Source organism: Sapajus apella, unplaced genomic scaffold, assembly GCF_009761245.1.
Source record: "Sapajus apella isolate SASKATOON/1434 unplaced genomic scaffold, GSC_monkey_1.0 scaffold73, whole genome shotgun sequence".
NCBI classification, from domain to species: Eukaryota; Metazoa; Chordata; class Mammalia; order Primates; family Cebidae; genus Sapajus; species Sapajus apella.
In genome coordinates this window covers 7,472,932-7,616,648 of record NW_022437013.1, presented here as the reverse complement: position 1 = coordinate 7,616,648, position 143,717 = coordinate 7,472,932, and the positions used below count along the sequence as shown (strand labels likewise).

Below are 143,717 nucleotides of genomic sequence, written 5' to 3'. Positions count from 1 at the left end.
GGCGTGGTGGTGCACACCTGTAATTCCAGCTACTCGGGAAGCTGAGGCAGAATAGCTCGAACCCAGGAGGCAGAGGTTGCAGTGAGCCGAGATCACACCTGCACTCCAGCCTGGGCAACAAGAGTAAAACTCTGTCTCAAAAAAAAAAAAAAAAAAAAAAAAAAAGCAGAAAGTATACAATTCATAAATTTATAGCTAAATGGTGCAGTGGCTCATGCCTATAATCCCAGCATTTGGGGAGGCTCAGGCGGGAGGATGGCTTGAGCCCAGGAGTTCAAGACCAGCTTGGACAACATACTGAGACTGCTTCTCTACAAAGAATAAAAAAAAATAGTCAGGTGTGGTGACATGTGCCTATGGTCCCAGCTACTTAAGAGGCTGAACTGGAAGGATTGCTTGAACCCAGGAGGTTGAGGCTGCAGTGAGCTGAGATCATGATACTGCACTACAGCCTGGGTGACAGAGCAAGACTCAGTCTCTCTCTCTCTCTCTCTCTCTCTCTCTCTCTCTCTCTCTCTGTATATATATATATATATATGAATGTTCAGATGCTGAACATACCTGTCACCCAGATCAAAAACCAGAAGTCCCCTGTTGTCCCCTTTCAGCCACTACTTCCCACATAAGAGTAATCATTGCCTCCATAGCGTTTACCTGGCCTGCTTAGCAGAGGGCACTGACAGCTTGAGACTCACTCTGGCTCAAAGTTCCTTCCAGACTGTGTATGTGCATATGGGTTCGCACATCCATCAGTCTGACCTCCTCACCTAGGCACCATAGGTTGGAAAGTTCTTCACAGACCTTGGTTCAAATTTGAGTTACATTAATTCCTGGAAGTGCAATGTAGTGGTTAAGAGCATGGGGTTTGGAGTTAAACCTGATTTCAAATCCCAGCTCTATAACTTCTTGGCTGTATGATCTATAGCAAGGTAATAACAGCATTGAACTCAGCATGGTGTTGTAAGGTTTAAAAGAAACAACTCAGGCTAGGCGTGGTGATTCAGGCTTGTAATCCTAGATCTTTGGGAGGCCGAGGGAGGAGAATTGCTTGAGGCCAGGAGTTTGAGACCAGCTTCGGCAAAATAGTAAAACCCTGTCTCTACAAAAAAAATTTTTTTTGAGACAGAATCTCGCTCTTGTTGCCCAGGCTGGAGTGCAATGGTGCGATCTCGGCTCACTGCAACCTCCGCCCCCTGGGTTCAAGTGATTCTCCTGCCTCAGCCTCCCGAGTAGCTGGGATTACAGGTGCCCACCACCACGCCCGGCTAATTTTTTGTATTTTTAGTAGAGACAGGGTTTCACTATGTTGGTCAGGCTAGTCTCGAACTCCTGACCTCAGGTGATCCACCCACCCAGCCTCCCAAAGTGCTGGGGTTACAGGCATGAGCCACTGTGCCCGGCCTACAAAGTATTTTTTTTTAAAAAAACTATCCAGGCAAGGTGGTGCACACTTTAGTCCCAGCTACTCAGGAGGCTGAGGTGGGAGGACCGCTTGAGCCTAGGAGCTTGAGGCTGCAGAGGGAGGAAGGGAGGAAGGAAGGGAGGGAGGGAGGGAGGAGGAAGAAAAAAAGGAAGGAGATGAAGGGAGAGGGAGGAAGAGAAGGAGATAGAGAGAGGGGGAGGGAGGAACTACTCATGGTGAAGGGTGAAGGGAACAGTAGTGCTTGGCACATAAGCCAGCCCTCGATCAAGCGTTGTTACTGTCATTATTAAGGCTACTGTTAACAGTAAATTATATAAATTATGTAAATTACCTGATAAGGTTCTTGGCACTCAGTAAGTGTGAGTTCCCCTGTTTCCTTCAGGGTAGGACTAGGGAGTAAGTACTTTTTGTAAGTTTGTTCTCTTGGGTTGGAGGGAGGGAGGGAAAAGCTCCAGGGAGGAGAGTGGCTGTACTGCGGGTGCTGTCCTTCTAAGGACTTCCTGGGAGTATGTGGAGTGAGAGCTCCTACTGCCTGTCTCTGCCTCCCTTTGTGCCCCTACTCAGGACTTCACCAGCAAAGGCCTGGATGGAGCAGAAAGCAATGCTGATGGGAAAGCCAGCCCCTTTCTATCAGTTGAGGTCCACTTGGCCCCATAGTTTGAACACTGTTCTACTTCCCTCTCAGTATGGTGCAGTAAGGGCCCTCGAGGGTTCTGGGTGTATATACTAGCTTGGCCTTAGTGAGGCTTTTCTTCTATTTGACAAATGGCACTGACTGCTATGCCCAGGCCTGCCTCAGTGAAGTCCCGAGATGACTCCCAGTACTCCAATTTGGGGGTTTCCGGGAGAGCTTGTCTATCACCAAATGTCCAAAAACAATTTGAGATAACCTTCATTTTCAAACTATGTCACGTTTCTGTGAGAAGGGTAGAGTATCTTGAAATTAAACAGATCTAGGCCATTACAGTTCCCCAATGTTTTGGGATCAGCTACTCTCATAATTGAGTGTAATTTATGAACTCCTGATCCACCTTCTTCTGCTGCAGAGTAATTTGCTACAGCCTCTAGATTTATGGAACTGCCCTTCTCTCTCCAGACAGCAGAGGGCCTCATTAGCACAAACTCAATGTCACTGGCAAATATATGGGAAGGGAAGTTTGCCAAGGTTCTAGAAGCACAGCAAAACTTTGATTAACAGAAATGGGCAAGAAAACTGGCTAGTCAGCTTAATTCCCTCAAAAAAAAAAAAAAACTGGATTTTCTGAGTTAACAGGGGTTGAGCAGAAGCTTCTTATTGTTCCACACATTGTGGTTGAAAATTCATCCAAAATTCCCAAGTCCTCTTTGCTCCCTCAGCTGGTAGTAGGGATCCTGGGTAAAGTTGCCAGATTTACAAAATAAAAATACAGGCCAGGCGCAGTGGCTCATGCCTGTAATCCCAACACTTTGGGAGGCCTGAGGTGAACAGATCCATTGAGGTCAGGAGTTCAGACCAGCCTGGCCAAGATGGTGAAACGCCGTCTCTATTAAAAATACAAAAATTAGCCAGGCATGGTGGCACGCGCCTGTAATCCCAGCTACTCAGGAGGCTGAGGTGGGAGAATCACTTGAACTTGGGTAAGTTGCAGTGAGCCAAGACAGCACAACTGCACTCCAGCCTGGGTGACAGAGCATGACTCCATCTCAAAAAAGTCAATTAAAAAAAAAAAAAAAAGGCTGGGTGCAGTGGCTGATGCCTGTAATCCCAGCACTTTGGGAGGCCGAGGCAGGCAGATCACTTGAGGTTGGGAGTTCAAGACCAGCCTGGCCAATGAACATGTTGAAACCCCATCTCTACTAAAAAGACAAAAATTAGCCGGGCATGTTGGTGGGTACCTATAGTCCCAGCTACTTGGGAGACTGACATAGGAGAATCACTTGAACCCTGGGAGGTGGAGGTTGCAGCGAGCTGAGATCACATCACTGCACTTCAGCCTAGGCTACAGAGTGAGACTCAGTTTCAAAAAAAAAAAAGAAAAAAAATTTTTTTTAAAAAGAAAGAAAATGAAAATACGGGATGTCAGATAACAAGTCTGGACATTACATATTAAAAAACCATAAGACTCCAAAAAATGGAGAGAAAGCAGATCCAGTAGAGACCTCAGGACCTGAGGCAGTGAGTTCCTGGGTTTTCTTTTTGCCTTATATATCCCAGACTGGTTGTTAGAAAAACTGGCTACCCAGAAACTCCAGTGGGTACAGACAAAAAAAGCCCTAACAAAATCTGGCTCTCTCTAGGGAAAAGACCAGGCAAAAGGCAGCCTATCAAGACATAAAACTAGGCAATAACCGAACACCACAAAGCCAGCTGGCCCCACCCCACCCACGTCAGCAAGGACCAAGTGGGAAGCCAGGTTGCAAGAAGATATTTCCAACCCCCACCCCCACCAGGTTTCAGAAAAGGCCCGGTACGGAGCTGGGATTTTCACTGCCACCAGATGGTAATAAAGCTATGCAACACTGGGGACATACTCATACCAAAACATTCTTTGTTGTTTCTGTGAGATTCAAATTCACCTGTGCATCCTGGTTTTGATCTGGCTGCCCTGATTATGATTTTCTGACTGAGGTCTGGCAACCATCAGGTTGTCAGTTTGAACACCAGTGGCTACCGCTTCAAGCCCAGGCAAGGAGATGGGGGAAAGTAAGTTGAAGCAGCTGAGCTGAGTGGGTAGTTCGTGGGTAGTCCCTCCCATTGACAACTGCTTTCTTTTTTTCCAAGACAGAGTCTTGCTCTGTCGTGCAGGCTGGAGTGCAGTGGCGCAATCTCAGCTCACTGCAACCTCCACCTCCCAGGTTCAAGTGATTCCCCTGCCTCAGCCTGCCGAGTAGCTGGGATTACAGGTGCCTGCCACCATACCTGTCTATTTTTTGTATTTTTAGTAGAGACAGGGTTTCACCATGTTTGCCAGGCTGGTCTCAAACTCCTGACCTCGTGATCTGCCTGCCTTGGCCTCCTAAAGTGCTGGAATTACAGGCGTGAACCACTGAGCCTGGCGACAACTGCTTTCTTAAATTCCCCATAGCTGCTTGTTTTCTTCCTAATTGCTCATTTCTCTTAAATGCCAATCGCAGGAAGAAAACTAAGCCGTGTAACTCATGCGTGTGCTCCAAGGAAACTGAGTTGATTGTCTACGAGGCACCTTATTATTGTGTGGATTAAATAGGATCATGTCAATGAAAGCCCCTTTGCATCCAGGAGTTGCTCAATAAATGCTACTTTCCTTCTTTCCTGGAGCATCAAGGATAACTTTCAGACATCCTCAGGCTGGCTGTGGCTCAGAGAGAAAATCCAGCTGACCTTCTGACCCCTAAATGCCATTATTATTTTAGTAACCAATGCTTTTACTGAAAAAATAAGCCATGGTTAACAAAAATCCAGGCAATACAAAATGGCATACGATGAAAAGGAAGTCTCTCCTATCCCAGGCCACAGTCCTCCACTTCCTCTCCCTAGAGGCAACCACTGTTACCAATGTATTCTTCGAGAGGAGTTCTATGCATATGCATGCCTATATATAACTCTCATTTCCCACCAATGTGAACATACTAGATACACTGTTCTGTACCTTCACATACTATTTTTAGCTCCTAATTGCCTGGCTGCATGGGATACAGGCAGTTGATCCTGAGGGTCCCTATGAAAAGCAGCCCTTTGAAACTTGTTGCTACTGCTATTGAGAGGATGTTGTCAAGGATGTTGTTCATTGTATCCCATAGCATCCTCTCTGACGACCCCGGGGGAGGAATTCCTGTCTGATCTGAGTACTGAAAACACTTGCCCTTCTGAGCAATTCGTTTGTTTTTATCTCCTGGACATTGTGAATTGTGTAACAACAAGGTTTCCCCTTTCCTGTTGGCTGCTAGAAAGCTTTCGTTAGAGCCAACTTTTTGGCCTACCCTTCGTGGGAGCAGAGGTTTTTGTGGTATGTATCTGTAACCTGATGCTTGGCCGTATTTTGTGTCCACCCTCCCCTGCTTTTCTATCTTTAATTTATGCTGCCTTGACATACTCTGTGTGCCCTTGCAAGCCACCTGAAATCACTTCTGAGAAAAGGTGAAGTTGGAGTAATTAAATAACTGCGTGGCTCAGCTCACTACCTCCAGTCTCCACCCGCCCTCTCTTAACCCCCTATCATATCCTCTCTGCAGCTTCCTCGTGCTCCTCGATGGCCTGTCTGGCAATTACTCGCCCATTGAACCTTTTCTCCTAGTTGGCCCTCATTGCTCTTGGGCCTTGCAGGGCCTCTCCTGTTTGTCACTGCCACCCCCACCCTGCCCCCGCGTCCACATCCTCACCTCCATATGCATCGTGTGCAGCCTTTAAATGCTTGTTTTGAAAAAACAAAACAAAAAAAAGCTTGTTTTGATCATTCTAGGACTGAAAATTCAGGCTCTTGGTTACATATTAGGGACTGTTCTCTATCCTTCCAAAGTTCCGTAATGCGTGTTGCTAGAGCAGAGCCATCATAGAGGAAGGCTACCTCTCTGCACCAAACTGGGAAAAGCTCCAGGGGCTAGGTGTGGTGGCTCACACCTGTAATCCCCACACTTTGGGAAGCCAAGGAGGGTGGATCACCTTGAGAGCAGGAGTTCGTGACTAGCCTGGACGACATGATGAAACCCCGTCTCTACTAAAAATACAAAAATTAGGGCCGGGTGCTGTGGTTCGAGCCTGTAATTCCAGCACTTTGGGAGGCAGAGACAGGCAGATCACCTGAGGTCAGGAGTTCAAGACAGCCTGGCCAGCATGGTGAGACCCCATCTCTAGTAAAAATACAAAATCAGCCAGGCATGGTGGCATGTGCCTGTAATCCCAGCTGCACAGGAGGCTGAGGCAGGAGAATCACTTGAACCCAGGATACGGAAGTTGCAGTGAACTGAGATTGTACCATTGTACTCCAGCCTGGGTGACAGAGTGAGACTCTGTCTCAAAAAATAAATAAAAATACAAAAATTATCTGGGCATGGTGGTGCACACCTATAATCCCAACTACTTAGGAGGCTGAGGCAGGAGAATTGCTTGAACTTGGGAGGTGGAGGTTGCAGTGAGCCAAGATTGCAACACTGCACTCCAGCCTGGGTGACAGAGTAAGACTCTAACTCAAAAAACAAAAAGCTCCAGTGGAGGCTGGTAAGATGATGATGTATTGCATAGAGGAGATGAATTATTTTGAACGGAGCTGAATCCCAGGGAAGCTAATCTTGATTACAAGGTGAAGAGCTTAAAGTCTGAAGGGCCAGGAAGGCAGACTGATCTTGAAAAAAGCACGAAGGCCCTACAGAAAAATCAGGGCACGAGAGTTTTGTCTGTTGCCTGACCTTCCACTGAGTGGCTAGGCAACATCACGCAAGTCCTTTCTGTTCTCTGGACACTGGTTTTCTTTTTCTTTTCTTTTCTTTTTTTTTTTTTAAACATGGAGTATAGCTCTGTCTCCCAGGCCAGAGCGTGATGGCACAATCTTGGCTCACTGAAACCTCCACCTCCCAGATTCAAGCAGTTCTCCTGCCTCAGCCTCCCCAGTAGTTGGGATTACAGGCATGCACCACCACGCCGGGCTAAATTTTGTAATTTTAGTAGAGACCGGGTTTCACCATGTTGCCCAGGCTAGTCTTGAACTCCTGGCCTCAAGTGATCCACCAGCCTTGGCCTCCCAAAGTGCTGGGATTACAGGTGTGTGCCACCATGCCTGGCTTTTTTTTTTTTTTTTTTTTTTTTAACTAAGAGACAGTGTCTTGCTATGTTGTCCAATCTGGAGTGCAGTGGCTGTTAACAGTTGTGGTCATAGCACACTATAGCCTCAAACTTCTGTGCTCAAGCGATTCTCACACCTCAGCCTCCAGAGTAGCTGGGACTACAGGTGTGAGCCATAGTGCCCTGCCTGCATTTGCTTTTGATGCCTCCCCCTGCAGCATTGTCCATTTCTCACTGCAGTTAGATGAAGTGACTCGTAGTAAATGTCATTTCACTGTTTTACTGTATAGTCCTAACTGAGCTGAAAGTGCTCAGCAGTTCATAGTGGCCCTTTTACATGGAGTTGCTATTTTTTGTTTTTGTTTTTGTTTTTGTTTGAGACGGTCTCACTCTGTTGCCAGGCGCCAAGCTGGAGTGCAGTGGCGCAATCTTGGCTCACTGCAACCTCTGCCTCCCAGGTTCAAGCAATTCTCCTGCCTCAGCCTCCCGAGTAGCTGGGACTACAGACGCACGCCACCATGCCCAGCTAATTTTTGTATTTTTAGTAGAGATGGGATTTCACCATGTTGGCCAGGATGGTCTCGATCTCTTGACTTCGTGATCCGCCCGCCTCAGCCTCCCAAAGTGCTGGGATTACAGGCTTGAGCCACCGCGCCCGGCCAGCTATTTTTGGTTTTAAATATAAATATGTTTCATTCAGAAACCCTTGAAACATAAAGTATAGAAACAATAACAGATGATTCTAATGCTTCACACTTACTGGGTCTATAGGTACCAGTCCTGTTCAAAGCACTTATTTATTTATTTTGAGACAATTACAGTGCTGGGATTACAGGAGTGAGCCACCACACCTGGCCTGTTCAAAGCACTTTAGATGGATCTCATTCTTAATGACATCCCAGTGAGGTTGGCACCATCACAATAAGCACCTTATGAAGTCAGAACCCAGATTTAACAGATGTTCACTTTTTGTCATATTTACCCTAGATCCTTTTTTTTTTTTTTTTTGATATGGAGTCTTGCTCTGTCGCCCAGGCTGGAGTGCAGTGGAGCGATCTCAGCTCCAACCTCCGCCTCCCAGGTTCAAGCAATTCTCTGCCTCATCCTCCCGAGTAGCTGGGATTACAAGTGCACACCACTGCACCCAGCTAATATATATATATATTTTGTATTTTTAGTAGAGACAGGGTTTTAGCATCTTGGCCTTGCTGGTCTTGACCTAGATCCATTTTTTTTAAAAAAAGAAGAAAGAAAGCATTGCAAAAACAATTAGCATTCTCCCCATCCATTCCCCTTCTACCCTCCCCATTAGCAACCAATATCCTCAAGTTGGTAGTGGTAAGGTTCCTTCCTATGCTATGTTTTCATATCTTTACTACATAGTGTATATCCATAAATATATAATATTGGTTTCTGAGATTTTTTTTGAGACAAGATCTCACTCTGTCACTCAGGCTGGAGTGCAGTAGCATGATCTCAGCTCAGTGCAACCTCCGCCTCCTGGGTTCAAGTGATTCTTGTGCCTCAGCTTCCAGGGTAGCTGGGACTACAGGAGTGGACCACCATGCCCAGCTAATTTTTGTGTTTTTAATAGAGATGGGGTTTGGCTATGTTGGCCAGGCTGGTCTCGAACTCCTGGCCTCAAGCGATCCACCTGCTTTGGCCCCCCAAAGTGCTGGGATCACAGGCATGAGCCACCATTCCTGGACCAATTTCTGAGGTTTTAAATATCTTACACAAATTGTGTTATAATATACATTTTTTTTGATATAGGGTCTCACTGTCACCCAAGCTGGAGTACGGTGGTGATGTTGGCAGTTTTAACCTCTGGGGCTCAAGCAGTCTGCCCACCTCAGCCTCCTAAGTAGCTGAGACTACAGGTGCATGCCACCATGCCCAGCTAATTTTTGTATTTTTTGTAGTGACGGGGTTTCGCTATGTAGCCCAAGCTGGTATCGAGCTCCTGAGCTCAGACAATCTGCCCATATTGGCCTACCAAAGTGCTGGGATTACAGGTGTGCACCACTGTACCCGGCCCTACATTTTCTTTTAAAACATGAGTGATTAATTTTGTATCTTGATATAGTGATGACCTCATTCACACAATTGGATTCCAGATCATAAGGTATCAATAATTAGGTCCCAGTTGGACTCATCTTCACCATAAAGCTCTTAATTCCCTCACAGCCTTGGGTCTCCAAAAGTCTTCCCACCAGCCTTCCACAGACTGGCTTTATGTCTTTTAGGATAGAACATCTAACTAGCTCTTATCAGGTCATCAGCGAGGAATTTTCTCAACTTGTAACCTGCTCCCTGCAATTCTCTGTATTTTTTTTTTTTTTTTTTTTTTTTTTTTTTTGAGACAAGATCTTGCTCTGTCACCCAAGCTAGAGTGCAGTGGCATGATCACGGCTCACTGTAGCATTGACCTTCCAGGCCCAAGCAATCTCACTTCAGCCTCCCAAGTAGCTGGGACTACAGGCATGCACTACCATGCCAGGCTAAATTTTTTATTTTTTGTAGAGGCAGAGTTTCCCTATGTTTTCCAGGCTGGTCTGAAACTCCTGGCATCAAGTAATCCTCCAGCTTCGGCCTCCCAAAGTGCTGGGATTACAGGCATGAACCACTGCACTTGGCTGTGTATCTATTCCCCACCATAACTGTCTTTCTTCCAACTCATCAGATCCCAGAGCTTCAATGATTACCTATTGAATGACTGATGTGCACATCTTATCTACAAAGTCCATATTTTTGTCCTGCAATTCAGGCCTGTATAGCTATCTGCCTAACTGGACACTCTGTCTGGACATATTGTAGGTATCTCAGATTCAACCTCCCTCGAACTTATTTCCACCCTCCTCTCTTCAATGTTTCACTTCCTTTTTTTTTTTTACCTCAGCCTCTTGTATAGCTGGACCTGGCATGAGCCACCACACTTGGCTAATTTTTATTTTTTATTTTTTGTAGAAACTTGTGGTCTCGCTATGTTGCCCAGGCTGGTTTTGAACTCCTGGCCTCAAGCGATCCTCTCACCTTGGCCTTCCAAAGCACCGGGATTACAGACATTAGTCACCACACCTGGCCACTCTTCTTTTTTAATCTGTTCATTTTCAACCCATTCCAGTCTAGCTTCCATGCCTACCATTCACAAAAATTGTTCTTGTCAAGGTCCCTGGCCTCCTCCAATTTACCAATCCCAGTAGTCAATTGTCTGTCCTTAACTTACGATGCTTCTTAGCACCATTTGTTCAACTGATCACTCATTCCTTCTTGAAACTCTTTTCTCACTAGGTTTTTGGGACTCCTTTTCCTTTCCTGGATTTCCTACCTTACTGGCTGCTGCTCCTCACTCTCCTTTGCCAAGCCCTTCTAATTTGGCTCTCTAAACATTGCAATGTCCTGGGCCTTAGTCCTCAGATTCCCTCCTCTTCTCTACCTGCACTCAGTCCTCGGGCAATCTCATTCAGCCTCATTGCTGATGAATCCTGATTCCCAGCACCACTTCACACCTCATCTGTCAACTCAGACTCATACAGCCAACCACTTACATGACATTTCCACTTGAATGTCTCACTAATATCCCAAACGAATCTAGCCAAAACAACTCAAGTTTTGTCCAAATCAGACTTCCCCAGCTTAGGAAAAGACACTCAACAAGTGGCTTTAAGCGGTAGACCTAGAAGTCATCCTTGACACCTTCTCCCCTACCTTCTGCACCCCAATCCATCACCGTATCATGCCAATTCTACTTCAACGTAGGCCTGTTCCGATCACTTCTCACCACTTCCATAGCTTTCACCCCAGTCTAAGCCACCTTATTTTCTTCCTTGGGCTTTTCAGTGGTTTCTCTGCCTTCAATCATGCCCTCTTACAATTCCTTCTCCATAGAACAGTCAGATATATATTTAAGTCAAATATATCAACTCCTCTACTCCAAATTCTTTCACATAGGCCCATTGTCCACAATAGAAATTTTTAAAATGTGTGGGTGGTGATTTTTTGAAACAGTGGAACTTTTAAAAAAGTTATAAAAGCTAGGTTCAGTGGCTCATACCCGTAATCCCAGCACTTTGGGAGGCTGAGGCAGGAATGTCGCTTTGAATCCAGACTGGGAAACAGGGAGACTCTGCCTCTAAAAAAATTTTTAAAATTAGCCAGGCATGGTAGTGCATGCCTGTAGTCCCAGCCACTCAGGATGCTGAGGTGGGAGGATTGCTCGGGCTTGGTAGGTCAAGGCTGCAGTGAGCCGTGATGGTGCCAGTGCAGTCCAGCTTGGTCGACAGAGCAAGACCTTGTCTCAAAAAAAGTAAAAAAAAAAAAAACAAAAAACGCCTTTTGACACAGGTAAAAGTGGAGCTATTCTATTAAGCTTGTGCAAAGTAATTGTGGGATTTTTCGGAGCGGGGTGCTGATCCTGTAGCCCCACCTGCCTGGTATCCTCCTTGTTCCTGCCTCTGCTCTCACTACCAGCAGCTACCGGGCTCGCTCCACAGAGGCAGCTCTGTGGAACTTTAGTGCTCTGGGAAGCTCAGCTAGAAAATCTGCAGGATAAAGTTCAAACTCTCACAAAACAAAGAAAACAATAAGAAAAACAGAAAAAGACTTCCCAGCCAGACGTGATGGCTCACTACTGTAATCCCAGCACTTAGGGAGGCCGAGGTGGGTGGATTTGAGGTCAGGAGTTCAAGACAAGCCTGGCCAACATGATGAAACCCCATCTCTACTAAAAATACAAAAATTAGATGGGCATGGTGGCACAGGTCTATAATTGCAGCTACCCGGGAGGCTGAGGCAGGAGAATCACTTGCAACTGGGAGGGGGAGGTTGCAGCAAGCCAAGATCGTGCCACTGCACTCCAGCCTGGGCGACAGAGACTCCATCTCAAAAAAAAAGAAAGAAAAAGAAAAAGACTTCCCGATTTCCCCATGCTCTGGATCCTGCCTCCCTGGCCTTGCATCTTGCTACCCCTGCCTTCTTCCTTATGCTTTAGCTACAACCAATCCTTGGCATCTACCTCAGCACCCTAGAAGCTTCGCCCTTAAGCACGCAAGCTTCCTGTTCCCTGGGGGTGTGTCCTGTCCTCCCTGCCAGGTGTTGGTCTGACAAACTACCCTTTCAAGAGTCAATACAAAAGTCAGCACTGTCTCTGGGAAGCAGTGTTCTCTGACTCCTCTTGGAAGACTTGGTGGCAGGTGGGAGGCCTCTTCCTTTTTTTTTTTTTTTTTTAGATGGAGTTTTGTTCTTGTCACCCAGGCTGGAGCACAATGGAGCGATCTCTGCTCATTACAACCTCTGCCTCCCAGGTTCAAGCGATTCTCCTGCCTCGCCTCCCAAGTAGCTGGGATTGCAGGCACCCACCACCACACCCAGCTAATTTTTATATTTTAGTACAGACGGGATTTCACCATGTTGCCCAGGCTGGTCATGAATTCCTGACCTCAGGTGATCCACCTATCTCGGCCTCCCAAAGTGCTGAGATTACAGATGGGAGCCACCACACCTGGCCTAATTTTTGTATTTTTAGTAGAGACGGGGTTTCACCATGTTGGCCAGGCAAGTCAGGAACTCCTGACCTCAGGTGATCCACCCCCCACCTCAGCCTCCCAAAGTGCTGGGATTACAGGTGTGAGCCACTGCACCCAGCAAGTGGGAGGCTTCTTCAGACTCAGAGTACTCAGAGCACTGCATTATTTTGGCCAGGGTGCCTCGAGGACAGCCATCTTATTTTGTTTATCTCTAGATACCACAGTGCTTGGTTTGTAACAGGTGCCCAATCAACGTTTGGAGAATGGCCCAGTAGGCTGAAGTGATGGACTAGACCCTATTAATAGAAGCTATTAATATGGTACTTTAACCAACAAAACAAACTAGATAGGGCTGTCTTTACTGATAAGAATGAAATACCTGTACACTGAGCCTGGCTGCTGCTTTCCCACCCTGGAAGGCATAAACAATAAACCTCTGCAGCAAGTTCCTGAAGGGGAAGAGAGGTTTCTCAAAGCCAGGTGGTGTTGGCAGCCTTCTTGAACCATATTTGGCCTGAGTGGGAGCACAACAGGACCTCCATGAGCACCGGATGGCGAAGGCTGCAGTGTGTGGAGCTGCAGAGTGAAGAAAACAAACATATTTTATATTGATTACACTAACTTCATAAAAGTATTTCACACAGGTGGAGGGGCACTGACCCAAGAAGACTATCAACATGGGTATGGGGGGTGGGGGGATGGGGGGATAGGGGGTGGTGGGAGGGAAGTCTGCAAATTCATCAGGAATCCTCCCTGGAAAACATGCTGAGGTGGCTCCCACTATCATGTTCTTGTTGAAGAGGCAGCAAGGGAAAGAGGACTTAACAAATAACAGCTCCCACTTATTTAGGCATTTTACTTTTATTTTTTTAATTGTTTGAGACAGGGTCTCGCTCTGTTGCTCAGGTTGGAGTGTAGTGGCATGATCTGGGATCACTATAGTCTCCGCCTCCCGAGTTCAAGTGATTCTCCTTCCTCAGCCACCAGAATAGCTTGGACTACAGGCATGCACCACCACACTCAGCTAATTTTTTGTATTTTTAGTAGAGATGGGGTTTCACCATGTTGGCCAGGCTGGTCTCAAACTCCTGACTTCAGGTGATCCGCTCAAATTGCTAGCATTACAGGTGTGAGCCACCGCGCCTGGCCCTGTCTCCCAGTTTTAAAAGTCCATTGCAGTTGTGGTCCTCGCCCTTGGGGAGCTAACAAGAGGGCAACAAAGACTGACATGGTCTTCAAAGGGGGAGAATGTGACCATAAGTACACTGGGTAGAGAAATAGAAAATGAAGCCCAGGGAGGCTCACCAGTCAGTTGGTGCTGGGATTCATTGGTGACAGGGGCAGGGGGCAGGGTGGGATGAAAGGAGGTCCTTTTCCTAGAGGTGCTGTTGTGTGCACTGAGATGAAGCAGAGTCGCCGCAGAAAGCTGGGAAGGCAGCTATCTTCTGATGGGGGCCAGGCCGCTAGGCTGCCTGAGGGAACGGGCAAACGGCCCCAACATCCACTCCTAGGTATATACCCCAAAGAATTGAAAGCAGGGGCCGGGTGTGGTGGCTGACACCTGCAATCCCAGCACTTTGGGAGGCTGAGGCAGGCAGATCATGAGATCAGGAGCTTGAAACCAGCCTGGCCAATATGGTGAAACCCTTTCTCTACTAAAAATACAAAATTAGCTGGGCTTGGTGACATTAGCCTCCTGAGTAGCTGGGTGCCTGTAATCCCAGCTACTCAGGAGGCTGAGGCAGAAGAATTGCTTGAACCCAGGAGGCTGGGTTCAAGATCACGCCACTGCACTCCAGCCTGGTGACAGAGCGAGACTCTGTCTAAAAACAAAACAAAAAAAGCAGGGACTCAAACAGATACTTGTTGTACACCAATGTTTACAGCAGCATTCCTCACGATAGTCCAAAGGCGGAAACAACCCAAGTGTCTGTCAATGGAAGAAGGGATTAAACAAAATGTGGTACATCCATACAGTAGATGGTACAGTATCCATACACCCCTGACACCCCTCCAGAAGAGGTCCACTGACCCCTGACACCTTCCTGGGACCAGCTTAAGCCTTAAAGGGAATGAAACTCTGGCACATGCTACAACATGAAGATTATGCTAGCTGAATAAGCCAGACACAGAAGGACAAATATTGTATGATTCCACTTATATGAGGGACTTAGAATAGTCAAAATCATAGAGACAGAGCATACAATGGTGGTTACTACGGGTTAGGGGGAGGGAAAGAAGAGTATATTCTGCACCTGACTCTGGGGGCAGGTTTGTCGGGGGAGATTATTATTTAATGGGTACAGAGTTTTGCAACGTGAAGAGTTCTGGAGGTGGAGAGTGGTAATTGTTACAGAATAATGTGAATGTACTTAATGCCGTTTATGCACTTAAAAATGATTCAAATGGTAAACAATTTTAAAACACCACCAAGACAAAAACAAAGCAGCCTGTGCAGCAGCCTGGTCCACTGAGCTTGCAGCCCAGAGATTGGTGGTGGGCACTGAGCTCTGAAAATAGAGCCTCAGATGGTAGAAAATTGGTCACCAGAACAGGAACAGCAGTGAGAGCTTATTGCCTGAAGAGGGTGCAAGAGAGCTCTGGGACGGTGAGTTTACCCCACCCCACTCCAGAGCAGACAGAAGGCCAACCCAGCAGAAGCAACTGGGTGTGTCCTGACTCCCAGGGAGTCCTGGGGAATCCCTGCAACTGGGCAAAGGTCATTATTCCCTCTCCCAGATTCTCCAGGGAGCTGTCCTCTCCTCTGCAGTCCAAGTTAGCTAGCCTGTTCTCCAGTGAAAAGACAGGAGGTGTTCACTTTTCAGGATTACCCTGGGGGAAATGGATGCAGTCCAGTCCAGCAGAAAGATCAGGGATTCAAGTGTAGCAGACTTGGGTTCAAATCCTGATTCTCTCACTTAGTAGTGTATGACCTTGGGCACAGTATTTAACCGCTCTGTGCCTCAGTTTCCTTGGCTGTAAAATGTGGTTAATAACAGTACAGGGACCCATCTCAAAATTGTTGTGAGGATTAAATGAGATATGCAAAGCACTTGCAACAGTGAGTGTGAGCTAAGCATCACCTAGGATTACGTCATGAAGTGGTTGCGATGATTAAATGGGGAAAGGGTGGAAGCACCCAGGCCATACAGGCCCTCAGTCAGTGGTGGCTGAGCTAATGATGCTAATAATAACAACCAAGGTGCAGAGGCCCGAGAACCTAGCAGTCAGAGCAATGGCCAGAGGAATGTGGAGATGCCTAGTGCTAGCAGAGAAAGAAAAGTCCTGTTTCAGGGGCTCTAGGGAAGACAGTAGCAGCTCCTCCCTAGAGAGCACTGCTTGGCATCTCCTCTAGGTTGTTGTTCTGTGGCTCGGGCAGCCACTCAGGAAGGCATGGGAAGGGAAGGAAAGAACCAGCAGTAGACAGCCAGTGACACTGTTGGCCGTCCACCCATGGGAAACCTTCACGGGAAGGGGAAGGGGCGGGGCTACCTTGGAGTCTTCAGGGACGAGCTGTACAGTAACAGCCTTTTTTTTTTTCTTGATTCCTCCCCTCTTGGTGTCAAGCTTGTTTTTGTGGCTAGAGAGGAAAGGCATGGGCGGGGCTGGGCTGAACAGCTCTTGGAACCACAAACCCGCCCCCAGAGTAAGGGTACAGAATGTACCCAGACTGCAAACCACACCCTTGTGGCTTGGGGAGGCCCCTGAGGTGGGCTGGGGAACTGTCACACTACATTGTTTGAGCCCTGCACCTAGCAACCAGCCTGGGAGTCTGCAGCACCCAGACAATGGGGTGTATTCAGGGGCCAGGACCCAGTTAAAGGACCTCCTGCCAAATGGTGCCCCAGGACTAAGGATCCCTCTGATCAAAAAAGAGGTCCATGGACCCCTGACACCCTCCTGGGAGTAGATTAAGTCTGGAGCTGGCCTAAGAGAGGTTCCAGCTGAAGGCTATTGGCAGGGGACACTCCCAGTCATATCAAGATCCTCCCCCCTCAACCAATTTAGGGGAGCAGATTTTGCTTCCCTTTACCTGTTCTCCCCACTCCCTCCCAGGGAGGCTCCCCCACCCACAGGGAGGTTGCCCTTGCTCCCCCACTCACGGAGACCTATGTCGGATTTCCAGAGCAGTGAAGGGAGGAAGCCAGATGGGACTTTTGGGAGGGTGGAGTCAGTTTACTGAAGCCTGAAGTGACTTGAAAATGAAAGAAGGTTGGGAGGGGGCCAAACCCACAGCAGATAGTATAGAGGGACTTCCAGTTGGATGGGTTAGTGGAAGACAGCCCTGTGAAACCCGGGTGAAATTCAGCAGGGATGAGTGCAAGGGGTTCGTTAGTGACAAAACCTAACAACATAATTTGGCTTGACACAAATAAACAAGAAAAACACCAAGTGAAGGAGGGAGTTGACCACAAGCTGAGTATGATTCAGCGTCAAAACAGAGCACAGCTCACTTGTGTGTGGACCACATTTTCCAAACCAAAGATCGGGACACATATTTGACAAGGATGAATGTACTTATGGGGAAACAAGCCTGAGTGCTTGAAACTGAGACTCTTGCCCGCAAACATGGGTCCTAAGCTTGCTGAGACTATGCTCTGTGACAGTCAAGAGGCTTCATCAGACAGCCATGTCCATCATCTGGGGAAAAAACTCAGAATAGGAAGAAAGAGATGAAAGATGGGCCTTGAGGCAGAGATTGGTGAAGCAGAGGCAGTGTAGTGAGGTTGAAAGAGTTCAGGCTTTGTCACTTAGTGGCTGTGCAACATCAGGAAAGTTACTTAACCTCTCTGAGCTCGTTTCTGCGTCTTTAAAACTGGGATAATGATCCCTGCCATAAAGGTGGTTGTGAAGATTTAAGTGATTCAAAAAATATATAAGGCACCAAACACATGGTAGGTCCTCAAGAAATGCTTGGCTGTCCATCTGGAGAAGGGAGAAATAAGATGAGATTTTATAAGGAGGCTACTAAGCAGCTATTTTCCCATACTCATGGAAACTGGAGCAAAAAGAAACAGACTATATGGCTGGAACAGAAAGGATTTGGGTGGGTGTGGGTAAGAACCTGGTGACTGTCAGAAGTTGCAAACTGCTGGCTAACAGACTGAATCCAGCCCTCGGGCAGGTTTTGTTTGGCCCGAACAGTGTTTTCCATAAATTTGATTTAGTTGCCAACCTTTTAAAAAGTGGAAGATTTCAAATAAAAATCCACATATTGGCTTATCTTGTGAAAAAGCAGAGAATCTAGCAACTCGGGACCCTCATGGCTGCATGGCAATGATTGTGGGAAGGGAGTAAGGGTCATTTCTTTTAAGGGTCTTTCATGCCAGTGCTTTGCAAACTGTAATGTGTGTAATTGTAACATCCAGACGGGGCAAATCCTTAGAGACAGAAAGTGCAGCAGCGGTTGCCCATGGCTGTGGGAAGGAAGGAAATGGGGACTGACTGCTGAAGGGACTGGGGTTTCTTTTTGGAGTTCTGACAATGGACCCAGATAAAAGTGGTGGTTGCACAACATTCTGGATATACTAACGACTGCTGAATTGTACATGTTAAAAGGGTGAATTTTATGGTATGTGAATGATACTTTAATAGGGCTGTTATTTTTAAAATGCAAATACTGATTCAATAAATCCCAGCTGGGGCTCAAGATTCTGCATTTCTGACAAGCTCCCAGGTGTGGTCCATGCTGCCAGGCTCGGGACCAGGTCTGAGGAGTGAGCTCTTGCACCGCTGGTTTTCAGACTCAGCTGCACATTGGAACCACCTGGGGAGTTTAGAAAAACTCTCCTGCCTAGGTCTCACCCCCTGAGATTTCGATAACATTGGTGTAAGGTGAGGCCGGGGTGTCTGGAGTTGTAAAAGCTCCCCAGGTGATTCTAATTTGCAGCCAATTTTGAGAACAACCCTCTTGCACCCTGGCCACTTTCTCTTTTCCCCTTACCTGCCTAGGCGGGCTCTCAGGCATTTGATCCCTGCTCTCCTCCAGACCCCTATGCTTGGCTTCCAAGGCTGCACCAGGGTGGCCAGCTGTGTCTGCCTCTCCACCTTGTCCCTGCCCACTCGCTCATCCCACTCTAGTTTGGGGATTCTGAGGCCAAACACTCACTGCCTCCCCCACTTTTCCCTGCCTCCCTTGTTAGTGGAGCTTGTTTTGTTTTCTTGGGCAGCTTTCAGTGAGGAGATGTGTCAGAGGTGTTTGGAAAATGTAAAGAACTGGCGTCCTTTCCTGGTGCCTCTTGTCCCCACTCCAGTCACCCGGAACTCACCAGGAGCCCCAGGCAGAGTGAAGCGTCCAGGTCCCGCCCTCGTCTGGTGTCCGCGTGGAGGCCCACATGCCCTACCAAGCCGGGCTGCATGGGGAGACATGTGCTGCTGGTCACAGGGGAGGGTGGCCAGAGGCAAGTCATGGTGATCAGCATGGGCTTGGAAGCTGCCTAAGAGCCAACCACAGCGACTGTTCCTGTGGGACGAGGAGGACGGGGAGGGGGAGGAGATATTACACCAAGGCTTACTGGGTAATTTATTATTGCGTGAGAGCGTCTTAGAGCAGCAGCCCTGATCAAGGTCCAGACATAGCAAGTCCTTCCAAGTGAAAAGAGGTTATAACCACAAAAAGACAGAACATTTCGTACTGAGTGGGAGGGAGACAGCTAGGCAAGGCCAATGGAAAGGCCCCCCAGCCAGGCTTGCTTTTAAAGGACTGCTACCAATTCCCAGATGTTTTAAGCATAACATCGCAAATTTTTTCTCCCACTGACTACCTATCTTCTCTGTGAAGGCGGCTTGAATGCAGCGCTGTGTCCTTTTCTCAGGTGCTTGCTTTTTTCCTAGAGCTTGGAAAGGAGTTAATGAGATTCTACCTAGAAGGTGCAGAAGAAGCTGGGAAATAAAGCCTACATTAAATCAAGGGCTTGATTGCCAAGGTGATCCTAACTGATTTAGCACCAGGGACACTTTTACACTTGCTCTCCATAACTCATTTGAGGTTTGGAGAGACCTGGCGGGCAATTTGGAGAGCAAACAAATGCTTCTGGTGATGGGTCACCCTCAGGAACCCCTTCTCTTTTCAAGATTAACTTTCCTGGCTGGGCGTGGTGGCTCACACCTGTAATCCCAGCACTTTGGGAGGTCCAGATGGGTGGATCACTTGAGGTCAGGAGTTCGAGACCAGTCTGGCCAACATGCTGAAACTCCATCTGTACTAAAAATACAAAAAATTAGGGGGGCTTAGCGGTGCACGCCTGTAATCCTAGCTACTCAGGAGGCTGAGGCAGGAGGCTGCCACTGTACTCCAGCCTGAGCAACAGGGCCAAACTCCGTCTCAAAAAAAAAAAAAAAAAAAAGATTGGCTTTCCCCCTTGGGTTTTAAGTATATGGTGTGAATTGGGGCACATAGGTGCCTGCAAGCAGTTGAGGGTGGCAGCACTGGGCTGGACTGAGGGAGCTGCCAGGAGGGCTATGTAGGAGGTGATCTTTTGAGTTCTTTGATCTTCTTGTTCCTTCCTTCCACCCAAGAGATCAGAACTCAGCTGGGGTGGAGGCTGTGGCCCCGGGGAAGTCCAGCTTTGGACAGGATGTGGACTGGACAGGCTCAGAAAGCTCAGTCCCTCGGTGGTTGCTTCCCCACATGGAAAAAGCGTTGACAGGACAGACTCTCGGCTTCTCCTCTGTCCAGCCTGGCCTAGCCAGCTTGCTCTCTGCCCCTGCCCTTTGTCCCCTGTCTCTGGCTCCTTCTACAATGGTACAAGAGAGAAAAGGCAAAGTGCTGAGGTACAGAGGGCAAGTGGCTCCGAATTAGGGCGAAAGTCTCAGGAAGAACTGCTATCTGTGGAGCAAGGACACATTGTCTGAGAAGGATCTGTGAGGAAGCTCTGTTGCCAGGCAACGGTGGCCTGAAGGGGGATGGTCCTGAGCTGTGGCCCTGGGGGAAAATGTCTGATGAGGGATGAGGGAACCAAGAGGGCATGATGGGCATAAAATCAAAGGAGGATAATTATAATAGCTAACACTTATTGAATGCTTACTAAGTGCCAGATGCAAGGCTAAATGCTCACCTGAATAATCTCATTTAATCCTAGCATGTACCCTTATTACAACCATTTTGCACTTCGGTAGCGAAAATTCTGGCTCAGAGAGGTTGAGTAATTTGTCCAAGATCTACAGCTAGTGAGGGGAGAGTGAAGTCTAGAACTCAGATGCATCTGAGTTTAGAGCCACTCCCCTTAACCACTGTACTAGGCAGCCTCCCCACTGATTACATAATGGTCTCAGACATTACCAAGGAAGGTCCTGGCAACTCCATCCCAAGCCCTGAGGGACCACTGCTTCCTGGATCCTAGAGAAAAGACAGCGAGGATCTTGGACAAATTCTAACCCTACCTTTGCAGCCCGTGAGGAAGTGCCCTTCCCTGCTATCAGCCTTCTGTCCCTGATGAAGCCATGTGCAGATCCACGTGCAGCCATGAGGTCACAGGGTGGGGGCGGGACTTGAAGTTAACTCAAGCATCTGGGCCAGAGTGGAGCAAATCAACACATAGAAGCAGGCTCTGCCTTCCTGACTCTTGCATCCCCAAGGGGTGCTGGACTTGAGCTTGGGACACTGTTCTAGATACTCTTGGCCAGCAGCAGGGCTGAGATGGGGCATCTTTTTCATCAGTTGTGCCGAAAGTCACCCCAAAAAAGGCCAGCATTGTTTTGGCACCTGTTGTGTCCCCCTGTGTGAAGCTTTCTGAAAGAGTGCACAGGAGGCTGTTTGGAGTGTTCTTTGGGGTTGCCCAGTCCCTGCCCTGGCAGGCAGGACCTTCTGTCCAGGGACGGTGATTCACCCAGATCAGAATGCTCACATCTGCATGGGAACACACTGTTTGTTCTGGATGAGCGCCAGGGTCCGAGAGGGAAAGGGAAGTGTGCAGGACTGACTGGGGGAAAACCTGGGAGGGGATTCAGCTATGGCAGCTGCTCGAGCTCTTCTAACTAAGCCTCACCGCCTTCCCTTGGGCAGCAAGAGGTAGTGAGGAAAAATCACAGGATGCTCGATGCTCGCCCAGCCCCTAGTTGGAGGCTGCTCCTTCTGCAAGCAACATCCCCGTGCCTTACTCCCCCAGTGAGCACTTGTCATTATCATAGCACCCTCTGATTTGGGCTGAGTTGCTCCTGCATCCCACCTTCTTGTCTATGCCTGCTCCTCTGCCATGGTTCAGGCCTTGATCCTCTGTTCCTTGAACTGCTGTGACAGCCTCCAAACTTGCTCCACCCAGCAACCCATTCTCCTTGTTGTTATCCAAGGCATCCTTCTAAAAGGCATCTCTGATCCCATCAGTCCTCAAGTTAAAACCCTTCAGGGGCTTCTCATGACCCCCAGGGCACAAAGTAAACACTGTAGCACGGCATTCAAGATTTTCACAGTTTGGCCCAAACTTGCTGTCAGAAAATGCAGAACAGGTGCCAGAAAACACAGGGATGCCCACTTAAATTTGCATTTTTGAAACACAGCGTTTTAGTGCAAGTATATCCCTTGCATTATGTCCTGTATTTTTTTTTTTTTTTTTTTTTTTTTTTTTGAGACAGAGTCTCACTCTGTTGCCCAGGCTAGAGTGCAATGGCACGATCTTGGCTCACTGCAATCTACACCTCCTGAGTTCAAGCAATTCAGCCTCAGCCTCCTGAGTAGCTGGGATTACAGGTGCGTGCCACCAGGCCTGGCTAATTTTTGTATTTTTAGTAGAGGTGGGGTTTCACCATGTTGGTCGTACTGGCCTTGAACTCCTGATTCTCCCATCTCAGCCTCCCAAAGTGCTGGGATTACAGGCATGAGCCACCGTGCCCGGCCTGTGTCCTATATTTTTATTCACTACATCTGGAAACCCTACTCTAGCTGCATATCCATTTCCACTGGTAGAGCTTTAGTTCAGGTCTTATCGTCGCTCTCTTTGGTGAAGTCACTCACTTCTAAACAGATTTCCCAGATCTTTGTCTTCCAAACCATCCTGCTTTCTGTCCTGAGATGTAGATCAAGTCACTCTCTCGCTGCCATCCAAGGATTCTCTGTACATTGCCCACCCCTGCCCAAATCCTCCTGCCTTTCCCCACCCTTAGGTTTCTCCTCTATGAAGCTTTCTCAAAGTGTCCCGGCAACAGTCACTACCCTCCTCTCCCTGGACTCTTGACACACCCCACTGTTCCACCTAGCATTTGACTGAGTAATGTTTTGCATTGCAATCCATCAGTCTGCGGAGTGTATCTTCTTGACTCAATTGCAAGCTCCAAGAGGGCAGGCACCATGGCTCACTCATCCTTTTTACTCTCTCTCTTCTCCCACCGTCACACAGTGAGGACCTCAGTCAATGTAGATTGGCTAATGAATGGGCTGTTTTCTCCCTCACAAGACTGTGAGCTCCTCAAGGGCAGTTTCTGGACAGAGTCTTATGCTGTTCTATTTAGTTCAACAGACATTTTTTGACCAGGATCTGTTCCAGGTATGGGGTTACAGAGTTGAAAAGCATAGTCCCCACCCTCAAGGAACTTACCGTGTAGCTGGGAAAGCAATGTGTGTGAATACTTATAATGCAGCGTGAGATGCACAATGAATAAAGCATATACAAGGTGCAAAGTGTCTAAAAGGGTGAAAGTGGTAAGCAGAATTTGGGGAATGGGATGTTCAAGACATAGCAGAGGCAGTGCCTGCTTAGGGGAAAGGTAAGGGCATTTCAGTCAGGGGAGCTGTAGGCACAAAGGCATGGAGGCAGGAAAGCATACATGGTGTGTGTTAGGGAACAATGGAAGTTCAAGAACAGGGTCAGGTATGAAGGACCTTGAACATTAGCAGGAAGTGTTCAGATGGAGAATGATGGGAAATTGTTCAAGAGTAGCTGAGCAGACTTCTGTATTAAGAGGCACTCAAAGACAAACACAAAAGACCCCATATCGTATGAATCCATTATATGAAATACCCAGAAAATGCAGCTCCATGGAAACAGAAAGTAAATTAGTCGTCTGAGACTAGGGTTGGGAACAAGGGAGTGACTTCTAATGGGCAAGAAGGACCTTTCTGGAACGATGGAAATGTTTTAGCATTGGATTATGGTGATGATTACACAGCTCTGTGAATATACTCAAAATAATTGAATTGTACATTTAAGAGGTATGAATTTGGTTTTGTTTTATTTTGTTTTGAGACAGAGTCTCACTCTGTTGCTCAGGCTGGAATATAGTGGCACGGTCTCAGCTAACTGCAACCTCTGCCTCCTGGGTTCAAGCAATTCTCCTGCGTCCCACTCCTGAGTAGATTGGACTACTGGTGTGCACCACCACACCTGGCTAAGTTTGTATTTTTAGTAGAGATGGGGTTTCACCATGTTGGCCAAGCTGGTTTCAAACTCCTGACCTCAGGTGATCTGCCCGCCTCTGCCTCCCAAAGTGCTGGGATTACAGGCGTGAGCCACCACGCCCGGCCAAGATGTATGAATTTGAATCGGATGGTATGTAAACTATACCTCTGTAAATCTATTTAAAAATAAGAAACTGCCGGGCGTTGTGGCTCATGCCTGTAATCCTAGTAGCACTTTTGGAGGCCAAGGTGGGAGGATTGCTGGAGGCCAGAAATTGGAGATCAGCCTGAGCAACATAGCAAGACCCCTTCTTAAAAAAAAATACAAATAAGAGATCATCAAATCAGCCTGGCTGCAGTGTGGGGAATGGATTGAAGCAAGGCTACCCTCGGTGTGGGGAGAGCAGTGAAAGAACTTCTGCAGTCCAGGCAAGTGTTAGTGAGCTTTGGCACTAAGGTAGCCCCAGAGGGTTGGAGAGGAGGGTTGAGAGTCAGAGGACATTTACGAGGTTGAGTCAGTGAGAGTAGATAAACGGATTGAGGGGAGGGGATAAATAAGACAGACAGAAGCATCTAGGATGCCAGTCTGGTTTCTGGCTTTGACACGTGGGCAGATGGTGGTACCACCAAACCCCACAGGGCTCAGCACAGTGTCTGGCCCTCAGCACAAGTCTGTGGAGTGAACACACAATTAAATGATTGAATCAAGTGTACTCAGTCCTCCCCTCCCTCCCTGTGGCTCCCTATCACCCATAGGGTAGACTTTAAACCTCAGCATACTTGATTCCAGCACTGCCCATTTAGAGGCATGGAGGGGCCTGGAGATTCTGCTGTTCCTGGGTTCAGCCCCAAGCTACCATTATCTTATTTCTTTCCTTCTAGTCCAGAAACCACCTGGTCACCCAAGAGATCTCTGGCCTGGGCAGTGGGAGGGGGGAACTTGGGAGTGTATAGCCACCAAGACTCTGAGGACCCTTGTCATGAGCTCAGAACCCTCTGTTATACCATTAGCTGCACCCTCACCCAGACTCTTTCCACGCATCCGCAAAGCTGCCTCCTCCTACCCAGCTATGCCTCCCATCAATTAGCGATCCAACTGCAGTCCTCAATGCTATGTTTCCCACTGTGGGCCTACATTTTCTTTGAAGTTCCCACTGGACTCAGCCACCTGCCAACCCACCAGGCTGGTGGTGGGCCTCTCAGCATTCTCTTTGAACCACCTGCCTCAGAACCATGTGGATAGGGAGATTTATTAAACACGCAGATGGCCACACTCCATGCCTGCTCCACTAAATCAGAATCTACAGAGCTAGGTAGAAGGAAGGCGTCAGTCCTGCATGTTTCAGAGGTTCCCTGGGTGGTCCTCACACCCAATAATGTGGGAGCTGCTGTGGTGGAGAGTGTGTGGATTAAGGGAGCTTGTGCTCCTGCCACCCTGCACACAGCCCCTAGAGGCCACTCAATGGACAGAGACCCGTCCTTAGAATACTCTCCCAACATGGGCATGCTTCCTCAATGCTCATCTTTCCACCAGGAAACACACTCCTGCCCTGCCACTAATCAGATCTTGCACAATCTTCTGCCCCTCCTCCTTCCCCCACTAAATTTCCACAGGACAATCAGTACTCAATTGTTTTTCCTCTGTCCTCCCAGGCACTTATCACAGTCTGACTCGTGTGAGAATTGGTTGTTTACATGTGAGCTCTTGAAGAGCCCAGGCCAAGTCTGGGAAGACTAATGCTTTTAGACTAGCAGCCTCTAGGACAGGGCCAGGCATACAGTAGGTGCCTGATAGATGCTTAGGGAATTCAATCACTCATGAGAGGAGCAAGAGGCCTGAATAACATAAATCAAAGTCTTGTGCATCTGGCTTTAGGAGTGACTGCATTCCCGGGCTTTTCTAAGGACAGATTTGCCTGACAGTGGGGTTAATTGGCCATCACCACTGCTTTATAAGCCCCAGAGAGGTGGGAACAGAGTAACCTGCTGAGGCCATAGCAGGGTCAAGAGTTGTGGGGCTGGTACTGTGGACAGGCCAAGCTGGCAGGGAGCTTCATACGTTCATTCTTTCAACCAATTTTTAGTGAGTTTTTCCTATGTACCAGGCACTGCACAAGGTACAAAAGATAAAGCCGTGAACAAAACAGACAAGGCTCCTGGCCTTACAGTGTTTACAGTTAAGCAGGGGAGATGGATGTTAATTAATTTCAGAAAGAATTATAATTATGATAAGTGCTGTAAAGGAAAAGAACAACGTGTACAGAATGTGCATATACCAGGAGGACTTGACTAGCTTGGCAGGAGGGGAGTGGAGCTGTTCAAGGAGGGTTTACCAAGGAAGTGGCCTTGAACTGAGATCAGAAGCATGCCCAGAAGTTAAACACAAAAACCAGGGAGGAGAGCATCCAGGCGGAGGGAATAGCTTTGTGAGGACCCAAGTCAGTTGCAAGTTTGGCATGTGTGAGGAACATGCAAGAGACCGACACAGCTAGAACAGAGGAACTGCGGGGGTGAGAGGCAGGAGGCAAGACTGTACAGCTAGCTGGGGGCCAGGTCACTAGGGCCTTTGTGGGCCGTGGTAAGGATTTTGCATTTTACTAAAAGTGGAATGAGAAGTCTTTAAGCTGGAGAGTGGTACAGTTGAACTGTGTGTGCGTGTGTGTGCGTGCGTGCGTGCGTGCGTGCGTGTGTGTGTGTGTGTGTGTGTGTAGAGATGGGGGTTTCACCCTCTTGTCCAGGCTGGTCTTGAACTCCTGGGCTCAACAAATCCTCCCACCTCAGCCTCCCAAAGTGCTGAGATTACAGGTGTGAGCCACCACACCCGACCTCATTTGCGTTTTAAAGAGAGTCCTTTGGCTGCTGTGTTGTTGGTCATGGATTGAGGTGGGGACAACAGTGGAAGCAGAGAGACAAGTCAGGAGGCTATGATGGTGGCCTGGCAGTGGGTGGTGGCTGTGGAGGCCTTCTGTGAAAGTTGAGCCCACACATTTTACAAATGAGGCCCAGAGAAAGGGAGTGACTTTCCCAAGGTCACCCTGCTTCCTGATCCTATTCTCCTGTAAGAGGGAAGTTAACAGAGAACCAAGAAGAAAATTCTAAGTGAATTCTGGTAGGATGAATTTGTTGTTGCATTCCGGCAAATCTGGGATTCTGGAAGCTGATGCAGATGCTCAGAGTGGGAAGGAAATGAAGAATTCTGGCATTTGGGGTACTCTGTTGTTCCAGTGCCTGGGGCTGCAGTAAGGCTGGCATCAACCCCCAGTTACATATCCCCACCTTATTTAGTCTGGTCATGGCTCAGACAAGAGCTAAGTGCTTGCAGGCCAGTTCCTTCCTGCCTCCATAGTATAAGGAAGTTTGAGCTGGGCAGGACTCCCAGTGCTCTCTTGGTCTCAGAGCAAGCAAGCAGAAACCTCATGCAAGGCCATGTGAGGTCAGGAGGGAGGGGTCCAAATACCTGAGCTTGGTTGAGACTGGCTGCTCTTTGACTCACCACTTCTGTGGATGGCCAATCACAAGAGCCACAGTATCCTTGCTCCCTTCCGCCACTCTTCACTTGTCCTTGCAAAAGCCACAGAACTTCCCGCCACAAAGTGAGCAGGGGAGAGAAGTTCCTTCCCTCCTCCACCCCATAACTGGTCCAAAAGGCCTTGGGGAGAGGCGCCTTGCTTACAGCCAAAGAAGGATGAATGTTCTGCTTTCCAAAGCTTGGAATGAAGCATTTGCTTTTTGTGGGGACCAAGTTGAGCACCAATTAGGGAGAAATGACACCAAATGGATTTTCAACGAAGCCTTTGCTGAAATAACCTAGACTGTAGATAATCGTGAAAATAACCCTAGACAGGAAAATTCCCCTTCTCACAAGGCCTTACCTTTTTTGTTTTTTCTCTGTCGCCCAGGCAGGAGTGCAATGGGGATTTCAGTTCTCTGCAACCTCTGCCTCCTGGGTTCAAGTGATTCTCCTGCCTCAGCCTCCAGAGTGGCTTGGATTACAGGTGTGTGCCACCACGCCCTTCTAGTTTTTGTATTTTTAGTAGAGATGAGGTTTTTCTATGTTGGCCAGGCTGGTCTTGAACTCCCAACCTCAGGTGATCCACCTGCCTTGGCCTCCCAAAGCGCTGGGATTACAGGCATGAACCACTGTTCCCGGCTGTGGCCTTACCTTCTAGGTGGCATTAGTGCCCTCTTACATTGCACTAGTCAAAAGGGCATTTGCCCTCCCTCCAACCTGACCTCTAGCAAGCTGGGCCTCAGTTCACTACCTACCCATCTGCTTTGGACTAGAAATACCTTAGTGGAGTGAAAAGGGTCAGGAAAGCTTTTGTAATCCTGGTTCTTTTGTTGGTGAATTGGATAACCTCCTGCCTAGACCCATTTCTCCATCTAGAAACTGAGGGAATTGGAGTAAATGCTCTCCAAGGTCACTTCTAGTTGTGACATGCTAAGAATCAAATAGCTGCTATGCATCAGATAACAGGCTAAGCATTTTATATTTCTTATTTAATTTCATTCCCATAGCAGTTTCTGTGAGGCAGATACTATTATGCCCCTCACCTTACACATAGACGTCGCAGTTGAGGAAATTGTGGCTCAGAGAGGTTAAGTGACTTACCCCAAAACACACAGCTAACAAAGGGCACAGCCAGGATCTGGATTCAGGTCCACCTGATTCTGATCCCACACCCCACCATCATAAGTGCTTCCCTAAGCAGCGAATTTACAGGTTCTATGCCATCCAAATTGCCCTTAAAGCCCTGACAACCTGGGATTGCCAAGGAGAGAAAATGACCCTTCCTCCCCGTTTTACACTTTGAAGGTGGGACTGACATGTTGGTAGGAGCAGGTGGACACCTGGATCCTGTGAGCTGAATTGCCAAGAGCGATCTCCTGGCGATAATCTGCTGCCATGCTGGGGTGCCCTGGGCATCCGGGGAAAAGCAGGAGGGCTTTGCCAGCTGGGAACGTTGGCAGGAAGAATGCCTTATAATCCCCTAGCTTATGTTCTGAAATGTCTGACAAATCCTGGACAGGTTCTCAGTTCTATACTCTAATGATATTAATGAGGGCAGAGGAGCCTGGTGAAAATTTAATAGACCAGTATAAAAAGTTGCACAGACTCTGTCTGCAGTTCTTTTGAAGGTCCACACAAAGCCACAGAGCTGCTTGGAACTCTCCATCCAAAGAAATTATTAACCTTCCTCATTTCTGGAGGACGATGCAATCTGTTTATTAAATGCCTAAATTAAAGGGAGAGGACACAGTGCAGTTGGGGGTTTTCCACCATAATTCATCTGAGGCTCTCGGTCAGGGAAATTTGAGCCTGGGGCCCACTCAGCTTCCTGACCACTTCCTGCTCCCAGGCTTCCTCCAACCCTGTGCCTTTAATAAGTTCAGGTTGTTTAGAGTTCAGCTCTAGTTAACCCTTTGAAGTCTGAGTGGATAAATCACAGCTCAAGTCCACGAACCACTTAATGTACATCAAAGATTGACCAATGAAGCAATTGTTCCAGCCTGGAAGCCTCTATTGTAAGGGTCAAATGAGATAATGTATGAGTGTGAAAGCACTGTGTGATCTTTGAAGCACAGTAAATTACTTTTATTATTATTTTTCTCAGTAGGATGGCTTGCTTATCTACAAGATAGATGTCTGTTCTTATTGGAGGCCTTCAAACAAATCAAACTGGTACTTGTTGAGCCTGGAAAAGTATTAAATTTTCTTTGTACTTCCTCCTGTGTTTCTCAAGCTACTTGACACCTATTTAAGTAGCTGCTGATGGGCCTCTGGCCTTGTGTACTTGGAGCCAGTATAATTTGCTTATTGTTTCTCCTCAACAAAGAATGTGAAAGGCAGAAAATGCAGGAGCATTTCCCCAACATAGGGCTTGGTTTTGTCCATTGCTCCCTATCCCCTAACCCTGGGATGCGAGTGCTCAAGGGACAGGGTTGTGTACTGAGTGCCTAAGGGGCCTTCGTGTGCACTGGGATGAATCAGTCATAGACAAAGACAGGTCAGCTAGGAAATGGAGCTCGTTGATGTTCTGAGAACACCCTCTTTCAGAAATGCTTGAAGTGACTCTCATATGTGGCTGGAGGGAAATAAAATTGATACAGCATCTCACAAAATTATCTATGCATTTATCTTTTGACCCACCAATTCCATTTTGGGGAATTTAGCCTGAAGATACACCTCCAACAATATGGAAATGCATATGTGCAAGAATTTTCTTGTTGTTTATGATCACAAAATATTAGAAACTACCTAAATGTCCATACATAGAAAAGTGGTTGAATAGATTATGGCATGGCCACAGAGTGAAATATTACGCAGCTGTGAAAAAGAATGAGCATGCTGTCTATGCACTGATAGGGAGTGACTTCCAGGATATATTGTTAAGTGAAAGAAAAGCCAAGTGCAAAAAAAAACAATGTCTGTAGTATGCTTCCTTTTGTGTAAGAAGGAAGGGGAAGTAAAAAAATATATAGAGCGGCATCTGCTCATTTGTGTAAAAAGAGACACAAGAAGAATAAACCAGAAAATGATGGAATTGATTACCTACAGGAGTGGGTAGGAACTGCTCATAACAGGTGCTTAATAAGTATTTCCTGATGGTGAATTACAGGATACAACAAACAGAATGGTTGATTCAGCCTGGGAATATGAGGAAAGGTTTCTATTGCTGTCTTGAAAGTGTGTGGTCATCGGGTTTACTAACCATAATGGGGTGATTATTTCAGCCAGAGGGAAGAGTTATGAGCAAAGACCCACACGGGGAAAGTAGTCTGGTATGCAAGGTGGCTGGAGCATTGCGTGGGATGGGGACTATTGTGAGAGAAGGCTGGATAGGGCAGGCAGGAACCAGAAGGTGGATTTCCTTCTATGCAATGGTAAGGAGTTTGCATTTTCATCTCAGTGAGATGAGAACCCTTTGGAATATTTTCAGCAGGAGAGTGATATGGGCTAGTTTATGCTCCATCTATCCCTCTGGCTGTAGAGTGGGGTGTGAACTGAAGAGGAGGAGAGTGGAAACAGGGAGGCCAGTTAGGAAGCTATTGTATCCATCCAGGTAAGAGAGGTTGGTCGCTTGGATCAGGAAGGTAGTGCAGGTTGAGCATCCTAAATCCAAAAATCTGAAACGCTCCCAAAGCTGAAACTTGTTGACATTGTGCTCAAAGGAAGTTCTCACTGGAGCATTTCGGATTTAAGATTTTTGGATTTGGGATGCTCAACCAGAAAGTATAATGCAAATATTCCAAATCTAAAATCTGAAACATTTCTGGTTCCAAGCATTTCAGATTAGGGATACTCAACCTGTAGTAGAAGTGGAAAGAGGTGGCCATGTCCTGGGTATATATGTTGAAGGTAGAGCCAGCAGGACAAATTGATGGTTTGGATATGGGGGAGGGCAAAGGAGACAAAAAAGTCTTGGATAATTCCCAGATTTCTGACTTAAGTGATGGATGTCTGATGGAGCCATTTGGCAAGACAGGCAACAGGGAACAAAAAGGAAAATTCGTGGGGTAAGTTGACGAGTTCAGTCTTGGATGTGTTATGTGTGAGATGTCAGTGGGATACCCAGCAGCTGGACATATGGATCTGCGGCTCAGTGGGGAAAGCCTGGCTCAGGCCACAGATGTGGTAGCATATAGATAGAGGGGGAAAGATGAGATTGGATGGGGCCAGAATGGGAGAGTGTAAGTACTGGAGTAAGAAGAGGTGTGAGGACAGAGTCCTGGGGACCACTGACATGTAAGAGGGGTAGAGGAGTATGACTTAGTAAAGGTGGCTACAAAGGAGTGATAATAGCACAGTAGAGGAGGCCTGGGAGAGAAGAGGGTCAGAGAAGGCTGAGGAGAAGGGACTTTCCAGTGGAGCATGTTCAGCAGTGCCCACGGCTGAGAGGCCGTCTAATAGAGGAGCTGAAAAATGTCCATTGGGTCTGGTGTTTATATTGGATTTTTGAGCAGGTCCAGGGGAGTGTCAGAGGCAGAAGCCAAACTGCAAGACTGAGGAATGAAGGGAAAGGAGTGAGGTGGGATGGTAACCAGGGGAGGAGCGGAGGGTGACAGGTTGGAGAGTCCTTATTGTAAGGGTAAGAGACAAGTAAGCCTGTTTTAGCCACAGAGAAAGAGTCGGTAGACAGGCTAGGCTGAAAACCTAGAAGACACAGGAATTAACTAGTGGAGCCAGATAGGGAGTGGAAAGTGGGGGCTTAGAGCCCAGGAAGAGGGGTTAGAGTTGAGTAGGAGAAGGGAGACTTCTCTTTGATGGTTTATTGCTCATGAAATCATTTTCAATGGGAAGGAAGCAGCGAACATTAAATTATCAACGCATGAATTGGGTTTTTTTAATTTTTAGTTTTGTGAACTTGGATGGTTTGGGCTTATCATGTGTTGGTTCAAATAGAACACTGAGCCTTGGTCATAGGCATCTGAAGAGTACAGTGCTGATAGAGACACTGGTTCTCTGCTGGAAAGTGCAAACAATGCATGCTTCAAATATGCTAATACAGATTCAAACACATTTTACTGTTCATATGGGAGCCTACGGTATTAATCAAGGTTTAAAAGTCTCCCTTAAAACAAATTATGAGCCTTTACAGTTAATAAATAGGACCTAATGAATGGGTGTGCTGATGGTTCTAGCCTGTTTTGGACTCGGGCCAGGAGCAGGAGCACTGAGAACAGAACAGGGAGAAAGGCCTTAGGCTCCTTTCAAGGTTCTCCCCTCTGAGGCCTCCCCTAACCCTGAAGATTCAGCAAAACTCATGGCAGAAGTGAAGCCTGGGCTTGGCAATAGCGCTGATCTCTTATGAAGCAGAAGCCCACCAATCATAGTGTTTGCCTTCTAGGGAAAAGGGCTTAGAGCTAAGACATTCTGTCCCTTTGAAGACAATAGAGCCTATCAGCTACTTCAGAAGAGCTCATGCTAGCCATTGTCTAACTGAAAAACAATGGCAGGGTGACATATATTGGACAGAGAAACAAGACATCTGGTTTTGACTCAGGCTGTGCTACAAGCCTGCTGTGTAACTTTGGACAGGTACCTTCTGCTTGCTGGGCCTCAGCTGCTCCATCAACCAAGTAAATGGAGTAGATAGATTGATCCCTGAGGGAGCTGAGACCCCAACTTTCTAGTTTTTCAAAAAATAATACACTTTATTTATTTAGTTAGTTTTGAGACAGTGTCTCACTCTGTCACCCAGGCTGGAGTGCAGTGGCATGATTTTGGCTCACTGGAGCCTCTGCTTCCAGGGCTCAAGTGACTCTCCAGCCTCAGCATCCCAAGTAGCTGGGACTACAGGCACAAGCCACCAACACCTGGGTAATGTTTTTATCTTTTCACAGGAACGAGTTTCAACGTGTTGCTCAGGCTGGTCTCAAACTCTTGAGCTCAAAGGGATCCACCTGCCTCAGCCTCTCAAAGTGCTGGGATTACAGGCATGAGCCACCGTGCCCGGCTTAAGCTTCATGTTTTAGGGAAGTTTGAGGTTCACAGAAAAGCTGAACAGAAAGTATAGAGAGTTCCCACCTAACCGCTCTCCCCACCCACATACATCCTGCTCCACTATCAATATTCCGTACTGCAGTGGTACATTGGTTATAATTGATATCCCTACACTGACACACCGTTATCACCCAAAGACCATCGTTTGCATTAGGATTCATTCTTGGAGTCATACCTTCCATGGGTTTTGACAAGTGTATGGTGACATGCATCTATCAGTATAGTATCATACAAAATAGTTTCACTGCCCTACAAATTCCGTATTCCACCTATTCATCCCTCCCTCTCCATTAACCCCTGGAAAGCCCTGACCTTTTTACTCTCTCCAAGGTTTTGCTCTTTCCAAATTTCATCTAGTTAGAATAATATTGTATGTAGTGTTTTCACATTGGCTCCTTTCACTTAGTAATGTGCATTTAAAGTTCCTCCACACATTTCATAGCTTGGTCACTCATTTCTTTTTAGCGCTGAATAATATTTCATTGTCTAGATGAACTACAATTTATTTGTCCATTCATCTACTGAAGGACATCTTGGTTGCTTCCAGGTTTGGGCAATTATGAAAAAAGCTGCCGTAGACACCCATGTGTAGGTTTTTGTGTGGACATAAGTTTTCAAATCATTTGAGTAAACAACCAGGAGTATGATCAATGGGTCTTATGGTAGAAGGATGTTTAATCTCGGAAGAAAACTGCCAAACTGTCTCCCAAAGTGACTGTACCATTTTGCATTCTCAACAGCAGTGAATGAGAGTTCCTACTGTTTCATATTTGGTGTTGTCAGTGTTCCAAATGTTGGCCATTCTAATAGGTGTCTCATTGGTACTTTAATTTGCAATTCTCTAATGACATGATGTTGAGTACTTTTTCATATGCTAATTTTCCAACTGTATATTTTCTTTGTTGAGATTTCTATTCAGATCTTTTCCTTATTGTAAAATCAAGTTGTTTGTTTTCTTATTGTTGAGTTTTAAGAGTTCTTGTGGTTTATGCCTGTAATCCCAGCACTTTGGGAGGCCGAGGCAGGAGGATCACTTGAGCCCAGGAGCTCGAGGACAACCTGGGCAACATAGGATGACTCAGCCTCTACGAAAAATAAAATTCGCTGGGCGTGGTGACACATGCCTGTAGTCCCAGCTACCCGGGAGGCTGAGGTGGGAGGATTGCTTGAGCCCAGGTGTTCAAAGCTGCAGTGAGCCGTGATTGTGCTACTGCACTCCAGCCTGGGCAACAGAGACCCTGTCTCAGAACAAAAAAAAAAAAAAAGAGTTCTTTATATACTTTTGGTTAACAATTCTTTATCAGATTTGTTCTGTCACCCAGGCTGGAATGCAGTGATGTAATCACAGCTCACTGCAGCCTCAACCTCCCAGGCCCAAGTGATCCTCCTGCCACAGCTTCACAAGTAGCTGGGAGCACAAGTGTGCACCACCATGCTTGGCTGGTTTTTCTTGTATTTTTCATAGACATAAGCTAAAGTGATGCACCTGTGTCGGCCTCCCAAAGTGCTGGGATTTCAGGTGTGAGCCACCACACTCAACTCAGATGTGTCTTTTGCAAACCTTTTCTTCCAGTCAATGGCTTGTCTTAGTCTCTGGGCAGTGTCTTTCATAAAGCAGAATTTTTTTACTTTAATAAAGTCTAGTTTATAAGTTATTTATTTCATGGATTGTGCATTTGGTGTTGAATCTAAAAAGTCATCACCATATTCAAGGTCATCTAGGTTTTCTATGTTATCTTCTAGGAGTTTTACAGTTTTGAATTCTACATTTAGGTTTGTAATACATTTTGACTTAATTTTTGAGAAGAGTGTAAAGTCTGTGACTCGATTCATTTTTATGAGAGTTTTATGATAAAAATTATCCTGAATAATTTGAATTCATTACTTGAATGAATAGGCCTATTCCATTTCTTTTTGTGTGACTTTTGGCAGATTGTATCTTTTAAAGAATTGGTCCACTTCAACTAGGTTATCAAATTTGTGGGCATAGAGTTGTTCATAAGATCCTTTTATTATCTTGTGTTTTTTCTCTTTTCTTCTTGCTTTGCCTGGATAGAGGTTTATTGATTTTATTGATTTTTTTCAAAGAACCAACTTTCAGTTTTGTTGACTTTTCTCTATTCGTTTTCTGATTTCAATTTCATTGATTTCTGCTCTATTTTTTATTATTTCTTTTCATCTGCTTACTTTGGGTTTAATTGGCTCTTCGTCCAGTTGCCTCAGGTGGAAGCTTAGATTATTGATTTTTACATCTTTCTTCTTTTCTAAGTACACACTCAATGCTATAAAACTTCATTCTAAGTGCACTGCTTCTGCTGCATTACATAATTTTTAATAAGTTGTATTTTCATTTTCTTTTATTTCTTTTTTGGAGGGATAGGATGTCTCTCTCTGTTGCCCAGGCTGGAATGCATTGATACAATCATAGCTCACTGCAACCTTGAATGTCTGGGCTCAAATTATCCTCCCTCCTCAGCCTCCCAAGAAGCTAGGACTGTAGGGACTATAGGCATAGAGCTAGTCCTGTTGGCTAGGACTATAGGCATCATGCCCAGCTAATTTTTTATTTTCATTTTCTTGTAGAGATAGGATCTTGCTATGTTGCCCAGGGTAGTCTTGAACTCCTTGCCTCAAACAGTCTTCCTACCTCAGCCTCCTAAAGTGCTGGGATTACAGACATGAACCACCACAACTGCCCTATATTTTCATTTTCATTTAGTTCAAAACATTTTAAAATTTCTGTTGAGAATTCTTTGATCCATGTGTTACTTAGAACTGTGTTGTTTAATCTCCAAGTATTTTCAGGTTTTTCAGCTGTCTCCCTGCTACTGATTTCTCGTTTAATTCCACTGTAGTCTGAGAACAGACATTGAATAATTTATATTGTTTTCAATTTGTTAAAGGTATGTTTTATATTCCAGAATGTGGCCTATCTTGGTGACTACTCCATGCGATCTTGACAGGAATGTGCATTCTGCTATTGTTGGGTGAAGTAGTCTAAAGATTTCTATTATATCGACTTGGTTGATGGTGTTGTTGAGTTCAACTATATCTTTACTGATCATCTGCCTGCTGGATCTGTCCATTTCTGATAGAGGGGTGTTGAAGTCTCCAATTATAATAGCGAATTCATCTATTTCTCCTTGCAGTTCTCTCATTTTTTACCTAACATGTTTTGACCCTCTTTTGATAGACATGTTTTTGATAGACACAAGGATTATTATTTCTTCTTGGAGAATTGACCCCTTTATCATTATGTAATTCCTCTCTCTTTATCCCTAATAACTTTCCTTACTATGAAGTTTGCTCTGTCTGAAAATAATATAGGTACTTCCACTTTCTTTTGACTCGTGTTAGCACAGTACGTCTTTCTCCATCCCTTTACTTTTAATATATATGTCTTTATAGGTACAGTGAATTTCTTGTAGACGATATATATTTGGGTCTTGGTTTGTGATATACTCTAAACAATCTTTCTCTTTTAATTGGTATATTTAGACCAATGATGTTTAAAGTGATTATTGATATAGTTGAATTAATATCTACCACATTTGTTACTGTTTTCTATTTGTTGCTCTTGATCTTTGTTCCTATTTTTGTCTTCCATGCTTTTTCTGACTCTTGTGGTTTTAATTAAGCATATTTGTGATTCCATTTTCTCTCCTTTCTTGGCACATCAATTATACATTTTAAAAACATTTTTTAGTGGTTGCCTTAGAGTATGCAATATTGGGTTAAAAACTAATCCAAGTCCATTTTCAAATAACACTATACCACTTCAAAGTACTGCAAATGTCTTATAGTAACCACATAATCCCAATTCCCCCTCCTCTTCCTCATATTATTGCCGTCATTCAACTTGTATTATCTGTATAAAAGAAGTTAATAATAGAATATGTATATTCTGTTAATGTCTTGATATATATAATAGAACTTAATAAACTTCTTTATATATAAATAGAACTTCTATTACATATAAAATAAAATACATTGTTAGTATTATTATTTTTAACAAACTATTAGATCAAGTAAGAATAAGAAAAATAAGAGTATCCTCTACAGACTGAGCTAGCCAGGCACTATGGAATACTACACAGCCATAAAAGAGAATAAAATGATGTACTTTGCAGCAACATGGTTGCAGCTGGAGGCCATTATCCTAAGTGAATTAATGCAGAAGCAGAAAATCAAATACCACGTGTTCTCACTTATAAGTGGGAGCTAAACATTGGGTAATAGACATTAGAAACTCCCAAAGCAGGTCGGGAAGAAAAGGGACAAGGATTGAAAAACAAACTATTGGGTACTTTGTTCATTACTCGGGTAATAGGTTCAAAAGAAGCTGTACTCCCTGAATCTAAAATACAATTTATTAAAAATAATAAGAAAAATAATTTTTTAAATTTTACCTTCACTTATTACATTTCCGATCTATATTATTTTCTTGTCTATGAAGAACTTATTTTAACATTTCTTGCAAAGCAGGTCTACTGGCAACAAATTCCCTCAACGTTTGTTTGTTTAAATTTTTATTTTTCCTTTACTTTTCAAAAAAATATTTCACAGAGTACAGAATTCTAGGTTAGTGTTTTTTGTTTTTGTTTTTTTGGTCCTCTCAACTCTTTAAATATTTCACTTTACTCTCTTCTTGCTAGCTTGGTTTTTGGGAAGTGAGATGTAATTCTTATCTTTGCCTCTCTACCAGTAAGGCGTTTTTTCCCTGTCCAGCTTCTTTCAGAGTTTTTTCTCTAACTTTGATTTTGTAGAGTTTGAATAAGATATGCACAGGTGTAGTTTTTTTTTTTTTTTTGGTGGGGGTTGGGGGTATCTACCTGCTTCGTGTCCTCTGAACTTCCTGGATCTGTGCTTTGGTGTCTGACATTAATCTGGGGAAATTCTCAGTCATTATTGCTTCAAATATTTCTTCTATTCCTCCCTTTCTTCTCATTCAGGTAGTCCTATTACATGTATGTTATATCTTTTGTAGTTATTCCACAGTTCTTGCATATTCTGTTCTCTTTTTTGTTTTTGGACTTTTTCTCTGCTTTTCAAATTTGGAAGTTTCTAATGACAGTCTTCAAGTTCAGGGATTCTTCCTCGGTTGGCCAGATGCAGTGGTTCATGCCTATAATCTCAACACTTTAGGAGGCTGAGGCCAGGAGTTTCAGATCAGCCTGGGCAACATAGCAAGACCCCATCTCTACAAAAAATAATAATAATACAAAAATAGCTGGGCATGGTGCTGTGTGCCTATGGTCCCGGGTACTCCCAGGAGGTCCAGGTTGCAGTGAGCCATAATCAAACCACTGCACTCCATCCTGGGCGACAGAGTGAGGCCCTGTCTAAAAAAAAAGAGATTTTTTCCTCAGCCATGTCCAGTCTACTAATGAGCCCATCAAAGGCATTCTTTATTTCTGTTATCATATTTTTGATTTTTAGCATTTGTTTTTTATTCTTTCTTAGAATTTTTGTCTCTCTGCTTATGTTATCCATCTTTTTTTCAATTTTTGTTTTTTCTTTTTTTCCTTACCACCAGCTAAATCAATATCCAGCTATTTTGCATGCTGTCCCCTTTTTGCATTAAATCCTTTAGCATTTTGGTCATAGTTTTTTAAAATCCCTTGTCAGATAACTCCAACATTCCTGCCATATCAGACTCTGATTCTCTTTTTTCTTTTTTGATAGAGTCTCACTCTGTCATTCAGCAGGCTGGAGTGCAGTAGCGTGATCTTGGCTCACTGCAACCTTCGCCTCCTGGGTTCAAGTGATTCTCCTGCCTCAGCCTCCCAAGTAGCTGGGATTACAGGCACACACCACCATGCTCGGCTAATTTTTGTATTTCTAGAGACGGGGTTTTGCCATGTTGGCCAGTCTGGTCTCAAACTCCTGACCTCAAGTGATTCACCTGCTTCAGCCTCCCAAAGTGCTGGGATTACAGGCGTGAGCCACCTTGCCCAGACATAATTTTTCATTGGTGGGTAGAAATGATATACTGGGTAAAAGGAACTGCTATAAATATTTAGGCTGGTGCAAAAGTAATTGTGGTTTTTGCCATTACTTTTAATGGGAAAAAATTACTTTTGCACCAATTGAATATTTCTCTGGTGATGTGGTGGTAAGGTTGTGTGGAGGAAAAGTGCGCTCTAATCCCATGATTAGTTCTTAGTCTTTTAGTTAGCCTGTGCCCTTAGGCAGTGAACTTCACCATTGCGTCTCAGTCTCTATCCTCCTTAGGTGGGACAAGATGGCTGGAGAACGTTGGATTTGTGTATTCCCTTTCCTAACAGGGAAGGCTAGAAGAAGCTAGAATTGGAGATTTCCTTTCCGTGTGTTGGTTAGGCTCTGAGGAAACCCCAGCAAGTTAGGCTCCGGTAAATAGTTTTCCTTGAGGGCAGGGCTTTTTGTTTTGTTTTGTTTTGTTTTGAGACAGAGTCTTACTCTGTTGCCCAGGATGGAGTGTAGTGGCACCATCGTGGCTCACTGCAACCTTGACTTCCTGTGTTGAAGTGATCCTCCCATCTCAGCGTCCCGGGTAGCTTGGACTACAGGTGCACATCACCATACCTGGCTAATTTTTTTTTTTTTTTTTGTATTTTTTGCAGAGATGAGTTTTCACCACATTGCCTGGGCTGGTCTCAAACTCCTGAGTTCAAGCTACCTACCTGCCTTGGCCTCCCAAAGTGCTGGGGCTACAGGCGTGAGCCACTGTGGCCAGCCTGGGCAGGCCTTTTTAAAAACAGAATGCTCTAGCATATTTCAAAATGGTTACCTTCCCCCTTCCTCTGCAGGTGGCATGCTATTTCTACTTGATATTCACTGTAAGGACATGTAGAGCTTATGGAAGTAAAACTCACAAAAGTGTGGCACCTCCCTTCTCCCCACCATGACTGGTTCCCCCTGGAGTTAACTCTCAGGCTTGTTCACACTGAGCCTCCAGGAATTTGTCAATTATAATTCAGATTTTCTCCCTGGCACTGGTTCTCATAGAGATTCTGTTCTTGATCATTGTGATTCTCTATATCTGCCTTTCTCTCCAATTTTTGAGGTAGCAGTTTGTCCTGTGACTCCGCTTCTCTGACCAATCTAAGAAGAGTCATTGATCTTTCAGTTTGTTCAGCTTTTTACTTGTTGTTGGGATGGAGTGGCAACAGCTAACCTCCTTACATGCTGGGCCTGAAACCAGAAGTCTCTGGTTTTTTTGTTTGTTTTATTTTTTCTGTTTATTCACTTTGTCTCCCTAAGTATACTATAAACTCTGCAGGAACAAGAACCCTTGTTTGTCTTATTCATCTTATATACTCAATGTCTAGTGCTGTGGCTGGCACATAGTAGGTGCTTAATATATGCTCAGAGAAAAAAGGAAGATACTGAGAGTCAGAAGACCTGGACTGTGATTTCACGTGAGTTCCTTCCTCTCTCCCAGCCTCAGCTTCCTCACTTTCTGATGTTATTCTGATTTGTTTCTCTATTGTCTGTCTGTCTCCCTCTACTAGACTGTCACCTCCATGAGATCGGGAACCTCACCTGTCAGAGACCCTGACATATAATAGGTTCTCTACAAATATTTCTTGAATGAACAAATGAATGACTGAATGACTTAATCTGCAAAAGGAATGATTTTCCTTGATAATTTGATGGCAGGGATTTCTGGTAACTTTCCCCTTCACTAATCAAATGGGTTGCCTGTCTGGGCTAGTCTTAAGTACTCCTAAGAGAGATTAATTCCCTTATAGGAGAAGAACTCAAATAGGTCACATGGGTTAGAATGATCAAAAGTATATGGAAAAACAACTTTCCAAACTTTGGAACTCAGCAGTTTTTCTTTGTGTTATCCAGGAGAACACAGGCTGTGCTCCAACATTTGTGTGTGTGACAACAATTTGAATCACAATGTTCAGCCCTTTGAAACCACATAGACTTATGTAATATGACCCAATTCCTTGGTTTTGCGAAGAAGGGGGTGTGCAACTGAGAGAAGAGAATGCAGTTATTTACCAGTTTCTTCCTAAGAGAAAAAAACAGAATGTTCAGCATTTGTGAGAGGGGCAGGAGTTGTGTTCTGGCTGAGTAATTCCTGTGCAGTGGATGGCCAGGGTCAGGTGACAAACTTCCATAGCTCTGCCTGGCACCAGCATGAGCCCCGCCCAGAGGCAGGAAAAAAATGTTTTAAGTCCTGGTTTCCCCAGCGGTTTGTAACGATGCCCTGGTGTCCCATTTCACAGGCTCAATGTGGAAGAGACTGAAGGCAATCAAGCTATAGGACCTTCAAAAACAACTGGAGGTAGAAGAGTTCAATTGGGAGCCCCAAAGACAAAAGAAATTCTAAGGGGCCCCATGCCTTTTGCTAAAGGCAAAAAAAAAAACAAAAAAACAACAACAAAAAACAACAACAAAAAAAGAAAAAAACCAAAACCAAAACCAAAACCAAAAAACCACATATGCTTTGACCTTCTGCAAGGCAGAGGCTGCCAAGATGATATTGATGCCTTTGGAGGGAGAAAAAGAACTTACGGGGAATGATCTGGCCCTCAGTGACACTCAGCTGTCTATGTCATTCTGTATAAGGTTAGCAACTGCTCTTCAGCGAGGTTGAAAACTGTTGAAATGGATCTTGTAATCCTACATTTGGGGAAATGGGTGTTACTGAATAATTTTTACCCACAAAAAAGTCTTTTACTCTGCAAAAAGCTGTATTCCCATAGAAAATAATTCCCTCAAATTAACATCTTCTCAACACACGCTGTCTCTCCTGAATATGAGACTGCAGGGTGGAAGACAGTGTGATTGGTGGGAAGTGGTTTACTTGGATGAGTCTCAAGGCCTCTCCGAGTTCCAAGATTTGAAGATTCTGTGCTGACGTTCCTTTTATAGCCATTAAAAATGAAGAGGATCTTTTCTAGAATTTTGACTTTGGATATCAGGGCCCCAGATTTTGACCTGAGGCTGCATAATAGGGATCACTATCCCCTTTGTCTCCACAAAGACATTTAAGAGGGTAGTCTGGGCTCCCAGTTTCTGCAATTTCTTTAGTGAGAGGCGTCTTGGGTCATTTCCTGAGATCCCCCTTGCCTGGGCCATTCTGGAAAAATAGCTCTGCAGCAGCAGGGACACTCCCCCAACCCTCAGGGATGTGCTCTATTCACTGTTTCCAAAGCATATGGCCACACCTGCCAGAGAGCTCTGACCTGCTTCAGTAGGCGTAGCCCTCTGTGTGGAAGTCAGCGGTCACAGAGCCTGAGAAGCTCTTTCCTGTGCTCTCTTCCCCATTTCTTCTTCTCCCTCCTTTTCATCTCTCGATATAACCAAACAGCTGAAGAAAAGAAACTGCTGGCTGCCTACTCCAATGTCTGTTATTCCCTTCCTTAATAACAGAAACTTGAATCTGTTTGGGGCTAGCAATGTACTTAGTTCAAGAAAACCCTTCTTTTAGTTAGGAGTGGGCAGACTAGATTCTGGCTAATGAGCTATAAGCAGAAGTGTTGTGCAGTATGTCTGGGAAACTTTCTCAAAAGGGAGGAGTCATCTTTCTTCCCCTTCCTCCTTTCTGCGGCCTAGATTGTGGATACAATGACTGGAGCTTGAGCAGCCATCTCAGATAATGAGGCAATATGCTAAATATGGTGGGCAGCAACTATAAAGTCAGCAGCTAGTGACTTTATAGAGCTGCCCTATCAACCCCGGACTGCTTACCTTCAGACTTTTCTGATGGGAGAGATGAATAAACTATCTTTTTAAAGCAACTGTTACTATTTTTTCTGTTTTTTACAGCCAGGGCTAATCCTAACTCATACTATCCCACCCCGAGAATGAAACTGTGGCTTGACAAACAGATGATCAGATGGTCTAAGACTTTATGGGTTAAAATATGGATATAGAGATAAGTAAGCATTTGGAATGCCTTAGTGATGGAAAGGGGTCCCTAGGCAAGAGGCACAGGAATACGAGTAGACTGTAGGTGATTTCCCTTCATAGAAAGCCCCATGAAGACCAGTATGTGTCTCTCAGATTTACCATAGTATCCCCAGTGCTCAGCCTGGTTCCTGGCACATAGGACAGGCTCAATTAAAAATTATTAACAGAGGCCAGGCATGGTGGGTCATACCCGTAATCTCAGCACTTTGGGAGGCCAAGGTGAGCAGATGACGAGGTCAGAAGATCAAGACCATCCTGGATAACATAGTGAAACCCCATCTCTACTAAAATTACAAAAAAATTAGCCGGGCGTGTGGTATGCACCTGTAGTCCCAGCTACTAGGGAGGCTGAGGCAGGAGAATTGCTTGAACCTGGGAGATAGAGGTTGCAGTGAGCTGAGATCGTGCCACTGCACTCCAGCCTGGGTGACAGAGAGAGACCCCATCTCAAAAAAAAAAAAAGAATTATTAACAGAGGCTGAGTGCAGTGGCTCATGTCTATAATCCCAGCACTTTGAGAGGCTGAGGCGGGCTGATCACTTGAGGACTGGAGTTCAAGACCAATCTGCCCAACATGGTGAAACCCCACCTCTACTAAACATACAAAAATTAGCAAAGCATGGTGGTGCATGCCTGTAACCCTAGCTACTCAGGAGGCTGAGGTACGAGAATAGCTTGAACCTGGGAGGCTGAGGTTGCAGTGAGCCAAGACCACACCACTACACTCCAGCCTGGGTGACAGAGCGAGACTCTGTCTCAAAAAAAATTGTTGACAGAATAAATAGTTCAATGTTTTCATAATGGAAATAATTGACAGGCCACCAGTTGACCTATGTGATCTGAAAGAATTTGGGAAACATTTCCCACCCCACTGTCTCATTTTGGAAGACCCAAAAAATGTCTTTCCCAATCAATGATCACCTAGTACAGCGTGTGAACCTCCCCCAAATTTATGTATTTATTTCCTTCCTTCCTTCTTTTTTGAGACAGAGTTTTGCTCTTATTGCCCAGGCTGGAGTGCAATGGTGAGATCTCAGCTCACCACAACCTCTGCCTCCTGGGTTCAAGCGATTCTTCTACCTCAGCTTCCCGAACAGCTGGGATTACAGGCATGCACCACCACGCCTGGCTAATTTTGTATTTGTAGTAGAGATGGGGATTCTCCATGTTGGTCAGGCTGGTCTCAAACTCTGACCTCAGGTGATCTGCCCGCCTAGGCCTCCCAAAGTTCTGGGATCACAGGTGTGAGTCACAGTGCCAAGCCTATTTATTTCTTTATGTGGAGACAGAGTCTCACTCTCTCAACCAGGCTGGAGTGAAGTGGTGCGATCTCAGCTCACTGCAACCTCCACCTCCCAGGTTCAAGCAAATCTCCTGCCTCAGCCTCCAAAGTAGCTGAGATTACAGGCACCCGCCACCACGCCCAGCTAATTTTTTTTTTTTTTTTTTTTTTTTTTTTTGAGACGGAGTCTTGCTCTGTCTCCAGTCTGGAGTGCAGTGGCGCAATCCTGGCTCACTGCAACCTCTGCCTCCTGGGTTCAGGCGATTCTTCCACCACAGCCTCCTGAGTAGCTGGGACCACAGGTGCACGCCACCACGCCAGGCTAATTTTTGTATTTTTAACAGAGACGGGGCTTCACCATGTTGGCCACGATGGTCTTGATCTCGTGACCTCATGATCTGCCCGCCTCAGCCTGCCAAAGTGCTGGGATTACAGGTGTGAGTTACGGCGCCCGGCCTAATTTTTTTTTTCTTTTTTTTTAGTAGAGACAGGGTTTCAGCATGTTTGTCAGGCTGGTCTCTAACTTCTGACCTTAGGTGATCCACCTGCCTTGGCCTCCCAATGTGCTGGGGCTATAGGTGTGAGCTACCATGCCTAGCACCAGAAATTTATTTTTTGATCAGCAAATATCAGGCACTGTGTTCGGCTCTGAGGACACAGTGGTGAGCAAAATCGGTACGGGTCCTGCAGTGATATTCCAGAGCAGCAAGGCAGAAACAGACAAAAATGTGTGAACAAATCATTACAATCTGGGATACATGCAACAAAACAAAGATAATGGAGAAAACTTCTGAGACAAAGATGTCTCAGAGGAAAGGAGAGCCCAAGGATTGGAACATGTAGCCAAGCAAAGAATGGGAGGAGGTTGCTGGTAGAAGGTTCTGAGCTGAGGGAACCAGATACACAAAGGCTCTGAGGAGTATTTGGGGAATGAAAGTAGCTCAGTGGGCTGGAACTTGGTTAGAGCAGGGGAGTGACACGGGAAAAGGCTGGAGAGGTCAGTGGAGGCCGGATCACGCAGGCACTTGTAGGCCATGGGAAGGAGTTTGGACTTTACTAAGTACAATGATAAGCCACTGATAAGCTTAAAGCAAGGGAATGCCATGGTCTGATTTTGCATTAAGACGGCAGTCACTTTGGCTGTTATGTGGAATTGGATGGGGTCCAGTGTGGAGGTAGGGAGACCAACTTGTAAGGCCTTCGTCTTTGTGTGAAAGATGAGGGTGGCTTAGATCAGGGAGTGATAAGGGGGCGAGAGAGAAGTGGAGGGATTCGAGATGTGTTCTGGAGGCTGAGCAGACCAGACTGGGCAATGGATTGGATGTAGGAGCTCGTGGGGGGTGGGGAGGAATCAAGGTTTCTGGTCTGAGCAGCTATGTAGGTGGTGGTGCCAAACACCAAGGTGGGATACGCTGGTGGAGGTAGGAGTCAGGACTTTGACTTTGGTCATGCAGATATTGACATATTTGTGACACATACAAATGGAGCTGTCAAGGAGACAATTGAATATTGGAATCTGGAGCTCAGGGGAATGCTTAGGACTGGAGATACAAATTTGGGAGTCATTAGCATGACAACGTTACTTAAGATCTTGGGAGTAAATGGAACTGACCAGGGAGAGGGTACAGAGAGGGCAGAGCTGAGCTCCGAGACACTCCAAATAGAAGAGGAGAAGCCTGCAAAGGTGACTGAGAAGGGGCCTTAGGATTATTATATATTGCCCATCTCCGATAGAATGTTCTGGAGTTTGAAGAGGCTGATAAATAGCACCTCTTTTCTTCTACCTGAAATCAGAATCAATCAAGATACACACACACACACACACACACACACACACACACACACACACACACACGAGCCAGACAGGAAACAGGGATATTGCCTTTAGCAATCATAAAGCTATTTGGAGAAAAAAAAGAGTAGAGGTGAAGCCTAACAGACTTGCTAATATACGCACTTCTGCCCATTTAGACAAAATTAGCCATCTGTCCCTGCCACAGGTAGACAAGCACAGGCCTCCCCAGCAGGAGATAAGCCTGCCCCACTTATTGCAGGGCTGAAAAGCAGACCAGAACATGTGTGAGAACCTAGAAGGTGGGGAGAGAGGAGGCGGCAATTCTCGGTGTGCTCTGTTCTGCCTTGCCAACTCCCCATCCTGTCTTTCATCTGCTCTCACCATTGAAAAACGTGAAATAAGCTCCAGGAGCACAGAGGCCACATCGAACCTGGTCATTGTTTCATCTCTGTGCCTCACAGGGTACCTGCATACAGTAGATGCCAATGTTTGTTGAATGAATGAATGAACGGATGTGGATGTCGAGACTAGAATAATCCTCACAGATCATCCAGGAATCACCTATGCCCAGGCCTCAATCCCAGACCATTTTTTATAAACATTTCTGAGGATGAGGTTCAGCATTCAGGATTCCTCTAAACTCTCCCCAGGTGATTTCAGTGTGCAGCTAAGATGAAGAACAATTGTTGCCCTGGTCCGACCCCTAATTTTACAGCAAAGTTATTTGTGGAGGGTGTAACACCAGATGGCTTCTCCTGTCCCTGCTGCTGACTGTGTGTGGGGCTGGGACTTGCCTATTTCTCTGTCTGGACCTCCGTGCTCTCCTGTGGGAAGTGAGGGAGTAGGGGTCAGATGATCTCTAGAGCCCTGTCCCGCGCTAATGGTGTATTACTCTCTATTCTGATCCCAGATGTGAACTTAATTCACTGGGACAGCGGTTGTGCCTCAAGATGCCTTTGCATGGCGGTTAAGTTAGTTTTGCGTTTGAGATGACAGAATTCTGGATTGCAATGGACAACAAAGTGGAGATGTTTTGAAGAGTTCAGGACCTACAGACTCAGTCTTTGGTGGTTAATTCGTCCTGCTTTTTCCTTAGGCAGTGGCAGCAAGCTGACCAGTGGAACAGCAAAGAAACAACAGAAAAGCCCAGCTGAGGAAGCTGCAATGAGCTAGGGCTGCCCTCTTTGCTCATGTTCCTCCTTTTCTAGCTCTTGTCTTCCCCCACCCACCCCCTCCCAGTCATCTCTTTCTTTCCTTTCCTGCCCTCTCCATGAATCTTCATCAATCACAGGTCTTTCAAAGGCAAGCCTATTATTTCTGCCTACCCATGGAACCTACCCACCTCCCTCCCATTCTAGTTTGGCACCCCAGAGTTTGTAAGTATGTTGCCACAATGTGGGCAATCAGAAGTGGCTCATGAAATGAAAAAGAGGGGATACTGGGAACAGTGGCTCATGCCTGTAATCCCAGCACTTTGGGAGACCAAGACTGGTGGATCATCTGAGGTCAGGAGTTCAAGACCAGCCTAGCCAACATGGTGAAACCTTGTCTCTATCAAAAATACAAAAATTAGCCAGGCGTGGTGGCGCACACCCGTAGTCCCAGCTGCTCAGGAGGTTGAGGCAGGAGAATTGCTGGAACTCGGGAGGTGGAGGTTGCAGTGAGTAGAGATCACGCCACTGCACTCCAGCCTGGGCAACAGAGAGAGACTGTTTCAAGAAAAAAAAAAAATTAGCCAGGCGTGGTGGTGCGGGCCTGTAATCATAGCTACTAGGGAGGCTGAGGCAAGAGAACCACTTGAACCTTGGAGGCAGAGGTTGCAGTGAGCCGAGATCATGCCACCGAACTCCAATCTGGATGAGAGTGAGACAGAGAGAAAGAGAGAGAGAGAGAGAGAGAGAGAGAGAGGAATAAAGAGAAGAAATAAGGCTGTATGTGATTCTCTTCCTCTCCAAAATTACATAGAGCCTTGTGGGTGCTGGGCCAAGTATCCATCTTTTTTTTTTTTAATTTATTTATTTTACTTTAGGCACATACTGTATCTGGCATTTCTCCCCATGTTATCCCTCCCCACCCCCCGCTATCTCTCCCCTGCAAGAACAGAAAGCCAAACACCGCATGTTGTCACTCATAGGTGGGTGTTGAACAATGAGAACACGTGGACTCAGGGAGAGGACCATGTATCCATCTTTAAAAGTGGCTATTTCCTCAGCGTTTTTCAAACAGGGTAACTGGATAAGAGCTAGATATGAGGATGAATAGAATTTGGGAGATAGAAGTGGAGTTCAGGCCTAGAGCAAAGAGGTAATGTGTATGCATCTCACAGCCAGAGAATTCCTCCTGGCCCCAGTACCCATGAAGCACCTGGCTTAGAAATGATCCTGTGTAGCCACTTTGTTTTGCAGATTGGAAAAACAAGGTCTAGAGATGCCAATGACTTGTCCAAGGTCATATAATTTGCTAGCCAAAGACTAGGACTACAGCCCAGAATTCCTGACTGCCTCTCCCTAGAATACTTCTGCTGCCTCAGCCTTCCTCAAAGTGACTGTCAGTTTAATTGTGTAAGTTGGCGGGGCTTGTGGTAAGGACTCTGAAGAAAAAATGTCAAAAGAATAGACCGAATGATGGAAACAGGAGATTACCAAGCCTCAGCACCAGCATTGTCTCTGGCTTTCCCCAGCCCTTTATCTGCCACCTCTCCAGCCTGCCTGTCTTCCTGCTCCCTGGCACGTAAGACCTCCCTGGGGACAGACTCCCAGGGTTGGCTCTGGAGCTCCTGCTCATCCTCCTCTGCAGCCACGTCTCTGGGGCATCTGTTAGCACACATAGCTTCAGCTCCCAGGCGCACCCGGACATGTCCACCTCTCAAGCTCTAGGCCTGGACTTCACCTTCAGGCTTATCTTTCTATGGAATATTTCCATATGTAAATATGCCTCGCTCAACCAGAAATCAAAATTGGAATTCATTTTCCCTACACAAAGCTGCAGCCTTTTCTTCCCCCTCTGTTTCTTTCAGTACTTCCATAGTCCCCAGATCCTCCTAACTCAGAACTTTCATGTCACCAGAGGCTGGGGGTGAGGGAAATGGGGGGGGGGTTAGTGTTTAATGGGTACACGGTGCCAGTTTGGGATGATGACAAAGTTCTGGACAAGGATGGTGGTGATGGTTACACAACAATGTGACAGTAATTAATGGCATTAGACCGTATACTTGAAATCGGTGAAAATGGTAAATTCTATATTATCTATATTTCACCATAATTTAAAACATAAACCAAACCCAAAACTCATGTCATCATTGACTTGTGGATACCTTGCTCTCTTCTCCTCAGCTTACTTTGCTACCAGGTCATTCTGATTTTTCACCTAGTGGAGATTGCTCAAACTTTTCCATACTCCAGCATCACCAGGGACTTGTTAGAGTTCTCAGTTCCCCAGTCTACCCACCTCTTTGGTGTAGGGGTTGGGGATAGAATCTACATTTTAAATTTCCCAACAAACCTGATGTGGGTGGACTGAAGACTGTACTTGGAGAAATGAATACTGCCTCTCAGTGTCTTTCATCTTTGTCCCTTCCTCTTCCTTCTGCTACCCTTATCCCTGCCCCAGCTGGCCCTCATCACCTCACACCTGGATTATAGCAACAGCTGGCCTGTCACTAGCCTTTCCCTGTTCCAGCCTCTCCAGCTGCCAGGACCCATCTTCTACAAATATCTTTTGCATCACATCACTTCCCTGCTCAGAAGCCTACCATGGCTCCCTGAGACCTCTTAGGTTTTATCTAAAGTCTCTTGGCTGGGAGCCAGCCAAGTGAGCCTCCCGCCCTCCAGCTTACCTTCTTCTCTATTCACTCCCACCTCTCCCACGCTCATTAGTCATTTCTTTTCCTTATGTTAGTCCCTCTGCTAGTTTGGGGTGGTCTTTCTTCTGCCTCCCCCTTCCCACCATGAGCCCTGGAACACTTCTGGTCATGTTGGAAGAATTATGAAAACTGTTCAGATTCTCCATCCTGCTTCTCAATGCATTAATCTTGCCTTCGCCAATATGGGCTTTGCCATTCACCAGCTGTATGACTTTGGGCAAGCTGCTTAACCTCTCTGGGCCAGAGTGTTTTCATGTTCTCATGTGTAGAATGGTGATCTCAATAGCACATACTTCATATGTCTGTGGACAGGATTGAGAGTCAACAGAGGTAAAAACGTCTTATGACAGTTTCTAGCTAAAGTGAGTGCCATGTAAGTGTTAGCTATTATTAGTAATTATTATGATCACCTCCTTTTTCAGCCAGCTTCTCTCTGGAAACAATTTCTGCTTGGATTAGCTAACTGATGGAGTTCTCTGTTAAACCTTGCCTGATCTTGTGGAGGTGGTTAAGTATTAAGTGTTTGGGTTCCAGGAAGCTCCTGTACATGAGATAACCTGAGGAACTGGGCTGTCTGCAAAGCTGCAATTATGCCCATTAATTTCTAACCAACTAGTAGGAGAGGGGGTGAGAGTTGAAAGCAAGATTTTCCAGAATAAATAGGATGATGTTAGGGCAAATACTTATTTTTTTTTGAGATGGAGTTTCACTCTTGTTGCCCAGGCTGGGGTGCAATGGTGCAATCTAGGCTGACTGCAACCTCTGCCTCCTGGGTTCAAGCAATTCTCCTGGCTCAGCCTCCCAAGTAGCTGGGATTGCAGACATGTGCCACCACCCTCGGCTAATTTTGTATTTTTAGTAGAGACAGGGTTTCACCATGTTGGCCAGGGTGGTCTCGAATTCCTGACTTCAGGTGATCTGCCTGCCTTGGCCTCCCAAAGTGCTGGGATTACAGGCATGAGCCAGCTCGCCCAGCCACCGTGGCAACCTTCAGGGACTATGGATCATGTGCCTTGTTTCCTACGGTCTCTCTATAGTCCTTCTGCTGATACTCCCAAGTCCCAGAGGCCCTGCCCTGACTTCCTTGTTTGAGCCCTCCTGGAACACCCTCCCCTGTGGCCATCCCTAGCTCGAGAGCCTCATACTTTGTGTCCCAAGTAGTCCTTGTCTGTAAATAACCCATCACCCAGATTTCTGTTCTAGTTTTCTTTTTCTTTAAATTGACAGACACAACTAAAATTATATGCACTTGTGATGTTTTGAAATATATACACATTGTGGAATGGCTAAACCTAGCTAATTAATATATGTATTGTTGTTTTAGCTTTCAAATCCATGTCTTTGATTTTGTAATGAATACAATTAATTCCTTTAAGGCCCACTGAATTCACAGTCCGTGTTTGTAATTATGTCTCCCGCCCACACCTGCGTCTCTCTTTCTCTCTCTCACTCTCTCAATGAATACCAAAAGTTCGTGTACTATGGAGTTGGGGGAGGTTTGAGAGTATTTTTGACATAAGAAAAGGGGCCCTTATTGTCACTAATGTTGGGAAACACTGCCCCATGGGACATGTGGGAGCTACGGGAGTACCACTAAGTTCTCTGGCTCTCAGTTTTCTCATCGGTCAAATGAAAATAAATCAGAACTGCCTCTATTTCTAAGTGCAGGAAACAGAATGTTCTGTACTCAGGAGCGGGGCCAGGGAGCAGTGCTCTTGTGATCCTTGTTGCTGTGCAAGGAAGCCTCCTTGAGGATGAGATGAGAGAATAGATGGGAGGGCAGTTGGAGAGATGGCAAATGCAGGCAGGAGGTGTGTACTGCTTCGAGTCTGATTATTCTTTTCCTCGCCAGCTGGACCAGCTGAGCCCAGAAGCCTAAAACCCATGGAAGTCTTTCCAACAGCCACGTGTTCTTTTCCTTTTCTCCACCCTTAGTTGTTTTTCTGTGGAAAAAACAACAACAGAGAGCTGCTCCTGTATGTGACTAAGAAACATCTACAAAGTTCCTCTTATCTAGTCTAGTAACTGCTGTGGCCTCAGAAGTTGCAGTGTTTGTCTCTGTTTAGTCGGCGTTGCCTAGGAAACAAAGTTGTTCTCTCTTTACCACCATGTGACTGTGGGGCCAGTTTTTTCCCCTTTCTTGTAAAGAGAGGCTTGATGACCAGAGAGGTTTCGGGTGTTGCTGGGCTATTTTCTAGGTTTCCTTTTTCATCTGCTTTTTCTTGTTCAGCTGGAAGTCAGGCCTGGGAAGTCTACAAAAGATGAACCGAATAGCTACAAAGTCTCTGAGCTAGTTTTGAAAGCTGGAGGGATTTGGGAGTAAGTGTGGGTTGAGAGAGCTGGTCAGGGTGAAGAATGGCTGCCAGGGGGCTCTGGACTCACTCATCCGAAGTTTGTATCTGTACCAGCAGCTGTGCAATCTGCATGCTATGAACCAGTTGGCAGGTATAGACAATGAACCTGGCATAATGAATAGCAAGGTTGGGAGCAGTGGGGAAATTGGAACTTGAGAGGCTGGCAAGCAGGGTTTTGCAATGTTCTGAAGGGTTTTGGTGATTAGAAAAGAACAGGTCAGCCGGGTCCAGTGGATCATGCCTGTAATCCCAGCACTCTGGAGTGCAAAGACAGGCAGATTGCTTGAGTCCAGGACCCTGAGACCAGTGTGGGCAACATGGCGTAACCCCCATCTCTACCAGAAGTACAAAAAACTTAGCCAGGAGTGGTGGTGCACGCCTGTAGTCTCAGCTACTCAGGAGGCTGAGGTGAGGATCACCTGAGCCCAGTGAATCAAGGCTGCTGTGACCTGTGATGGACCTACTGCACTCCAGTCTGGGCAATGAGAGTGAGACCCTGTCTCAAAAACAACCTAAAAAGTCAACGTGTAAGACCTTTATAGAGGAAGAAGCATGCCATTTTAATTACATTTGGGCAGTGGTTGATGTAAGGGAGGGGAGGCCAAGACAGCTTGGTCACCTTGAGGTTTGTGACTCAGGAAAATCAAGGAGTTCTGTTTCCCCAATTTGAAGTGGGAAAAGAATAGGTATAACTGCTACCAGAAGCTGAGATGGAATGGAGTCACTTAAAGAGGGATGATAGCTTCCTTGGGAACACAGTGGCTTAGAACATAGATCGAGGTCCAGAGGAGGTTCAAGTTAGGGCGTGGTAGAGGAGACACTAAGCACTCATCAACAACCAATCAGAGAAATGCTGGGACTCTGGACGCTGGGGACATTGAGCTGAGAAAGGGCGATGGGTGACAATGAACCCCAAAGAGAGGTGGAGGAAGCTATCTGGAGCCGCGAGCCTTAGCCTTGGCCCTGCCCACATGGTTGGTGCGTTTGGTAAGAGAACTTTCAGCAATGAGCCCGAGAACTTTCAGCAGGCACTGAGGGCATCTTTCCTTGGCTGGAAGTAAGGGGAAGAGCAAAGAAAGAGGGGTGGTTTTGCTACCTGAAACATTCTCCCTGCTTCTCTTCCTAGGGCCTTCTTAGCTCCTTTGCCAAGTCAAGTGTCACATGTGGATTGGTATTAGGGAGGATGCATTAAGTGACCCCAATGATACTTTCAGAAGAGGGATCAGGCCCGCGCCTGCTGATTTCATTCCTTTCTTCTTGCTCCCTCCCTGCCTGTTTCTTTTGGGCCTTCTTGGGGGTATCCTTCCTCCCAAATCACCCCCTCAAGCTGCGGTTTCATGTTATGAGTCACCTCACCACTCACTCCGAAGCTCTCATATGAAAGTGGGAGCAGGAGAGAGAGGAAGGATCTGGGCTTGAGTCCTAATTCCCATAATAACCATGTGACTTTGGTTAAGTCACTTAAACTCACTGAGTCTCAGCTTCTTTACCCAGACAGTGAGGGCAAAGAGCAGGTTCTTCATACGGGTATTGTGCAGATGACACGAGGTCATGGCTGCAGGATAGGCCTGACTCTGACAGGGTGCTCAAGGGGAATTCAGGGGGTCAGCAAAACAGCCCCTACCAGGTGAGGGGCTTCTCCCACCCAGTCCGTTTATACTCAGTCAGACACCAAATTTATTTTTAGAAAAACAGAGCAAAGTTTATTGAAATTTCAAGCTACATTTGAAAAATCAAAATCCAAATCCTGGAACCATACATCAGGATAAGGTGTCAGAAAGTGTTAAGTGTTCACTCTCACAAAACCTGCTACAGACAAGCTTCCTGGGCACACCTCCCAGGCTCCATTGGATCAAAGCCATTCTCTTGTTCATCCCTCATCCACAGTAGGACACCATCCTTCTGTTCACTTGAAAGTTTTCCACAATAATTACAAAAAACAAAAACGAAAATAACAACAACAAAAAATGTTTTCAAATGACACTGTGAAGCTCAAACTGCTCTTCTCTCAACCCCATTCTATGTAGTCAGCACCAGTGAATGGTGGGTTTGGCATTCAAAAGAGGACTTCACATGTTTCAGTGGACAGCTGGGGAAAGGGTTGCAGCAGCAAGGCATCCATGGCCGCATTCAGAGGCTGCACCCCCTCCTTGCCTTTACTCTTGAGACTTACTTAACCTAAAGAACAAACTGGATCAACTCGATAAATGAACACAGTCAAAGACTTAGCCATAAGAGGTAAGGGACCAGTCAATACTCCCAAGGCTGGTTAGGCCCTTCAACATGTAGGTGATGTGTATATGTATACATCGCTACACTAAGATACAGATCTAGCCCTATGGGTATATATACGCATTTATGGCTATATAGAAAAACTATGCCAACACTAACCAAACAGAACTTTGTAAGCGGTCATCCCAAAGCTGTAATCCCACACTGGGCTGTGCACAAAGCCATGCATTATACCATATTAACCAACAGAAGGCTGACTTGGCTCAATCTCTCGATCTGTGTCCCCTGGCTTCACAAAGCAGGGGAGAAGAGAGAGGTTGCCTCTGCTTAAAACACAAGTGGCTTCTTCATAGGAACAGTTGTTGTTAGGTGAAGCTGTTGAAGATGTCCATGGAAATGAGAAACAGACCCCTTAAACTTTCTGGAGCAAACTGGTGTCACACCTCAAACTACCCTTCTCCTTTGCCAGTTGCAGCTAAGTTACCCAGGCCCTGGGAGCCCCCAGGGCGCAGTAGCATTAGAGGCTCACTGGCTTGGGGTTACTAGGCCCCATGCAACTCAGCCTCCAGAGACCTGCTCTTGTCAGGGGTCTGTCACTGGAGTGGACCCAGGTGGCCATGTCCGTAGGACATCTCTTGGCACCAGCTATGCTAGGTGTAAAGTTCTCCTCGTGAGATGACGCTTGGGGAGCCAAAAACAAACTGGAAAGAACTAGGTAAAACAAGTTTAGTGGCTCTGCCCACCCTGAGGACAGAGCCACTTACACCGCAGAGCCACCAGGGGCCTCGGGCACTTGTGGGGACTCAGGAGCTGGCTCTTCAGGGATCAGATGGGACTGGAACTTCTCCAGCTGCTCTGGGCTCGCCAGGGTCTTCAACAGGGTGTTCTCACGCTCCAGCTGGGAGTTTTTCTCCACCAGCTCTCGGATCTGCTCCTTCAGGACCTCCACCTCCTCTCTCACAGCATACATCAGATGATTCTTCACCAGATCCTGCCAACAAGGGAAACATAACAGAACCATTACTTAGCTTCCATGGCCCCTCTGCGGCACCTTTGCTCTGCCATCAGTGTGTCTGTGCTGTCCTTAATGCCAGGTCCCTCCAGTCTTCCCTCAGTGGGCGGGTCTGGCAAGTCCAATTCCTTGTTTGCCTTTCTCTGAAGCACTGAAACCCTCATTCAGTAGAGCTACATGATTTGGCTCATGTTGGAATTGGGATCCCAGCTTTGAACTAGATAGGTTCTCCCCTGCAAGTTTCTAATGACTTTCAAAGCTGGCTGCTTAGGGGCCTTTGGGGTGACACTTCTGCTGGTTATCGGTGGTTTGCTATGTCCCCCTTTCTACATAAGCCCCTGCTGCTGCTGATCCATATCTAGGGGAAGGGGAGACCTGCAGTGCATGCCATACTGTTGGTCTGTACAAATCTTAACCAAGAGAATAAATTAGCTATTTTGGAGTCTCCTCCCCGCCGTATGACCCAGCACACATTGAACTGCAGCTGTCCTGCAGCCAGCCAGATAGCATGCAGGACACTGGCCTTGGGGAAAGGTACAGGACTGCCGCATCCTTTCTGAATCTGATGACTGCACTGGGGGCAGGGAAGGTGTCCTTAAGCTCCAGGGCACAATTAAGTGGTTCCCAACCGCTGAAGCACTAACCTTCTGCAGCCATTGTGACTGCTCCTGGGAGTATGACCTCTACCTGCTAAAAAGAGGGACAGGGGTAGGGTGCTTTTCTTCCTATTTCCACCCAACTCCTGACCCCAGCCCAGGCTGTGCAGAGGCACTGCAGTGCTGTTGCATCCAATGAGCTCTGCCCCTTGCCAGCTGCACAATGCACACAAATGCAAGAGTCTGAGCTCCCTGCCCAGCAACAGGACCAGGAGAGAGTCAGAGCCTGCTGCAAAGACCTGATATGGAGGAGGGAAGAAGAAAGGAGGGAGCCCAACAAGGGAAGACTGGAAATGCCCTAAAAGGTGCCACTCTAATCAGACTCCACCTCCAGTGGGGATAGGAGGCGGGCTGTCGGCTTCCTCAGGGTTTTGGCTAACAGCTTTTGCACCCATTCTCTCACTCCTGCCCAGAGTTACATAAGCAGCAGCTAAGTCAGGGGATGAGAATGACGCAGTGATGCCACTCACCATGGCCTGTTCAATCTTGTTGTCTATGGCCACCACGCTGGCTCCGGAGGCACTGCCAAGACAAAAAGCAAAGCGACCCGTTAACCACTTGGTTCTACTCTGAGTACATGGCAGTTGTGGCCAAGGTCCTCCATCTGCCTCTGCTCTTCCTCTCTCTCTCTTTCTCGCCTCCCTGGCCCGGAGTTCCAGAGAGTATGTCCCCAGATCCTTCACTGGGCCCTGTAGGAAGCTGCATCTCCTCATGGAGGCTGCCTCAGCGCCACTGCCGCCGCCCCGATTTCCAACCGATCGGAGCTGCGCGCGAGTCCTGGGGCGCACAGGCCACCGTGGCCTGCTCGAGCGATTTGCAAACAATGGGGGCGCGCGGCCCGGGGAGTTCCCCGCCGCCGGCCTAGAAGGTCCCGGGCAAACCTACCCGGCTCTGCAGCTAGCTAGGAATTCCTTCTCAGCTGGGAAGCTTCCGGCTTTCTCCCAAGCGGCGCAAGGCGCACGGCCAACCCCCTGCCCAGCCCTGCCCGGCCCTGCACGCCGCCCTCTGCCTCCGGCTGCCTCTGCGGCTGCAGCAGCTGATTCTCACAGCGCAGCGGCCGCAGGGACGTTTCGACGACAGATCCCAGAGCGGCGCTGACCCCCGCCTTCCTGCGTCCCGTCCCCCCGCCCCTTCCCAGGATGCTGCACCGCGGGGAACGGGGACCGGCGGCGCACGGCTCGCTCGGAGATCCGGCTCGAATCCCAGCCCCAGCGGGTGCCCAAGCTCGGTAGGCGCGGGAGCTGGGGCCAGCAGTTACCTGTTATCCAGCTTAACGGAAACCACATCCCCTCCAAGCAGGGAAGAGAAGAAGGAGATGGAGAAATTGTGCAGCTGATAGACCGCCACCTCCATGGGGGTCTGATACATTTCGGTGTTCATGGCTCGGGCTGCCGGGGAGCTCTGGCCGAGCTTCGTGTCGGGCTGGGCGGCTGCTGGCGCGCTGCGTTGGGCTGGGCTCTGCGCTGGAGTCTGGCCCTGAGGCTAGGAGCGGGGCGAAGGCTGCAGAACGAACCCAAAGCCAGGCAGGCGCTCCAGCTGGAGTTGAAGGGAAGTGACTCGAGGGGTGTCACCTTGTGTGTCACAAACTCCACGGCCGCCAGTCCAACCCAGACTCGGAGATATTTTGGCTCCTGCTTCTTTATATAGGAGGAGCCGGCTGCGTCACATGGCGTCAGGGGCCATGCAAATGAGTACTGTACCGAGCTTTGTGGCCCAGTTAAACCACATCCCCTCCCTGAACCTTAGGCTGGGACTGTAAACAGTTCAGCGCTTTCTTGTGCCAACTGGCATCTCCAAAGAGGGCTCTGGAGATTGATAAAAACCAAACTTGAGCTGATTTCTAGAGAGATAAAAAATATAAATGCCCTAACAAGAGGCAGAGGACATTCAGTAGAGAACAGCGCTGGTTTGAAAAGCTCTTCTTCAGGTGGCAGCCAGCATGCCCCCATGGCTTTGCATGCTCTCCTATGTCATACTCCCTGGACACCCGCCCTCACCATGATGGCCTCACCTTCTTCCCAGTGACTGCCCTTTCAGACTCCCTTGCACACACACTTTGTCACCTGCACATGCACTCTCTAATCAACCCAGCTGTCCCCTCACCAGCCAGCTGGCCTGCCGACCTGCCCCAAACCCCAGCACTCATCCACTCGCCCCTTCCTCTGAATATTCAGGTGTGGGAGTGCTTGCCTGTGGACTGGCACATGTTCAGATCTGTGACATGCGTGTAATGCATGCACAGGTCCACACTAATCTACAGATGCATATGTATGGAGGAGAGGGTGTCCGGAAGCTGAGGTGAGTGGGGAGGGCAGCTAGGTGGGTGACAGAAGAGATGAGGAGGAGACAGGGTATGGGAGTGAGCACTACAGTGACCACAAGATGCCAGCCCTTTTCTCTTTGGTCTCCACATTTTACTCTTCAAAGAAAATGCATTCAACAGGCCGGGTGCAGTGGCTCACGCCTGTAATCCCAGCACTTTCAGAGGCCAAGGAGGGCAGATCACGAGGTCAGGAGATCGAGACCATCCTGGACAACACAGTGAAACCCCGTCTCTACTAAAATACAAAAAAAATTAGCCGGGCATGGTGGCATACGCTTGTAGTCCCAGCTACTCAGGAGTCTGAGGCAGGAGAATCACTTGAACCCGGGCAGTGGAGGATGCCATGAGTTGAGATTGTGCCACTGCTTTACAGCCTGGGTGACAGAGCAAGACTCTGTCTCAGGAAAAAAAAAGTTTATAAATATTAAGAAGAAGAAAATGCATTCAACCCATGTTTTATTTTTTAAAAAACAAAACTGTGTTGTTTTCTTTTAAATAGTGAATGACAGTAACACTCCAAACCAAAGGTATAAATATATATAAACAATCCCAGGAAAACACCTGAGCCCAGCCATGCACAGCATTAGAGGGTACTTAGGAAAAACAGACCCCAAACCATAAACAAGATGAGGTGATTGTTCCACAATGAGTTACACAGCTCCCATCAAAATATATTTTCTTTATATTCAGCCTCAAGCTGAGGGAAAAAAAAAAAGGGCACCAGAGACTTGAGGTCCTTTTCTTCTGCTCCTTCCTCAGTGAGGCCACCTGGTGGACAGAAGCAGAATTGCCACCAGAAGGAACAAGAGGGGCAGGAACAGGTGATGCAACCAGGAATAGTATTTACACCAACTCAGAACCAAAGGAGAACATTGGGTTCCACCACATATACAATAGTTTGGATGAAGTTAAGGCCAGTACCCATGAATCAGTGCTCCACAGGCTGTGGTCCAAAAAGAAAGATCCTAATGCAATCATGCTATTGGAAAAGTACTGAGGCCTCTTATCAGCAAAGAAGGTAATTATGATTTGCTTTAGGATATTTCTCTTAACCAGGTGCCTGGCACCAACACCCTGGCCAAGGCCCCAGCCAAGCCCAGTCTCAAGGCCTTGATTTCCTCCCAGCTTCCAGGGCAGTTATGCCACTGAACAGCCAACATTTTGGGCTATGGTGTGGTGCCCTATTGGTGGATTCCAGTGGTGATAATATATGTACAAGAGCCATTATATTTGCAAAGTGCTGACCAATAGAACTATCTAAGAAACCCGCTGCACTATCCCAAGATGGTGTTTTTCTTCATTTTGCTTTAGACGATCTAAAGACATTCTGTTAAAGACACAACCTCTGAACACGACATTTGCACTAAAACGTGTAGTAGACAGAACAAAGTGTAGACTATACTTATGGGTCATCAAGAACATTCGCTGAAAAAAAAAGCCTCTTAAATCAGGAACTCAACTGGTATTGGAATTCCCTTATATATTAATATTAATTTGCCCTCTGTACCACATAGAGTTTTCTTGGTCCAGAAATTCTCTGAGCTGACCTTTCATTGGCTTGCTAATTTTTCCTCAACTATTGCTTTCCCCTCCCCGCAAGATTCCAAGGAAGATGATGAGAAGAAAAGGGGACAGAGAAATAAGCTGGGCTGGTAGGGGAAAAACACCACCAGGAAAACAGGGCACAGGACAGAAGTAAAACAGCTCCTTCAACAGGGACTCCCTTATGTGGAGACAGAGGCAGAGTAATCCAGATGGTAGGGGAGGGAAAGGAAAAGGGCTTAAGGTTCCCAGCAAAGCTGCATTTGAATGGTTCATTAATTTGTCTACGGCCATACCACCCTGAACACACCTGATCTTGTCTGAACTGTTCATTAGTTTTATGAAAGCAAACTGAGTCTCAGAATCACTGACAATAATAGCTACTATTAAGAGAGTATCTGCTATGGGCAGACACTGTGCTGGCTGCACCACCAACCCCAAGGTGTAGGCACTGTCACTCTCATTTTACAGATGAAGAAACTAAAGGTCCAAGAGGCTACCTTGCCCAAGGTGGCAAAGGTAATAAATGGCAGAGCTGGAACTGCAGCTCAGGGTCTTCCTGACCCAGAGACCAAATTTCTTCCTACTGCACTGACCAGTGGAGCAGGGAATAGCTTTGTTGAACGGGTAGAGGCTTGAATGAGTGAGTTGAGGAAGTTGGTAGGGGGTTTGGAGGTGCCAGAGAGTGGTAAGGAGGAAGAGGGTGCTAAGGAGAGTGGTAAGGTGAGGGGCAGCAGCGCTACCGTTAGAGAGGTCCACAGACCGCCTTTGAGTTCTGCGAGCCTTGGAGCAGCAGTGGGTAACTGAAACAATTTCCAACTGTCCAAGTGAGATTTATGAGAGGACCGTGCTCATCCACATCATTCCAAAAGGCAGCCAAGCAATCCTCAAAGAAAACTCTCTGTTTGGGAAATAGGAAACATGAATCTAACAGGGCAGCTTCCAGAATGGAACGTGTAGGTCTAGGGTGTACAATACTCCAAATCAAGTATGGAGTCTTGGCAGAACAATCACAATCAAGTCAAACTTTGAGTTCCTGGAGCCCCACTCACTGGCACCCTTAACTAACTCCTTTTTCCTCCTATTCCAGCTGTGCTCAGGTTTTAGGAGAATGAAGTCAACAAGAAAATAAGTTCATATCGGAGGTTTAGTTAGTTTGTTTAAATAAAAAAAAAAAAAAAGACGTGTAAAGGAGGTTCCAGGTTCAGCCCACACTCAGCCAAGCTCTCATCCTCTCTACACCTCTGGTTCTGTTGAGTGAGTTGTGATCACCCTGAGACCTTATGATCCTCCATTAGGAAAGAATGAATGGATCCCAGGGTCCACTGGCACCCTAAGGAAAGAATATGGACTTAAATGTTCCTGTAGAAAGATTTTCCAATAACAAAGGCCGGGGAGATAAGGGTGGGTAGGAAGGGTGGGGGTGGGGGAAGGAGGAGGAACCCAAAAAGTTTTCTGCTTAACCCTCAGCACACCAATAAATTACTCCACCCAGAGTAGCTGTGCCAAAACCTGCAGTGAGCGGAAGTTTGTGCTGTACCTCTCCATGATCTGATCTAATATTTCTGAGTGATGTGCTGATCCTTGAGACCCTCAGGGTCCTCGTGTCCTATGAAGTGGGCCCCAAACAGGAAACAGTGGTCTAGGCATTCAACGGCCCAGCTATTCCAACATTTGTAAATGTTGCCAAATTCTCTTTCTAACGTCCCATAACTCATAACATAGGCTGGACCCAGAGCCAACACAGCAACAGTGCCTCACTGAAGAGCCAGGCCCTTTGCTGGCTCTGAGTTCTAGTCTTAATGGGACATAGCAACGAAAAAGACATGGTTGAACCTACCTTTCTCAGGGGTGACCTTCTGAGATGGAGGGCAGCATAATGAGGACAGGGCCAATTCCCTCCATTTCAGGAGGCCTTGGAAGCCAGCATATTCCCTTTGAGCTGAAAAAAGCGCCTCAGCATTTCCCACTTATCTGTTTCCCTTCAAAAGCCAGACTGGACTCTTTAGGTAGGACAAGAGCCCTTCCTACGCCAGGTTCCCATGGAACAGCAGAACAGAAACTGGGCAAAGTCTGGGCAGCAGAACCCTGGGCAGGATCTCAGAGCCCTGCCGGCGGTTGGACAGCAGATTCAGGGTGGGTGCGGTAGGTTGGGGGTGGCAATGAGGGGGAACATATCACTTCCCTTTTTGTCACACTTGAAGCACTGTGTACCACACAGCCAGAAGGAAACTATTTATAGACAAGTCTTCCTTATTTTCTACAGGGAATGTTCCACCCAAAGATTCGGCAGTGTTGCCAGCAAAACACAGGGTCCTGTGTCAGGAGAGGCGGAAAAAGACATGATGTGAGAGGTGCGGGAGAAGCCACAAAACAAACACTGGGTTAGGAGCTGGAAAAGGAAATACAAAAAGGATATTGAGCGATAGAGCGTTAACACAGTGTTAATGGGATGGCTGAAAAACATCCCTCCCCACTTACTCCTCCACCGTGGGCCCCCTTCCGCCTGAAGCTCTGTCTAGTTCTAATTACTTACTTGTCCCTTTTTCTGAAGAGGCTGGGGGATAAGGAGGCTGAAATGCCATGGTTTAATTTGTCCTTGCTTCTTGCTTCTCTTCTCTCTTCCCTTCTGGTTCCACTCCAGTGTGGGAGACTATAGACAGGAAGGCCACTGCCACTTACATAGTTACTTTGGCTTCATGGAAAATCCCCAAAGTCCAGAAGGAGGGAAGCAAGAAGGAAAGACGGAGAAAGAGAAAGTGTCTTGTTCTCTGTGGATCATGTGAACTGCCCTGCATGGCCAGGGCCCAGAGCCCCGAATTTGGGGGGGGGGGCAGGGAAATGGGGAGGAGGATGCAGATGCAGATGCAGAAGGTGATGATGAGTGGGAGGGAGCCCAAGGAGAATCTTGGCGGAGAGATGGACACTGTCTTGGAAAAGCAGCTCTAGCAACTGATTTGGGGCAAACTCTGGCACTGAATGATGGCAGGAGCAATGAATTGCGCCTTTCAGCTTCCTCCCAGCCAGGGTCCGATGTAAGCATCACAAACAATCTCTGAGTGACACTAGGGATGACAGGCGCAACCAAACCCTGTTTTAACAAGGCATTCTACCCCTCCCGCCTTCACTCAGAGGAGTAAAAAACTGCTCTCGTCAAATCACCCTCAACACCCTAACTTTGGTGGCTCACCATGGTGAGGGGGAGGTTTGTCCTGCCGTGTCAGCAGGACTGGAAGTATTGGCGACTTATACAGGAATGCAGTTTAGCTCAGTGGATCTTAAATTTCATGAATCTTGTGTCAATATTTATGCCTGTCTCCCTTCTCCTTATGCCTTGCAGCTGGGAAAATTTACCTCCATAATTTTTCCAGGCCCTCCTCTTATTTTACACCCTCCCCATTGTCCATCTACAAGTAGGAAATAGATATTCCTGAAAAAGGCGGTTGGTAAAACTAACTTTGGTAAATCCCCTGCCCACACTAGTTGCCATTATCATTTAATTCAATTCAAATCAGTTCAATTCAAAGTTGAGTGAATGTTTATTCAAAGCACAAGACACATTTCAGGGAAATTTTAAAAAGTAAACTGGGCCAGGCACAGTGGCTCATGCCAGTAATCCCAGCACCACATGAGTCTGAGGTGGGTAGATCATGAGGTCAGGAGTTCAAGACTAGCCTGGCCAAGATGGTGAAACCCCATCTCTACTAAAAATACAAAAAAATTAGCCGGGCATGGTGGTGGGTGCCTGTAATCCCACCTACTCTGGAGGCTGAGGCAGGAGAATTACTTGAACCTGGGAGGTGGAGGTTGCAGTGAGCCGAGATCGCGCCGCTGCACTCTAACCTGGGTGACACAAGACTTCGTCTCAAAAAAAAAAAAAAAGTAAAGTGACAGTACAAGTCCAAAATTGTGCTTCCTTCCAGAATATTCTGGGTCTGTGGCCAATTCAGAAGTCTCTATACTGGTTAGACCTTAGTGAAATGTTTGCTTCAGGAAAAAGCCTTAGCCTTGGGGGTGCTTGGGTTGGGGGGTGACCCATGAAATGATGCCACTACCATCCGGGGTATCGTTTCATGGGGCAGAATGGGGCGTGCTTTTCTTTTCCCCATCCTGCCCCTCAGCTTGTGCCCACCTAGATAGGATAATGCAGCAGCCATGAAGCTTGGGGTTTCTGTGGGATCTACCACTCCTTTAACTCTGTGGCTGACAGTGCCAGGAAAGGTCCCTCACACTGATTCCCTTCCCTAACCCAGGGCTTTGTGAAGCAAGGGAACAAGGCACAGGTATTTGCTTTCTGAGTTGTCGGTCCCTTTCTTTCAAGAAGGGGGTCTTTGTTTAGCGTGGGGCTCACCTCTCCCTGCCAACTTCTTGATGTTCATCCTTTGGCCAGCTCCTCTCAGCCTTACACTTGTCCCACCTCTTTCAGAGACAGGTGCTAAGGTTCCTTGCCCTCTCCCACAGACCAGCAAGCATCTTCAGGTAGACAAACAGGCTCCCTTGTCACAGCCCACCCTCTGGAAATCCCAGTGTCCTGCAGCCTTCGCAGGGGCTGGGAAAGAAAGTAGCAAGACTGTGGCCACTCTCCACATTTGTGTGTCTGCACCGGCCCTCCACCAGCCTGTCCAGGCCAGCGGGACACTGGCAGGGCCTCTCCGCAACCACTTTGCTCTGCGGAACAGTTCCAAGAGCCGAAATTCCAAGCCATTTTCTCTCGCAGTTGCCGGGGTTACTTTGAGTGGCATATGAAGGACTTGCAGGCTATTGGCAATGCTTGCAAGACAGCAACCAGGAGGATCTTGCTGGGGATGGGGTGCAGCAGACAAGGGGCCTGTGAAGAGGGCAGGAGCACCTGCCTCCATTGTGGGCCCCGCTATAGAATAGGTGACCTTTGAAGTGGCACAGGTTTTCTAGGGAACAAAAGGATGGTTAATAACGCTGGCCTCTTTAGTTCCTTGGCTGTGATGGGTAAGCATTGTGAGTCTCCTAGGGCCCTCGCTTACCGCACAGCAGAGCTATTCACCATGAGCTCATTTAAGGTAGCTCCTTGATTGTCTGTTGTGGGACTCTATCACATGTGAAGATGGCCTCTGGCTCTTCAGCCACCACCACCCCCCACCTCCCGCCTTCCACGATGGAAGGAAGGCAGCCTAGCTGGGGCAGGGGCAGTGGCAGGAGGCGGCAGGGGGCACAACATTCCCAGAACAGAAAGAAAGGGAGAAACAGGGCCAGCTTCTCCCTGGGGAGGGCCCCCCTAACCACAGTAACAGCACCAGATATCTCAAAGGAGTGTTGGGAGGGCTTAAGGAAGGCCTCCTGGTCTGGTTTGAGAATCACTGACAAGGAATACACACACCTTCTCAGGAAGAAACAGTAGCATGGAAGCACACACGTTTGTGCAAACACCCTCTCCAGCCTTTCACATGCCCTAATAATTCACACATAGCCAGGCAGAGAGGGGCGCCTGCCCCCTTCTCCGATGTTGTCACCTTCCCCATGACCCCAAAGGGGTAGTAAGGCCACAAGACACAGCAAGATAGCAGGGCAGGACACTGTAGACCATGCCACAATGTCAACAGGCATGGCCTCTGTGCTCTCTGACATCCAGCGCTAGCTGTGTGCTGTGCAAGGGTGACAAGTGACAGGGTCTTAGGGGAAGCTTGAAGTGGTATTCAGGTGGACACAGGGGAAACCAGCTTGAAGCCTCACACTGCATACCGGGAACAGGAAGTCCTGGCACTGCCAGAAGCCCAGTTTTCAAAGATGTCAATCATGCATTATAATGGGCTCTTTTAAATGAAGGAGAAATAAAAACAAGTACCATTTGTGCACGATCAATCATATGGGTGCCTAAGAAATGATTCCCACAGGTTCCTCTTGAGGACAGTTCTAACTAGAGCCAGTCCTGGCATAGATGCCCTCTTGTGACCTGAGAAGTGTGATCTGAAAGGCAGTGAGAAAAAAAAAAATCCCTCTCAGTCAGAGCTGTTTCCAGACCTGCCACTGTGGTTCTTACAAATACCACCATCGGAATCATGCCTTTGGGTTCCAATGATTTCTCCTGGAATTCTTCATTTATACTCTGAGGAATCAGAACAGTTTCTTTTCCAATGCAAAAAGCCCTGGGAAGGTGCCACATTCAGCCACTATCAGTTCAAATACTTCAGTATGAATTTAATCATAGTATTACTTTCAACAGAGTAGTCAGTGGCCAATCAGCGTCAGCAGGCAATTGGATACATAGCAGGCAGACCTCCACGGTGGGCTGTAGAGGGCCTGAGGGAGATTGTGGAAAATGCAGGCATCCTGGGTTGCAGCCCTAGCAAGTCTAGTGGAATAGGTGTGGGGTGGGAGAAGGGTTTTTCTCAGGTGTTTTGGATGCAGCTCTTTTGACACCAGTCCATGGAACTGCTTTTAGGAACAGCTGGCCTAAAGGTAAGAGCCAAGAAAGGGTCTATCTGAAGAATCCCTACCGTACCAGGGCACTGAGACCCACTTTGTGTGACACATTCAGACGAGGCTTAGCATATTCCAGGCCTGCTGTCTAATCTGCCCCCTCTTTCTCTCTCACTCCTGAAAGTTTGACCAGAACGTGAGAGCTAATATCTTTTTTTTTTTTTTTTTTTTTTGGAGACGGAGCCTCCCTCTGTTGCCAGGCTGGAGTGCAGTGGTGTGATCTTGGCTCATTGCAACCTCTGCCTCCCAGGTTCAAGTGATTCTCCTGCCTAAGCCCCTCAGAGCAGCTGGCACTACAGGCCCATGCCATCATGCCTGGCTAATTTTTGTATTTTTAGTAGAGACGGAGTTTCACCATGTTGGCCAGGATGGTCTCCATCTCTTGACCTCATGATCCGCCCCCCTTGGCCTCCCAAAGTGCTGGGATTACAGGCGTGAGCCACCGCACCCAGCGAGAGCTACTATTAGAGGGATGATCCTGAACCTGCTCTGATTTACATCCATATGTTTGGCAATTTTTGCCTCTCTGTTTAGAGGAACAGATGCCTTTCAAGACACTTCACAGCTGTCAGTGGAACCTCTCAGCCTACAGGGACATGGGCAGGGCGTATAGGCATCGCTGTGGGAAAGGGAGAACCCAGGGTAGAGAAGGGGAAGGGGCGGATTTTTCTCTAACAGCAGTTTGGTCTATAAACCAGCCTAACCTCCCTTCTACAGGAACCAGCTCTTCTCTATCCCTGTGGCTGTCACTGACCGGTCAAACCTGGGTCAATTCCCAGGTAAGCTGAAGGGGTGTGACTCATTTCCCCCCTCAAGAACCTGCTGGGGCTGACTATAAAGACTTGCCAGGATCTCTGCAAACATGCCCGTCCCCACCCTGATCCAAGCCTAGAACTCACCCCTGCCTACCATCCTCACCCCATCCCATCGCTGTGAGCCCCTCCCTAGCAACAAGTCTATCTCCCCTGCTCACTGACTCCCCTCTCCAAGGGGGAGCAAGAGGGGAATTCACTGTTCTCTGTGGTATACATCCGGCCTATCTTTTGGTCTTATTTTATTTTTATATTTAATTTACACTATTTGCTAGGTTTGGGGCTTAAATAAACAAAAGCTATGTTTCTCCCCAAGGCCTAGACTTCCTGGTTGTCTGCCAGCAACAGAGTGACCCTTTTAACCTCTTCTCTTGGTCCTTGAGACAGTCAGTGTTGGGGGTGGAGTTGAAAGAGAAAGATATTTAGGGTCAAAAACCTGGAAATTCTTAGTGTCAGACTAAAATACCATCCTCGGCCCTTGCCAACAATATGAATGTTAAGCACTGAAGCCACTTTACCAAGGACAGGCTTCTTTTAAAGCCCACAGCAAGATTGTAAAAATAAAGCACAAAAATGGAAAATTCAAAGTATTGGCATTGATTTCTCTTTTGTTTTCTTTTCTTTTCTTTCTTTTCCTTCCTTCCTTCCTTCTTTTCTTTTCTTTTATTTCTTTTTGAAAAATCTACTTTACAGACGTCTTTGTACCACCAAGCAAACACAGAAGTGCCCAGGTCTCTGTGGGTAGGGCCTTTGTGGCACGAGCAACCTTAAAGACCTATAGACACCAGAGCACGGTGTGCTTGACCAAGAAGACTTCTTGCCAAAGTTCATACACCTTAAAAAATAAGAGGAACACTAGCCCTATGTCCTACGGATAGAGCTCTAACAGCAAACTAACGAATCCTGGTCAACAGTTCTGACATCCTGTTATTTGCTAAAACTAATAATACCATGGAGTTTATTGACAGAGTTGCAGAAGAGCTAAAGTAAATATGGAAACCGAGGAACAGCCAAGTATAGACAGTTACTAGCTCAGCAGTAGAGAGGACGAGAGTTTCACAGATACTCCTCCGACATCTTGGGGCTCCGGGGACTGAGCACGATTGGGAGATAACCCAGAAGTCATCTGTCATGTCACTGGGTGATTTCTCTCCAACAATAGTCTGCTGCAATGATGGGTTTGGCCTACGGAGCTGGTACTGAGCCTTCAGACAGACAGTAATGAGATGAAAAATTGAGAGGGACTCCCCTGATGCATTTGTGAAGGGAGGTATGCCCTGAGAAACATCATTCTAGCTCTCACTCTAAACGAACTTGGTCAAGTGGCAAGAAAATATGTCAGAAGGCCAGAGTTCTTTTTCCACCTTGGCCACTAACCAGCTGGGGACTTCAGAGAAGACCTCTAAACTCTCTATGCTGCTAGATTCGCACCTCTCAAATGGGAGTACTGCCACACAAGGTGTGTATGTTTTATGGATACCCTAGTGTCTGGAAACATAAATATATATCATTTTATTTTATTTTTTTTACAGATTAAAGATGTCTTTGATGACTTTATAAAAATTTACCTATGGATCTTGTGGACACCCTGTACGTAGCATAGCTGAGCTCTTCTTTTGGAGAGTGAAAAAAAGAGCTATGTGAGTGTGATAAACTCTATGATGAGTAAAAGCTCTGGTTCCCAAACACTGCTGGCAAAATGGCTCCTCAAGTGAGCAGCGCTTTTAACACTGTTTCAAATTCATCTTTCCAACCTTCTGTCCAGTTTCAATGTTTGTGCTCACGATTTCACATATACTGCTATGAGGAGGGGGTAGCTCGAGAAGTTGTTTAAATTATTCTCCTGAAGGTCCTAGCAATGTTTCCCTGTATGTAGAACTTCTTTTTTTTGTTTTGTTTTGTTTTGAGATGTTTTGTTTTTTTTTTTTTTGTTTTGTTTTCAGACTGGAGTCCAGTGGCACCATCTCGGCTCACTGCAACCTCTGCCTCCTGAGTTCAAGCAGTTCTCCTGCCTCAGCCTCCTGAGTAGCTGGGATTACAGGTGCCCCCCACTGCACCCGGCTAATTTTTGCATTTTTTAAATAGAGATGGAGTTTCACCATCTTGGCCAGGCTGGTCTCAAATTCCTGACCTCGTGATCCACCTGCCTCGGCCTCCCAAAGTGCTGGGATTACAGGTCTGAGCCACTGCGCCTTGCCTTTTTTTTTTTTTGAGACGGAGTCTTGCTCTGTCACTCAGGCTGGAGTGCAGTGGCGCGATCTTGGCTCACTGCAACCCCCACCTCCTGGGTTCAAGCAGTTCTCTGCCTCAGCCTCTCTAGTAGCTGGGATTACAGGCGCTCCCACCACACCTGGCTAACTTTTTTATTTTTAGTAGAGACAAGGTTTCACCATCTTGGCCAGGCTGGTCTTGAACTTTTGACCTCATGATTCATCCACCTCTACCTCCCAAAGTGCTGGGATTACAGGCGTGAGCCACCACGCCCAGCCAACCTGTATGTAGAACTTCTAACTTGCACAATGTTTTGACCCCAAGAACCACTCTGATGATAGAAACAATCAGTAATCAGTAAGACCTCTATTGTTTCCAGCAGGACTGAAGGCATAGTCAGACAGGACCATGACTGAAAATGAGCCATGCAAGGTCTCAATGAGTACCGATTAGCTTTCTAGACTAGAATACAAACCTTGTAAGGGCAGGGCTTATTTACTACTGTACACCCAAGGCTTGGACCGGTGCCTGGCACACAGTACAAATGCAATAAATACATGCTTAGTAAGTTAAAAAAAAAAAAAAAAAAAGATTGTCTATGTGTTAGGACTTTGCTAATGGCCTCATGGAGAACTATAAGCACATTAATTAATTAGTCTCTGTTAACATTTTAATTTGGGGACAATCATTTTCTGAGAGAAACAGTGCAGTTACAAACACAAAAGACCTGTGAAAATCAAACACACTTGGGAAACCCAAATATAGTTTAATTGAGTAAGTGGCCACTAATGACCTGGAAGCACGGCACAACCACTTAAGTAAAAGGGATAATTCATCCGTGCGTGTGCTTCTGGTTCTCCACTAATGCTAGGACTTTGGTCAGTTTCCATCTTTAGCTAAAGGGGCTGGGTCACTTGGGAATAGGTCACCCACAGTGAGCAGTAGAGGGTGATAAGGCCCAGGAGCAGGGTGGCCAAGTCTCAGCCGGCACCAATATCAAAGGGGGATTTAGGGCTAGCAGCCCTGATGCTCTGAGTGAGTGGCAGCCATATAGCTGGAATGATGGGAGTAGGGGGAGGACAAAAACTGTCCGGACTAAATATACCCTGATACTCACTAAGATAAAGGAAATTCTCACCATTAGTGTCACCCTCGGGTTTGAAGTTAAAATGAGATGCCCTGTTAAAATGGAAAGTTTAGTTTTTCTCAGGGAAGGGATGTGATGACTTGGCTCAGCTTGGTCAGAATAGTTGGGGGGCTTCTGGGAGAAGTAACCCAGGCTGGCTAAGTATAGACTGGTGGGGTGCTGCCTAGAGGGGGGCATCACATTGGGCTCTGGTTATCTGGTAGTCTTGGGATTTCAGGGGACAGGCAAATGTGCCCAAATATTGAAGACTCGCTGGCAAGAAACCAAACTGCCTCTGAGTGAGCAGCTTTAAGAGTAGTAGAGTTTAGGCTGGCTGTGGTAGCTCACACGTGTAATCCCAGCACTTTGGGAGGCTGAGGCAGGCAGCTCACCTGAGGTTGGGAGTTCGAGACCAGCCTGACTAACATGGAGAAACCCTGTCTCTACTAAAAATACAAAATTAGCCAGGCCTGGTGCCACATGCCTGTAATCCCCGCTACTCGGGAGGCTGAGGCAGGGGAATTGCTTGAACCCAGGAGGCAGAGGTTGCGGTAAGCGGAGATCCCACCATTGCATTCCAGCCTGGGCAACAACAGTGAAACTCGGTCTCAAAAAAAGTAAAAATAAAAATAAATTTAAAAATAAAGTAGTGTTTAGGGCAAAGGAGATGGTTTTCTCCCTCTGTTCTTGGTAAATGAAAGCAAACTGTTATGAAGATGCCGTGAGGAGCAGCAAGGCTGCCTTGGGCATATTGGGGATGTTAATCTTTAGTGCTCCCTGTCTGGGAGACCCCGTTTGCTTGCTCATCAAAACATCCTCCCTGGGCGCATCCTCCTCCAGCTCTACTGCCTCATTTATACTGTGGCATAGCTGAGAAATTAACCCCCAGAAGAGTCTGTGGCTGTTGGGGGTTGATGGATTCTCCTTCCCTGGGGTAATTTCTTTTTACCAAGAGCCTGCTGCAAACCCAAAGTAATGAGTCTAGTGGGAGAAATTCCAGGCAGAAGGGCAGGATGCTGGAGGAGCTTTCTTTGACCATTTTCTGCCACTTTCTGCTGGCAGTGGCCTTCTCTGACTGTGCCCCAGGCAGCCCTGGCAGCTGACACAATACTGACGCTAGAGCTGGCGAGGGAAGCCCTTGCCCCTCAGCACCACTCCTTCTTGCCCTTGTAAAACTCTGGAAAAACCTCAGCCCTGGGGCTCCCTCTAGTTTGACCAGGTGATAGCCAACTGCCTGACACCAGGCAGAGCTGGGCCGATAGAGGGAGGCAGGGGAGTGGGGCTGGGCATCACCCCTCCATCCCCGGGGCCCTGTTGTGAGGTGTTGACAGCTGGGAGAGGACCTGAAACCAGTTAGCCTGGGGCTTCCAGCCAGCAGTGTATTTTCATCTTGTTTTGACTGGGACTGTCCTTCCCTGTGTAAACACATCCATGTCAGGGGGAAGAAAATGTAGAACAGCTTAAAATAAGTGGGTGGAATGCCTCCCACTCATGAATCATCAGTGCAGGGAATGCCCTGCAGGTGGGCCTTGCTTTAAGCAAACCTGACATTATGAAAATTTTAACTTAACAAGAGGGCAGGGATGGACAGCTGTTAGGACTTGACCTACCTCTGGGAGATCTGAAAGCCTCATTAGGTCCAAATAATATCAGCAGCTCCCATGTACTGATTACTTAGTGGGCGCTGTGCTAAAGACATTAGATACATCAACCTTTTGAATCTTGTCAACACTGTTAGGAGTTGGGTATTATCATTAGACCCATTTTGTGGATGAGGAAACAGAGGCTCAGAGACGTTAAATAATTTGCCTGGGGTTACACAGCAAGCAAGTGCCAGAGGTCAGGTGAGACTCCCTGGTGTGTGATTTTTAAAGTGCTGGGCTGTCTCTAGCTGGAGTTGTGCTTTGTTTTGAGGAGGGTTCCAGGCCCAGCTGCACTCCAGGCAGCAACTGGAACCTGCACTAGTGTTCCTTCCCACTGAACTCCCTTCATCACAGCTGCAGAAGAATTCAAAAAGGATCCTTACCAAGCTCAGGGTGGGGAAGCACTTGGGTTGGAGCTATTTCTTTCAATTGACTGAAGGATTCCCAAGGCAATTAATTACCCGAAAGAGTGAGCACCCCTGGAATGCCAGGATGGGATGGAACGTGTGCATTTCAATTCAGGGACTGGCAGATTGTTTATGGGCAGCTGCTTAACCATTCTCACGCAGGCCACTCAGTAACTGCAAATAAGTACAAACTACCAGACACCAGGCTGAGGAGGGGACAAAAGACAAGTGTAATCCAGTATAAGCAAAAACCAAATGTAAACACATATTTTGAAACAAAAATGTCACCAATCACAGTCCGTGCAGGGCTGGCCCCCAGGGCAAACGGTGAAGTAGGAGTCTGTCTTCAGAATCTTCCTGCTTCCTTTTCAGGTACCTTCCTCCTGCCTGTTCCTTTATGCCACCTGTGCCCTCCTGATGCCTGGAGTCTCATGGGCTCCACAGCTGCGAAGGCAGAGGGCAGCAGGGGACCTGCCTTCCTTAGCAATGCCCTCTTTAAGAGAGACTCCCAGTGTCCTTCATGAAAATCAAACGTAAATGGCCTTCAAGCCAGCCCTAAAGGACAAATCGAAGGAATCCGTTTGTGTAAATTGTAGGTAATGGCTTAACAGGTTTTTCTCATTCAGATCACAGGGGCTTTAATCCAAAGATTTCAGTCAATGCTATAATTTTAGTCATACGTGGGGGGTGGTGGGGAAAGAACAAGCTGGAGAGGTGCAGCAGTGGGGGAAAGATTGCTTATCAGTGATGTTCAGTTCTTGCCAAGTTGGCCACATTCGACTGAGACTCTAGGTAAGGCTGGCTGTATGAATGCACAGAGATGAATACTATGCTCTTATGCTTGTACTGTACTCTTTCCAGAGCACAGGGGAAAGAGCACTGGAATAGTAGTCACGAAACCTGGGTTCTGGCCTGAGTTTTCCCCTGACTACCAGAACAGAACTACCTTAGAAAGTTGTAGAACCATTCTGGGCCCATTTCCCCTAACTGTAAAATGAGAGGTTTGAGGCTGTAAAATTATATTTATTTGGATGCTTATTTGATGAATGATACCTCTACTTAGACTGGGAGCTATATCCCAAGTTGCCTACAACACTATCTGGCATATAGTGTGTGCTCAGTAAATGGATTGTGTTGAGTGAATGAATGAATGAATGAATAGCGAAAGTTACTTCCAAGGGCTGCTCAGTTCTGATAGTCTCAGTCTTCATCTCCTCAGATGCAGCTATTTGCCACCATACTTCTTTAGTCGAGAGGCCTTGGCCAAGAGCTGGGTGAGGCCTTCAGGCCCTGCCCTCAGGACCAGGCCATGTCTACCCCCATAGGGTACAGGGGCAGCCTGCGCTGGACATAAACAGATCTGAGACAAAGGCAGCAAGCAAGAGCTTCCAAGAGGTGTGGGAGGCTTGCAGGATGCTAGATGGGGGCGGGGGGGAGGGAGAGGGCCATAGGAAGTGCAGGGTAGGTCAGGAGGAGGAGCCAAGGGAGTAACTTTTACATTTTCTGTAAAACGGGAAACCTAGATAACAGAGACCTGATGGGTGTCTCGGCTGAGGTAGGGAAAAGTGCCGAATTGCATGGTGACTCAAGGTCAGGAGCTGGAATGGGGCCCAGAGCTCTCAAGCCTCTGCTCATCCCCTTGGGACTAGACCTTGGCTCCAGGCCAGCTCCCTGAATAGTTCCCCCAACCCCCACCCTGCCCCTCCAGGATTCCAGCTTCTTAGGCCAATCTGCTTCCTTGTCCAGCCACTGCCTCCACTGCCCTCCCTCCCTTCCCTCTGCCAAGGCTACATGGAAGTCCTCCCCCAACCTCCCTCCAAGGACTCAGCACTGGGGCCCAGTGCAGTCATCCATTAGAGCTCTCCAAGGCCAGGCCAACTTCTGGACAGACTGGCCCCCCTTCCCAGTGTTGCCCACATTCAGACTCTGACACAACTCCTCCCCTCCTTATGCGAAAGGAAGGAGGCTTTGCAAGCGCTGCCTTCCTCCACTCTGAACACACCCCCTGCCCTACTCCAGCCTACTCCATCGCAGGCCCTCTTCTAGGGACACTCCCAGACATTATTCTCAGATGCTGAGATGTTCTCCCTTGCCCTCCCTACTCTTTCCTTCAGCAGCACTCTTTCACATTATAACAGGGGCTGCAGTTCCAATCCAAAAGAGTAAATCTTCAGGGGTGAAATTTCAAGTATTAGTGAGTTGGGAGAGAGAGATTTATAGGGCAGAATTCCTTCCCAGTGTTCTTGACATAACGCTATCGAGATGGTTACCTGCTCTGGATACTCATTAGGCCAGTTCTGGACTCTGCTGCCCTGGGAGCTGGAAGGCTAAAGTTCTGGTCCCATCTCTGCCATTAAAATAGTCTGCGGAGGCTCGGCACAGTGGCTCATACCTGTAATCTCAGCACTTTGGGAGGCCGAGGCAGGAGTATTGCTTGAGGCCAGGAGTTCCAGACCAGCCTGGGCAACATGACGAAACCCTGTCTGTACAAAATAATTTTTAAAAATTAGCCAGGCATGGTGGTGCACACCTGCAGTCCCATCACCTTCTCGGCTGAGGTGGGAAGCTCGCTTGAGCCCAGGAAGTTGAGGCTGCAATGAGCTGTGATTGCACCACTGCACTCCAGCCTGGGTGACAGAGCCAGACCCTGTCTCCAAAAAAAAAAAAAAAAAAAAACCCAAATTCTCCATGTAACCTTGAGGAAATCACTTCATCTCTCTGCGTCTGAATTTCATCTGTCAAGTGAGGGTAATTACCCTTGCCCTACCCACCTTGGCAGGGCAGTTATGAAAATTAGAGACAATGTGTGCATGCACAAGTGTACAGGTATGCATAACACACAGAGAGCGAGAGTGTGCGCACTTTCTACTTGGCAAGACCCTGGACAAATATCAGGGATTCTTAGTCCCCCTCCCACTTCCACTGCAGTGTGCTTGAAGTACTCATTCAGGTTACTTGGTAGGGCTCTCTTCACAAAAAATGCCAGTCTACTTTAGGCCTGCCCCTTTCTCCTCTCCCAATTTCTGTCCCTCCCCCAAGGCTTGGCCCTTAGCCACATTTGGTCTCCTGCACACCTCCACCCTGCTTAAAGAACATCTCCCGCCCCACCCTCATCTCCCTCACCACCCATCCTGTCCCCTCAAGCCTTTCTCCACCAGCCGAGGGCTTCTGGCCGTGCTCTCTCCTTCTCTTGCTGCTGTGCCGAATGACCCCACTTTCCTAGCCGTGACCTCGGGCCCTCTCCATCAAAGCTTTAAAGCGGAAGGGACTCTAGGGGGTAATGACTGAACTTGACAATTTGCTACAGAGACTGAGCACAATGCGGAACACTCAGCATGTGCTCCAAAAACACACCATTGTTTGGTTACTTGTGCTGGGGAAGATGTTTGGGGTGGAGTCTGCTTTGGGGCCCCTGAAATCTTGCCAGATAGACAACTGCCTGCCCCGCCTCTAGGTTCAGCAAGCACTGCCCATCGACTCTTCCCACCCATTTTCCCCTTTACCTCTCAACCCGGAGAATGGGCTAGGCTGTTTCATCTCTAGGACCTGCATGCTAGAATATGATTTCAGTCCTCCCTGGCCTAGTGCCACTGAGTTTCTCTGATCTCCCCACCTTTCCCTCAGGGATAAGAAGCTAAGGAGCAGTCTGGGGCACCCTCTAAATTTCCCAGCACAAACAATCAGCTCCTTCTGCAGGGCCACACCCAAGAGTCCTCTCACGAAGAAACCAGGGCTTCCTTTCCCAGAATTGAGGGTTTCTGGGCTTTGACCTAGGGGCTGGAAAATGGGGCCCACCATAGTACAGCGTGGATCTAACAGCTCTGCTCCTATACATGGTGATGATATTCTCCTTGGTTGGAAGGTCTCTTGCTCTGAAAAATACTAGAAAGAGTGTCTCCCAAATTGTAGGGGCAAAGACCTTTCTTTCATCCAAATACTCCCTCCGGGCTGCATTTCAACCCTCCTCTCTGCAAAGAAGGGAATCAGAAACAAAAGGTGACCTTGCTAAACCTTGCCAAGGAACTGGTGACAGGGAGGCAACGCATGGCCTCATTTTTTGGCCCCTGCCACCTGTCTGCCTCCCTCCCTCTGCCGGCTGCTGGGGCCCCATGTTGGCAGGCAGGTTGGGAGGAGGTGGGACTCTCTGGAAAGGCCATCTGGGGAAGCTTGTCCTGTAATGGAGGTGAAAATGGTGGTCTTGGGGGACCAAGGCACAGGCAAGTGAAGGTGTGATAAGACTCTGAAGCAAGTGAGGAAAGAAGGAAGTGGGAGGTTGGCAAGAAAGATCATAAATTGTCACATTTTTTTACCAGTAATGGTAAGAATAATAACAATAGCAATAGCTACTACTTATTGAGAGTTTATTATGTACCAGGCACAGTGCCAAGCACTTTTCACGCATTATTTCATCTATTGTTCACAACAACTCCACGAAAAAAAAAAATTACAGGTGATAGATGAGGAAGCAGAACCTCACAGAGGTTGTAACCAGCCCAAGGTCACACAGCTAGAGCTGGGACTTGAGGATCCAGTTGACTCTAGAACCCACACTCCTCCTCCTTACCCAACCCTCACTGTCCCTGTCCCAAGCATGGGCCCTGTCGCTGAAGGGCTCACCAGGCACCATCCACCAGTTTGGCCTCCCAAGGCCCTTGGAGCCTCAGTTACTTGAAATTGCGTGTGTGTGTGTGTGTGTGTGTGTGTGTGTGTGTGTTTACTCCATTTTTTCTCCCTAAGAGGCCAACATTGCAATGAGGGATTTGTTTAAGAGCATCCAATGGATGGGGCAGGGGTCTCACAAGAGTACTGGGCTCCAAATCAAGAGAGAGATCAACTTTGCTTCTGCCCCTGCCATGAAATTGTCATGTGACCCCAGGCAGGTTGAATCCCTTTTCAGGGCCTTGGTTTCCACACCTGCTCAGATCCTATCCTTGGTCCTGGGCAGGGATAAGTGATGTATAAAATTCAAGAGTATCAAAGACAGTGATGGGCCCTTGACCTCACTGTTCGCAGTCGAAGAAGGCCTGGCAATTTGAAAGCATTTCAGCTCTCCACCTTTCACTTGGGGATCATGAGTCTGCTGTAGCATTCGCCACCACCCTCAGCATCTGATTCCAGGACTAAGTAAGATCTCCATGCCAGGCGATGGCTCCTTACCAGCATGTCCTCCAACCAAGCCCTCTGTCACCGAATGTGCATTAATATCCTTTCCAATCACCCCTCTGAGATGACCCTGCCTTGCTTTTTCATTCCTCTTCTCCTTCTCCTCAGCACCCACCTCCCCAGCTGACCACTGCTCTCAGAACACCATTCTTCTTTGCTCCTGGAATAAGTAGCTTAACCATACCAGCTGGCTACTTCCCTGAATGCAGAATTCTCCCCTTTGGCTTACTTGGTATCTTCTGGCTTATTTTTGTTGTGTTTGGTTTTTTTTTTTCACATTCAGAGAGATGAAAGGAACTCTAAAGATCAACTAGTTCAATTTCCTCCTTTTTTGGGGTGAGAAAACTGAAATTTGAGTAGAGCCAATGACCTGCCCAAGGTCACACAGACAGGTAAGGACAGAGCCAAAACTCCATCCAGGCCCATCTAATTCCAGAGCCTCTGCTCTTTTGCTCTGCTCCCTTGCCCTTTAGGCCTTAGCTCGACAGCCACCATCACCATCCCCTTCTCCAAATGTACCTCTTTTCCATAATACACCACTGAGCACTGATTCTATTCTCTAATTGTTTGCCATGTGTATATCTAGTTTTTCCAACAACAAAGCAACCTGATTGGCAAGGGGATAACTCATTCCTCTCACTTGAATTAGGTACAGAGGAGGGAAATAACCTGCCTAAGGTCACACAGCTCATTAGTGATAGAATTGGGAACAGGATCTTGGTCTCCAAGCCTCCACCTGGGGCCCCTCCCACTATATCACAGTGCATCACACCTCTCTTTCTCTCCCCATTTTCCCCTTCTGTGTTGTCCTGGAATTTTACAATCTTGTCCCTTCCCTTCTTCTCCGTGTTCTTCTCTTCATTCCTAACGTCTGCATTTTTCATAACAAGCCTGCTGGATTTTAGAACTGGAAGGGACCTCTACCTATCACTTAACAGATGAGAAAACTGAGACCAGGACAGGGAAAACAGAGTGCCCGAAATCACACAGCTAATTAGTGGCGCGGCTGGGATGCAAGGCCAAGTCACCAGCTCCTGGTCCAGAGCTCTTCCAGCCATTCTCTTTCTGTCTGAGCTCTATTTGTATGGTCATTCTTGATTGAAAAGCCCCCTCCGAGGCATGATCAGGTCCAGCAAGATCTGAGAGTGCTTGGGCCTAGGGTCACACAATGTCCCTGGGGAAAAATAGAAGGAGCTGAGAGGCCCGGAACCACCAACATCCTTCCACATCCCACCCCGGGAAGTCCAACTTGGCCTTGCCGAGGGCGCAGACTATCAAGTATGTGTTGAGATGAAGTCATAGCCTTCCAATTCTCAGTTCCCGGCCTAGATGGTGGCGTCAAAGCCCAAATGGGCTGCAAAACGAGGTCAGTTAACTGTCATCTCAATGGAAAAATCCTGTAAAATCAATAACACTTATAACGTCAACAAACCCAGAGACCTTTCCTTTGTTTGTTTTTTCCTCCTGGGCCAGTCTTTCTCGCCCACCCTGCTGTGAAGGCACAGACAACACAGAAATCCAGCAAGGGAAGCTGCAAAGGCCAGACCTCCAGCCCCTAGACCAGTGGGGGACAAGGGGCATGTTGAGGTATAAATGACTTGTGAAGATCCTGGCCAAGTCCCTCGTTCCCCCAAGCAATGCTATTCAGATTCACGGCCCTCCCTGGCAACTGACTCCTGGTTGGAAATAACCAGGAGCTGCTCAAAACTCCAGTAGAGTTTCTGGAAGCTCAACCCTGCCCCAGCTTTGCCACACAGGGGTTTTGCTAAGTAAGAGAACAACCAGAAAGCCAATTAGACACCACCATGGGGCCTTCCTGCACTGGGAAGCGTCTGAGGCTCTCAGACTGGAGTGGATGTTGGCCCTTTTCCCAGACATCCTCCCTGCTACACACCATGGGTGTATCCTACCTTCCCTCCTTGCACACAGAAGGTGGCTGCCTCCATGCTGTTTTTTTCAAACAGGCTTCTTCCTGCTCCCGAACTGGTCCTACTGCAGAGCTTGAACTTTCTACCATTAAGTGCAGTTCTTCATATGAGAGTATTGTGAGTTGATTGTAGCCTGGATTCATTTGACAAAATTTATTGAGCCCCTACTTTGTGTCAGACACTGGTGGCTGCTTTCAACTGTGTTTTGTGCTATCAAAGACCATTGCACCCCATGAGTTTCCATTGAGCAAACAGGGCCAGATCCATGGCAGATTTGTTGCTACCAGGCAGAGAAAGCTCAGTGAAGAGATGTGAATTCAGGTCCTGGGAGTAAGTGTGGTCCCTGGACACTGGGATATGGATGCATGGGTGCCTGGGGTAGCAAGTTGGGAAATACCCTTTCCATACAAACACCTAAGACCAGGGACAAACATTACACCCCAGAGAAGTTGTCCTGGCTGGCTGCAAGAGGCAGAAGTGAGGACAATTCCAGGACTTTCCATAGCTAAGAAAAAACTGTGTCCTCTGGCCTCAGTCCTAGCAGCAGGGATCACTGCCTATTGGCCTCTCGAGGAAGTCAAGGGACAGGCATTTTGGGAGAAGCAGCCCCCTCTTTTCTGATATGTGCCCTGGGCACCTGAGTTTGGTTCCGTTGCTGGTCAAGATGCATCTAAGGCATTTAAAGGCAGTTAGGTAGCTCTTCAGAGGAAAGTTATCCTGGTTAAACACCCCACCCCTACCCTCTCGAATGCATGAACAAGATTTTACAGCTCATCTTCTCCTAGGTAAGGTCTTGGCCCTGTGCCTGCTCCCCCAACCCTGCCCTCTGGGTGATCTTGCTCAAGGACGCCAAGGGAGTTGGTGGCAGAGGCTGGGAGCATAGCCCAGGTTTCCTGGATCCTGGCCTGGCACTCTTGCCACCAGACCCTGCTGCTGCTCCCTCTCCTCTCTTGCCCTTTGTGCCCAGTCTGCACCCTCTGGAGGCACATGCCCCACACCCCACTAGTTTTCGTGTGTGAGATGTTTCTATTCAACACCAGTTGGCAGTTTAGCCATATGGGGCATAGGGAGTCTGGCCTTCTGCTGCCCATGGGACCAGGCCTGGGTGAAGGGACAGGGAGAGCAGACCACTCTCCTGGTCTGAGACCAGCAGAACTAGGTCCCTAAGGCAATAATTTTTACCAGGGGCTCTAAGTGTGGCCCGTGAGGTTGGCTTCCCAGAGTTAGGGCCAGGTCACTGTGGGGCCCCCCACCCCCAGCCTTGTTGCCATGACACATGGTTCTACAAGTGCTGAGCGGCATTGTCTGAGCCGGATGCAAACGGCACGCAGCAGGGGCTAGCTGTGAGCCAGTTGGCCAGCTGACATTTCAGGGTCCAAAGAGCTTGTGTGTACTGGACAAGCTGTTTATTGTGGTCTTGGCACTGCCCGGCCCTTCAGACAGCAACAAATGCTCCCAAACTGGGAAAAGAGAGGAAATAAGGAACCAGTCGTAGCCAAAGAAGACCTGGACTCTCTTCCCTTACACCATTTGCTCCCTGCAGCTGACATGCTGCTGGTGCCAACCATCGGAAGTGCCCTTGCTAGGGAACTGGAGGGGGCAAGCCCCACAAACTTCCATTCGTGAAGACCTACATCACAAATCGTGGAAATGCCCACGTCGGCATCCTCCTGACTGTCCAGTGCTCAGAAGCTACTGCTAAGGGAAAGTGAAGCAATCAGTATACGGACTAGGAATGAGGAATCTTGATGTCGCAAAGTTAATTGGCACTGCAATGCTACAGGCTCTACACACACACACACACACACACACACACACACACGCACCCCTTCATGAAGATGGTCATAAACAGGCTGTGATAAAAATGGTCCTTTCCAGTCTTGTCCTGATCCTTCCAGATATACTCAAGGTTGGCCACACGCTGGGGAAAATGTGTCAAGGGCATATGTGTTGGAGCACAGGTGGGGTGCAGAGGTGAGACAAAGATAACCCCACACGAAGGAAGCCAAGAATCCAGAGTCCAGAGAAGTTGTGGGGAAGGTGGAGCTTCCCAGAAGACACTGAAGACATTTATTTAGCCCCATGCCCAGGGGCTAGTCTAGTCTGTCCCAGGACTTGAGGGGAAGCCCTACCTGGGAGTGACAGAATCAGGGATAATGGGTTGAGCTGTGCCTCAGGCTCTTGACTTCTGCACCTCGTTCCATCCAGGTTTGTAACTGCCAGGGATGGACATACAGAATTACTGAAGTGTCTTCCTAGGATCCTGCTAGGGGTCTTTGATTTGTCTATGGTTGATCACATAGTCAGTCCTATCAGCCCAGTGGTGTGTGATCAACACGCTTGATCATCACACATACACTGGGCAACAGGAATGAACACCAGCAGCTAACAGTCATTGAGCACCTGCCTTGTGCCAAACATGGCTCAGAGCACTTCACGTACGGTATACATGTTATCTCAATCAACCTTCCCCAGACTCATGAGGTCGGTATTGTTTGCATCACTTCTAGTTTGCAGAGGGGAAATCTGAGGCTCAGAGAGGTGAAGTAGCTTACCCAAAGTCATACCGGATAGAGAAAGTGGCTGACTAGGGATTCAAATTGAGGTCTGGCTGGCGCCAAACCTGAGCTCATTACACTTCAGGGCCACTTGTGACTAAGCATATGAGCATGCCCATTTGTAGAAGAAGCCTCAGGGAAGAGAAGAACAGTAAGAGAGAAGATCCGCTGCGCGCGGTGGCTCACGCCTGTAATCCCAGCACTTTGGGAGGCTGAGGCAAGCAGATCACAAGGTCAAGAGACTGAGACCATCCTGGCCAACATGTTGAAACCCTGTCTCTATTAAAAATACAAAAATTAGCTGGGTGTGCTGGTGCATGCCTGTAGTCCCAGCTGCTCGGGAGGCTGAGGCAGGAGAATAGCTTGAATTCAGGAGGCAGAGGTTGCAGTAAGCCAAGATTGCGCCACTGCACTCCAGCCTGGCGACAGAGCGAGATTCTGTCTCAAAAAAAAAAAAAAAAAAAAACAAGATCCAAGAGCTTGTCTGAGGGTGAAAAACCATGATGGCGAAAGAGTGGGTGTACAACAGAGGGAGGATGGGCAGCAGAGTGCCCAGCGGATGCCAGAAGCTAAGATTATCTGTTTGTGGCCTTGCCCCCTTGGTAACCCCCATGGCAACCGAAACTGATGCCTACCATTTCACCGGTACTCATTCAGTCAAACTCTGCTAAAGAATGAATAAGCCCAACATGGCAACCTTGGGGAATACACACAGACCAAGTTACTGCCTCCCACTTGGTAAGACCCAAGCTTTAAAGTGAGTTTTCCCAGAGTCCAGGTCACCAGACATTACTTAAGCTCCAAGCATGTGACAGGCATTGGGAGTACAGAGATGAACATCACAGGGCCCCTGCCCTTGAGGCATGGCCAGGCTGGCAGGGGAGATGTCAGGTTTGCCTGAGCCATCTCCAGGGGTCTGCTGAGGTGTGGGCTATGGTTAGGGAAGAGAATGAAGCCCCTAGACCTCCTCAGGGATGGGGCTGCTGCCTTCAGCTCCCAGAGCTCAGCACTGTCACTCACAGAACGAGGCAGGCCCACTGGCATCTTTCTCCATGGGGTTGCTTCTATAAACGCAGCTCAGAGCAGCCTTTTGGGACTATGTTGGCCACTTTAGCTGGCAAATTGGGAGCTTGAAATGAGTGAGGAGGGAGAAGGGGTGAAACCTCAGAGATCCTCTTTTCCCTTTCTCTCTTAGTATCTGGCAGTGAAGCCCACTCAACCACACCCCAGCAAGGGGAGAACAACTTTCCTCAGAGCTCTCCCCCACTCCCACAATGTCTCCTCCCACTCTGGGAAGCCCAAGGCTTAGAGAAATGAATCCAAGTAATTAACTAATTAATGAATATGGATGGTAAAGTTGCTGAGGTTGCTGGAAAACACCCTGTTGCCGCCAACACATACAGCCTAGCCAGGCACCCGCCTCCTACCGTGGGCGAAAGCAGGCTAAGGAGGAATTATTGGACTGTATCTCCCTAAGGCTCCAGCTACAGCAAAAGCACCCACAACCCAGCAGCCCGTTGCTCAGTGCCTGGAGACCAGCTCCTGGGTAACATATCCCCTCGCAAGAACGGCCTCCTCCAATCCAGCTGGGGCAGCAATCTGCTCAGTTACTCGGCATCAAGGGTACTCTCTGGTCCAAGGAAGTCTGTCTGTAGGCTAGCCCAGTGCAAAGTACAAGGCTGCAGGAGATGGATGGATGGAGACAGGAAAAGGGGAGAGAAAAGGAGAAGGAGAGACTAAGAGGCACACACAGCTGGCAGGAGCCCATCTCCAGCTGTTGGGCGGGCTGTTTCCTTTGATAAAGCACTTGGCAGTACTCCCAGTTCTGTAGTTTCTGGCCTGCGAAAGCACACCCGGAGCACGAGCCTGCCTGTGGGAGGACTTCAGCCTTGCTTTGTTTTCTTTCTTTCTTTTTTTTTAAGCTTGAGAAAAGGCCCCTCCCCTCCCAAGGAATCTTGTCCCTCCCCTCAACACCTGGGCAAAGTGAAGTTGCACGAGCAGGTGATATGAGCTGGGCTTCCGGGTGCCTTCACAGCAAGTCAGTGCCAGAGTCATGTTCAAGGGCCTGGGACGGGTGTGCAGTGAGGTCTCAGCATATACTTTCAGGCACATGTATCTAAGTGAGTCTCTGTGTGTGTGTGTGTGTGTGCACGTGCACTCAAGTGCACATGCACGCATGCGTGTGGTGTGGTGTGCATGAAGAGGGAAGAGAGAGTGAGAGAGAGAGACTGAGTTGTGTGTGTCTGAGAGGCTCTGCTTGTTTGTTGTGGCTGACGCTGCCTTCTGTGTGGCACATCACCACTGTTCTCCCCGCCTAGGCTCCTTCCAGCTCACAAATGCTTCCCTGGAATGGGCTGGGAAATAGAGGGAGTCCCCCTGTCACATGATCATGCAGAACAACAAGCCCTCTCTCTGCCCCCACCCCCTTCTGGCTTTGTGAAAGCCTGTCTCTCCCCCTTCCCCCTCTTTCATAAAAGGAGCAAGGGGACTTGAAGGCCTCCAAGGTCCGTTGGCGGGACCAGAGCCTGCAATGTGGCAAGTCCCCCTGTCCCCTCCCTGCATTTACAGTCCAATAACCAAATGCCCCCAAACCCCAGACAGTTAGACCAGCCCCTGCAGGGCCTCCCTGTGAGTTTTGCAGATTCCTGAGGGGAACCTGATCCTGCCCTGGGATCAGCCCGGGCTCTTCACATCATCCCTGAGAGATCCTCGCTCCTCGGGGATCCATGAGGGCAGTGCCTGTTCCCACACACAGCCAGCCCCGCAGTGCAGCCACCCACCCGTGGTTGGGAGGTGACCTCTCAGGGTTAGTGGCCAGGCTGCCCATGGCGAGGGCCCGGCGGCTGGTCAGGAAACAGAGCAGAAGCGACAGAACTTTCCCCGGCTAGCTCAGGCTGCCAGGGTAGCCCTGGACACTGCCCTTTCTGACCCGCCGCCCCACAAAGCCTGTCCAAGGCTGGAGCCAGAGTGGCCCTTGGCCCTGAGCAGCGGGAGAAGCCAGTTCGGAAGAAGCAAATATGGCACAAAGACAAACACAGCCTGGGAACTTTGCACCAGCTTCTACACTGGAAGGTCTCAAATGTCCCCTGTTCCAAACAACCCCCCATATCCCCCAACAAAAGTATTTATCTCATGAAAAAGGAGAGGCCGCTAGACTCACAGAACAGACAGCAGAGCCAGGACAATCATCTAGTCTGACCCTGTCATCTTACATATGGGGAAACTGAGGCCCACAGTGAGGGAGAGACTTTTGCTGGCTAGCAGAAGAACTGGCAATAGAAGTCAGGGTACTTCCCCAAACACTTCTAGGTCCTAGCCATGGTGGAAAGAAGACACACCAACCTGAGGCCCAAGCAGGTATTTCGGGCTCCAGAAGCAGTAGACCCACCTCCAGAGTTGGCCTTGTGAGCTGAGGATGACCGGGATGCTTGTGCGGCACAGTGGGCACTCTACACCCCATCACTTGTCAACAGACGTGCCTGTTGACACTGCTGGGCCAGGTTAGCATCACACGTGGGGCTCGATGTCAAGCCTGAGCTGGATTGAAGACCTCTGCTCTTCCCTGCCATCATTCTTTCTAGAGTGCTCTTCCTACCCAGGGCCCAAGCTCTGGAAGGGAGGGGAAGCGTGGCCCTAGTTTTTCCACTGGTTGAGGGGAGGATTTCATAGGAGGATAAACCCAGGTCTGTAGTCTTTATCACTCCTTTGGGATTCAGATCCCACCTTGCTTCTTCCCAGTCCAGATGTAATAATACTCCAGTTGAGGCCCAAGTGTATAGCCTGAAATGAGCACAACAAGAGGAGTGAGTGGGTGGGAGTGCCCACCAGCTTCGAGAAAGTGATAAGCCATGGGAAACTTTCTCAACCTTTGAGCCCGCTCTGTGGCTAGACTGTAGGTAGATGGCAAGGTTCACAAGGTTAACCCAGGTATGCCTAGGCCAAAATTAAATCAATCAGGTGGATTGATTTAATACATGCTCCAGCCATGGGCTGGGGCTGAAGCAGAGGCCACTGGTACTGCTGCCCTGTGCCCTGCCCTCTCTGACATGGCCAACCTTCCAATACTGCCAGCCGCCAACCCTTCACTATAGCCAGTGTGGAAATAGCACACTGTGTTCTGAGATACGGTGACCTGGATATCTGAGAGAAAATCCATTAAAATAAAGAGCTCAGGCTGGGCGTGGTGGCTCATGCCTGCAATCCCAGCATTTTGGGAGGCTGAGGCGGGCAGATCACTTGCAGTCCGGAGTTTGAGACCAGTCTGGCCAATATGGTGAAACCCTGTCTTTACTAAAAATACAAAAATCAGTCAGGTATGGTGGCATGTGCCTGTAATCCCAGTTACTGGGGAGGCTGAGGCAGGAGAGTCACTTGAGCCCCGGAGGCAGAGGTTGCAGTGAGCTGAGATCATGCCACTGCCTGGGTGACAGAGCAAGACCCAGTCTCAAAAATCAGTCAATAAATAAAAAAGCTCAGCATCCAAGAAAACCATGCCTACTGCTTTCCATGCTTACACACATGCTGTGAAACCATCTTAACCACCTTTATTCTTGTTCTTGCTGATGACTGATATACATGAAACGCTTAGAACAACCTTCTCTTTGGCCTTCCACTCATGAAATTCTGCACCAAGATTCCAGACAGTTGCAACTACCACCTTATTCTTCCTAATGTCACAGCCCATCATTTTATAGGATATTTTGGTTTGTGCTATTTTGCTTCTGTGGATGTATATCTTTATAAATTTTCCTTGAGTGATTTTTCCGTGTGTATCCCATCTCTCTAACTTGACCCAAAGCTTCTGAAGGGTGAGAAGCAGGCTTTTGGTGTTTTTTTTTTTCTTCCCTCCTCCCTTCTCCTGTGGCACCCAGTACAGTTGTGTGGGCAAGAAGATGTTCTCAATAGTGCTTTTTCAACTCAGTAACAACAATTGGGGAGGTCAGTATAATTTCTGAATTCATCTGCAAAGTGCACCCAGTGATGACGGAAATCTGCAGCTGGATGTATCTGTTGCAGCAAAGAAAGAGCTATTCTTGAAGGGAGGGCCATCCAAAGCCAGTATGTCAGTTGACTTAACCACCCGCTCCCTGTCCCATCTTGATGAAATAACAAATAAGTAGTTGGGACAAGGGTGGGGTGCCTCACACCAAGCAGCCATTAAGCCTAGGAGCTGGACATTCCATTTCCCAACATCATCTCCTCTGTTTCATCCATCTCTTTAGCAACAGGATTTTAGGCTGCTTTCTAGGTTCCTTTCCAGAAGCAGCCGTCTCCCTGAAATCTGGTCACGTGACTGATTACATCAGATCCAGAGTGAGTTACTGATAGGAAATCATTGGAAAGTAGATATCATGTTTGTTCATTAATGTATATTAACATTTACCTTGTTTGTAGGTTTACCTTTGAGAAGGTATGAGGTGACTGGTTTTGATGGTGGACATACATTTATGGATGGAAGCCCTTAATAATTAGGAATACTTATTGGCCGGGCGCAGTGGCTCATGCCTGTAATCCCAACACTTTGGGAGGCTGAGGTGGGCGGATTACCTGAGGTTGGGAGTTCGAGACCAGACTGACCAACACGGAGAAACCCTGTCTCTACTGAAAAAACGCAAAATTAGCTGGGCATGGTTGTGTATGCCTGTAATCCCAGCTACTCAGGAGGATGAGGCAGGAGAATTGCTTGAACCCAGGAGGTGGGGGTTGCAGTGAGCCGAGATCGAGCCACTGCACTCCAGCCTGGGCAACAAGAGCGAAACTCTGTCTCAAAAAAAAAAAAAAAAAAGGAATACTTTACCTAAAATACGCTTCAAATCAGAACTGTCTCTAGTTTGTAATTCTCTCTTGCTTTGCAAGTAGCTTTACAGACTGAGGAGGCTGAAATTTTAAATTTCTAACATAAAGAATACAAAAGTAGCCTGCGACCTATATTATAGCTAAAGACTGAGAATTTAGCTAATATCTCTAAAGAGTGAATCACTTACTATTAACCATGTCATTAATTAGGGTCATGTTTGCACTTCAATTGTCAGCTCCAAACAGCTGTTTGTTTAAACCAAGGTCACTTTAGTTTATTACAGTTATAGCCACTGGTGAGATAATCTGCTTAGATTTCACAAGTATGTGCGAATTGCCTACCTCAGCCCTTATTTTCAGAGAATAAGAGTTCTCTTGAAGGCATAGGGTCAGACTAAAGATAATAAATGATTTTCCTTCTCAACAGAACTAAAAACAAGGCTTTAATTAATTCACCAAAATTCTAAGATTAAATATCTATATTACATTTCTTGACAATGTTAATCTGTCCAAGGGTGACCCACAGGATTCCCATTGATCCAAGAACAATCTTTAGGCAGACATTTCATTGGCTTGGAGATTGTTTCCCAATCACTGAGCCCTGCAATTCTCACTGGCGGAGTCACCCCTGCAATTCTCACTGGCAGAGTCACCCCTACTTTGTTGGAAAAGACTGCAGGTGGCCTGGGAGATGGGGCACTTCTCTATCTTATGAAACAGAGAAAGGGGGGACACATGGTACAAAATATCTCCCTAAGAAGGAGGAAGCAGAGGCAAAGAACTAAGGAGGTCTGGGAGTGCAGAAAAGCGAAGAGGGGCCAAGACGGTTCTCCCAGGCAGGCCTAAGACTTGAGGACAGTCCAGACATATTCACTCTCACTAGACAGACAGACACACACACAGAGACACAGGCACACACTCATGCATGCACACACACAGGCAGGCACATATACCTCCTTCACATATACCTTGGTCATCCTGGCTCTCAAGGAGTACTACTTCCTTATACAGGAGTAGACTCAGATGGAGTCACACACACAAGAACACCAACCCTCACAGATGCTATCCTTCCAGCTGTTTCTTCACAAACACAGGTAGCCCCCCATAAGTATACTTATCATATATTTTTCCATACCTTTTTTGCATACAGTGTAACAGATGTTTTTTATGTATACCTCATCTTTCTTAAAGTCCCTTCCACCCACTCAAGTCCTGACATATGTACACAGTTACACATACACACATTCATGCGTGTCCTCCTTCCCAACAAAGGCAAAAGGGAGTCTGTGCTCAATAAATTCTTTGTGCTTTCTTCCTTGGTGGATTAAATTTGGAGGAGTGACTGGACAGCTAGGTGATCTGGGGAAATACTTTTCCTAATGGTTCTTAGCATGATGGAAAAGTCCATCAAGGACATTTGAAATCCCTCACAGAGTTCATTCCCTTGGCCTATAGACAAGACCCCAGCGGTAACCTTTAGTGACTGCCAAAAGCTTCTAAGATTCTCTTAGTCCTGCTATGCTAGCTGACCTTTGCAAAGAATCCTGGGTATTCCGAACTAAGAACATTTAGTATAAGAAACAAAACAAAAACAAAATCTTTCCCTGATGGTTAAGAACAATGTGAAAGTATCTGTCCAAATTAACCTGGCAGGCCTGGCCTGTGGCAAGACGGGGAAGAAAGAAAAGTTAACGTGAAAGCCCACTCCCCTGTGTGTCCTCTTGCAGCTTGCTCACTCCCCCTTATCACACGCTCCCTGGGACTGCATCTTGTCCCCTGCCAGGCTTACTTTGTTCTGGCCAAAGATGCCTAGCACTGGGAAAAGGACTTTTGGATTCGACTAGAAGGAAGTCATGGATAAGCTTACAAAGAGAATTGGGTCTGTCAGATGTAAGCAGAATGTAGTGAGACATCTAAGTGGTGGGCACTGTGATCTATGCAGTGCAGTCTGCATAGAAAACCTAGCGACCAGTGAGCTTTTAGCCAGTTCGCCAGCCTGCCCATTAAAAAGTTCAAATGTGGCTTGGCTGAAAAGCAATCAGCTCTGTTATTGACACTGTTTCGTTCTGAATAGCACAGAGGACTAAAGGCTTTCTTTACTTAGTTCATTAGTTAGCTAACAAGCATTTTTCAAGCACCTACTGTGCATGGAGCACTGTCCCAGACACTCGGCTGTTGCTGTTGCTGCTCTGCTATTGAATTTCTAAATACAGGCTGTTGCCAGACATCCAATTTTCTGAGTGCTTGCTCTGACAGGGAACAATGACTAATGAACCAAACATCAGGGAGGGCCCTCTGATCTCCAGCACAGAACATGCCCATAAAGGCAGAGTCTAATTTGTTCAGCAAGCAGCTGCCAATTCTTCTGGGATCTTAATTACCTGGAGCAGTTTATATGGGTGAATCCCCTTGGGAGAGAAACCCTGAACCCTGTCTTTCTCACACCCTATCATACCCCAGGCCCTATAAATGGCTTTAACCCCCAGACACTGCATATGGTCCAAGGTCCAGGCCACAGCAGTTCACCAGACAGGCATTCCAGGCACTACCCACGGCCTTCTTCACACCCCTGCACATACCCCTTCACATACATGCACACACATGGAGGGAGCAGTATGTAAATAGTGGAAAACTCAATGGACTGCAAGTCAGGAGACAGGGGTTTCAATCCAGCTCTGCTTCTGCTTCTTCTCTGTGTGACGCTGGGCAAGACTTTTTCTATCTCTGGGCTTCTATTTCCACTTCTGGAAAATGAGGGGCTGGACTACATAATCTCTATGAGCCTTTCAAGTTCTAGCACTTGAAATTCTGCTCCTCAGATGAAATGAGACTCAATAGAGCTGTGTGACAAGATCAGGTTTGTGGTGTGGGGATGAGATAAGGTAGGGTCAGTGGTCAGCTCAGAAGCTCCAGAAGCCACCATCACGGAAAAGGAAAAATCGCTGCCTCCTTGGGTCAGCCCTTCCCAAAGTTCCATACTGCTTCTGAAATGGCTCACAAACCAGGCTGATGGATCTGGGGCACAGTGGATCTTCCTCCCTTCTGCCTCATCTCCCTCCCCTGTCATTCTTTTTATAACCCTTGTTCCAATCCTTGTTCCCTTTAACCAGCCCATCAGCTCACACTGACTAGTTCTCTTTAGCAAATTCTTCAGAGAGTGCAGTGATTAAATGGTCTCAAGAGTCTCCCGAGTCTGTAAAATGTAAATAACAGCCCCTGCCCTGGCGGCCTTCACAGGCTTTCCAGAGGATCAAATAAGATAAAGTCTGTGAAAGTGCTTTAGAAATTGTCAAGTGCTATGCAAATGCGAGAGATTATCATTAATGATAGGTGGGGAGGCAGCCACATGATGTGAGAAGCAGAGTGCCAACCTGCCTGCTCTGCTTACCATCTTAACTAGGTGAAGGCATTGGCATTGCCAGTCTGCAGCCAGCCTGTAGTAGGGACAGTTATTTGCTTAGCATCCTCCCCCACTGGACCCCGTCGGCTAGCAGAGGGCAGAGCCAAAGGGAAGAAGAGAAAAGGACAGGACAGGTCAGGCGCAGAGGCTCACACCTGTAATCCAGCACTTTGGGAGGCTGAGGCGGGCCGATCACCTGAGGTCAGGAGTTCAAGACCAGCCTGGCCAACATGGGGAAACTCTGACTCTACTAAAAATAAAAATAAAAAAAATTAGCCAGGTGTAGTGGTGGGCACCTGTAATCCCAGCTACTCGGGAGGCTGAGGCAGGAGAATCACTTGAACCTGGGAGGCAGACACTGCAGTGAGCTGAGATCGCACCATGCACTCCAGCCTGGTCAACAGAGTGAGACTCTGTCTCAAAAAAATAAAATGAGAAACAGAGAGAGAGAAAAGGACAGGAGGACAGGAGGAGGTTAATTCTGATATGGAGAGAGAAAGGCCTAGAGTAGTGATTTTTTTTTTTTAATAGTGGATACTATCTTTTTTTTTTTCTTTTTATAGAGACAGGGTCTCATCAAGTTGCTCAGGCTGATCTTGAACTTCTGGCCTCAAGCGACCCTCCCACTTTGGCCTCCCAAACCACTGGGATTACAGGCATGAGCCACCATGCTTAGCAGATTTAAAAGAGAATCTCACATAGAAAATCCAATTTATAAAACAGACAAAAGCAGAGGTACTCAGGGTGAAGTTGGGGTGATGGGCATGGGGGCCCTTGAGATCACTCCAGTGGTGCACACTGAAATTGGGAGTGTTGAGCAGGAGCTCTTGCCTGACACTTGGTACTCCCAGGCATCTTCAGGGGGCAGCCACAGCCTGGACACTGGAGGAGTTGGGGTGCAGGGCACAGAGAAGGAGGGGGAGAATGCTATAAAAGGCAGACAGAGTTATCTACTCAGCAGTTTCATCAAGTGTCTCCACAACAGGCCTACATTCTCTGGTTACCCTAGAGTGGGGTTACAACTTTGGAAATCGGTACTGGAAGGCCTATTAAAAATGTGGATCCAAATGGGGCATGGTGGCACGCACCTATAGTCCCAGCTATTTGGGAGGCTGAGGCAGGAGGATTGCTTGAGCCCAGGAGTTTGATACTATTGTATGCTATGATTGTACCTGTGAATAGCCACTGCACTCCAGCCTGGGCAACACAGCAACATAATAAAAAAATGTGGATCCAGAAACGTGTTAAACAAAGCTGTGGGCTAAGTGAACATGGGCAATATTCCTGCTTTCCCGTTTAGTGTTTTTGGTGGTGTGGCAGAGGGGGGAGCAGTTGCTCCGTAGAGTGAGTCTGCTGAAGCAGCACCTTCCACCTGTAGCCCCACCATGAATAAGCATCCCTGGCATGGTGAGAAGGCAGAGGCCAAAAGGAATTGGCCAGACATCCTCAGGTGGGCTCAGTGGCCAGGCAGGTAGAAACCTGACACCAGCCCAGAAGCTGAGCAGAGGAGGAATGCTGGAAGTGGCAGGCAAGACGGCAAAGCGAGGACAAGGACGGAGAGCAAAACTGCAGACCCAGCATCACAGGCAAGGGGCATGGGGCCTGACCAGGATTAGAGCCCAGAAACAGGAGACAGAACAAGGAGAGCAAGCTGGGGATTCGGGAGAGGGGGCGGCTGAGAACAGCTCCCTCCTGATGCACTTGCCCAATTTTCCCATCCTCCCCACCCAAACAGGCTCAGCAACAGGGCACATCTGACTAGGCAGAAACTGATCAGATACTGCAGGTACCAGTTGGAGGCTCCAAGCTGGATAGGGGTATGTGTGCCCAAGACTTTCATATAGCCAAGAGATGGGTGATAGCTGACTCCCTGAGGCAGACAGAACAGTGTCAGGGATTTTGTTAAAGTCACAGAAACTGGGAGGATAGAATTATAATTTTAAAGTCACCTTAGAGTAAATTATGCTGGTATTTCTATATTATTAAAGCCATTTGCAAAAGCCCAGCATCTTTCTCTAGGAGATTCTTATTCCACATGTGTCTTCCCCTGATTCCTTTTCCACATGTGGTGGCCTAGAGCTACTTCTCAAATTACCCTGAGGTAGCTGCTCCAGAGACATGTTTGCTGTGCCAGGGCTGAGCAGGAAATGGGTAACCCAGAGCAGAGGATCAGCAGCAAAAAGCCATTTGTGCTCAAAAGCAACAAGAGCATTTGGAATTCCGGTGTGCTTGGGTGGAGGGGAAGAGGTCGTTATGTTGACCCAGACAGTCTTTGTCCCTGCTCTTCTAGAAGGGAGCAACGGGACCATCTCGGAAAATGAGTTGGATGAGAGAATCACTTGGCGAGGGGTTACTTCCCCTGCGTAAGCTGTGTGAGTACAGACACCAGGAAGGAGGTAGGGAGAGAGGCTCCTGAGGGGCCTAGAGGGGAACAGAACTCAAGGAGGAAAGAAGAGCAAATGAGCCAAAAATAGCTTTGCAACAGACCATTCGGAAGGACTGTAACCCTTACACTGTAAGTGGTTAGAGTTTCTCCCTTTAATCGAGACTGGTTTTGCTATTACAAGTAACCGCCTCATGCTTATGTTCTCAGATATTTAAAAAGTCAACTGAGTCAGGTACGGACAAGAGAGGATTTCCAGTTTCTTCCCTAGATCTTCCATAAGTGCCTGCCTGGCTGGTCAGGGGAGGGACCAGAGGCCTAGGTAGAATTCAGCTACTGCTCTGGAGGCTAAACTGGGACTTCATCTAGACAACACTTTCTCAGTTCCCTCTACTTAAGTCAACCACATTCCCAGGGATGGCCTTACACATAGATGGACAGGGTGGCTGCCTGTATGGTATGATTTGAGGGGATAAAGGTCAAAGGCACCACTACCCAAAAGCTCAACTCTATTTGGCCTGAGCTGAGCCTGCAATCCTCTTTGCTTACTCTTTTTGAAGGTCCAGGTTTAAATAAAATTGTAACTTGGGAAGGAGAGCACATTCAGCTACTACAAGCTGTTTACACCTCAGCTGGATTCATCATATCACATTAGCATTCACAGAAAGCAAGACCTCAAGGCCATGGTTAAGAGGCAGGAGAACAGAACGTTTTGGAACATGAGCTATCATCCTATGGTTGAGAGTCCTAAGCAGTGGCAGGGGGTAGCATGAAGGAGCTTGTGCTAGAAGGGAGAAGGAGTGAGAAAAGGTAGTATCAAAAACAAAGCCTACACAGTTCACTGTCTGTTTTCTGAGGGATGAGCCTGATTCCTCTATCCAAGCTGAAAATGGTTCTGATTGGGCAGCTAGGTTTACAACAAGTGAGATACCATCTCCTCTCCAGACTGAGGCATTTACCCAGAATTCATATTAACCTTTCCCACGTAATAGGGGGACCATGTGCTGATGAGGAGAGACCAGGTCTGGAGGCTGGGTGGGATTCACTTTCCCTGCTAAACTTCAAGGCCTGGCATGACCCACCCCTTGCTTTCAGAGGAGAATGGTGAAAGCAGTCATTAGTTCTTTGTTATGGGTGGTGAGTTGTGAGACCTGCCTCCTTGGCCAAGCTCCTGCCCTGGAGACAAAGAACAAGGAAGGGAAGCACAAAGAGCTATGCTTGGAGGCATGGACTTTCTCATAGCCTGTCTCCAACAATAAGTGGGTGCTCCCAAAGAAGGCTGGTTTTGATTTTTCAACCGTGGTCCCTTTGCATTGGAGAGGTTCGGAGACACCTGGATGCATGAGAGCCCTAAAGATGGAGCACTGCTGCCCAGCTTAGATTCCCCAGAGACACAACTGGAGCCTAACGGGGTTGCCAAGGGAGCTTGTCCGGCAGCCTTGCAGAGGAGAAGGGGCATGAAGAAAAGACTCAGTCCCAGGCTCAGCAAGAGATCCCATAGCCAAGATATGCACGGCAGGCCAAAATGTAAAAATCAATTCACAAAGACAGCAAGAATTGTCTAGACAGAACCCAACTGAGTGAATTTGCTGGTCTCTGTGGGCTGCAGGAACCAGAGAAGCCCCATCCACCCAGGTTGCCACTAGCTTCAACCATGGTGACATGGCATCAGCTGCAAGCCAGTGGCTGGTTCAAGGGTCTGGGACTTGTCCCCTGGGCCTCTAACTGCTAGGCCAAGAGCAGTACGAGCCTCTCCTATCCTTCCCTTTACCTACTGCTTGACCGCTGGCAGGGTGCACCTGGACAGCTCGGCTCTGTTTTCTTAAGTGCATGCTGAGCCAGAGAAGAGAGAGGAGGGAGGATGGACTCGGGGAAAGGAGGAAGGGCCAGGATGCTGGCCTCCTGAGGTAACATAGATCCTCATGAATACACTGCTGACTATGATAGGTAGCAGTGCTGCTTCTTCCAATTCTAGCACTTCTGGGAGTCATTTCTCAGCTCACACTTCCCTCCTGTGACAGATGCATAAATCCTTGGCTGAAGAGGCTGCCATGCCCCTTCCTGTCTCAGATGTGATTTTCCTCAGATGAATTGCGCCACCTCCTTCAGACTCACACAGGTCAGATGATCAGACCAGGCACTGTTATACAGCCATCAGGTTATGGTGAGGAGGAAGAAGGGAACTATCGATTTCCTGGGAACTCCTGGGATCTGTCTCCCCAAGTCAAACTAGGTACCATTATGCAGACTCCTTAGGTCTTCATGGACAAATCCACAGCATACACAACCATATGGCATATTCCAAAGACACACAGAAATGACTTCTGTATGCTTGAGAATCAACTCCCAATTATTTCTAGGTGGATTTTCCACTTTGTGAAATAGCAGTGGCAATGCTTGGTCTCAGCTTAGCTTCTCCCTACATCCAGTTTCTTCTAGTTTCTGTATACTGAAGGGGTGGCAAGCTTATTTTCATATCAGCCCAAATAATTAAGAAGGCAGATCTACTAAAAAAAATTAGAACCATGGTGCAATTTCTTTCCTTTCTCCTTTACTTCCTCATTCCTTCCCTCCTTCCCTCCTTCTTCCTTCCCTCCTTCCCTCCTCCCTCCCCGCCTTCTCCCTCCCTTCCTTCCTTCCTCTTTCTCTCTCTCCCCTTCTCTCACTTCTTCTCTCTATCCTTCTCTGTCCTTCTCTCTCTCTCTCTCTTTCTCTCTTTCTTTCTTTCTTTCTTTCTTGATGGAGTCTCACTCTCTTGCCTAGGCTGGAGTGCAGTGGTGTGATCTTGGCTCACTGCAACCTCCACCTCCCAGGTTCAAGCAATTCTCCTGTCTCAATCTCCTGAGTAGCTGGGATTACAGACAAGTGCCACCACGCCCAGCTACTTTTTTTTTGTATTTTTAGTAGAGATGGGGTTTCACTATGCTGGCCAGGCTGGTCTCGAACACTTGACCTCATGGTATGCCCATCTCAGCCTCCCAAATACTGGGATTACAAGCATGAGCCACTGCACCTGGCCCACCATGGTTCAATTTCAAAGCTAGCTAGACATGATTTTTCGCCTACATTATCTCTTATTTTGGATTATCCATGCCACATGTCCTATGTTACCCCAGCCATGTGAAACTCAGCCATACTTGGATTTGGAATCCATGTGTGAGTGGGTAATTTATTTTTGAAAGAACTTTCTTTATGCGCTACTTGGACTAGTGTCAAGGTGAGTCTGCACCCCCGAGTTCCCAGAAACTAGCTAGAAGGTGGGTGGGGGCAACCTGGAGTTTTGTGATTGCTATGGATAATCCACGAAGTGAATAATGAATATAGGAATAATCAAAACTCTACCTAGATACAAGAATGGGGCTATGTGGGTAGGCGGCTAACAGCAGAGGCTGCAATGAATCGCTAGCACACAATTTAAATCATTAAGGAACAAGCATGATCTGGGATGCTCTAAATAGGAAAGAAGCATGTAGGAATTATGAGGTCATCTTCCTTCTCTATTCCATGGTCATTGGCCACTAATGAAATCTTATACATCTCCAGTTCCCTGTGAAACAGCTAGCTCAGAAGGTTAGGGCAGGTGATTGGGTCCTCTGCAGTACAGTTAACCCATTTATAACAGAGGTTGCAATTTTTTTTCATTAAAAATCAGACCTTGGCAATGACCTTGAGCAGTAGGATATAAATAACTCCCATAAACTTAGCATTCCAATAATGGAACACCAGGCATAAATGGGTTAATTTTGCTCCTTTCCTAACCTGCTATCTTGCAAATGTATGTCACTTACCAGAGGATGGATTGGGATGATTGGCTGAAGACAAAGGTTTTTATGCCACAATTTCAGCTGTTACAGAGGACAGAATGAAATCTTTGGTAGATGACTTGAACATTATCTAAAAGATGGAGAAATGCAAGCTAATTCAAAGTTTTTTCCTTTTTTTTTTTTTTAAATAGATTTAGCTAATTTGGAAAAGAAGGCTGAAAAGGGACAGGATAACAATTTAAACATATTAAATTTATTAAGCATAGGAAAGCTGGAGGACAGAATTAGGAGGAATAATGTCAGAGAGCAGAGGATGTTAAACACTGGAATGTATGACCAAAGGACTTTGTGGTATTTCCTTACTTGGAGGTGTCTGATGATCAACTGTCTCTGCTTGAGGCTTTTGCTATAGATTGTTCAACATAGGAAAGACATGCAAGGCTCCTGAGTGTAATCCAGCCAGAAGGCAGACCCAGAACCTTCATCGCCTTTCCACTTCCCACCAGGGATCATCTTCGGGAAATCCACAAGGTGAGCCCTGGGAGGAAGCAGAACTAATAATCATGTTTTGTATCACAGGGAATGGGTGGAATAAGTGGACCAAACATGTTTACACACAGCCTATCACAAACTCCTGGTAGAAGTGGGAACCCTCTTGTAGTCTGATTTTGTACAAATTTTCCACCAAATCTTGTCCGAATCTGTCCGGAAATCAGAGCAAGTCCATGCGAAATTGCCACAGTGACATATTTCCTGTCCTTCTACTGTGGCTTTGTGCATTCAGAGAAATATTGTAACCTCTTGACTTGCTTCCTGGAAATACCTCCCTTAATGTGGGTTGAATAAAGCCCATGAACAATGCCCAGAAGAAATCAATGGAGGCTGGTGAGGGCAGACCCACCAATTCTCCAGTGCCTATTTCCCCATGTCTGCCAGTAGCGTGGTAGAGACAACGCCGTCAACCAAGGGAAAGGCCTGCTGCTAATCTGGAGTGTTGAGTGTCACGGGGCAGAGCAGGACACCGGGGATACAAAAATAGCAGGTTGTTCTTACACTTGGAAGAAGGCTGTCAGAGGGGGACTTCGAGCTAGGTATACACGGAAAAGACCATCTCAAACCATACTGCATGGCTCCTGTTACATATCCTCTGGCCCCTCTTACCACACGTCTGCTAACGTACAGTGTAGTAGCATGTCCTTGACTCCAGTTACTTGTCTACCACTGTCAAGATTTTTGTCTTATCTGATTATTGTTATTTACTTTATATTTACTGTAAATTAACTTTAAGCAGATTCCCTTTTTAAAAAAATGCCTCATCCTAAGAAATAATATTTTTTGAAGTCATGGAGTGTATGTGTTAGCTATATTTTCCCGATACATGTTAAATAAATAAATAGCTATAAAAATAGAAAAACAAAGTTAGCCCATGTACCACCTAAAATCATCTTGCACACCACCAGCGTATGTTTACCACACTTGGGGAAACAGTGCTCTCTGTATAGTGCACACAGATGGTCCCCACCGCCAACAAGCACGGCTTTATTTCCTTCTCCAATGTAAAGCCGGCAGGGCTTTAGACAGCTCCAAATGGCCAGGATACGGTCCTGAGCCTGGCTCCCTCCCTCCTTCCTCTCAGGGCCAGGGCACTGGCCGTTATTATTTTTCTCCTTTCAGGTGACAACCCCAGCCAAGGCTGGGGTTTGCAATAGAACACAGAGCCCTTATTCCCGATCAAGTGTTCCTTCCCTCGAGCTATTTCCCTTGCCGAGAATTCCACACTAAACTTCACTCAAGTCGGCCAGCGTCCTCTGTGGAGTGGACTTCCTCTGCCTTGGCCCCAGGGGTTGCATCAGCTAGAGTGCCCCATGCCCACATCAGTAACCTGATGATCAGCCTGTTCACACCGGGCTCACACAGGCCCCTTGAGGTACGTGGTGCCCTCAACTGGGAACTCGGTCTTCCCCGGGAAGCCAGGGCCACTCTCCTCATCCTAGAGCCTGCTCCCACGTGTTCAGGAGGCAAAAGAGGCCTGAAGTGGGAACAAGAGAGGAGGAACCAAAGCATTCTGCAGGCAAGATGTGTGCTGATTTTGACTAAACAGACGGACAGTCTAACAATCAGGACTGACCAACAAGGGAAGTAGCTTGTATGTAGACCGTCTTTGAGCCAAGGAGGCATGTCCACCCTCTGGGAGTGCTTTAGAAGAGATCCTTGTTGCAGCAGGGAAGTTAAGGTCTTTCTGTGACAACATATTTTGTTGTTGTTTAACAGATAATCATCCCTCATCCCTGCCACCACTCCCCAGCCTAATGTGGGAACTCTCAGGTTCTCTGGATACAGAGTCCTTAAAGGAGTGGAATTGCTCTCAGGGAGGCAGGGTTGAGGAGGCCAGGAGCTCCACCCACCCAGCCCATAGGTCTCCCCCTGAACATCCATCACCCACTTGGAGATGCCTTCTAGTTAGGAGGAGCTTAGCTTGAAAATTCTCTGGTGAAGACACATAAGCCAGGTGATGACCAAAACCCTACAAACTTTAAAACGAATATATAAATTCTTATTTGCAACCTTGTTTCCAGATATAGGCTGTATTTGGTGAGGGTGGTGGCACAATTTACCTCTCCTTTTTTTTTTTTTGTCCTCCACACACTCTCCTCCTCCCCTTCCCTACCTCATATTCACCCTTGCCTCTGCCCTCCTACCCCAAACTCTCTCTCCTTTCCTCTTTTCCTTTCCCCTTCCCACAGCCCCTAAGGCGCCAAGGAGGACCCAAAGGATTATTTGAAAACCATTGTCCTGAGGATATTCTAAGATCCCCTTCCTTAGGAATCTATAATTGATTAAGATTAACTTCCAGTCTGAGCAACATGGTGAAACTCCGTCTCTACAAAAAAAATACAAAAAAATTAGCCGGGTGTGGTGGTGCACACTTGCAGTCCCAGCTACTCAGGAGGTTGCTTGAGCTCGGGAGGTAGAGGCTGCAGTGATCTCAGATTGCACCGCTGCGCTCCAGCCTGGGTGACAAAGCAAGATTGTGTCTCAAACAAACAAAACAACAACAAAAGATTAACTGAGTGGCCAGAAATCACCCAAGAAATTATTGTTGAAAGAATGAACTGAACCAAGAAGAAGGAAGGCTAGCAGAGAGGGAGGACACTGTGCGGTACTGAGTGCACTAGGGCTGCGGACAGGTGTCTGGACAGGTGGAGGAAGGCTCCTCGTCTACTCACTCTCACCATCACACTTTGCCAGCAGTGGAGATACTGGTGGTTATGTGGTTGGCAGATGACATTGTAGATGATCTGTGATATAGGGAGCCCTGAGATATACCTGGCCTGAAAAGGTACTCTCTGGTTAGTGGGACGTCACCTGCTATGGCTTATAGACTCTCACCATGTAACCCAGAGAGGGATGACCGATTTTGGCGGGATTTTAATGCAGTGAAATGTACCAGATACCAACACCCACCAAGCAGATTGGCTTTTGGTAGCTCCTCTGTGCATTATTTGGGGGAGAGTAGCTGTATATAGCAGCAGTCAGATTCTCAAAGGGACCTGCACTGAGTCATGCAACAGTGGGTCTGGTGAGAGTGAGGATTTACCAAGAAAGGAGGTTTTTAGAAAGAGAGCCAGACTAGTCTCTCTTTGTAGACTCGCTTTTTAGATCTGGACATCACTATCTGAAATTCAACAGAGAATTTCTGCAAAGACACAAGTAGAGAACTCAAGAAATGCATTCTGCATTCAGCGCTTACATTTTAGGGCAGATGGGCTCACTGGAAGACATGTGGTTGAGGAACTTATTAACAACTGCACATTAATGACACCTCCAAACACCCAGATTCTCATTACTAACCCGTTCCAAGTCCAACATCCTTGATTTTTTTTTTTTTTTTTTTTTTTTTTTTTTTTTGAGACAGAGTCTCGCTCTGTTGCACAGGCTGGAGTGCATTGGTGCGATCTCAGTTCACTGCAACCTCTGCCTCCCGGGTTCAAGTGATTCTCCTGCCTCAGCCTCCCGAGTAGCTGGGATTACAGGTATGGGCGACCATGCCCGGCTAATTTTTTGTATTTTTTTTTTTTTAGTAGAGACAGGGTTTCATCATGTTGGCCAGGCTGGTCTCAAACTCCTGACTTCAGGTGATCCACCCTCCTTGGCCTCCTAAAGTGCTGGATTACAGGCGTGAGCCACTGTGTCCGGCCCATCTTTGAGTTTTGAAAATCGACCCTAATGCTCTGTTCAGCCGGGACCCCCTCTTGGGGTCATGACACTTACCCATGTACTACCTTCTCATTCTCTTTCTTTTGTCTTGTTTATGGGAAGTCCCTCTCCCTGTACAACGCCATTCTGACATTCTGGGGTTCAGTGACTTACTCATTCAAGTTTCCATACATCCCATCCTCACATATCAAGATTTTAGAAACACAGTCTTCCAGAACATCTAAGTTGAAAGAGACCCTAGAGACCATCTTGTCTCTCCCTTCCCCCACTTTGTAAGTAGGCAATGCAGCCCACAGAAGGGCAGCGGTTACTTACTCAAGCTCCAGCATCAGATTGGTGGCGAAGTCTGGACTCGAACCCAAATCTTCTGGATCCAAATCTGACCCACTTTCTACCACCTCGAGCTGTAGCTGCTCCAGGAACTGTGCCTCCTCCCCAAGCTCTGGGTCCTCCCCGAGTTGGGGTTCCTCCACGAGCTGGGGCTCCTCCAGCCTTTCCACCTTCATCTCACAGCTGCCCAAGCCTTGATTACCTGGCTGGGGTTGCTTCCCTCCTTTCTCTTGGTAGAGTGTGCTCTCAAGCTCTGGCTCTCTCCTCTCTTGCTTGTGCTCTCTCCCTCTCTCTGTAGCTGCCGGGCTAGGGCGGGACAACTGGCTCAGAAGAAAAAGTGCTTGGGGAGCCTCAGGGCCAGCCTGGGCTGGCTCGCCTGTGGGGGCGGGAGGAAATTCAAGGTCTTGAGTGCCTTCAGGGGCTCCCAGGCCCTGAGGGAAGGCTGGAGCTCCTGGGGCAAGCACTGCCCTCGGGATCTTCTGCCGAGAGACCGGGCCAGCTTCCTAAACTAACTCCCAGACTGAAGGGGAGGGCCGGATCCTCCGGGGGAGCCCAGACGGCGGCTCTGCCAGCCAGCCCCTGTGGTTGGAACTTTCAAAAAGACCAATGTTTCAGCAACTGATTTCTTTTCCAACACGAACAGCAGGCCTTTCTGTCCCCCTTGCATGACTGTGGCTGTGGCATGCAGCCCCAGCCTGAGCAGAAGCAAGATTCCAGGGCTGGGGCTTCATAACACCCAAACCGCTGGTCAATTCCATTAAACAAAATCAAATTTAAGAAAAACACCATTTTTGGCATCAGGTGTACCCAAAGCTGGTCCCCTGGCATGGAAATGTTGTGTACCTACTGGGATGGGACGTTGCACAGTCGTCTAGAGATGAGAAGTCAGATCATTGGATCAGAAAATCAGGAGACATGGTTTCCCTTTGCAGCTGGTCACTAATTGGCTGTTTGGTTTGGAGCAGGTACCCACCCCGCATTGGGCCTCAGTTTCCTCATCTGTAATGGGAGAGGGTCAGGCAGATGGCTGAGAAAATTCCTACCAGTTCTGAGCCTCTGCGTCTCCATGTAAGGTGCATGTGGAGGCAGAAGTTGTCAGCCACCAACCCTGAGAAGGGAGAGGCTCAGGAGCTTGAAGAGACTGTCCCAGGGCCCACTGTCCTCTGAGATCTTCCCCAGTTGCTAGCAATGCCAGTAGGGCACCTTCGTGCTTTCTGTAGGTTTTGCTTTCTGGTAAAACTTTCAAAGTTCTCCACAGCTCCCCACTCTCTCCCCTCTTCCCCATACCCCCACAGAAGGGAAACCAGAAGTGTTCTCAGTCATTTATACCTGCACGTGAATGAAGAAAGTTGAGAGAGCAAGCCTTGACAGGGAGAAAGCTTGCCAGACTGGGTTTCAGGTGTCATCTGGCTCTGGGTAGGAGAGGGTATGTGAGTGACAGAGAAAGAAGAAGGCTGGGATTTCATGAGAGAGGGAGGCAAGGCCAGCCAGATAAGGTTTTGTTGTGGTACCACATTTGACTTGCCTAATGCTAATAAAGAGACACTCAGTGCTTTCTAGAAGCGTCCTCTCACTTCACTTTCTCAACCACATCACCACCAGTTTCTAGTGGAGGAAACCGAGGTCTACAGAGGTTGTCACTTGCCAAGGTCACAGTCAGTCAGTGGCTGTCTATCAGACGCGAAGCACCTGTGCTTCATGATCACATGCTAACTAATGTCCTCTGCTCCTTGGTGGCCTCTCCAGGGCCTTTTAAGGGCAGAGAAGCCCATCCTAGGTCCTCACAAGGTCTAGAACTTCCTCTGAGAGAGGGACAGGGAAAAACAGAGTGGAATCTCACCTCTCTAGGATCCTGGTGCCCCAGGACCAGGCTCCTGCTCAAAGGCCCTGGGGTGCACCTTTGTGGCTAATACCAGAATTTACCAGGAAAGCCTCCCACATTTAAAGAGGAGACTGAGGGCACAGGATTTTGGAGACATGGCCACTGCTGGGGGTCAATTTCAAGTGCAATTTTCACTGCATTGATTCTTTCTTCTCTTCACTGACCTCCATCCTGTACACTTGACAGGTGATGAGCTCTTCACAGTCTTCCAGATCCTGATTGTCAGCTGACGGGTCATTATGACCCTTACTCGCCTAAATCAAGGCTGCCTGATATTGGCAGTGAGAAAATTTCCCTGCTCCTATCTGACAGGGCTTCAGTGAGACGAGGAGCTTCAAAATCCACATCTTAGGGCATTAGCAGTGACTGGGTTCATTTTGCCTTTCCGCTACTGATTTTTGGGCAAGAATCACTCACAGCGGGGCACATGCAGTGCCCCAGGTCTTTACATGATGAATTTTCTTTTGTGGATTTTCTAATTCTGGGTGAAGTCCCCTTAGCCTGTGTTCTCCCGACTTCCTGCACTTTTCCCTCATTACCATCAATTGTAATGATGTTGTTATTTGTGTAATTACTATTTGATGTCTGTCTCCACCATCAAATTGTAAGTTTCCTGTGGCAGGGATCCTGCATGGTTTGCTGTTTGCAACTGTATCCTTTGTATTTAATTTGTATACCCTATGTCTAATCTTGTTTGTGTGCATGAAAAGGAAAACATTGTAGTCAGCAACAAGTACTTGGGGTGGGCGGCCTTACTCCAATGCCCCAGCAGAGAAGTGTGCTCTAAAATTGTTAGAATGTAGAAGATGGGAGGCCCCCTTAAGACTAATATATCCAGGAGACAACAGAGCTGAAGGATGCTAGAAGGGGCCCTAATAGCTTCTTAGTCCATTCTCCCACACTATTCCAGTTACAGGAGAACGTATGCTAGTTTTACTGACTTATCTCCAATGGAAATTTCATTGACATTTTCATAATGAAAGTAGTTTCATGAAAACACCTCCACCTTTCACACATACACTTTCTTTTTTCTTATAAGCACCTGCTCCTGATCCCTTTGCTTTCCCCACCTGTCTGTCCACTTCTGACCATGGATCTTATAAAACCAGGACTCTCACACTTTTATTCAATTCTTTATCACTACTATCACCACCTTCCCCATATGTATAAATTATGTACAATATCCCTTGGTAATTTTGTTCAGCTCCTCTGAATGCTTGCAGTCAGGAAGTTCTTTCTGCTATCTAATCTCAATTCTTCATGCTACAACGTAGGCCTATTTCCTCTTGTTCTCGTCCCAGTGTGATTGGCAAACAGCTAGTCACTGTCTCTGAGTTGTGACTTTTCTTATATTTGCTTTTTAAAAAAAAAAAAAAAAACCCGCACAGGTACTTCTCTTATATTTCAAGACCAACCTCTCTTCTTGCTCTCTACCACCTTCTACTCCACCCTTAAACTTCTCATAGATCAATAATCTTAGTTCCTTTAGCTTAGCCCCACAGGTCCCTAAAGTCCCAGGTTTGCCTCCTGCTGGCTAAACAAGTCCTGTTGGCCTTTTCCTGACCCTTCACAATCGGATTCCCTTGGATCACGCTGAGCTGTTAGCCATCATCTGCCTTGCCATTGTGGTGGGCCATTTGAGAGAGGGGCTACCTCTCTCAAATGAACACTCCTTGGGGCCTCTTGATCAATTTATTTGTCCTTCCCAGAAGGAAGTTTAGCCTCCCTCCCCTTCTTCAAGCTATTTTTCAGCCTGGACAAATATCTGATATTTGCAGCCCAGAAAATGTACACCTTGGGACCCAGAAAGGAGTGCAGCCTGAAGCTCTGTGCCCCACTGCCTCTGTACAATGAAAAGCGTTCATAACTCAGTAAATAATTTACAAAAACAAATTTTCCTTCCCACAGGCTATACCCACTTTATCACTGGTCCCCAGGGCTAGCCTTTACACATTTCCATACTGTCATGGACTATTTTTAGCAAAGGATGACATTAAATACTAGTTACCCCATGGGCTTCAAACTCATCTCTTCCTCTTGACAGAACATTGTCAGTCCTCCCCTTTAGGACCTGCCGGCTACTCATGGCCTAGAGGTATTTCCAGGGGAGTGAGAACTACCTACATGGTATGACTTTAGGGGTTCCTCAGAAAGTCTTCTATCCAAAAACAATCACCTTTGGCCTGGGTCTGATGATTAGAATTTCAGCGTTAGAGACTCATTTCTTTAGTTCAAATATAACTTCTTCAGGAAGCCTTTTCTGACCCTTTGTTATACTCTGACAGAAGCCTATTCCTTTTCTCTCTTAGCATCTAGTTTGTAACTATACTTCATTAGCGTGACTATCTGCTTAATGCCTGTCTCCCCCATTCTGTTGACTGTTCCATGACAGCTTTTATGTGTTTCTTTTCTTTCTTTCTTTTTTTTTTTTTTTTTTTTTTTGAGATGGAGTTTCGCTCTTGTTACCTAGGCTGGAGTGCAATGGCACATCTCGGCTCATCACAACCTCAGCCTCCTGGGTTCAAGCAATTCTCCTGCCTCAGCCTCCTGAGTAGCTGGGACTACAGGTGCGCGCCACCATGCTCAGCTAATTTTTTGTATGTTTAGTAAAGACAGGGTTTCACCATGTTGACCAGGATGGTCTCGATCTCTTGACCTCGTGATCCACCCGCCTTGGCCTGCCAAAGTGCTGGGATTATAGGCATGAGCCACTGTGCCCGGCCTTGTGTGTTTCTTATTATATCCCCAGTACTTGCCACTGAGTCTGGCTAACGAAAGCGTGCAATGAATATTTGTTCTTGACTGAAGCTGTTTATGAACTTAAACATGAATTCTCCAGAGTACTGGTGGGAAAGGATGTGGGGACAGATGTGTCCAAGACACTAACCTGGGAAGAGGGCCCCAGAGAGTGAGGATGGAACATTAACCATAAACAACACCTTTCTTCCCCAGTTTACCTGAGGCTGTTTCCTTTTGCCACCCCTGTTCCATCAGCTTGAGGCTTCTTACCTTTCTCAACCCTACCCTGAGGCTTTCATTTATAGGTTACCTGGGAAGAAGGGTTTGACCAGGGTGCAAACAAGGTAAAAATGTCACCCTGCAGGGCCATCAGCAATTGTTTTTCAGAGAGATTTGGGCGGATGGTTTATATATTCTTATGGTAGCACCATGACACACCCCTGCTTCTGTTATCCACCTCAGAAGGGGCCTTGTGGAGACCGAAGCCAGAGCTGCACAGATGGAAAGCCACAGCTCCTAGGCTCCTTTGGTGCCCACCCTCGACTGCACATCCTGGTTCTACCCTGCTCAACTCTCCTTGTTCTGTTGGGCTTTCTCCAGGATAAGGGGGAGGTGCCTTCCTACTCCCAGGTCCCAAAGGCTTCTGCCTCCCCAGGGCTAGCCCAGGTTCCTGAGGAGAGGGTGCTAGGGCACGGCTTGTCCTGTATCAGAGAGGGGCAATGAGAGGAGGGACAGCGTGGGCCTTTCTCTCTTGTTCCTAAATCAATGGTGAATCTGCGTTTCAGCCCAGAAGGAATCAAAAGTGTCCCCACCACAGGCCAGCCCCTTCCTAGTCAAGAGCCCTGCTGGATTAGCGAGGTTCTCCTCCCCTCTCCCAATCAGAAAGCTTCCCCGCTTCCCACTGTGCCAAAGCCAACCCATTCTTTGAGGCCCTGCTGGAAGCCACCGCCATAAAGAGACTCTCCCTTCCTAGTTTGCTTTGGCACCATCCAAGCTCCAGACCTGTGGACCCCAGGAGCAGTAAGCTTAGGCCTTTCCCTTAAGGAGTAGGAGGCTGGACTGGGTTCTCAGAAGCCTGCAACCACACCAGTGCTTTATTTCCTGCTGGCCTTGGATGCAGCTGCTCCACTCCTTCCTGCTATACTCTCAGCTCCTCAGAGCCCTGATCCTAGCCTCTGACATCTACTGTGTCCTTTACAGTGCTTAGCAAGATAGACTTTCAATAAATCCTCAGTCGGTGCTCAATAAATAGCAGGCCCTTGGTCAATAAATGATGGATTGATTAATTGAAGTGCCTGGTCACTTTGGTACAAGGCCGAATGAGGTGCTGCCATCATTCATTTTTCCGTGCACCTAGGCAGGTAGATTAAGTTGCCTTACAACTGAGCAGTTCTTTTTCTTATTATTTCTTTGTTTTGTTTTCTTTGTTTATTTTTCTTTTTTACTGCTACAGCCTATGAACCAAAAAGGCAGAGGGGATAGGGAGAAGCAAGGGACTGGAAGCTTGGGAGGAGTTCCACAAAGGAAAATTCTGCATCTCCATCTCAGGTCCCTCAATTTTCACTGGATTCTGTGATCTGGGGTATTAGGGGTGCCCAGCTCTTCTGAGCCCTGAGATGGTAGTCTTGAGCTTACTCAAGGACTAATGAGTCATCTTTGGATACAAATCATGCCTGCTGGTAATTCCCACACCACCTTTTTGACTTTATTTCCCTGTTTCTTTCTCTCTTTCTTGGAGTGGAGAGCAGTATCCCTACCTACTCTCAGCCTGTGAGCCATTTGCCTGATGGCAACACATGTGAGACAAGCTGGGGCAAAGACAAGCAAAGAGAAGAAGAGGAGCTATTGGTTCAATCACAAACCTTGAGCTAGTGGAATATTAAATTGATGGGGATATTCTGTGCTGCAGATAGTCATATTCCTTATTAGAGAAACCTGTCATAGAATCTGGCAATACTAACTTCACTGGGGACTCAGTTCCACTAAGCGGGTAATGTAATTTTCTGAATAGACCAGGCAGAGAGCTAAGAATCATTGTGAATTCAGGTCAACCTGGGGACTTTGAGACTTCATGGAGCATGGACTGGGAATTGGCTCTTGAAAGGCCTTCCTTTAAACAGCTCCTCCAACTTCCGGTAAAGCCCCTCCAGCTTCCGGTAAACCCTTTCACTTGGTGTCAGTTAGCCTGGAGGAGGCCCCCATTCCCTCCTGCCCCAGCCCAACCAATAGTTTCTGAACCACAAGCAGATGCAAAATGAAGAGGGACTTCTGCGACCTGTTCTGGGGCCTCTCTGTGCACCATGCAGTTTCTTTAGCAGCGCATTATCAGGTGATAGTAGGTTCCTCCCTGTCACCTCCAAAATGCCTCAAGCCAAACTAAGTTCACTCCAGCTTGCCTGTCTGCTTAAATTTACCGCTGAATGTGGGGGCTGAGGGTGGGGCAGGGGCAGGCTTTGTGGCCTGGCATTTGCCTCTGAGCAGAGCGCTTGCCTGACACCGAGGAGAGTAGGCTTTTCCTTGGGAAGTATGATGAGCTTGACTTGGACCCCCAGCAGGCTTCCAAATGCCTGCCCCCAGGGAAGCATACCACTGAGCAAGCAGAAGCAGCAGTGTGATGCCTCAGTAACCTGGCTCTCTTACATAAGACACTATGCTAGTTATGAGTCAGGGCCCTTGGGCTGGCCTATGCCCAGCCTAGTCTGGGAATGAGGCTAAACGGCAGCACTGAATGAGGGGTGTCTTGGGATGGGGGTAAGCCAGGAAGGAGCCGTTGGAGTTGCTTCCTTTCCTCTCACTTCTCCTCTTCTTCCTTAGGGATAGCTCCAGCCAGTCACCAGCCTAGATAGCAGGGAGCAGGAATCCAGGCCAGACCCCTAAGCCGTGAGCAGCTGCTCTCCATCTCCCCTGAAGAGATTAGATGAAGTGGGTTGTATAATCAAGGATATTCTGTGAGTAAAGTCTTCCTTCAAGGAAGGATGGGAAGGTCCCTATGGTGCTCTGTCCATAGGCAGGGGCCCGATTTCAGGCTGTACCTATTTGAAGAAAGTGGCTCCCAGGAGAGGAAGGCCAATGGTGAGCCTGGGTCATCACTGATCAAGCTTGCTTCCAGCTCTTGTTTTCCCTTGGGCTAGTGTCTGCACAATGCGAAGCTTTCCATTCAGTCTCCTGTGCTGGCTGGGATCTTAACGACTCTTATACAGTTTCCAGAAGGGCCACAGCTACTTTGAGGCAGGAATTTTCAGCTAGAAGGTACAAGTGAACTTGCCTTGCCTGCTGATAAAATTCCCTCCTGCCTGGAATAGCATCGGGAAAAGCTTGCTTTCTACTCTCACGGATCCCATCTTAGCCCCACTTCAACTCTAGTTAAGCTGGATTTCAGTATGTTAGACAGTGGCCTCCAAAAGACATTTTCCCTGACATGACTCTTTATCACACCTAGGTTGCCCTGAAACTGGGATCTAGCCTTCCGGCCTTCATGGGGCTCCTGCTAGCCCATGGGGTTCTACAGAGGGCCTTCTCTGCCAAAGCTGTGGTGCTACAGCAATGTCCCATTATTGCAGGCTTTGGGACAGCACAGTATGTTCTGAGCCTTTTTTGCTCTCTTTATTTAAAAGGAAATTTCATCTTTCTGACCCCTGTGGTCATGGACTGCTCTCCCTTGAGTGCGCTGGGCACACAAAATACCCCATCAAGTGAACCTAAGCTTTAGTCCTAACTTAGCACATTGGTTTCTCCAGGGCTCAACAGGCTACTGCACGACACCAACCAATTTGTTATGCAAACCCAACCAGCTATGGCAGATTATAGCTTTACAGTTATCTTGAGGGATGCCTTACATAAGAAGAGGAGAAAGTTCAGGTAGGAGCAGAATCACAATCAGCAAACAGCGCAACAGCCACCACCAGGTGCAAACATGGCCAACCTCATTCCTCCCAACCAACCCACAAGGCGAGGGTGCAAGAACTCTGCAGGGTTCCATCACCCAGGAGGCCTAGAGGTCTTGGCAGTCTTGGCCAGATACATCCATCTCCATTTTACCCAGACTCCTTGGCCTTCAGGACCTAATATGGAAAGGAGCCAACACTCTACCTGGAATGGAGAGCTTGTTAGTTTATCTGCAAGTGCAAATATAAGCAGGACTGTTAACCTTTTCTTTAGGCAGGGAAGAAAACTAAGGTCACCCTGGAAAGCATTATTTACCTAGGTGTGGACTCACATGGGTCCACTCCTGGCAGAAACTGAGGAGTAGATGAAATTCATGCTCTGTGCTTCCCACCTTTCTTTAAGAGCATGAACCTTCCAAACAGACCTCTTGAACTCTCATGCTGTCCGGTCCCTGTGCTGTAACAGCCCACCCAAGCTAGCCCTTCCATGGACTCTAGCCCCATCTCTCTACCTCTCTCCTCCAAACTTGGCTTTGCCACATTCCAGTCCCATGGGACCCTATTCCCAGTGAGCTGTCACCATGACCAGAGGTCTGATAAATAATATGAAGTAGTTAATGGCAAGTAATGGTGTCATATGTTACTCTCCCTCTTTTAAAAGATACGCTAGATCTTGGCCATTCATGAGAGATACACACTAAAACTTTTCCCAGTCTCTAACTCACAGATGCAATCTCTAAAGCATGTCATTTCCTCCATAAAACATCTATTTCCAGGCAGCACTATCACTTTACTAAACTTCCTAGCTTTCTTTTTCATTGTAATTACTAGTGCCAGCAGCTGGCTTAGAGAGGGAACATTCTCCTCGAAGAATGCCCTGAGACATTTGCTCACTTTATGACAGGTTCCTACATATGTGTGAACTACGAGCAGTAGACCACAAAATTGTGTTGAAAGTAGGTGCCGGCCAATGCCACTCCTAGGTATATACACCAAAGAACTGAAAGCAGGGACTCAAACAGATACTTGTACACCAGTGTTCATAGCAGCATTCTTCATAGTAGTCAAAAAAGGGAAACAATCTAAGTGTTCACTGACAGGTGAATGGATAAGCGAAAGTGGTATATCCATATAATAGCATTTTATTCGGCCGTAAAAAGAATGAAGCACCAATACGTGCTACAACATGGATGAACTCTGAAAACATGCTGAGTGATAGAAGCCAAACACAAAATATTGTATGGTTCCATTTATATGAAATATCTAAATAGGCAAATCGATAGTGACAGAAAATAGAATAGAGGTTACCGAGGGTAGTGGGAGGTGGAAATGGGGAAATGGAGAGTTATTATTTAATGGGTACAGAGTTTTTGTTTGGGATGATGACAGAGTTTTGGGAATGGTGATGGGTTACACAACATTGTGAATGTAGCTAATGCCACTGAATCATACACTTAAAAATGGTTAAAATGGCAAATTTTATGTTATATATATTTTACCACTATTATATATGTATTATGTACAATATATACATATAATACATCTCTCTCTTTCACACACACACACACACACACACACACACACACACAAACTAGTAGATGTGGGATAGGGCACCAAGTTCACTCATTGGTGAAAGGATGGGTCTCCACATACTAGCCTCCTGGCATATGTGATTCACATCTGTGCCTCAGCAAAAAGACAGTTTCTTACAAGTCAGAGTTCTCATGAAGTATCCAAACCATGAATGTTAAGTTTGCAAATGCATTTGTGTTTTTAATGGAGAATGTCCCTTAATCCAAGAATGCCTATTCTTTGTCAGACCACTAGGCACTCAGGAAATAGTTATTTTAAATTACTTTGGGCTATGAAAGGACTTTTGAAGCTTGATACCAAAAGCAAAAATCACAAAGGCAAAGAATGACAGGCTTAACCACATAGAAACCCAAAACCGCTCTACAGCAAGTAACTCCATCCTCAAAATCAAATGGTAAATTAGTTGACAATGGGTTGCAATCTCTAATACAGGGTTTCTCACAGTGTGGTCTGCATACTAGCGGTGCTCTGGGAGAGGAGTTTTAGATGCTACATGGACAGAGAACTGAATCTTAAATACTATGAACTTAGGCACTACAGCAGGCAGCCACTCAAATCACACCTTGTGAGTGGCCACCTCCTCAGAAGCCAGGTCCAGGAATATACATTATGAAATTACTTGTTCTCAGACTCACTGAGAGACGCACAAATAATTTTTTGCACAAATTTTTCTTGAAAACCTGATCTCCAAATGTATATCCTTCCCCTTTGTTACCATATTAATAGGGGATATTTAATGAATTAGCACACCTAAAGCAATTAGAAATGTTTGCTATTTTATTATTTTCTGAGCATCTATGCATGGGAACCAGTTGGGACCAGGTCAGAGGCTTAAAGGTAGAATTCTAGGCTTTTTAGAGCCAGAAGGTAACTTGGATCCAGAGTATTTCAGACCACACTAGCCAGCTATGCTCTGGGGCCAAAGGTACAGTAGAGCTGATTAAAAAGTTTTGGGTAAAATCTTAGAATAAATTTAAGGTTATAGCAACAACAATCACAACAAATACTGACAAAGCTCCAATTCCAGTTTGTTATACCTTACAGGTCAGAGAATTAAGGAAGGCTCTTCAAATGTCAACTAAGGAAAAAAGGAAGATTTTTTTTTTTTTGAGACCGGGTCTTGCTCTGTTGCCCAGGCTGGAGTGCAGTGGTGCAATCTCAGCTCACTGCAGCCTCTGCTCCCTGGGTTCCAGCGATTCTCCTGCCTCAGCCTCCTGGGTAGCTGGGATAACAGGAGTACGCAACCAAGCCCCCCTAATTTTTATATGTTTAGTAGAGACAGGGTTTTGCCATCTTGGCCAGGCTGGTCTTGAACTCCTGACCTCAGGTTATCTGCCTGCCTCAGCCTCCCAAAGTGCTCGAATTACAGGCATGAGCCACTGCACCCAGCCAGGAAGCTTTTTCATATGCTATGTTAAAATTGGAAACTTCTGCTGTTTGCCCAGAATATTCTATCTGCCGCCTAAGTTTTCCAGCATTAGAAGCATATACAAATAACAAGGTGGAGTCCCCTAATAATATGGTGACGAAGCATCTCAGTTTCCCTAGGACTGTTCCAGTTTGAGCACAAGCAGTCCTGTATCCCAGCACTAGGATGGTTGGTTTTCCTACCTAATAGGAAGGAAGGTCAAATGGACATTTTTGATAATTTGGAAAAGTTCTGAGCTCACATTTACCTCTGCTTCATAGACAATTCTTAAGTGTTCGAAGAATTTCTTTAGCATTAGTTTAGTTACTTAGTGTTCTTAACAATTCTTTCTTCACAGACAATTCAGGCTCTACTCTTCTTTGTGAGGCATTGGGCAAGCTACTTAATTTTTTCCAAGCCTCAATTTCCTTCTTTATAAAATGAAAATGGGTGATAATAGTACCCATTCTGCCTGGCGTGCTGGCTTATGCCTGTAATCCCAGCACTTTGAGAGGCCGAGGTGGGTGGATCATTTGAGGTCAGGAGTTCGAGACTAGCCTGACCAATATGGTGAAACCTTGTCTCTGCTAAAAAACAAAAATTAGCTGGGTGTGGTGGTGTGAGCCTGTAGTCCCAGCTACTGGAGAGGCTGAGACAGGAGAATTGCTTGAACCCAGGAGGTGAAGGTTGCAGTGAGCTGAGATCATGCCACTGCACTCCAGCCTGGGTGATAGAGCAAGACTTGTCTCTAAATAAATAAATAAATAAATAGTATCCATTCCATAGAATTAGTGTAAATATTAAATGAGATTACACAGATATAACACTTAGTATACACTGTGAATGTTCAGTAAGTGTTAGTTGTTAATCTATTATAGTTATCAGTTACATAACACCAGATTGGAGGGATGATGTTTAAAATACACCTCACCCCCAACCCAGTAGTATACAGGCACCGTTTACATTCCAACAGGCTGCATGCCCATACTCACTGATTCGTGTGTATATACACAGTACTGTCTATCAGGACCTCCACCAGGCTATGAGACTTACTGCATGTGGTTAAAACGGAAGGAAAACAACTTTTAAACCTTAAGAAGGAAAACTAGCACAGAATGGAGCTGTAAAATCTTTACAAGGTACCAAAGTAGTCATCCAACCAAAGAAGCCTTTATTGAATATTGGCTGTATAACTGAAAGCAAGGGAAGACCAAGCAAGTAAAACACAGCCCTACCCTCAAATTGCTTACACTCTTGTGTTCCAAGGAAACCAAGAACCAAGCTGGGAGCCAGGGACAGGTCAAAGCAGATAAAGCAGATATAAATCTAGAATGTGCCCTGCCCTTCTTCCCAAGAATATAGGAGCCCTCTCAGCAGGGGAATAGAATGCAGGAGGAGGGGTGGGGAGAGTAGCTTCTTCAGCAGAAGAGGCCTTGAAAGTTGGCAGAGGAAAAAAAAACACCCAACAGGAACCTGAAATGTCAAATCATTAAATGGAATAAGAGTAAAAACAATGGCTGAAGTACGATGATAGAAATCCAGGGAAATTAATGAAGAAGGCAAATGTTCACTTAGGAGAAGGCTGTCCACCACAGATATTAGAGAAGCCCCATGACCAGCAATAATGGTCTTCTTGTTTGCTAATGAGCATGTAATACTGGGCAAAACCTAAACTGAATTCAGAATCTCCAGTCTCTAAGGTCCCAGTTGTCAAGGAAAACAGGAGGGGATCAGTGGCTCACACCCGTGATCCTGGCACTTTGGGAGGCTGAGGTGGGTGGATCGCTTGAGCCCAAGAGTTCGAGACCAGCCTGGGCAATATGGCAAGACCCTGTCTGTATAAAAAATATAAAAATTAGCCGGTTGGTGGTGTGTGCCTATAATCCCAGCTACTCGGGAGGCTGAAGTGGGATTGATTGATTGAGCCCAGGAGTTTGAGACTGCAGTGAGCTGTGATCACGCAACTGCACTCCAGCCTGGGTGACAGAGTGAGACCCTGTGTCAGGAGGGAAAAAAAAAGCAAGAGAATGCTTTGTCCTCTTAGAACTACAAGACTGTTACCACAGGACCCTGTTACTCCCCAGCCTCAGGGAAGCCTCAGAGCTTGCTGGTTAGCTACTCAGTGGTTTTGAACGCTGAGTGAGTTGCTCTGATCGAAGAAGGCAGGGTGCTCACATACACCTTTTCTACAATTTGCCTTCTTCCCTCAACCAACACCACCCCCCTACATATCCAACCTGTTGCATTTCCAGGCTTTGCCAAGAATTAAGAGTCAATAAACTCATGTTAGTGGAGTAGATGACAAAGGAGGTATTCCCTTTTCACAAACCCAAACAACCGGGATGCTCCCGAGGTGTGGCACAAGTAAACACTTTGATCTCAGGCTTTTAGCCTCACACTTCTCTCACCCAGGCTTGACCCTCTTAGGCCCAGAACCAGAGGAAGCGCCCCTTCTCACACTTTCCTAAACCCTGGAGTGGCAGTTTCTCTCCCAGTTGAACAAATGCAAATGCTAGGATCGCTCTTTCCAGGTTTTTCTCCTACCCCTCCCCCACTGCCACTCTCCAACAGAGACAGGCAGGATCCTTAGGAGCCTGTTAGGGCTTTCGCTCGGCAGGGTTTCAGGGTCTATGGGCTGAATACACTTGTATTAATCTTTCACCAGAAATGAAGATTCCCTTGAAACCTTTCTGTCCACAGCTGGGTTTATTTTATTATTTTTAAAAATTCAGCCTGCTTTATTTTAGACAATAAGATAATTTGATGCCTAAAGTAAAATAATAGATGAGAAAGGGCTTCAATGGTGTCGAAAATGCCCGAGAAATACAACTTGTTATAATAACATTAACGAAGTTAGCAGCCCTGCTTGTCTTGCCCAGAACCACTGGGGCTGGGCTGAGGGGGAGGCAATGGTGGCTTTGTCTTGGGGCAAGGGAGACAAATCTGCTCTTAACATTAAGTAAGGATAGCGCCTGCTTTTCTCGATTGCTTTTAAAACTTCCTATTTGAGCCTTCTTGCACTGCAAATATTTTGTAGGTGCTCAGAATTTCTTATTACTTTGTCTGGGCACACCACCTGCCTACAACCTAGAATCTCAGAGCTAAAAGGAAGGCAACCTTACAGAGGTCAGGCGACTTGCTGAGGCTCATACTAACGGGTGAAGCCGTAACTTGTACTACAACCCAGGTCTCCCACAGTGGTGATGTCTTTCTCTTACATAACCTGTGTTGCTGAGGAAGAATAAATCCTGCCTTCACACACACACACACACACACACACACACACACACACACACACGCTGGTGCCCTGTCCTGATGGTGCTAAGGACACCAAACCCATAGCTGGGTTTCCTGACGTTGTCTCCCCTGCCTCTAAATTGCCCCAGTTGTTCCCCCGAGACTGGTTCTTGCCAGAGTGTCTCAAACTGAAGGACAGCAGCTGCCTTGGGTCTTCCCATTGTGTTTTTCTCCTGCCTTGTCCTCTCCTTGCTTCCCCAGCAGGATTTCTAGAAAGCTTGATCACTACTCTGACACATGCCTGCAACGACATGGATTCATCCACCCTCCTGCCACACATAGTTCTTGAGGCACTCAGGATGTCCTAGGGTACTCTCTGGGGTTGCGCTTAGCTTACATTAGAAATTGAAGGCTGTGATCCATGGAGGAGGTGAATGCCTACCATCCAGAGGCTCAAGAAATTCTCACAAGTCTCTGGTTTTTAAAAATTTTCTCCTCCCCGTCTCCCACCACCTGCAGTTTAATTTGTCTTGACATTTTGCTTGCCCTCACTGTCAGTCAGGGCCACTCAGTAATTTAAAAGCCCTTGCAGTTTCAACCTGAGTTTGCTCATTGAGAGATGGGCTTTTGAGAAGGGTAGAACTTTCAACTCCAGAAGACCCCATGGCGGAATCTCCAAAGGGAATTACGGAAATGTATGCATTTGAGAAGGGGGTACTTTCGGCTACCTCCAAACCATCTGGGGTCTGCCCACCTTCAGGGCCCCAGGGGTCCCCGTCAGAAAGCCTTTGCAGGCACCTTTTAAAATAGGGCTCACACCTGCCAGGCCTTCCCTCAGCTCCGCAGTATTCCAGGCAACCTCAAGGTCCAGTCACTGCAGCCTGTGAGTCAGACCTCCCCAATGCCCCTCATGAACTTCCTAGTTGCCCCTTTTGTCAGAGGTGAGGGTGCAGCAGAGGCTGGTGCGAGCAAGGACCGAGTTCCCACCGTGTGCCGAACCACCCACCTGTGGAAGAAGAGCAGGATGGAGAGCATGGTCTGGTCGATGTTGCGGTTGCAGATGCCCTCGTTGATCAGGTAGCAGGGGTCTCGCAGCACCGGCTCTAGTGAATCCTGCCGCATTATGCTGTTGAGCTTGTCGGTATTGAGGTTCTCAAAGACCAGCTTTTCCTGCAGCTGCCGAAAGTTGCTCACTGTAGGGCTGCCCGGGTTGTTGTTCCCGCTGCTGCCTCGCTGGAGCCCGCTCCGGTGGGCCAGGTCCAGGCAGCAGTTGCAGCAGTCGAGACCGACAGGTGAGCGGCAGTCGATCTTGGACTGGGCCATCTTCTCAGGCTCGGAGGTCGCCTGGCCTGAGGGGTCAGGGGCGGCTGGCAGGTGCGCGCCCGCCGGGCTGGCCTGAGGGGACTCCAGGGTGCCTGGAAAAGACAAGCTGTAAGGAAAAGAGTTGGAAATTAGCGCCTAAAGCCAGTCACCCTCGGCCGGCCCCCTTCTGGCTGTACTGCTCTCTGCTCCGGGTGCGAATAGAAACAGCTGGACAAACAGCTCTGAGCGGATCCTTCGGGCTCACTTCCTCCTCTTCCTCCTCCTCCTCCCCCTCCTCTTGAGGCCGGGGCCGCCCCACTGAGGTGCCACACGCGGCCCCAGCGCAGTCCCAAGTTTCCCAAGTGTGAGCAGGGATTGGGGCGGACCTGTGGCGGCAGGAAGGGCGGGCAGCAGGGCAGAGGGAGAGCCGGGGCGCGCCCTTGCTCCCTCCCTCCTTTGCTCCCTCCCTCCCCGGCTTGCAGGCTCTCCGGCTCTCGGGCTCCCCTGGGCTGTGACGGCTGAGCGGTGGCAGGAGCTGAGAGCAAGTGAGCGAGTGGGCGAGCTGCACGCTCTGGAGTCAGCACGGGAATATGACAGCATGTAAATTATCACAGAGGGGCCGGCGGAGGACGCTCCTCCGCCGCTTCCCTGGCAGGCAGGCGCTGGCCCCGAGCGGGCTGGATCCTGCCCCTCCACCCCCCGCCCTGCCCCACCCGCACCCTCGTGCCCTGGCATCCAGGCTGCCGCTCGCACCCTCGCCCGCGCTCAAGGGAGCGGGCCCGGCTCTCTCTCGGCGTGCCAGACGTTTGGGTTCGGGCTGTCTCAGCGCTGATGGCGCATCCTTGGCCAGAAATACGCACGCAGCCCCGCGCCCCCCTAGTGGCCGGGTCTCGCGGGGCTCCAGCTCTGCGGGAGGGCAAACGTCTCTAGTCTCACCTCGAATGGGTCCCCCTACAGGAGAGACGACGCCCTAGAGAGCCCCAAGTGGCCTTAAACCGCCGCGCGCCATAAGCCTGTTTGTTTTTTGTTTTTTTGAGGGGGGCGTGCAAGGAGAGCGGTTGCCTCTGCAGAGTCAGAGAGTGCCAGGCACACATGAGGAATACCCAATAAATGCTTTAAGCAAAACTCATAAGCACGCTCCAACTCGCTTCAGTTTCTGTCTCTTTCTGCTCACTTAACGGTATCCTCACCTCCTTTCCCGGTTCGCTGTGTCCTCTCTTCCCTGAACCCCTCAGAGTCTGTCTCTGTCCCAGCTTCCCTCTGCCCCTTCGCAGTCTCTCCTCAATCCTCCCCTTCCTTCTCTCTGCTCTTCTGCTTCCACTCATTTCACTATTTCCCTCATTTATTTCTCTTTTCTTTTTTCTTTACCGATTTCCTTTACTTTCTCCCCCAGTTCCTTTCTTTTACCTTTCTTTCCTTGTTTCTTTTTTCCTTTTCTCTATTTTCTCATTTCCCTTTTCTCCTCTTTCCTCTTTCTCTCATTTTCTCCCCCTCGTCATTTCCCTTATTTTATTTTTCCCTCATTTCTCTTACTTCAGCATGCCGTCTGTTTCTTCACGTCATTTACCGTCTCCTGTTTCTCCAAATTTGCTTTCCTCCTCCTTTTCTGAACATCACCTGCTGCCTTCGTTGATCTCCGTCTGTCCTTCCCCTTTCAATAGACGTACCGAGCGCATGTTCACAGGCCTGAGGGGCAGCTCCCAGCTCTGTAAGATGGAGGGATGTTGTGGGTGGGCAAGTGGTGGGTTTCCAGGGTGCTTCAGAACTCAGAGACTTGGAATACTTTAAATGTGTAGGATTCAATAATTATTAGTGTCTGAAAAAAAGTTAAACTTTTCATGATGTCCAGTTTTCACGTAAAACTCAGATTTACATTTCAGTCAGTACTCCCCACCCCTCTTTCGGCTCCTTCATTCACAAGGCCGGCCTTTGAAAATAGAGCGGTATATACTGCCATCTAGTGCCCAAGACATCAAACATTCTCTGCCTGCGTCACAGAGTTAGCTCTTTGAGAGGCACCAGAGGTGCTTCCTGGTGGAATCCACAGTGCATTGGTTCTGAGAGTAGCAGGGAAGAAGTGTAGGAGGCGGAATTCCTACACTAAGAGAGCTCCTTGGCCAAGCTAATAGGCAGGAACACCAATCACGGCCTTTTTCTCTAGTAGAACTTCACTTGGCCAGAGTCCCTGCAGATTGGACTTCCCTAGATTTAAAACTTTCTCCAGGTACCACAAGTATCAGCCCCGCGATTAAGAGCAAAGGGCAGCCAACTATCATAACTCTTACCTAAGGCCCTGTGGGTCTTATATGTGCCCTGCAATTTGGGGGAAATGGAGGTGGGGTGGTGCTCTCTAAGCTGTAGCAGCCAGAAAGCCAGAAACAAGCTGTACCTCTGGCTCTTGATAGTATCCCAAGGTCAGAGATGAAAGAGGTGTTGGGGGGTCACTGATCATAGCTGCAAACCTGAGAGTATGGTCCTTTTGTTCTAACAGACTGCTGAGGAGTCTCTGTTTCTCCTCTCAAACGCAAATCCTTTAGATGTATTAATTTCCCTTCTTCTTCTTTGCTTTAAAAAAATGTTCTTGGGTAAATGCCAGAGGAGGTAGTAGAATATGAAATTTTGTCTGCATTGTGTAGACTTATAGTCTACTAAATTGTTTTTTAATTACAGTGTTTGTGTTTTTTCCTCTCGTTTATGATTATTTCATGTTAAACGTTATAACAAAATACATTAGATCCATAAGTGTTTATTTACATTGTGTTTTGAGAACCTCTGGGACTTTCGTTTCTATATTTGCCTGAGTCCTCTTATCTCTGTGCATAACCTTGGGATGAGGGCCTGGTGGAAGTATTTCCTTCTTGGCATTTGGCACAATTAAACTCAAGATTCTGTCCCCTTGACATTTCCCTTGTTGTAGTCCTTGCTCTCAAGCAGTATTGTTAATAATTCAGTATAGCTTTCCATACTATATCCAGGTGGATCAAGAATAAATATAATTGAGATATAAAAAAAAAAACTAGGTAGTTCAGAGATAGAGTTCAGAGAGCTACCATGTATTTGCATATAAGTCCAGCTTGTATTGACATATTGCATACCTCCTTGGGGGAAGGCTGACTGGGCAGGGCCACCTTGGCTCCCTTCTGTGAAGCCTTGCTTTGCTGACATACATTGTGTTGAATGGAGAGACTTTAAGCAGCAAAACATTCTTGCATAAACTCAGAAAGCAGAGGGGAGTCCCCACTTCCAGACAGAGCTGGTAGCTTTCTGGGTGGAGCAGAGCGAATAAGGGGCATCTTTTTCTCAGATGAAGTCATTCAACAGTCACTTACTGTGAGCTTGTCCTGTGCCAGGAACAAAACACAGCCCAAGTTCCCCAAGATTTAATGGTCTAGCTGGAGAAACAGAGATGTAGACAGACAAAAACAGTACAAATAGTAAGTGGTGATGGAGACCTGGTGTGTGTGGACGGAGTAGGGGTGGCATGTCTTGTGAGGGTGTGGAGGAGGGGTAGGAGAGAAGGGCAATCTAGGTAGAGAGACTAGTGAATAGAGGCTTGGGGCTGAGAACAGTGTATGCTGATAGCCGGGTTTGGATTACAAAGCAGTTCAGTGTTACTGGAGAATAAAATGTGAGATACGGAAGCTGGTATAGTTATAGAAGTGCTTGTTATTAACGTAATAAATAACAAGACCTAGAAGCAACTCGGATAACCATGGCAACTTGAAAGTAATGATAATTGTAAACGTATTTAAAGATAGCTGTAGTAACAGTAATGTGACATAAAACTGTGATTTCTATTGGTGACAAAGTCACAGGTACTGCTAACACTATTGTGATCTGTTCTCTGCATTTGTAGTTGAAGGAAATCTAAATTTTAGAGATTGGTGGAAATAAAGAGGTAATGTTTTCCCATCTAAGTTAATTTATCCCCTGAATTCTTATTTTATTTTTGACTTTTTGAAGTAGTTTTGCTTTTGTTGCCCAGGCTGGAGTGCAATGGCGCGATTTCGACTCATTGCAACCTCTGCCTCCCAGGTTCAAGTGATTCTCCTGCCTCAGGATCCCAAGTAGCTGGAATTACAGGCATGTGCCACCACACCCAGCTAATTTTGTATTTTTAGTAGAGGTGGGGTTTTGCCATGTTGGCCAGGCCAGTTTTGAACCCCTGACCTCAGGTGATCCACCTGCCTCAGCCTCCCAAAGTACTGGACATATAGGCATGACCCACCATGCCCAGTCTATCCCCTGAATTTTTAAAGGTACCTGTTCTAAGGCCAGGTGCAGTGGCACATGCCTGTAATCCCAGCACTTTGAGAGGCCAGAGTGGGCGAATCCCTCCAGGCCAAGAGTTCAAGACCAGCCTGGGCCACCTGGCAAAACACTATCTCTACAAAAAGTACAAAAATTTGCTGGGCATGCTGATGTGCATCTGTAGTCCCAGCTATGCAGGGAGGATCACCTGAGCCTGGGGAGGTCGAGGCTGCAGTAAGCAGCGATTTTTTGACTGCACTCCAGCCTGGGAGAAGAGTTCTAGACCAACCGCCTTATAATATTAATAACAATATTAGATGAATAAGCCTTTGCTATATGCCAAGCACTGTGCTAAAAGCTTTATAGCCATTTTCTATTATTGATTCATCATCACAAGCCTGTGTGGCAGCCTTGTTTGAATAGTTCTCAGAGACATGGAATTGTTTTCTAAGGTTACACAGCCGGCAAGGGGCAGAGATGGGACTTGACCCTGATTCAGTGTCACTTAAGCCCCACTCAAACTTCAGGCCTTGGATTTGCACCAGGATGCTTACGTTAGAATCACCTGGGAAGTTTACTTTTTTTTTTTTTTGAGACAGAGCCTCACTCTGTCACCCAGGCTGAAGTGCAGTGGCACAATCTAGACTCACTGCAACCTCTGCCTCCTGGGTTCGAGCGATTCTTGTGCCTCAGCTTCCCGAGTAGCTGGGATTACAGGCAGGCGTCATCACACCGGGCTTATTTTTGTATTTTTAGTAGAGACGGGGTTGCTCCATATTGCGCAGGCTGCCCTTCAACTCCTGAGCTTAAGCGATCCACCTGCCTTTGTCTCCCTAAATTCTGGGATTACAGGAGCCACCAAACCCGGTCTTAATATTGTTATTATTATCATTATTATTGTCATTGAGACAGGGTCTTCCTCTGTCGCCCAGACCTGGAGTGCAGTGGTGAAATCTCAGCTCACTGCACCTTCGAACTCCCGGGCTCTAGGAGTCTCCCCACCTCAGCCTTCTGAGTAGCTGGGACTACAAGCGTGCGCTACCAGGGCCAGCTAATTTTTGTAGAGACAGGGTCTTGCCATTTTGCTCAGAGTGGTCTCAAACTCTTGGCTCAAGCAATCTGCCTGCCTCGAGCTTCCCAAAGTGTTGGGATTACAGGCATGAGCCACCAAGACAGGCTTTTTTTTTTTTTTTTTTTTTAAGACCGAGTTTAGCTCTGCCGCCCAGGGTGGGGTGCAGTGGTGCGATTTCTGCTCACTGCAGCCTCGGGCCTACCCGGCCTCAAGGGGTCCTCCTAACTCAACTTCCTGAGTAGCGGGAACTACAGGCGTGCAGTCTCGCCTCACTGCTAGCTCTGCCTCCCAAATTCAAACGGTCCTATCACTTCAGCGTCCAGTGTAGCTGAGACTGCAAGTGAGTACCACCACGCCTGGCTAAATTTTTTTATTTTTATTTTCGTAGAGATGTTGTTCAAGCAGGTTTTGAACTCCTGACGTCAAGCAATCCACCCGCCTTGGCCTCCCAAGGTGTTGGGATTACAGATGTAAGCCACCACGCCTGGCTTGGGATCTAACTCTCTATATATTTTTAGACAGAGTTTCACTCTTGTTGCCGAGGCTGGAGGGCAATGGCGTGATCTCAGCTCACTGCAGCCTCCGCCTCCCAGGTTCAAGCGATTCTTCTGTCTCAGCCTCCCGAGTAGCTGGTATTACAGGAGGGTGCCACCACGCCCAGCTAATTTTTGTATTTTTAGTAGAGACGGGGTTTTGCCATGTTGGCCAGGATGTTCTCAAATTCCTGACCTGAAGTGATCTGCCCACCTTGGCCCTCCAACGTGCTGAGATTATAGGTGTGAGCCACTGTGCCCAGCCCGGATCTACATTTTTAAAAGATCCCCAGATGATTCTTAAAGGTAGCCAGGTTTGGGAGCTTTAATGCTCTCAACCACAAACTTTTTGTTTTTATTTTACTTTTTAATCGAAATTATATATATTTAAGGTGTATATCATGGCTGTACACACACACACACACACAGACACACACACATACATACGTAGACTACAGTCAAGCTAACATTCATCTCTTCACATAGTTATCTTTGTGTGGGTGTGGGTGTGGGTGTGGGCAGTGAGGACACTTAAGATCTATGCTATTAGCAAATTTCAAGTAAACAATAGGATATTGTTAACTCTAGTCCCCGTGCTGTACATTGTAAACCACGCCCGGCTAATTTTTGTATTTTTAGTAGAGAGGGGGTTTCACCATGTTAGCCAGGATGGTCTCGATCTCTTGACCTTGTAATCAGCCTCCCTCGGCCTGCCAAAGTGCTGGGATTATAGGCATGAGGCACCTGGCCACATACCACAATTTCTATATTTAGAAATTGAGTTTATTAGAAAAAAATTAGAAATTAATTAAGAAATGGATAAAATGAATTATTAGATATCAGATATAAATATCTTGGTTTATCAGATATTTATTAGATATCATAGATATCTAATAAATATCTGATAAACCAAGGGGAAATAAAATATGGAGATGGGCAACTGAGGGAAATTGAAAAGCTGTCTTTGGGGTCCAGGCACAGCCTGGCTTTTCAATTTCCCTCAGTTGCCCATCTGAACTTGAGGTCAGGAGTTTGAGACCCGCCTGGCCAACTGGGTGAAACCCTGTCTCTATTAAAAATATAAAAACTAGCCGGGCATGGCTACTCAAGAGGCTGAGGCAGGAGAATCACTTGAACCCAGGAGATGGAGTTTGCAGTGAGCGGAGATTGCACCATTGCACCATTGCATTCCAGCCTGGGTGACAGAGCAAGACTCCGTCTCAAAAAACAAATAAATAAAATAAAAAAGAATAAAAGTTGTCCTTGGGGAACATCAAGTAGAAGACAGACATTTAGAGATCTCAAGTAGCGTAGACACCTCCATTTGCTGATAGGTAGCTGGACCAGATGATGTCAATGTTCATCCCAAGGTTTTTATATACAAAAATAAAATGGTACAAACATGCAAGTGTTAAGAGAATGTTAATTAAGAACTGATTTAAATGGGATAGAGTTAATAAGGCAATGAGTAAGATCCTATACATGTAGGATATTTGAGTCTCTGTGATTGTGACTATATTTCTGTATGGAGCTTTGCTTATGTGTGGATATTGTGTATGTTGTGGGGGAGGTGTTTGAGTATGTTTGTGTATGAGTGACAGGGATTTTTTTTTTTTTTTTTTTTCTATGGAGTTCACTCTTGTTGCCCAGGCTGGAGTGCAATGGTGCCATCTCGGCTTACCGAAACCTCTACCTCCCAGGTTCAAGCAATTCTCTTCCATCAACCTCCCAAGTAGCTGGGATTACAGGCATGCGTCACCACACCCAGCTAATTTTTGTATTTTTTGTAGAGACGGGGTTTCACCATGTTGGCCAGGATGGTCTTGTTCTCCTGACCTCGTGATCCACCCGCCTCAGCCTCCTAAAGTGCTGGGATTACAGGCGTGAGCCACTGTGCCTGGCCCAAGTGACGGGGATTTTTATAGAAGAGTGTGTGAATGTGCACTTGTATCAGGTTGTTTCATTTAGATTAAGGGCCGCTTTCTCCACTCTTTCCTCATGGAGCTCAATAATTGGTTATCATTATAATTCTTTAAATAGAAAGAATAGTAACAGTATAAGGTTCCTGTCCTCAAGAATCTCTAGTGTTTTTTTTTTAATCTTTTTTTTCCTCCTTCCCCTTCTCCTTCTTTTCTCAGGGGAAAGTAGACTACTAAGAAGTTACACCGTCTCAGAGAGGTCAACCCCAATACAGCTGGTAAGTTTAGAGCTTTAAACACTGATTTATTTTTTATTATAGTTGGGTTTTCATTCTTCTATTAAACTGAGATTTTCTCTATTCAGAATTCACACATTTTTCTGTCTCTTAAATTCAAATTGATCCCCCGTGGAAGGAGTCCAACTAAATTATTGACAGTGGTTTCCTTTAGTGGTGGGATTAGGTGTTGAAAGAAGGAAGTGAAGGAGAGAGACTTTCTAGTTTTATGGTTTGCCAAAATCTTAGTTTATTTTACTTATATAAGTTAAATAGTTTCATTATAAAAGTAATGAAGGATTATTTTAGAAAATTCATGTTGTTGAATAATATGAAGAAGTCTCAAAACTCACAATTCTGCCACTTACGAGCAACTTTGATCCTAGCTCCCTCCTTTTTAAATTGTGCATGTTCATGGTACAATTTAAGAGAACAGTGAATGTCACCACAGGTAACTGTTGTTGACATCCTAGTGCGTCTACATTCAGTCTATTTCTCTTTCTCTACAGATAGTGCAGAAGTGACCACTTTGGTGACAAAACATCCTTGCTGAGGCTTCACCAGTAAGTCAGTCAGTACACCAAGGTCACCCTGATCCTCAACCCCAATGCCTGTGGCTGATCTAAGAGACCACATAACACCTGCCTTTTATTAAGTACAGAACGGGTATCTGGAACCATACACTCCCTTCCCCAGTCTCTATCCCCTGATAGAGACTGCAGGGGTGCAGATGGGGTTGTCAGAATCAGCTGCTTGAGAAAGCAGCCCGCATACCTGGAGACTTGGGATATCTGGGTCCCTGTGGGCTCAGGCCATATCCCTACAAAGTCTTTCTAGGGCAGGGGGCAGCAAATGTTTTCTTCCCTCTCTCCCTCCCTCCCTTTCTTCCTTCCTTTCTTCCCTCACTTCCTCCTTTCCTTTCTTCCTTTCTCTTTTTATTTATATTCCTTAGCTTTATTTTGGTATAATTGGCAAAGAAGAATTATATATATAATTATTATTTTTTTTTTTAGACAAAGTCTTGCTCTGTCACCCAGGCTAGAGTGCAGTGGCATGATCTCAGCTCACTGCAAAGTCCGCCTCCTGGGTTCAGGCGATTCTCCTGCCTCAGCCTCCCAAGTAGCTGGGATTGCAGGCACCTGCCACCACGCCCAGCTAATTTTTGTATTTTTAGTAGAGACAGGGTTTCACCATGTTGGCTAGGCAGACCAGAAGTGATCTGCCCTCCTCAGCCTCCCAAAGTGCTGGGATTACAGACGTGAGCCACCACGCCCGGCCAAGAATTATATATATATTTAAGCTGTACGCCATGATGTTTTGATATACATTGTGAAATGTTTACCACAATCAAGCTAATTAACACGTACAGTAACCTCTGTCTTTGTAGAACTGTTCCATGGAGGTTATATATTATTGCATCCTAATATCTACAGCGTTTTCTCTGGAACTCACAGTCTGGTGTGCATGCATGTGTATATGTATGTATGTGTGTGTGTTTGTGTGTGTGTGTCCAGGGTGGGAGCACAGGCAAGTAAAGAAACAATCACAGTATATATAAGGATTGTGATGGAATAAAGCATAGGATGGTGATGGAAGGAACAAAGAATGGCATAGCAAGCACAGATTGGAAGTGTAAAGGAAGGCTTCCTAGAGGAGATGATGGCTTGAAGGATAATTGAGGACAAAGTGCTTATCCAAGTCCATTTTTGGTGCCTAATAGGCATTCAACTAATGAGATGGCGGATGTATAACACTTAGTACCTACCACATAGTCAGCTCAAGATGTGGTAGACACCATTACCTGACCTTTTCTTTCTTTCTTTCTTTCTTTCTTTCTTTCTTTCTTTCTTTCTTTCTTTCTTTCTTTCTTTTCTTTCCCTTTCTTTCTTTCTTTCTTTCTTTTCTTTCCCTTTCTTTCTTTCTTTTCTTTCTTTCTTTCTTTCTTTCTTCCTTTCTTTCTTTCTTTCTTTCTTTCTTTCTTTTTCTTTCTTTCTTCTTTCTTTCTTTCTTTCTAGACGGAGTCTTGCTCTGTCACCAGGCTGGAGTGCAGTGGCGTGATCTCGGCCCACTGCAACCTCTGCCTCCCTGGTTCAAGCTATTCCCCTGCCTCAGCCTCTCGAGTAGCTGGGACTATAGGCGTGTGCTACCACGTCTGGCTAATTGTTTGTACTTTGGTAGAGACGAGGTTTCCCCATATAGGCCAGGATGGTCTCGATCTCCTGACCTCATGATCCACCCACCCCGGCCTCCCAAAGTGCTGGGATTATAGGCGTGAGCCACTGCACCCGGCCCTTACCTGACCTTTTCAAACAAACTTGAATGGCAAGTTATGTTTGCTATGAGGAATAAATGAGATAATGCATGGCATGTAAAGTACTTAATATAGTGTCTGGCATATAATAATTGCACAGCAGATGCTGGTAGTTGATAGTATTGTTGCTGCTATCATTATTTTTAGGCTTGACTGGGCTAAGATAGATGGAATCTTCCATCTCTGATCTTTTGGGTCATCCAGCTCTGCAATTTGTCATGTTACATTATTTCAGATATAATGTCTCCAAGCATGCTTATGTTCAGAACTTTTCCTGATAACAATCTCTGGCCCCAACCATAACAATCTCTGGCCCTAACCACCACTACCACCATCACCAGCCACATGGTGTTCTTAATTTGTGGTGTCCACAAAGCATATAGGAAATAGAGGAGCTGGCCAGGTGCACTGGCTCACATCTGTAATTCCAACACTTTGGGAGGCTGAGGCAGGTGGATCACTTGAGCTCAGGAGTTCAAAGGCCAGCCTGGGCAACATGGCAAAAGCCCATCTCTACAAAAAAAAAAAAAAAATTACAAAAATTAGCCAGGTGTGGTGGCATACACCTGTGGTTTCAGCTACTCAGGAGGCTGAGGTGAGAAGATCACTTGAGCCTGGGAGGTTGAGGCTACAGCGAGCTTTGATTGTGCCACTGCACTCCGGCCTGGGCCATAGAGCGAGACGAAGGAGGGAAGGAAGAAAGGAAGAAAGAAAATACAGGAACTGGTGGTGGAAGAAATGTAACAGAGCTGTTGCCTCTGAAAATTTTTCTGGATTCAGAGTCCGGAGTGCTCACCGTTACACCATGAAACCACTTGAAAATTTTTCTATATATTAAAGGGATGACACTGGTTTTCTGATCAGCCTCTGTGTTTCCAGTCTGAGGACAGTTGATAGAAGTGAATCAAAAGCTTTCCCCAACTTTGTTGGGCACTTTTGCTGTTCTGGATAAGAGGGTAGAGTTTATGTAGATTGTAAACATATTCCTCACTCCACCCCATCTCCCCACAACAGCTAGCAGAAATTCCTTCTCCATTAGCAATTAGCAGTTTCTTTTCCCTTAGTTTCCATAGCTAGTGCAAGTTTTCTTTTTTTTTTTTTTCTTTTTTTTTTTTTGCAGAGCTTCATGGATATTTTATTGGGCATTTCTAGATGGTGGGTATCAGACTGTGTTAGCTGGCTGCCATGTTAACCCAGACTTCCCCAGATACAGTTGATTTTCTTGCTAACCACTTCAGGGAGAAGGCACAAAAGTCCTTTGTTTTTTCATGGTCCTTTTTTACTATCTTTCCAGCCCTCTCCATCCTGGGGGCCCTGTTTTCACCAGTCATCTCATTTTACCCAGTATAGGAGTCCTCATCCTTTTTGTAAGGAAAAACTATGTTGCATATTCCTGACACCTTGATCTCCCTGGGAAGAGGGAAGTTAAGGGTAGAAGGAAAGTGACTGAATCTGGGGGCTGGCTGTCAGGGCGTGGGAGTGAAGAGGATTGGGGAGATGCTGCTTACTGTCTTCCTCTCTGAGCTGAGAATCCTGGCAAAATGCAGAGAGCAGGGCAGGGGAAGGATGATCATGTTGGAGAGTTAGCTTGCAAGGCCTTGATATTGTTTGTAGATCCCAAGCTACTGATTAGGGGCCCCTGACCTGACATAGTAAAAAAATGGTTTGTGCTGTCATTATGACTGTTTTTTAATATCCTTCCAGAGGTATATCTCCTTTCCTGTATTAGCTTTCTAAATCTTGATACTGTACACACAGATTGATCTGTTTGCCCTACTTTCCACTCCTTGTAGCATTCTCATTTGCCTTTCAGCAACCTCTGGAATTCTGGAATTCTAGCTTTTGTGACCACTCCACATATTGACATAGAGTCAGCCTGCAACTTACAGACAGGCTGAGCTCTCAAAGTTGACTCCCAAGTCAATTGCTTGGAAGGTGACATGCATTTTTCCATAGGATAAAAAAAAATGTTATAAATTGAATTACATTTCCAGGCCAGTCCACAAAAGATTTTTTTTTTTTTTTAGCTTTAATGTACTAAAAGTGTGGGCCATTTGCAATAAAAGAAAGTAGGAAATCTTGGTAATTCAGCAAAAACAAGAAGACAATCCAATGGAGTAAGAACTATTTTTGCTTGGCTGCTGGCACAGGAGTCAAGAAAGTTGAATTGGATGAGGTACACAGGGCTTTCTGGAGGCTCTCCAGAAAGACTCATGGGGACTTTGAAAATCCGTAGAATTATAACATAGTTCTAAGTTTACTTCAAAACTGATGGCTTTCAATAATAATGACTATCATACACTGAGCACCTACTGTTTGTCAGGCACTGTGCTAGGCAGTTTGCATACCTTCCCCTCATTTCATTTCATTCTCACAATGACACTATAAGTTAAATAAATACTATTATGACCCTTATTTTATAGACTGAAGATCAGAAAGGTCAATGAACTTGACAAAAGTTATACAGACAGCACAATTAGAGGCCAAGTCAATGGTTTCCTACTGCTCAAACCTGTGCTTTACAATATATTTCTGACCACCCTTTTCTTTTCTTTATCTGGGTATGTTGGGAATACTACTTTTGCAGCCATCAGCCATGATTAGAGTTATTTGCCAGTTCACAAGGAAACAAAGATTGGGAAACTAGGAGAGGTGGTACAAGGGAGAAAAGGAAGGAGGAACGGACAGATAATTTTGTTAGGCAAAAGTTCAACTAAGAAACCACATACGTCAGTGCTTCTCAAACTGCGCTGTGCACGCAAATCACCAAAAACTTGTTAAAATGCAGATTATTATTTAGCAGGTCTGGGGAGGGGCCTGAGATCCTGCTCCCAGGTGTGCTGTTCCTGCTAGTCCATGGACAACACTTTGAAAAGCAAGGCCATATAGTGCAGATGATAAACAACAACATTCAAGCATCTATTAACACCTGCTTCATAATTTAATCCAGATCAGCTTCTACACTAAACAGTCACTCATTATCCTCTTTTCTCCTGTAGGCTGTCTCAGGCCATTGTCTCCGCTTTGGTTCTGCCAGTCTGTTTCAGCTCATGTTTATTTGTACAAATTTGAGGGGTACAAGTGCAGTTTTGATACATGGATATGTTGCAGAGTGGATAAAGTCTGGGCTTTTAATGTAACCATCACCCAAACAGTATAGATTGTACACATTAAGCAATTTCTCATCCCTCACCCTCACCCCATGACATGTTTATGTTTAACTACTCATTTAAACATAAACATATCATGGTGTGGGGAGAGTGAGGGATGAGTTTCTCTTGGAACAAAGTAGATATTTGGCCACAGGGTTCCAGGCCTCAACAACCGCTCTCAGCTCTCTCTCTCATTAGGAGCAGTCTTATAAAGGTAAGGCATGTGGTAACACTACTGTCCCAGTGTTTTCTAATCTTTCTCAGAGCTACTGCCTTCATCTGGAGGAGGAAGCAGGCTGGCTTTTTAAAGAGTCCAGATCCTTGTTCCTTTCACATAGTTGAAACAATTAGTTTAAGGGAACCATTGAGAAGATTCTTTGCAGAGTCCTCCTGCCAACTCCAAAAGCTCAGTGAAATTTGTTTCCTGGAAGAAATTATTTACTTTATTTTGCCACCTCCTCTGTCCTCTTATGATTTTGACTGATCATTTTGAGCCATTCTTCATGTTTTCCTTCTATTTTTAGACTCTCTGACTAATTTTCCCCAATAGCAAGAGTCAAGGAGAGCCTTCCACTCCAACCAAGCTGTACTTTTTAGGTAGGAAATATTCTTCCACAGTGTTTACAGATCAACTTGATGATCTGTTGTCCCTGGCAACTGGATTGCTTTTCTATCTTCTCTTTAACCTTTAGGGAGGTTAATCATGGCGGTGACCCTTCTAACACCTTTAGCAGGTAGGTGTTCATGCAGCCTGCACATGAATAGACTAGGTAAGTTCACATTTCATCACTAGATGAATTAAAAACTCTGCTAAATGGCCAGGCATGGTGGCTCAACCTTGTAATCCCAGCACTTTGGGAGGCCGAGGTGGGCAGATCACAAGGTCAGGCGATTGAGACCATCCTGGTCAACATGGTGAAACCACATCTCTATTAAAAATACAAAAAAGTTAGCTGGGCATGGGGCTGCATGCCTGTAGTCCCAGCTATTTGGGAGGCTGAGGCAGGAGAATTGCTTGAATCCAGGAGGCGGAGATTGCAGTGAGCCAAGATAGTGCCACTGCACTACAGCCTGGGCAACAGTGTGAGTCTCCGTCTAAAAAAAAAAAAAAAAAAAAACCACCAAAACAACAACAACAAAAAAACTCTGCTAAAAAGTAATTGTAATCTTCTCTTTGTAACTTCTATCCATTAATCTTACTTTTATCATATGGAGCAGAAATAGCACTTTCAATGTTTCATGACATTTGTCATATCTCCCTTTAACATCTCTTTGCTAAACTAAACATGCCCAATTTCTAATCAGTCCTCAGTTACTTCTTGACCCTTCATTCACTCAATAAACACTAGATATACTATGATTTGTAAATGTTCACTTTAAAATACGGCAGCTAGAAGTGGAATGTACTGCTCACTATGTGGTTTGGCCAGCACGGAGTACATTGCGACTGCCACTTCCTGTGATCTTCTGATGCAATGGATATACTGGTACATGGATATATTGCAGATATATGAGAACCATCTTCTCAATGGTTCCCTTAAACTAATGATGGGATTGTTTCAGCTATGTGAAAGGAACAAGGATCTGGACTCTTTAAAAAGCCAGGCTGCTTCCTGCTCCAGATGAAGGCAGTAGCTCTGAGAAAGGAGATTAGAAAACACTGGGACAGTAGTGTTACTACATGCCTTACCTTTACAAGATTATTCCTAATGTGATTTTATGATCATGCTAGCTTAAAAAAGAGTAACTCACTTCTTCACATCTATTGAGTACCTGCTTTGGGTCAGGTACCTAACATCTACTAGAAAACTTTATTTTTAGCAGTAGAGTTTCTCTGTTCTTTCTTATCCCATGGGGCCTAGAGATGGTACAGCCACCATCTTCCAATCCTTCCTACTGTCATCTACTATACTTCAGTTCTCTCACTTATTGAGGATTTCAGCACCTCACTGATAGTCTTCGTCTCCGCCCCAACTCTAGCCACCATTCTGAGTGATCTTAATGTCCTCATAGATTACCCATTTATAAGCTTCATTTTTTTCAATCATTTTACCTCCACTCTGCTTCACCAACCAATTTCAATGATCCACTTTATTCTCAGCAGATGATCTCACCTCTTATTCCATTATGAAAATCTAGGTCATCGGATGCTAACACTCACTTTCCTGCCCTCACCCCACCCTGCAACATGGTTGTGTCCCTACATGTCCTCACCTCCTCTTTTTTTGGTTTTGCAGAAATAGACATAGCTTCTCCAGTTCAAGGCTAATTCCTCTACGTGTGCTTTGGAGCCCATTCTTTCCCACCTCTTTGAGGACTTTCTTCATCAGTTATCCCTCCTCTCATCTGTATCTTCAACAACCCCTTCTCTACTTCCTGGCTGCTTCCCATCAACCTTCAGACATGCTCAACTTTCACTCCTTAAAAAAGAAACAAACAAACTTTCCTTCGCCTTTATCCCCAACTGGCATTTGCCCTATTTCTCTTATTTTATTGTTATGGAATCCTTTCTAAAGTGTAGACACCCGCCATTTCCTCACCTCCTGTTAGAAACTGAGTCCCTACTATGGCTTTTCTATCCCCAGAACACCACTGTTACTTCTCTTGTTAAGTAAACTGATGACATCCTAACTGCCAAATCTAATGAAAAAATGTTAAGTCTTTATCTTACTGGATCTCTCTCTGATGTATTTAACATAACTGATTGCTGTCACCCTACTTCTGTCCTCATGACTCTCTTGAAAGTGCCTACTTCTTGGCTTTGGTGATGTTGCACATCTCCTGACTGTCCTCATTCTTCTGTGATTACTCGTTCTTATGCTGTCTTGTGAACTCTTTGTCTGCCACCCCTTAAATGCCAGTCTTTTCCAGGTTTTTTCATTCCACACCTTTCCCCTAGATCATCTCATCTATACCCATGGTTTTATCTACCATACTATTGAGCCCCAAATCTGTGTCTGTAGTCCCAGGTCTCTCTTGAGAGCTCCAAAACTGTACACTAGTTGATATTAGATATGTATAATATGGCACATCCTACAGGCACCTCAAGACCAAACTCAGTATGTTTCAAATCCATCTTTTTTACTCTAATCCGCTCCTCCTCTTCTATCTGCCCAACTGATACCATTTTGGTGACTCAGACCTCTGTCTACACAATTGACCTCTATCTACACAGTGCTGAAACTGGGTAGTCATCCTAAATTTCTCATTCAACCAGTCACCAAGACCTGTTCTGTCTGTCTTCTAAGTATCTATCTGATACGTCTTTCCTTTATGTTACTGCAGCATATTATTAGTCCAGGCTGTCCATCATCTTTTTATTTTTTGACTATTCAAATAGCTCCTTAACTGGTCTTCCTGCCTCTTGGCCTACTCCCTTTTAGTCTATCCTTCACATTGTGATAGAATGCATTTTCTCTAATGCAAATCAGATTACACCACTCCTCTGCTTGAAGCCCTGTCATGGTTCCCACTGCTTACTGGTACAACCCAAGCTGCTCCACAAGGCTTACAAGGTCCATCACAACCTGGCCCTCCCTACCCTTCCAGTCTTATCTCCTATCATCCTTTCCTTATTTTCTTTGCTCAAATAATGTCAGACTGAATACTCCCCACCATGCCTTCATGCCTTCGTACACACTGTTCTCTCTGCCTAGAATGACCCGTTGGCCTTCCAGCCAAATCTTCATTCAGCTTTCAAAATTGGACTCAGAGTATGTCTGGATAGATACACAAGAAACTAGTGACAGTGATTAGGTGGCTGGGGCACAGGAGTGGGAAGAAGACTGACTTCATCCACCTATTTGTACATTCTGTATTTTGTACCACAAATCTGAATTCACTATTCAAAACAGTAAATGCAACGTAAAATTTTTGTTTAAAAAGCTCAGGAGGCTGAGCGTGGTGGCTCACACCTGTAATTCCAGCACTTTGGGAGGCTGAGGCAGGTGGATCACGAAGTCAGGAGATCGAGACCATCCTGGCCAATATGGTGAAACCCCATCTCTACTAAAATACAAAAAAAAAAATTAGCTAGGCGTGGTAGTGTGCACTTGTAGTCCCAGCTACTCAGGAGGCTGACTCAGGGGAATCACTTAAACCCGGGTGGCAGAGGATGCTGTGAGCTGATATTATGTGACTGCACTACATCCTGGGCGACAGAGGAAGACTCTGTCTCAAAAAAAAAATAAATAAAACATAAAAATAAATTTAAAAGCTTAGGAATCAGGTCCTTTAGAAAGTTGTTTTCCCCTCTTCATCCTCTTTTGTAGTTTTGTACTCCCTGCTTTGTGCTACATCTGGGCCTACTGTGTGTTCCTGTGATTAGAATAATTACATTGCACTGCAATTATCTTATTTTATTTATTTATTTTTGACACAGAGTCCCTCTCTGTTGGCCAGGCTAGAGTGCAATGGCACAATCTCGGCTTACTGCAACCTCCACCTCCTGGGCTCAAGCAATTCTTCTGCCTCAGCCTCCAAAGCAGCTAGGGTTATAAGCGTGTGCCACCATGCCCAGCTAATTTTTGTATTTTTAGTAGAGACAGGGTTTCACCATATTGGCCAGGCTGGTCTCGAACTCCTGACCTCAGGTAATCTGCCCACCTCAGCCTTCCAAAGTACTGGGATTATAGGCTTGAGCAACCATGCCCAGCCGCAATTTACATGTTAAGTTGTCTGTCTCCCCAGATTGTGAGCTACCTGAGGGAAGGGGTTGCATCTTACTTTTTATTGTTTCCCCAGAATTTAGCACAGCACTCTATAAATGTTTATTGAGTGAATGAAGAAACAAGTGAAAAGAGGAATAAAGTAGGGGATGCCTCAAATTATAAAACAACTCTCCCAAGCCAGTTATCTTTCCCAGTCTCCCTCAATTTGTCCTTTTGCCATGTATTGAGCTTAAAAGTAATACTTTACATATATGTATATATATATGTATTTTTTTTTTTTCTTTTTTTCTGAGACAGGGTCTCACTCTGTCACTCGGGCTGGAGTGCAGTGGCACAATCATGGCTTCACTGAAGCCTCAGTCTCCTGGGCTCTAGATCCTCCCACTTCAGCCTTCCAAGTAGCTGGGACTACAGGCACACACCATCACACCCTGCTAATATTTGTATTTTTTTGTAAAGATGGGGTTTTACCGTGTTGCCCAGGCTGGTCTTGAACTCCTGGGCTCAAGCAATCCACCTGCCTTGACCTCCCAAAGTGCTGGGATTACAGGCGTGAGCCACTGCACCCAGCCTTACATTTATTCTTAAGTATTATCCATCAATTACCTTGTCAATTTGGGCTCAGCATTATCTAAGACTGCCCAGATCATTTCTTTTTTTTTTTTTTTTTTTTTTTTTGAGACGGAGTTTCACTCTTGTTACCCAGGCTGGAGTGCAATGGCGTGATCTCGGCTCACTGCAACCTCCGCCTCCTGGGTTCAGGCAGTTCTCCTGCCTCAGCCTCCCAAGTAGCTGGGACTACAGGCACGCGCCGCCATGCCCAGCTAATTTTTTGTAATTTTAGTAGAGACGGGGTTTCACCATGTTGACCAGGATGGTCTTGATCTCTTGACCTCGTGATCCACCCGCCTCGGCCTCCCAAAGTACTGGAATTACAGGCGTGAGCCACCACGCCCGGCCCCCAGATCATTTCAAAGTCTCTCTTATTTTTGTGTTACAGGTAGATCTGATATGTATTTGTATAGCCTATTCTGAATCACTTGATCAGAATATTGATACAATACCTACTGCTTATTGAACACCTACAGTGCATCAAACATTGTACTAGATGCTTTTACATATGACATCATCACAGCATTTGGTGCAAAGTCAGTATTTTGCTCTCCAGTTTACAGATGAGAAGATTGAAATCAATATGGTTAAGTGCCTGTCCAGGGACACATTGCTAGTAAATGGTGAAGTTGAGATTTGAACCAAGGTCTTTTGACTTCAAAATTCATGCTTGATTTATAACACTACACCGATTCAAAGGGACATCTCCACTGCCGTACGACTGGGTAAAGGGTTCTTCAAGGTTGGCTTGAACCACTCAGTGCCTAGCTCAAGGCAGCCCATTGTCTTTGGACTGCTCTGACCATTTTAAAAGCTCTTGTTTGTAGTGAGCCAAGTTATAAATGAGCCAAACAAGACGAGGCCAATAATAATGACTTTTGGCTCTCTACTAGAACTTTCCTTCCATTCTGACACCAAACTATTCATTCGCTTCTTTGGCTATGGTTATTCAACTATTTATAGGCTCATCTCAACAAATGGCTGAAGCATCCAGCTTATATTTTGCCATCTCATCTACAAGGAAATTATGGGAAACTTTGTCCAATGCCTGGATGAAATGAAATCCACTATAGCTATCACATTCTCTGATATGCCAATCTAGTCACTAGATCAAAACAAAACACAACAAAACAAACAACAACAACAAAACAAAGGAGATGAAGTCTAGGAGGGATATTTGTTTTATAACGGGGTAATTTATCAATGACTTAAAGTAATGAGTGTCTAGTGGTATACTTTCAGACATCCTTGGCAGGCTGTCAGGAAGATGATTTTTGGCCAGTGGGCTTCCTACTTCTCTTCAAATGACATCTAAATAGGGACTCTCATTTTTATTGCTTTGAATTGTACAGCACTGTTGTTTGCATCTGGTTTTATTTAAGCTTCCATTTCAGCTTTCTGGGCTTTTGTTTTTTCTTTGTGTTCTGCCCTTGCACATGTTTCCTCTGCCTGGTTCATTCCCTAAACTCCTATGCCCTCCCACCACCCCCAACACACATACTCATACCTTCCTTGTCCTTTCAGAATCAGTGCATGCAGCCACTTCTCCAGAAGCCTTCCCTGTTGTCCCCAAGCTAAGGTAACTGCTTCTCCTCCTGGGTGATGTAGTGGCAAGTGAGCACAGTGCCTGTCACAAAGTAGATCCCCAATAAATGTTAAAATTCCCTTCTCCCCTTCCTCCATGAATAGCTCTAAAATAGTATTGATTACACCATATTGTATTTTTTTGTTTATTTGTCTGGCTTCATCACTCAATTATGAGCTCATACATTCATCCAGTCATTAACAAATATTTATTGTGTCCATGGTGTGCAAGGCGTTGTTCATGTAGGTGCTGGGAACACAGTGATTTCTGAAAATTGTATTTTCACTGTTGTATTTATAGCATCTGTCATAGTGTCTGGCAAGTAGAATGCTTATTAAATGTTTGTTAAGGAAATGTACTTCCTTAGCAGAGTTTCTCGAAGTGTGGTCTTTGGACCATTCGCATCTGGATCACTGAGGGGTGTAAGATAAAACGTTAATTCCTGGGTGCCTCTCCAAACCTACTGAATCAGAATATCTTAAGACTGGGCTGCAAGAATCTGTATTTTAATCTCATTTTGCAGGTATTTCTTTCATGCTAAAATTTGGGAAACACTGCGAAATAGAACAGAAACAGGGAGACCTAAGGCCTATTATTGAAAAGTATAGCTAAAACCAACTAAATCATGTTTAATGCCTCTGAATTCTGTAGGAAATTTTAGTAAAGAAGTAAAAGGAATTAGTTAAAATTGTCTAGAAAGGTTATTATTTACCTTTTGAACACGCAGAATTATTGTTAATAAAATCTAATCTTAATTTAGGTCAAATTTATGATACCAGAGAGTTTTCGTTTTTATAGAGCTACTTGTATATTTGATGGTGTATAGGTACCCTCTGTGTAACTCAACAATGCAATATATTGATTCCATATTATAGACTTGAATTGCAAACTAAGAGTATGTCCCAACTGTACTTGTGCTTTAACATTGATTGTATATGTGATTTATCTGATGCTTATTCCTTGATCAGAATTGTTAGTGCTCATTCTCTGTGAAAATGTGATCCATTTAACTGTTTTATTACATATTTTCCAAGAGCATACTGTTATTAAAAGTGTTCTTTGTTAATAGATTAGGTATATAAGATCTAAGTCAACCAAAGACAGCACAACTTCTCTTTCAGGAAGTTGGATTTTATGACCACATTTTGGGGACTGGAACTCTGTTTTTAGTTTGCCTTGACATGATCCTTATGGTCAAGAGATGAAATGTTCTTGTATCTGGACACAAATATGTTAAATATTCACAGGTTTACACTTCTGTTCCCCTACTTTTGACTTCCCTCTTTTTTTCCAACTCAACTTAGGTTTTCAGTGGCCAAGTTGGACCGAAAACAGCCATCTGCACGCTGCTCACCCAGCACCATGTCCAAAGGCCTGAAAATTCTATGTGAAGACCCTGCTTTGGAGCTGAGCTGCTACCAGGACTACCAGTTCAGTGGCAGTAAATTTCAGCAGGAAAAATTACTGAGGGAAAGCTCCACATTGTATGTGGAGAATCTTTCTTTCTATACAACCGAAGAGCAAATACATGAGCTCTTTAGTAGATGTGGTGATGTCAGGAATGTATTTATGGGCCTGGATAAAATAACGAAAAGAGCATGTGGTTTCTGTTTTGTAGAATACTATAGCAGAGCCGATGCTGAAAATACCATGTGGTTTCTAAATGGGACCTGCCTAGATGAACATATTATCCACACTGATTGGGATATAGGTTTTAGAGAGGGTCGACAGTATGGTCGTGGTGTATCTGGGGGTCAGGTAATGGGTGAGTTTCATGAAGATTTTGATCCTGGTAGAGGAGGCTTTGGAAGACAGGCTCAGATCTAGAACAATCCATAGAGAAAAAGTTGAAACTCTAACCCCTTAAAAAGTGCGTTAAAGAGCAACCTCAAGTCTGCAAATTGCCAATTCCAGGTTTAAATTACCCTACTAGTTGATACATTTTTTTTTCTGTGAAAATTTATTAAATGGCACAAACAAAAAAATCTGTTTGTTTTTGTCTGAATTTTGAAGTTGCTTGTCAGATTGCCAGTCTATTAGTTGGTCCAAAGTGAAGTGTTCTTCAGGAACAAATTAGGTATGTAAGATCAGAGTCAACCAAAGCACAACTTCCCTTTTAAGATTTCCGTTGGATTCTATGACCATGTTCCTGAAGACTGAAATTATATAGTTTTTGAAGTTTGCATAAAATGAAGTCAAACAAGTGGAAATTTTTTAAAAAATTATTAAAAGAAACATAAGCACTATTATTTGAAACCATAGAGCCGGGCACGGTGGCTCATGCCTCTAATCCCAGCACTTTGGAAGGCCGAGGTGGGCGGATCACAAGGTCAGGAGTTCGAGACCAGCCTGACCAACATGGTGAAACCCCATCTCTACTAAAACTGCAAAAATTAGTCAGGTGTGTTGGTGCATGCCTGTAATCCCAGCTACTCAGGAGGCTGAGGCAGGAGAATTGCTTAAACTCGGGAGACGGAGATCATGCTACTGTACTCCAGCCTGAGTGACAGAGTAAGACTCCATCTCAAAAAAATAAAGCCATAAAAAAATCTGCAAGAATTTGTAATAAAAGCAAAAACCCTCCTGCCCCACCTCTTCCTATCTTACGCCTGTTCCCTGGACAATAACACTTAATTATTTTTAGTAGTTTTTGGTTTGTTTGTTTCTTGATAGTTTTTTCCATATCTCCAAATAACATAACTGCTTATTTTCTTTTTAAACGCTATCTACTGACTTCCTGCTTTCAGAGATGAGGATGTAGCTCACTTACATTCCCATTTGCACTTCTCTACTCTCCATCCTCTCAATATAGTTCACAACACTTTACAGACAGTTCCTGAGTTACAGTGGCTTGGCTTACAATGTTTTGACTTTACAGTGCTATAAAAGTAATATGCATTCAGTAGAAACCATACTTCAGGTACCCATACAACTATTTCGTTTTTCACTTTCAGTATACAACAAATTGTGTGATATACTTAACACTTTATTATAAAATAGGCTTTGGATTAGATGATTTTGCCCAAGGGTAAGCTAATGTAAGTGTTCTGAACACATTTAAGGTAGGTTATGCTATACTATATTTGAAAGGCTAGATGTATTAAATGCATTTTAAACTTAGCAATATATTCAATTTAAAATGGGTTTATCAGGATGTAACCCCATCATAAGTCAATAAGCATCTGTATTTACTTTCTTTATTGTTACATAGCATAAGTTAGGTTATGCTGCAGTAGTAACAGTCAAAAAATCTTGCTTAAAATCACTAAGCTCTGTTCCTTTCACTACATTTCCATTGCTGATTACACAATGTGGGGGTCTGTTCCATGCCATGATTGTCCTCCTTCTGGGGCCCAGGCTAATATTATAACCACTGTCTGGAATGATGGTGACCAGAGGGAAAAATAAAGTAACAAGTCATGTCCTGGCTCCTCAAGTTTCCATCCAGAAGTGATATCCATCACTTTCGCTCACACTTCCATTCTCAAAACGTGTTGTCAAAACTGATTCTGAGAGAGTGGAGAAGGATCTGTAGGAAGAGGCCGTAAATATTAGCGATGAATTATACAGTTTACTGCAGGTTCTCCTGTAACTTTAATATAAACAAATATACCCCATTTTTTGTTCTACCATATAGTACTCCCCACTTTGTAAGATGAAGATATTAACATCCTTTTGCCTTTTCTTCATCTTTCCTCCTCCCCTTTCTACTTTCTAGCTTTTTTCATCTATATTCTATTTTTACATTGTCAAATTTGATAAAGTTGTCCACACTCTGTCTTTCAGTTAATTCCAAAATTTTACAATTAGTATAGAGCATTTTATTACTGTGACTATATAAATATTGTTCCCTGGCCAGGTGCAGTGGCTCATGCTTATAATCCCAGCATTTTTGGAGACCAAGGTAGATGGATCACTTGAGGCCAGGAGTTCAAGACCAGCTGGGCAACATGGCAAAACCCTGTCTTTACCAAAAATACAAAAATTATTTGGGCATGGTGGCATGTGGCTACAGTCCCAGCTACTCAGGAGGCTGAGGTGGTAGGATCACTTGAGCCTAGGAGGCAAGGTCACAATGAACTGAGATTTTTCCACTGCACTCCAGCCTGGGTGACAGAGTGAGACCCTATCTCCAAATAAATAAATAAATAAATAAATAAAATTCCCTGCAAAGCCAGGAAGATTCCAACAATTATATCTTTTCTTCTGAAATTTTTGTTTACCATTCTCTATTTCTTATATTTGCCTTTATTGTACCCCTTAAGTTCCTCCAAACTCTGTAAAAAATTAAACCTTCTATGGATACCCTCCTACTTTCCTCTCCATAATCTGTCTGTCCTCCTGTTCCAGTCTGGATTTGTCACTCTCTAGACCAGGATTTCTCAATCTCAGCCCTACTGATGTTTTGGACCAGATAATTATTTGTTGTGGAAGGCTGTGTTGTGCATTATAGAATTCAGTACCCTTGGCCTCATATACCCATTAGATATAGTAGCATGCATTTGCACTCTCTCTCAGTCTCTCTCTCTCTCTCACCTCTCTCTCTCTCTCTCTAACTTGTGACAATCAAAAATGTCTCCAGACATTACCAGTTGTTTCTGGCAGGCCAGCGGG

General features: G+C 46.5%; 2 protein-coding genes across 8 annotated transcripts; one reads left to right on the top strand and one right to left on the bottom strand.

Moving 5' to 3' along the window:
• Positions 1-54,397: 54,397 nt before the first annotated feature.
• TSC22D3 (TSC22 domain family member 3) lies at positions 54,398-120,389 on the bottom strand. 7 transcript variants are annotated; one of them, XM_032250894.1, is made up of 4 exons: positions 120,291-120,389; positions 118,428-118,850; positions 57,092-57,143; positions 54,398-55,944 (listed from the first exon to the last, which is right to left on the bottom strand). In XM_032250894.1, exons 1-4 carry the CDS (start codon positions 120,335-120,337, stop codon positions 55,714-55,716), a joined length of 753 nt encoding a protein of 250 aa, XP_032106785.1. In that variant the 5' UTR covers positions 120,338-120,389; the 3' UTR covers positions 54,398-55,713. The 7 variants fall into 7 exon arrangements, with proteins under 7 accessions (XP_032106785.1, XP_032106789.1, XP_032106792.1 ...); XM_032250898.1 differs by lacking the exon at positions 120,291-120,389 and adding an exon at positions 119,914-120,028; XM_032250901.1 differs by lacking the exon at positions 120,291-120,389 and adding an exon at positions 119,510-119,583.
• Positions 120,390-140,465: 20,076 nt separating this feature from the next.
• NCBP2L (nuclear cap binding protein subunit 2 like) lies at positions 140,466-140,997 on the top strand. Its single transcript, XM_032250966.1, has one exon. The coding sequence runs from the start codon at positions 140,466-140,468 to the stop codon at positions 140,928-140,930; it is 465 nt and encodes a 154-aa protein (XP_032106857.1). The 3' UTR covers positions 140,931-140,997.
• The last annotated feature ends 2,720 nt before the right edge of the window (positions 140,998-143,717 follow it).

Coding starts and splice junctions, on each gene's coding strand:
- TSC22D3 (XM_032250894.1), bottom strand. CDS start 120,337: ATGTTCAGAAAAGGAGGAGGAAAGCAAATTTGGAGAAACAGGAGACG. Junction 118,851..120,290: donor ATTTGGAGAAACAGGAGACG/GTAAATGACGTG, acceptor TTTTCCTTACAG/CTTGTCTTTTCCAGGCACCC. Junction 55,945..57,091: donor ACAAGATTGAACAGGCCATG/GTGAGTGGCATC, acceptor CCTTGTTGGCAG/GATCTGGTGAAGAATCATCT.
- NCBP2L (XM_032250966.1), top strand. CDS start 140,466: ATGTCCAAAGGCCTGAAAATTCTATGTGAAGACCCTGCTTTGGAGCTG.